The sequence below is a fragment of the Oenanthe melanoleuca genome, chromosome 18, assembly GCF_029582105.1.
Source record: "Oenanthe melanoleuca isolate GR-GAL-2019-014 chromosome 18, OMel1.0, whole genome shotgun sequence".
Lineage (NCBI taxonomy): Eukaryota > Metazoa > Chordata > Aves > Passeriformes > Muscicapidae > Oenanthe > Oenanthe melanoleuca.
The window spans coordinates 9,544,199-9,683,656 of record NC_079351.1 but is presented as its reverse complement, the minus strand read 5'-3'; the positions used below and the strand labels follow the sequence as shown (position 1 = coordinate 9,683,656).

General features: G+C 43.7%; 5 protein-coding genes and 3 long non-coding RNA genes across 10 annotated transcripts in view; 5 read left to right on the top strand and 3 right to left on the bottom strand.

Annotated features, from left to right (window-relative positions):
• LOC130260662 (myosin heavy chain, skeletal muscle, adult-like) overlaps window positions 1-7,262 on the top strand; it is a 16,468-nt gene extending 9,206 nt beyond the window's left edge. For both annotated transcript variants that reach the window (XM_056506277.1, XM_056506278.1), the window contains 19 exons: window positions 1-166; window positions 679-921; window positions 1,024-1,200; window positions 1,286-1,431; window positions 1,519-1,609; window positions 1,698-2,087; window positions 2,322-2,448; window positions 2,544-2,662; window positions 2,926-3,122; window positions 3,647-3,830; window positions 3,916-4,081; window positions 4,254-4,378; window positions 4,552-4,860; window positions 4,968-5,171; window positions 5,452-5,577; window positions 5,672-5,842; window positions 5,930-6,034; window positions 6,183-6,278; window positions 6,967-7,262. The exon at window positions 1-166 is cut by the window's left edge and continues 90 nt beyond it. In XM_056506277.1, the coding sequence (XP_056362252.1) occupies window positions 1-166; window positions 679-921; window positions 1,024-1,200; window positions 1,286-1,431; window positions 1,519-1,609; window positions 1,698-2,087; window positions 2,322-2,448; window positions 2,544-2,662; window positions 2,926-3,122; window positions 3,647-3,830; window positions 3,916-4,081; window positions 4,254-4,378; window positions 4,552-4,860; window positions 4,968-5,171; window positions 5,452-5,577; window positions 5,672-5,842; window positions 5,930-6,034; window positions 6,183-6,278; window positions 6,967-7,119 (3,295 nt within the window). In that variant the 3' untranslated portion in view covers window positions 7,120-7,262. The remainder of the gene's footprint in view (window positions 167-678; window positions 922-1,023; window positions 1,201-1,285; window positions 1,432-1,518; window positions 1,610-1,697; window positions 2,088-2,321; window positions 2,449-2,543; window positions 2,663-2,925; window positions 3,123-3,646; window positions 3,831-3,915; window positions 4,082-4,253; window positions 4,379-4,551; window positions 4,861-4,967; window positions 5,172-5,451; window positions 5,578-5,671; window positions 5,843-5,929; window positions 6,035-6,182; window positions 6,279-6,966) is intronic.
• A 12,981-nt stretch (window positions 7,263-20,243) lies between these two features.
• On the top strand, window positions 20,244-34,811 carry LOC130260671 (myosin heavy chain, skeletal muscle, adult-like). Its single transcript, XM_056506287.1, has 38 exons — window positions 20,244-20,450; window positions 20,539-20,682; window positions 20,774-20,930; window positions 22,223-22,250; window positions 22,349-22,463; window positions 22,556-22,648; window positions 22,746-22,809; window positions 22,894-22,992; window positions 23,098-23,201; window positions 23,276-23,414; window positions 24,110-24,228; window positions 24,326-24,475; window positions 24,807-24,977; window positions 25,460-25,769; window positions 25,900-25,970; window positions 26,631-26,718; window positions 26,812-26,929; window positions 27,086-27,209; window positions 27,289-27,425; window positions 27,527-27,782; window positions 28,269-28,511; window positions 28,614-28,790; window positions 28,876-29,021; window positions 29,110-29,200; window positions 29,283-29,672; window positions 29,839-29,965; window positions 30,138-30,256; window positions 30,554-30,750; window positions 31,051-31,234; window positions 31,321-31,486; window positions 31,657-31,781; window positions 31,954-32,262; window positions 32,370-32,573; window positions 32,854-32,979; window positions 33,074-33,244; window positions 33,332-33,436; window positions 33,579-33,674; window positions 34,569-34,811. The coding sequence occupies exons 1-38, from the start codon at window positions 20,244-20,246 to the stop codon at window positions 34,719-34,721; spliced, it is 5,823 nt and encodes a 1,940-aa protein (XP_056362262.1). The 3' UTR covers window positions 34,722-34,811.
• Window positions 34,812-39,343: 4,532 nt separating this feature from the next.
• Window positions 39,344-44,182, bottom strand: LOC130260673 (uncharacterized). The gene is made up of 3 exons (XR_008841825.1): window positions 41,912-44,182; window positions 40,903-41,101; window positions 39,344-40,172 (listed from the first exon to the last, which is right to left on the bottom strand). It is a non-coding gene; the product is annotated as an uncharacterized LOC130260673 (long non-coding RNA).
• A 2,799-nt stretch (window positions 44,183-46,981) lies between these two features.
• LOC130260663 (myosin heavy chain, skeletal muscle, adult-like) lies at window positions 46,982-63,263 on the top strand. Its single transcript, XM_056506279.1, has 39 exons — window positions 46,982-47,003; window positions 47,480-47,722; window positions 47,810-47,953; window positions 48,045-48,201; window positions 50,126-50,153; window positions 50,252-50,366; window positions 50,459-50,551; window positions 50,683-50,746; window positions 50,843-50,941; window positions 51,048-51,151; window positions 51,252-51,390; window positions 52,033-52,151; window positions 52,250-52,399; window positions 52,944-53,114; window positions 53,896-54,205; window positions 54,364-54,440; window positions 54,691-54,778; window positions 54,873-54,990; window positions 55,314-55,437; window positions 55,525-55,661; window positions 55,765-56,020; window positions 56,823-57,065; window positions 57,167-57,343; window positions 57,429-57,574; window positions 57,665-57,755; window positions 57,844-58,233; window positions 58,385-58,511; window positions 58,679-58,797; window positions 59,254-59,450; window positions 59,790-59,973; window positions 60,060-60,225; window positions 60,398-60,522; window positions 60,671-60,979; window positions 61,083-61,286; window positions 61,566-61,691; window positions 61,786-61,956; window positions 62,044-62,148; window positions 62,291-62,386; window positions 62,973-63,263. The coding sequence occupies exons 2-39, from the start codon at window positions 47,516-47,518 to the stop codon at window positions 63,126-63,128; spliced, it is 5,832 nt and encodes a 1,943-aa protein (XP_056362254.1). The 5' UTR covers window positions 46,982-47,003; window positions 47,480-47,515; the 3' UTR covers window positions 63,129-63,263.
• LOC130260674 (uncharacterized) lies at window positions 48,208-49,402 on the bottom strand. The gene is made up of 3 exons (XR_008841826.1): window positions 49,289-49,402; window positions 48,769-48,946; window positions 48,208-48,510 (listed from the first exon to the last, which is right to left on the bottom strand). It is a non-coding gene; the product is annotated as an uncharacterized LOC130260674 (long non-coding RNA).
• A 3,684-nt stretch (window positions 63,264-66,947) lies between the features above and the next one.
• On the top strand, window positions 66,948-84,525 carry LOC130260665 (myosin heavy chain, skeletal muscle, adult). Its single transcript, XM_056506280.1, has 39 exons — window positions 66,948-67,061; window positions 67,785-68,036; window positions 68,124-68,267; window positions 68,359-68,515; window positions 70,148-70,175; window positions 70,274-70,391; window positions 70,474-70,566; window positions 70,698-70,761; window positions 70,858-70,956; window positions 71,063-71,166; window positions 71,267-71,405; window positions 72,048-72,166; window positions 72,265-72,414; window positions 72,959-73,129; window positions 73,911-74,220; window positions 74,375-74,448; window positions 75,420-75,507; window positions 75,602-75,719; window positions 76,031-76,154; window positions 76,803-76,939; window positions 77,034-77,289; window positions 78,094-78,336; window positions 78,442-78,618; window positions 78,704-78,849; window positions 78,940-79,030; window positions 79,119-79,508; window positions 79,660-79,786; window positions 79,954-80,072; window positions 80,529-80,725; window positions 81,064-81,247; window positions 81,334-81,499; window positions 81,672-81,796; window positions 81,934-82,242; window positions 82,346-82,549; window positions 82,829-82,954; window positions 83,048-83,218; window positions 83,306-83,410; window positions 83,553-83,648; window positions 84,242-84,525. Exons 2-39 carry the CDS (start codon window positions 67,830-67,832, stop codon window positions 84,395-84,397), a joined length of 5,832 nt encoding a protein of 1,943 aa, XP_056362255.1. The 5' UTR covers window positions 66,948-67,061; window positions 67,785-67,829; the 3' UTR covers window positions 84,398-84,525.
• Window positions 71,433-90,441, bottom strand: LOC130260672 (uncharacterized). Of its 2 annotated transcripts, XR_008841824.1 has the most exons (4): window positions 90,367-90,441; window positions 89,690-89,822; window positions 77,487-77,556; window positions 71,433-71,958 (listed from the first exon to the last, which is right to left on the bottom strand). It is a non-coding gene; the product is annotated as an uncharacterized LOC130260672 (long non-coding RNA). The 2 variants fall into 2 exon arrangements; XR_008841823.1 differs by lacking the exon at window positions 77,487-77,556.
• A 22,804-nt stretch (window positions 90,442-113,245) lies between these two features.
• LOC130260669 (myosin-1B-like) lies at window positions 113,246-130,826 on the top strand. The gene is made up of 39 exons (XM_056506285.1): window positions 113,246-113,434; window positions 114,892-115,132; window positions 115,218-115,361; window positions 115,453-115,609; window positions 115,925-115,952; window positions 116,051-116,165; window positions 116,258-116,350; window positions 117,390-117,453; window positions 117,630-117,728; window positions 117,828-117,931; window positions 118,007-118,145; window positions 118,790-118,908; window positions 119,008-119,157; window positions 119,854-120,024; window positions 120,727-121,036; window positions 121,133-121,212; window positions 121,659-121,746; window positions 121,840-121,957; window positions 122,114-122,237; window positions 122,317-122,453; window positions 122,555-122,810; window positions 123,766-124,008; window positions 124,198-124,374; window positions 124,460-124,605; window positions 124,693-124,783; window positions 124,872-125,261; window positions 125,501-125,627; window positions 125,723-125,841; window positions 126,106-126,302; window positions 126,627-126,810; window positions 126,897-127,062; window positions 127,235-127,359; window positions 127,548-127,856; window positions 128,591-128,794; window positions 129,130-129,255; window positions 129,350-129,520; window positions 129,608-129,712; window positions 129,855-129,950; window positions 130,543-130,826. The coding sequence occupies exons 2-39, from the start codon at window positions 114,929-114,931 to the stop codon at window positions 130,696-130,698; spliced, it is 5,832 nt and encodes a 1,943-aa protein (XP_056362260.1). The 5' UTR covers window positions 113,246-113,434; window positions 114,892-114,928; the 3' UTR covers window positions 130,699-130,826.
• The last annotated feature ends 8,632 nt before the right edge of the window (window positions 130,827-139,458 follow it).

Genomic DNA, 139,458 nt, shown 5'->3' with positions numbered 1-139,458 from the left:
CTTGCTGAAGAGTGCTGAGTCTGAGAAGGAGATGGCCAACATGAAACAGGAGTTCGAGAAAACCAAGGAGGAGCTTGCAAAGTCTGAAGCAAAGAGGAAGGAGCTGGAGGAGAAAATGGTGAAACTGGTGCAGGAGAAAAATGACCTGCAGCTTCAGGTTCAGTCTGTGAGTACCACCAGTGGACTTTATCCTAATTCTACTGTGACTACCAGGTTTTCGAACCGCATAGAAACTACGATTTAGTTCAGTACAGTTGCAATTCTTTCAGTGGTGTTCTCAAAGGTATAACTAGCTTCTGAAAGGACTGTAAGGTATCTCTAGTCAAAATATCACTTGGATGACTCCTTTCTATGGTGTATGCTGAGATATTTTTATGATTATGCACTTTGATTCAATGTTTGATATTATGACATAATATTGGATTCCATACCCTGTTCAAATATATAAACATTCATGGCTTCAGTGAGATTAAAAAGATTTACCTTGGTTTTAGCTTTTAAACGTGCCAGTTTCAAAACTAACATTATAAAATCAATTCTGTATTATATGTCATTCTGTTGGAACATGAAAGAAATTTTAAACTACAGAACAGCTATCCAAGACCCTGCACTATGAGGGTTAAGTATCTCAATATTCCCTCAAAAAGCATACCCCTAAAAATGGCATCTCCCTACCAGGAAGCTGATGCTTTGGCTGATGCTGAGGAAAGGTGTGACCAGCTCATCAAAACCAAAATCCAACTCGAAGCCAAAGTTAAGGAGGTGACTGAAAGGGCTGAGGATGAAGAGGAAATTAATGCTGAGCTGACAGCCAAGAAGAGGAAACTGGAGGATGAATGTTCAGAGCTGAAGAAAGATATTGATGACCTTGAGCTAACACTGGCCAAAGTGGAGAAGGAAAAACATGCCACCGAAAACAAGGTATGAGGCAGAACCTGCCACCTGCAGTCTGGAAAAGATTTGTCCTGTTATGAAGTTTTTAAGCACCATTTTCTATCTGTGCTTGCTCCTTTCTTCTCAAAGGTGAAAAACCTGACTGAGGAGATGGCAGCCCTGGACGAGACCATTGTGAAGCTGACAAAAGAGAAGAAAGCCCTCCAAGAGGCCCATCAGCAGACCCTGGATGACCTGCAGGCAGAGGAGGACAAAGTCAATACTCTGACCAAAGCCAAGATCAAGCTGGAACAGCAAGTGGATGATGTAAGTACACAGACATAGAGCAGGAACAGGACAGGTATAGAGTCCAGCATTGCTGGTAGAGCACTGATGGTTTTGTTGTGTTTAGCTGGAAGGGTCCCTGGAGCAAGAGAAGAAACTGCGCATGGACCTGGAGAGAGCTAAGAGGAAACTGGAAGGAGACCTGAAGCTGGCCCAGGACAGCATCATGGATTTGGAGAATGATAAGCAGCAGCTGGATGAGAAACTGAAGAAGTAAGTGTGGCTTTGGGGAACCTGAGTGCTGGGCTGCAGCACTTGCATTTTTTCTTTGAGATTTAACACAGTTCATTTGGCCCAAAGGAAAGACTTTGAAATCAGCCAGATCCAGAGCAAAATTGAGGATGAACAACTTCTAGGCATGCAATTTCAGAAGAAGATCAAGGAGCTGCAGGCAAGTGTCTGTTCCTTCCCCTGCCTTGCTCAGGCTCAGCTCAGGCAGGAGGAGGGCACAGGTGTGAGGGGTCCCTGCTGTTCTGCAGGCCCGTATTGAGGAGCTGGAGGAGGAAATTGAGGCAGAGCGAACCTCTCGCGCTAAAGCAGAGAAGCATCGGGCTGACCTGTCCAGGGAGCTGGAGGCGATCAGTGAGCGCCTGGAAGAAGCAGGAGGTGCCACAGCAGCTCAGATCGAGATGAACAAGAAGCGTGAGGCAGAATTCCAGAAGATGCGCCGTGACCTGGAAGAGGCCACGCTGCAGCACGAAGCCACGGCTGCCGCCCTGCGCAAGAAGCACGCGGACAGCACAGCTGAGCTGGGGGAGCAGATCGACAACCTGCAACGCGTGAAGCAGAAGCTGGAGAAGGAGAAGAGTGAGATGAAGATGGAGATTGATGACTTGGCCAGTAACATAGAGTCTGTGTCTAAAGCCAAGGTAACAATTATTTTTATTAGGAATTTGATAGCAATATGATATTTTTCTTTAATCTTATATTATTAAATTTTATCAGGTTATATTATAAATGATTTCTCCAGATTATATGTGTAGAAATGTGGGAGCATATACAGTCCCAAGATATGACAGCTGCATCTTCTGGACTTATTTTCCAGCTAAAAGAAGCCAGGATTGAGGTGTTTACTCATTTTCTTATGTGCAATTGATATCTAGGCAAATCTGGAGAAGATGTGCCGCACTCTGGAAGACCAGCTGAGTGAATATAAAACAAAGGAGGAGCAGAATCAGCGCATGATTAGTGATCTTAGTGCTCAAAGAGCTCGTCTGCAGACGGAATCTGGTACTGCCCTTCCATGTGTACTTTGGAAATGAGAGAACCCCACAAATGGCTCTCTTGGATATTTAAAATGTTGTCTCAATTGCAAACTTTTTCAGGTGAATATGGACGCCAGGTGGAGGAAAAAGATGCTTTAATTTCTCAGCTGTCTAGAGGGAAACAGGCTTTTACCCAGCAGATTGAAGAACTGAAGCGGCAACTAGAAGAAGAGATAAAGGTGAACATATTCACGTTACACATGAAATAAATATTTGACATAATACTGGTTTTCTTGAAGTGTTCAAAACTTCAAAAGGTGACGCAATTAAAAGTTCAAACAATCCCCTTAGATCAAGCAATCAACCCTTGCAGTGAAGGACTCCTGTTTTTATCAGGCAGTCAGTTAACCACTATCTCTTAGGGATGTATATCAGTGCATAAGTTCCAGTTAGAGAATTTCCCAGGAAACACCTACTCATTATTGCCATATTTCACCACCAGGCCAAGAACGCCCTGGCCCACGCCCTGCAGTCTGCTCGCCACGACTGTGACTTGCTCCGGGAACAATATGAGGAGGAGCAGGAGGCCAAGGGGGAGCTGCAGCGAGCCCTGTCCAAGGCCAACAGTGAAGTGGCCCAGTGGAGAACCAAATACGAGACGGACGCGATTCAGCGCACGGAGGAGCTCGAGGAGGCCAAGTACGTAAGCATTGCATGGAAGGTTGGCATACACCAATAAGGGAGATTTAAAGACACCACTGAAATTCTCAAAGACAAAAGCCTAATAGAAAGCTGAAGAGTTATATGAAACAGAAAAACACAAAGAAAACAGGCTATGTGACAAGAGTCCAGGAGAAAGGACATGTATAGAATTGTGCAATGTGCAGAGGGATAGCAAGACTGCAGAGAAGCTGTAGCTGCCCTATCCCTGGGAATGTTCAAGGTAAGGCTGGACAGGGCTTGGAGCAATCTGCTCTAATGGAATGCCCATGGCATGGAATTAGTGGATTTTGGATGTCCCCTCCAACGCAAACCATTCTGTGACTCTATGATTCTATGAAGACATTGGGGAAATGAAACAGGAAAAAAAATGAGTGGTAGGGATAGGCTCTGCACCCTGTGCCTTAGGACCAAATAACAAGAAGTGTCTGAGTGATCTGGTGAATATGATAATCAACATCCACCTTCATTTCAAGTTAAGAACTGTGCTTACCACTTTCCAGGAAGAAGCTGGCCCAACGTCTGCAGGATGCAGAGGAACATGTTGAAGCTGTCAATGCCAAATGTGCCTCCCTGGAAAAGACAAAGCAGAGGCTGCAGAATGAAGTGGAAGACCTGATGATTGATGTGGAGAGATCCAATGCTGCCTGCGCTGCTCTGGATAAGAAGCAGAAGAACTTTGACAAGGTCTTTTGGCCTCCAGCACCAGCACTCCTGGCCAGAGCATGGCCCCGTGATGGCACAGCCCTACTCACAGCCCCTTTCTCTGCAGATCCTGGCAGAATGGAAGCAGAAGTATGAGGAAACGCAGGCTGAGCTGGAGGCCTCCCAGAAGGAGTCGCGCTCTCTCAGCACGGAGCTGTTCAAGATGAAGAATGCCTATGAGGAGTCCTTGGACCACCTGGAGACAATGAAGCGGGAGAACAAGAACTTGCAGCGTAAGTCCCTGGCCTCTGCTCCTCACTGCCCTTTCTCACAAGCTTGTCCCTCTGCCACACTTAACGGCTCAGGGCCTGCAGGGATAAGAACATGCGTGGCCCCTTGATGCAGCAGAGCCTTTCTCCATTCAGCTCTGTGCCTGACCATGCTGCTTTTCACCCTTCCTTGCAGAGGAGATTTCCGACCTCACAGAGCAGATTGCCGAGCAAGGAAAGGCAATTCATGAGCTGGAGAAAGTCAAGAAGCAGATTGAGCAGGAGAAATCTGAAATCCAGGCTGCTCTGGAAGAAGCTGAGGTACATGACCATAATCACTGGTGTCTGCACTAAATAAATGAAGAAACAGGGCTAAAAAGGTCTGGATTGTGCTCTCTTCTTGCTGGGGAGGGCAGACAGCTGAGATCTCTGAAAATATCATTGCCTAAAAAAGCAAGCAGTAGGTTTATCAATATTTGTGTCCACTTGTCCAGGCCTCCCTGGAACATGAAGAGGGGAAGATCCTGCGCCTGCAGCTTGAGCTCAACCAGGTGAAGGCTGAGATTGACAGGAAGGTAGCAGAGAAGGATGAGGAGATTGACCAGCTGAAGAGAAACCACCTCAGAATTGTGGAGTCCTTGCAGAGCAGCTTGGATGCTGAGATCAGGAGCAGGAATGAAGCCCTGAGGCTGAAGAAGAAGATGGAGGGAGACCTGAATGAAATGGAGATCCAGCTGAGCCACGCCAACCGTGTGGCTGCAGAGGCACAGAAGAACCTGAGAAACACCCAGGCAGTGCTCAAGGTCCGTTCTGTAGCAGAACTACAGAAAAGAGTAAAATAAGATCTCTGACATTTTTGCCACTCAAGTGCACGCTGACACCAGGTAATTTCATTTCTCTTTCTTTCCAGGACACCCAGATTCATCTGGATGATGCTCTCAGGACACAGGATGACCTGAAGGAGCAGGTGGCCATGGTGGAGCGCAGAGCAAACCTGCTGCAGGCTGAAATTGAGGAGCTCCGGGCAGCCCTGGAGCAGACAGAGCGGTCAAGGAAACTGGCTGAGCAGGAGCTTCTGGATGCCACTGAACGTGTGCAGCTCCTCCATACCCAGGTCAGGGCAGGGAACTGTGTTGACACTGACCAAACACAGAGGGCTGGTATTTACCAGAGGACCAGCAGTATAAGAAAGGCCTCTCTACTGCTGTCCCCAAGGAAAGGCATGGTTTGCATCCATTCCTCTAGCCCATGCCTGACATTTTGTAAACAGCCATTGTAACAATAATTCCACAATAAGAGGTGGAAGCTAGAAGGGGAAAGACTTTGCTCAGGTAGAAGGCTTATTATGGCAGGTTTTAGAATTCATCTCTTGCCATGTCCTTCCCATTGCACAGAACACCAGTTTGATTAACACCAAGAAGAAGCTGGAAACAGACATTTCACAGATCCAGGGAGAAATGGAGGATATGGTCCAGGAAGCCCGCAATGCTGAGGAGAAGGCCAAGAAGGCCATCACAGATGTGAGTTGGGTGCTCCTGGCATTGCTGATGGTGAATGTACTCTGCCCAAAATATCTCCAGCCCTAAAATGGCTTTGACCTTTTGCTCTGTTCAGGCGGCCATGATGGCAGAAGAGCTGAAGAAGGAGCAGGACACCAGTGCCCACCTGGAGAGGATGAAGAAGAACCTGGACCAGACAGTGAAGGACCTGCAGCTTCGTCTGGAAGAGGCCGAGCAGCTGGCACTGAAGGGAGGGAAGAAGCAGATCCAGAAGCTGGAGGCCAGGGTGGGTAGGGCTGGGGCTGTGCCTGAGTGAGCGTGTCCTTGGAGAGACATTGCCAGGGAAGCTGCAGGGATGGGCTTGTCCTTGCAGGTGCGGGAGCTGGAAGGGGAGGTTGATGCTGAGCAGAAGCGCAGCGCTGAAGCCGTGAAGGGTGTGCGCAAGTACGAGCGGAGGGTGAAGGAACTGACCTACCAGGTAAGGCAGGAGGTCTCCTGCTCTGACAGGGTTTGCTCACAGCGAGTCACATTTTGCACACACCATCCCCAAGGGGAATTTTTAACCTCACATGATGCAGAACTAACTCTCTCTATTGACTCTCTATCCTGTTTGCCAACCTCCCTAGTCCGAGGAAGATAGGAAGAATATTCTCAGGCTGCAGGATCTGGTGGACAAGCTGCAAATGAAAGTGAAATCCTACAAGAGACAATCTGAGGAGGCTGTAAGTATCCCTCTGTGTGCTTGGCAAGAACCACTTTCCCAGAGGGTAGTTTGGCCATTCAAGAGACAAATATAAGAAAGTTGGAAGATGCCACTCGTGAATAATTGAGTTCTTTAAGTTCTCTGAACGGGTCATAGAGTAGACTCACCTTTGAAAAAAGAAAATAATGGGCACTTAAGACTACTGAGAAGGGCAAATACACATAGCATTCTTTGCATTAGAACCTCAAAGCAACTTGTAAGGATTTTATGAATGATATCGGTAGTACAATATATAAAGAAATTTCGGAAATACCTTACTTTTAGAATTTTGATACGAGACAAGGAAGGTGTTGGAAGTCTCCCCCAAATCACTTTGCATTCCACTTTCAGAAGAGTGAAAGGAATGTTTGCCTTGCATGGAGTAGTCAGGGATGAACTGAGGGAAGTCCTACAGCTCCTGAATTTATGACTGTCAGAGCATGGCTTATTCATTGTGGAAACAGTCGAGTACAGAGTATGGCTTCTAGTTCAGTTGAGGGGATATGTGAGAAGGACTATGGGAAGTTTTCATTGATCGCACAGTGAGATTTTGTACAAGCAGTGGTGGGTGGAGTTTAGAGGTCTGTGACTTTGCCCAGGCCAAGGCACAGGAGGAGTGAAAGCCCCAAACCCCAAAATTCTCACTACTGACTCCTTCTCCCTCCCAGGAGCAGCTGTCCAATGTCAACCTGTCCAAGTTCCGCAAGATCCAGCACGAGCTGGAGGAAGCCGAGGAGCGGGCTGACATTGCAGAGTCACAGGTCAACAAGCTCCGAGCCAAGAGCCGCGAGTTCCACAGGAGGATAGAAGAGGAAGAGTGAGAATGTCCCAAGGCAACAAAGTGACCTGAGGGCCTGCACAAAATGTGAACCTCTAGGTCACTTTCCTTCTGCCATGAGTCTTTGTACCCACCTCAGTGTCTAGTGAATAAAGGTTGTAGTAGATTCCTCTGCATGCACACTATGACCAGTGCCTTCTTTGGGTTTTGTTTTCCTTGGGCAATTGCATTGCAGAAGTTGTTTCCTTACTTTTCCTCTCTGGGACAAGGGAGAAGCTGGTGCTAGTGCTGGATTGAGAACCCATAAACTTAGAGGCTGGAGAGACTACTGAAAATCCAGCTTGTGCTCTCTCCTGTCTCCAGCTGCTCCTTGTCCAGTCTGTCACTCCAGCTGAATCCAGGTTGCAGAAGTCCTTGACGAAGACCAGTGTGTGTGTGAATGAGAAATACATTTGCAGCCACTGGGGTGTGAAGTGCAGTTGGCACAGAAAGGAAACAAGATGCGGACAAAGGAGCAGGGGCCAGTGTAGGCAGAGATGTGTAAAGCATGTGTTAGTCCACAGGCAAGCTTCCCCTTGAAAACATTGTGATCCTGTTGGGTTCAATGCTCCGTGGAGCACAAATCTTTGCTGCTGAATACCAGCACTTCTACAGTTGACAGTGGTAAAAAGTTGTGGACTAACACAAGCTTTACACATCACTGCCAGAGGCTTTGCATGCTCACACTGAAGGGAAGTTGAAACCAACCACTCTGATATTTTTTTGTTACACTCATGACAGCAATATCCAAAGGGCTTTCACCTTACCTGGCTCCCAAGTGCAGCCTCACCACCATACCAGCTCTTCCTGGGAATTCTAGCATGATTCCAGTGTCACTAAAAGGCATTGACGAGCAAAACCACTCAGTGCTGTCTGTGAAGAAAAATAGGAGATGGTTCTTTAAGAGCAGACCTCAGCTTTCAATCACAGACCTTAAGAAAGCCACCCAATGCCTTGCAGAGGTGCCAGACTAGTCCTCCCTTCTCATGACACTGTACAACTTTTCCTAAGGGCTCCCTAGTAGACTCCTAACCTTGTTTCTCCCTCCTCATCCCCTGCAGTCGATCTCCTTGCCTCACAGGGTGCACTGTTCTGTCACTACATCCAGGGCCTCTTGGCGTGAATCTCTGCTTGCCCAATCCCACCTATAACTGGCTGCTCCTCTTAGGAGCAGTCCCACCTGAGGGCATCTCCAAAGCTTCAGGTGGGTCTGGTAGAGTCTAGACGGCACACAGAATCTATGAGTATCTCTGTTAGCTGTAATGGCTGGTACAACATTAACTTGAGAGACTCAGGGACAGGTGCACACTGTCAGGCAGGACCTGCCCTGGGCACAGCTGGGCACTGCTGATGGCACAGAGGGCTGGCCCTGCCCTCCAGCAAACTCACAGCTCCTTCTGCCCTCTCCTGCACTCCAAGACCACACCAAACTGCCCCTCAGCCTTCACAAGAGCCATTGCTAGAGGAGGGAACAAGGCTGAAAGGAGCTTTGGAGGAGGCCCCTACCAGGAGGATCAGCCCATCACGTGTCTCCTTTCATCCTCAATGTCAAAAGCCCAAAATAGCCCTGCTCTCCTAAGACTCTGTGCGGGGTCGTGCCTGTTTGTGGGGATGATTTGCTTCCACGAATAGCGCCTGAAGACATTCCTGGGCGGGTAGGCTGCCTTCTATGTGGCAGTGCAACGTGCTGCCGTGGAGGAGATGGACACGTGTGCTGAGTCCCAAGGCAGCAGCTGCTATTCTTACCCAGAGAGACTCGCTGCAGCACAGCTCCACTGCCAGCTGAAAGGTGAAACATCAGAATGGGGCCCCAGCGTGCTCTCCCTGCTCAGAGCCTGAATCCAGAGTGTTCCCCTGTGGGGCCTGTGCAATGGCCCTGTGCCAGCTCTGCTCCATGGCCATTCCCTGCTGGGATGTGCTGTCCATGGGGAACAGAGCAGCTGCCCAGGTACTTCCAGCACTCATTGAGGTGGATGGGGCTTTGCCTCTCTCATTTTAACCAGCAAATGGAAAAGACAGGCTGAGCTGCAGCTCTGGAAGTGCAGCATTTTACAGCTGCCATCCTGGAGTCCCTGTCTGGGTGAGGAGGGAGGCAGAGGCAGGGCTTGCTCTGAGGTCCAGCAGCACTAGAGGGGCAATCCATGTCCCTTTGCTCAAGCTGTGCTTTCCCAGCACTCATTTAGGGAAGCTGTAGGGCCGTACACCACAGGTCCCTCAAGTGCCTGGGGAGTGTCAGGGCTGCAGGAGAAGCCTTGGCCGGGCTGGTGGCTCTGACATGCTGCTTATGGAGACTCAGCCCTGCCTGCACCCTGACTCCCCTGGCCCTCTACAGAGCTCAGGAAAGCCGTGTCCCAGCTGGGTACAGTCACCGTGGGCGATCAGGCAGAGGACAGCGAGCCCAGGACATCAGCTGGGATGGTGGCTGTGCCTTTCCCCTCAGGCCTTGGCTGTTGCTCTGACAGCACAGGCCACATCAGCTTTCTCCTCAGCTTGGGCCTTGTCACCTGACACTGAAGGACAGATTGGTTCCTTCAGGGCTCCTTGGCAGGAAACCAACAGCATTATTGCTGGTGAGGGGAGCAGGGGTGTCGGTCCCACAGCCCAGCAGGCTGCTGTCAGTCACAGGGAGCTGCCGGGCAGCAGCTGAGCAGGGCCCCTGCTCCAGGCACCCAGTGCCAGGGGATGGCAGCCTGGAGCCATCGAGGGCCCAGCTCGGGGCTCCCTCCACTGCACACCTGAAACGAGATCTTGCTTTCTATGGGTTAGCCTTAGTCAGTAGAGGATCACAGTCACATGACCTATGTTCAGAGTACGCTTTATGAGTTCAAAAAGTGATTGGAGAAATTAATCAATTAAAATTCCACCATGAGCTGTTAAGTGTTCAGACACTTCATTCTGCTCAGGGACTCCATAAATACAAATTACTGGAGATAGGAGAGTTCATTAGAAGTGCCATTCTATGCTGATGATCCTTCCTGAGCATCACTTTCAAAGACAGGAAGCTGCGCTATATGAACCTTTGATCTCACAAGGACAGCTTATTTTGGGTTATGACAGAGTTTCTTGCAGGGCTTAATACCATGCTTCTTCATTATTTCCTTTTCCTTCTCCTTCCTTCCTGCTCTTATAGTTACTTGCTGCTTCAATTACCTCTTCCTGTCTGCCAAGTTGCCCACCCCACTCACCTGCTCTGTAATACAAGCGCCTCATCTCCTTTGGCAGGGGGTAGAAAGGGCATCCCGAGCGTCACCTCCTTGGACAGGATCCACTGCTCAGACCTCTTCCGCTCTGTGGAGACAGGAGGAGTGTGAATCACGGCGCACGAGTGGCGTGCACTTGAAACTGTCCTTCCTCTAATCCCAGATTATGGGACTGATTTGCCTCTCATGTTCAGTTATTCAGTTTATTTGCCTCTCATGTTGAGTTTAAACTCACTCCAAGATTTCCAAGAATACCACTCTGTGGGAACCTACTTGGAAACAAATTTATAATTAAAGCTCCCCTAGGACAGGTGCATTCACTTTCTTTGACATGTAGTGGAGTTAAATCACAGCTGCATTAAGATCTACAGAAATTAATTTCTAATTAGAGCAGAAGGGACAGCAAGGCCATCACAGCCCCTCCACAGCCAGCCTGTGACATTCAGCTTATCTTCACAGGTGCTCACACTTGGACACAGAAATTTTTGGTCACATTTGCCATGGTAAAGAATGGGTGGCCTATTCTTTATCTTCAGCTTTAAAATCATACCAGTTATGGTCCTCAGTAGTTCTTCCTCAGAAATAATTTATTGATTCCAGCAATTGCCTCAGCCTATTTCTTCAGCCACATTTATCAGAAACATTAGTTCAATGGCCAATTTCCTAAACAGATGTCACATCAAAATTATGGACTGAGCATGTTCTGCTCATAACACCAAGCATGTTTCAACATTGAGAACATGAACCTTAATGGACTGACACTGAATTGAAAACCAACCTTTTAATATGGAAAATGTGCTCTTACCCTCTCCAGTCATATCCAAGCAGAAGTATGGGGGTGAGCAGGGCTGCTGCAGGGCAGTGCTCTGACATTTCTTCTTGCCCTCTGCTAACATTCCTGGAAGCTCTCATTTTACACAGAGGGCAGCAAGAAAGCTGCTGCAGCAGGGGCTGAGCATTCCCTGTCAGACTGTCCATGACAGGCTGCAGAGAAAACTGACCTGTCTAGGCAGGCCATACCTTAATGACAGCAGAGGCAACAGCAGCACTCACATGCTGAAGACCCTGCAAGGATTTAAGATCCTTTTTTTGGCAGTGGGGGAAATATTGAGCAAGTCATTCAGACCCCTTCCTACACCATCACTCTTTCTAGAAGAGTTGTAAGCACAGTTCTAATCTACATGTTTTTTGTATCTGCCCCTGTCAGTATCTCAGTCTCTGCTGTTTTGTGGTGATGGTGATGTGTTTTTTACCTCAAAAGTGATATATGCTAATACCCTTGATTCTAGAATTCAGATGTTGCCATTTATTTTGGAGGGAGAGTATTCCACTATGTATGAATTACAAAATCTGTCAAGAAAAAACATTAGACCAGAAACTGATATTCTAGCATCTAGGTCTCACATAGCCATAAAAGTTTTTAAGGCAGAATCAAGACGCTGAACAAAATAGTTTTTTTTCCTTTTCCTAGAATATAGGGACACTGATACTAAATACTAATTTCCTAATAGAAGTGAATTTAAGCAATCAATACTGAATCCATATCCTTTTTTTGAAAGATTACTGCAAATCCTAGCTGATAACTAAGGGGAGGACTTGGCAATGAGTGCCATTCAGTATTCCGGACAGAATGCCAAACAGATTAGCAGAGACAGGGAAAATAAAAGAGATGAAGGTGGTGTCTCAGTATCCTAAATATAAAGAGCCTGCAGAAAAAAAAGCAGGAAAAGAAATCAGAACAACTGCTCCTCCTGCTGCCTATACTCTCCAAAATGTGATACTGTCATGAGGTCGTCATTTGGGTTGGAAAAGATATCTGAAATCAATATGTTTAACCATTACTCCAGCATTGCAAAGTCTACCAATAAACCATGCCCCCACACATCTTTTACATCTCTCCAGGGATGAGGAGTCCACCACTGCTGTGGGCAGCCTGCTCCAGGGCTTGACAGCCCTTTCAGAGAAGGTATTTTCCCGATATCCAATCTAAACCTCCCTTGGCACAGCCTGAGGCTGTTCCCTCTCCTCCTGTCCTTGTTCCCTAGGAGTAGAGCCCAACCCCTCAGCTGTCGCCTCCAGTCAGGGAGTTGTGCAGAGCCACAAGGGCCCCCCTGAGCCTCCTTTTCTCCAGGCTGAACCCCTTTCCCAGCTCCCTCAGCTGCTCCTGGTGCTCCAGACTTTTCCCCAGTTCCATTCCCATCCCTGGACATGCTCCAGCCCTTCAATGTCATTCATGGGGTCGAAAACTAACCCCAGGACTGGAGGTACAGCTCAGAGATTTTTGCAAGATATCTGAGTGTCCTTATGACCAGGAGTTTTAAATCCACAGAAGGAAATTTTTCAGGGGCAAAGGATCTTTTTTAAACACTTCAAACCTCACCGCAACCTGTATTTTTTTACAATTTATAGGAATTTTCAGTGTAGTCCAGTCTACCCCACAGCTTACAAAAGGGTTTTTTCAGCCAATTTATTCATGGCGTCTCCTCAATCTCTTTTCATCAGGAAACTTGGCTCTTACTTCACTAACTTTGGTATACTTTCTCTTCTATTCCTCTCATTCAAAAAAAGTAAAGAAATCTGCAGTCTTGTTGGAGCATTAAAAGACTTAAAATTACACACAAAAAGTAAAGAAAGCCAGGCCAAGCCATGTTAAAAACGTGCCAAGACTTTCAGGCCCTGTAGGAAAGACTAAAATAAAACTGCAGAGCCCTGCAAGCAAATGAGTAAGGGAGCTCAGCTGGAACAGACCCAGCTGCATTTCCCCCAAGCTGCGTGGGCAGCTGGGGGGGCTTCACCTCCCCATGGCTCCTCTGAGATGGCAGCAGAGCCCTGGCTGAGCTGTGGCCACACTAGAAGAGAAACTAAAATCTTAGCAAAAGTTTCACTTTCCCCTAGCCATCAAGGCCCCTAGTTAAAAATAAGAAAAACCTCAGTAGCTCCCCTCCCTACCCAGCTAAGTAGCATGAAAAAGAGGGCTGGGCTGGCTGGCCTTGCCTCTTCAAAAGCCAAAAGTAAAAAAAAAAAAAAAAAGTTTTCACTTTTACCAGTGTAATTCATAAAAGCAAAGTGACTTTTCAATTAGTTTCCCAAGCTGTCAATTATTAAATCAGCTTTCTGATTAGTCCCAAAAACTCACAAAAAGAGTTCTCAGAAAAAAAAAACAACCCTGTGTGTGTCTGTCTATACTCTGTGCTCTTCCTTCTAAGTAACTTTCATGCAAAACCAGCACAACAGGCTGGTTTTTTTTTACAAGGCTGCTGTTCCAAGCAGCAGAATAGAGAGTGAGGTTTCCATGGGGCCACACTCTCAAGAGTTTTTATAGAACTCAAGATTCACACTTCACCTGTGTTCATGAGTTCCCCTCTTCTCCTCAGAGCTCCCCAGCTCACAGTCATTGAACACAAGGGAGGGGAAATCACGTTGTAGGGACTTACAGAAAGTGGGATGGGATCTGTTTTCAGCATTCTTGGATGTCATCACACCAGCACTTTGCCCACCCCTTTATGCCTGTGCAGGACCATCTTTATCCAGTGATTTCTCTTTCTGCCTCTTCTGAGTTATCTCAGACCTTGCAAGGGAGCCTACAGGCTGAGCTCATAGCTCAGCAAAAGCTGGAGGATGAGTTGAATGCCAAGAAGAGACAGAAAATCTGCAGAACCAGTTGAGCAAATCTCTGTAAAAGAATTACAATTGCAAATTGCCTGTCTGAAGGTGCTGGTGAAGAGCAAGCCACGGTTCTTCACCCTCCAGAAGGAGGTGGATTTCCCTAGACATGATGTCACTTCACTTCCTGGAGAAGGACTCAGTAAGGCCAACCACCTGCCCTCTCCACTGCAACTAAGCTCTGCCTGATTGTAAAGAGAATTCTTTTATCAGAAACGAGACACCATGGTAATTATATTTCATTCTGCAACAGAATTGCTTAAGTTACAAGAGAAAGTTAGCAATCATCCTGAAGAAAATGAAATGGAGAATGTTTCAATAATTTCACTGATGGGGGGAATGAAATGAAGTTTTCCAAGGAAGAGGGCCCTGGTGTCACCCTGAGAGCAGCTTGTTCTGTGAGAAATTTGGAGTCATTGGAGGGGGAGAACACGTCTCTATCCCCATTCCAAAATATGATAAAATTTCCAGGAAGTGTGGGATGCAGTGGGCTTCCAACAATGCATGAGAAACAACTAGTGCCCCATTGGGTTTCTCCTATGTTATTGTTACTTACAGTAAAATTTAAGGATTGAGACCAAGAAAAAAATGATTGGTGCTGCCCTCAAAAAGTGAGTTGAGGGAGGGGTGAATTAATTTGTCCAGCAAAGCCATCAGCTTTGCTGCACTGTAACTCTCTCGGTTTCTCCATAATACCTCTTAATGCCATGGGATTACATTACTCACCCATCAGGCCTGTGATATACTAATTAGTTCTCAAGTAGGAGCTTTCACTGTGTTTGGAAGCTTCACAAGTTCATCTATGAGTCCCCCATGATTTCTGGATATCTGCATTTGAGGATTGCAAAGGAAAGAAATCTGCCATGTGACTACTAACCTGATCATAAGGGTCTGAAATCAGTTTCATCATGGGAAGAACACTTAAGCTGATAAATGACAAAGGAATAGCTGCAAATGTAGGAATTTTACAAGGAAGAAAAAGAACGTGATCAGAATTATGGAGGTAATGTAGGAAGGACATCATGTGCATCATGGGAGCAGAGTCATGGGAGAGTATGGGTCTGTGTAGGAAGAATACACAGGGGAAATGAGAAGGGTTTATGCTTTATGTCAAAGTGCTCCTTGCTTGTGCAATGCTCCACTGTGGGGCTGCAAACATCCTGTCAGAGATGGGAGGAAAATAAGGGATGTTGTGGTAGGGTCTGTTATGGACCACCTGAACAAGACAAAGTAGTGAAAAGATTTCTACAACTAGGAGAAACTCAGGTCTCCTCTGCCTTAGGGAGCTTTTCAGCCATGTGGACATCTGTGATGAGAGCAATAGTACCAGGCAAGCTCTGCAAGAAATTCTTAGGCAGTGCTGATGTTAATGTCCCAATGTAAATACTGGACAGGCAACATTGAGTATTGGAAGCAGGGATGAACTTGTGATAAATATGATCCCAGATAGCACCTCAGGCTGCAGCAAACACATGATGACTGGATGAAGGATCCAGTGGAAAGCTGGGAAGATAAGCAACAGAATTAGCCCTCTAGACTTTGTAAGATTGGAATTAATTGCATTCAAGGAAGTACTAGCTAGCACACATTTTGCAGCAGCTGCGATAGAGAAGAGACTGCTCAGGAGAGATGTGCTTTATAAACACAATCATACTGAATTTTGGGGGCTATTTTAACCCTTCTAGGATGCAACATTACATGTATTGTTATAGATCCATTCTCAAACAGCTTTTTTTCAGCTATATCCACAGCTGTATTCAGAACAGATAAGTCAACTCTGCTTTTCTTTCACATTTAAATTCGTGATTTCTACAAGCACTCACTGGCAATGAGTACTAGAACCCAAAATAATATCTGCCCATACTGTATGGAGTAGTTTTAGTCTCCTATGGATGTTACATGAGTTGCTTGAGCAGTGTGGTAGCCCCCTCTTATTAGCAGTTGATATTTCTGTCCTGAAAGGACAGCTGCTGAGAAATGAGGAGATACTTGGTGAAGAGCCTGAAGCAGGAAACTTGAGGAACCTGAATTCCCTGAACAGCATGAGCATGGAGAAAGTTTAACACAGAACTTCAGTGCTGGACATGGCAGGAGCTATAAGGAATTTAGCTTCCCAGTTTTCACCTCTCCTGAGTGCAGTCTGTTTAGTAAGAGTCTGATATTCAACCAAAAAAGGCAAACAAGGCTATGGTCAGTATACATTCCTCAGAACTGAATGACTCATCTTTCTCCAAGGATGTGTGAATAGCAGCTGAACATACAGAGAAATTTTGCAGGAGATCCCAATTCCTATATGAAGAATTATTTTGTGGAGGGTGCATTATTAATCAGAAATTAAATGCTCTCTACATTACTGCATTGCACTAAACAAAAATTCAAAATTTCCACACCAGTTCTCTGGTAATGGGCATCTCTTCTTCCTAATGTATATGAAAAATTAGCCTTTTGAGATATTCCACTGTCCTCCTAACACATTTAGTGAGCTCATGGGTGAGTTCTGGGTTTGGCTTCCAATCTGGGGCCCTAAATGTGCCAGAGGAGTCTTGGAAGGGGCTCCTACAGCACAGGAAACCATCTAATGCTGCATAGTGCACTGGATCACAGGCACTGTTTTTCTAACCACTTCACTGTGATATTCCTTGACCTATTTTTATGATTGAAATGCAAATAACAGGAGAAAAATGTCTTTAGATATAGAGGATCTGAAAAAGTCTAAATTATTAAAATCAAGTGTGCATGTGGCACTTGGGGACAAGGTTTAGGGGTGGACATGGCAGTCCTGGGATGACAGTTGGACTGGTCTTTTCCAGCCTAAAAAATTCTGTGGTTCTGTGATACTGTAATTACACCCTTACCTAAAACTGGACCAGTTAGTCTCCTGAACTACCAGCAAATTTCTTTATTCCACACCATCAGCATGGAGGACTGATTTTCAAAAAATTCACCAAAATTTGAATCACCAGACCAATATCCTCCCTGAGGCTCACTGCCCACTGAGAAATTCCAAGACATTTGAAATTAACATTTCACTGAACTCAGAGGGAACTTTTAACAGGTGTAACCCTTATGATGTATCTATATATAATGTGTATGTGTATATATATATATATATTTATATATTACCTTGCTGTCTCTAATGCCCTGATACAGAAGGTGCTGTATTATTAGGTGTTACTGGGACTGTGAATGTGTAAATACACTTATTTTGATGGCATGGCACTGCAAGGATGAGGTTTTATCAGAATGAATAGCAGCTGGAATTGTATGCCAAGGTTTGTATGATTTGCACAAGAATGGCATGCTGGTTTTTGGGGAGTTGCAGGTAGGGAGGGGATATGGGAATCTCTGGAACTTCAGGTTTGACAGAGGGAACTTGTTATTTATGCAATCAAAGATGCAAGTACTCATCAATTTCAAGAAATATAAGACTGTCAAAAGCGAGAAAGCAAAAGTTTCTTGAGAAATCAGTTTTAAAATTAATTACACACTAACTCATATATTATCTATGCATGCACAAGCATACATTTTATTTTGATGTGATAGTGCATCCCCCCTTTCCCACTCAGGTCTTCTCTAGAATCTCAGAAATTCCTATAAAGCCTTGATGAGTGTCCCTTAACTCTACCAAGAGCACTTGCATGGCTAAGGTGGGAGCAGCAGTGCTGTATCAGGAACTCCTGTTGCCTGCCTAAGGTGAAGAATGAAAGAGGGAATAATAAATAACTTGCTGAAAGCCTTTGAACTTTCCTTACCTAAATTATAGCCAAGTACAATGGTACCATTTTTGCTGGAGTTTTGGTAACTCCAGTACCATTGCTACTGGAATTTTGGAAGCACCAGTAATTACTGACCTGGATTGTGTCCAGGATGGAAATGTATGGATGGCTAAAACCATCTTGCAACCCTATAAATAGCAGGCCTTAGTGAGGCACTTTGAGCTCTCCTGAACTGCACAGGGTACAACCAGCATCTCCCACAGAGTGGGGTGCTTCTCAAAACTCAAAACTCTCAAGTTTGTGAAAAATGGAGGACTGATTTTCAAAAATTCACCAAAAGTTGAGTCACCAAACCAATATCCTCCACTCCCTGTAGCACAGCTACTGCCCACTGAGAAATTCCAAGACATTTGAAATTAATATTTCACTGAACTCAGAGGGAACTAACAGGTGTAACCCTTATAATGTATCTTTATATAATGTGTGTGTATATATATATATATATATATATATATATATATATATATATATATATATGTATGTATGTATGTATAAATGTAACATTTATATACACACCTTCGTGTCTATGTGTACGTATGTATGAGTTTTAATGTTGCTATCTAGGATGTATAATTAAGTCACTGTTGCAGTTATAGAAAATCCTTTAGAATAACTTCACGAATATCAAATTAGTCAATTATTAAGTCCTGCTAAAACCCTTTAGACACAAACTGTTGACCAGACCTGGTATTGTGATTGGATCCAACTGTACCTAGGCTCTGTCAGGAGTTTAGAAACCAAGGGTCCCTCCATGAACCTCGTAACTCAACAGGACGATTTTTCTTATGCTTTTTACCCTTATCCTTTGCATCCCCGGTTGTTGGGCAAATAATTCTAAAGGAATTCTTAGTCAATTTTTCTTGATCTTTTTAGCAACCTTGCCATCAAACTTTGTTGTGCTTTTGCAAATTTATATTGAACCCTCTTTCACTAATGCCTTTGATGGTGATACTTTAAGCAACCTTAACTCATTTGCAACATTTGATTCCTTAACAGTCAGCTCAGGAATCTATTCAAGAGCTCCATATCAAAGTAGAGTCTCCCATTACTTGGGATCAGGCTCTCAACTCACTGTATTTCAAATTATTTCAGCTGTTGAGAGTGTTCTATACAGAAAACTCAGCTGTAATAGATTTCTACTTCCTGCTTTTTAGAAAATAGCACTGAAAAGTGGCTCCCAACATTTTCTGCTAGTTTTTGACATATTTTCCCTGTTCCTCCCAATGCATATGTTCCTAAAGCATCATAGGCGTTGTCATCACCATTACATGACTGAAAAGTTGTGGTATAAACATACCAAGGAAACTAGCATGGGTCAAGGAGCAAATCACTGAGAAAGGCAGCAATAGAACCATGCAAGTTCTCTAAGTGCCTTGAGTAGTCTAGATTCTCTCCTTAACACTCTTGACAAATTATTTATAGATGTATTCACGTAGTCAGTAAGATATAAAAATGTTCTAATTATATCATTCAAATCAAGTGACAATTATGCCCTTAGTTTGACAGACAATGCTTGGCCAAAAAAGGTTTGCCAGAAATGTTCTGACCGAAGAAAGGGGGACCATCTGCATCATCTGCAGACGAGACACTATAAAATCTGCCAGGGACAAGTCTAGCCTGTCTCTGCAGAAGGCTTCTAGGTAAGTGCATGCATTTCATGAACTTGGAGAAAGAGGACAATGTTCTTGCAATATCCTGTTTCATTTCTTCTGATTCTAACAACCATTTCCATGAGGGAGTGCCCATGTGAACAAAAACTTTTAGTGTGATTTTGATGCATGCCTGTATTTTCAATCTACAGTATTTTATGGAATTCTCTTCAGCCATAAGAAATAACTGTCTTTCCTGTTTTACAGGGTTGGCCATATTCCAGAATACAAGCTGTTATCCAAAGGTAATACACTGAATAATCCGTTCTTAAACTGTATTCTAAGACAGTGCTTTTAAAAAGTTGCATGAATTCTCTTCATAAATCCTCTTATATTCCAGCTGAATTTGCTTAGGCTAGATAATTTGAAATAGGAGAGGTCTAAAAAATGCAGTAATTTTTCATTTTTAATATAAAAGGTAATCCTTTCAGCAAGAAAGTACTCTCTTGAAGACTCACTGCTCGTAATTAAGGACCAGACCAGAGAGTGATTTTTCTATAACTGTAGATTCTTTTATGAGAAAAACTCAAACCTAGTCAGAATTCAGGGTGACTTACCAAACTGTACTCAATATTCAAATGGATTTACTGTTATAAGACCTACACATTGTAGAAGTCTGTCTTACTCTTGGGTTCAGACTAGGATACTTTTAACTTCAAATCAAAGTGGATTTAATTGGTTCCTTTGTAAGAACTTATTTTGGAGACTCACTAGGAATTTATTTGCTAAAGAGCAAGGAGCTTTCTCATTGGCATAGATTGTATTATTCTTCCTGATGACCAATAACTTGTTTTTCTCTACAAGACAGCTCTGCTGAGGAGCTTTCATTAGAGGGCAGACATGGCCTCTGGAGATGCAGAGATGGCGGTTTTTGGGGAGGCGGCTCCTTACCTCCGAAAATCGGAAAAGGAGAGAATTGCAGCCCAGAACAAACCTTTTGATGCCAAGTCATCTGTCTTTGTGGCTCATCCCAAAGAATCCTTTGTGAAAGGGACAATCCAGAGCAGAGAATCAGGAAAAGTCACTGTCAAGACTGAAGGGGGAGAGGTGGGTCAAAAACAAGGCTGAAGGAAAACATTTGATCCCCACTTTGAGCTTTTAGGTGATACATGTGGATCTTTTGTTTCCTTGGCAGACCCTGACCGTGAAGGAAGACCAAGTCTTCTCCATGAACCCTCCCAAGTATGACAAAATCGAGGACATGGCCATGATGACCCACCTCCACGAACCCGCTGTGCTGTACAACCTCAAAGAGCGTTACGCAGCCTGGATGATCTACGTAAGTGGCAGCAGCAGCTTCCTTTGGGCAGCCTCAGGAGCTGCTGGGCCAGGCTCAGGGGAAGCCAACGTGCTGTGTCCCTTCCTCACAGACCTACTCGGGTCTCTTCTGCGTCACTGTCAACCCCTACAAGTGGCTGCCGGTGTACAACCCCGAGGTGGTGTTGGCCTACCGAGGCAAGAAGCGCCAGGAGGCCCCTCCACACATCTTCTCCATCTCTGACAACGCCTATCAGTCCATGCTGACTGGTGAGTGCTTGAATTCTTTTGAGCTGCTCTTGAAATCATCTATCTGTAGAGGGATATGTAGGGTGATCTCTGGAAATATCCCAGACTTAAAAAAAAATTGTGTGTGTGAAATTTACAGAATTTTAATGTACTTAATTCTAATGATCTGTAAGAGCTGAGTGTCAGTGTTCCTACTAGAATCACTAAAGACCTGTACATAAGCTAGAGGGTGCAAATTCACTGGAAAGAAATTCACTGTTTTGTAGTGTAGACTTTATGCCTATAATGGAATCTTACATAAATGGATGGATTTATGTATCTTAATCACTAAATTAGTCTCAGACAGATAGTATAAGGTACAGTTAAATGACACATGCCCTATAAATGATGTGTATAATATCAATTTAAATTTTCAACTATCAGTGTTGACAAATAAAACAGAGATCTCTACCTTAAATGGGTACGTAAGCCTCACCTTAGGCACTTATTATGCAAATGGTTTTCATTATGTAGCTCATGGCCATGTGATCTAAATTACATACAGCCTTTAGTGATCTCTGGAACTCCTGCACTAATCTGTAGTTGCATCTACAAATCAATCACTGTAGAGTAAAAAGTAAACTTCATATAATATATCAAAGAAAAAAATACAGCTTTTAGCATTTAAACTGAGGGACTTCAAAAAAATTTCATTCCACTTTTCCATCTTCCTTTCACTGCATTTTCTCTTCCTTATATATACATTGAAATAAAAGGTGTGAAGGATTTTAGAACTTCTTTTCTTGTTATTTTCTTAGACACTGGGAAATGCATTCAGAATAGAAAAATAAAAAATGAGTGTCAGTGTATAATCTCAAGAATGCATAATTTCTGTATATATAGGGATTAAAAAACAGAGGTGAAAAAGGGTGAAAGAGGTTGGTCAGATGTTTTTGTAATTAATGATGCCTCCAAATTTCCATAAGATTATTCAAGAAACTTTTAGATTCAGAAGAATTTACATACAGAAAAAATTCAATGTCAATATTTTCATTACTTGCCTATTAAGAGAGAAATACGTAGCTTGATGAAAGGCAATGTCAGGAAAGACAGGACTACTGAAATTTCTCTGAAGTGATTCCTTTACAGAACCAGTTGCTAATAGCTGAAGTACTGCTGATAACATCAAAAGTGCTCACTAGAATTCGCTGGTCACTTCTTGCTATTTTCTCTTCCCAGATCCTCTGGAAGTTTCAGTTCTAATTTTTCTCCTAGTTCTTGTATTTCTTATTTCTCTTTTCTTATCTCTGTTTCTTACCTCTGTCTCTTCACAGATCGGGAGAACCAGTCCATCCTGATCACGTACGTACACCCCCTGCGCGGGTCCCTGCGGGGCTGCCCGGTGCCAGGGCACCTCCTGCCTGACCACGCACCCTCTGCTTCTCTCTTGCCTTTGGCAGCGGAGAATCCGGGGCCGGGAAGACTGTGAACACAAAGCGTGTCATCCAGTACTTTGCAACAATTGCAGCCAGTGGAGAGAAAAAGAAGGAAGAACATGCATCAGGCAAAATGCAGGTAAATTAGTAGACAAATGTTGGAATCAATGCTTTCCTTTGTTCCTGACATGATTTTTGGAAAGGAACTTAGCAATAATTGTCTCCCTGCAGGGAACACTTGAGGATCAAATCATCAGTGCCAACCCACTGCTGGAGGCCTTTGGAAACGCCAAGACTGTGAGGAATGACAACTCCTCACGCTTTGTGAGTTGTTATTGGGACAACTGCCAACACCAATTCACGTATTTTTGATGTCTGGATTGGTAAAATAGGTCTCAATTGACTTTCCTGCTGCTTTCAGGGTAAATTCATCAGAATCCATTTTGGTGCCACAGGCAAACTGGCTTCTGCTGACATTGAAACATGTAAGACACCCTTCTGGCCTGATCCCCCTTCCTTCTAGCCTTCCCCACTTCTTATTCTTGACTTTGTCGTATCATCCTTGCCAGATCTGCTGGAGAAGTCCAGAGTCACTTTCCAGCTCAAGGCGGAAAGGAGCTACCACATCTTTTATCAGATCATGTCCAACAAGAAGCCAGAGCTAATCGGTAAGAAAGATCACTGACTTTTTCGAAAGATGATCATTTAGCAATAGTTCATTGTGTTATCTGGAAAGTAATGTAAGCTTGTTTTTCTCCTTCTGTTGCTTTCAGACATGCTCCTCATTACCACAAACCCTTATGATTTCCACTTTGTGAGTCAAGGTGAGATCACAGTCCCCAGCATTGATGATCAGGAGGAGCTGATGGCTACAGATGTGAGTAACATTACCAAGTGATCATCTGGTGGATTTGAGCCCTGGTATATGTACATTTGTGTATCTGTTGCCAGAGTGCCATTGACATCCTGGGCTTCAGTGCTGATGAGAAAACAGCCATCTACAAGCTGACAGGGGCTGTCATGCACTATGGGAACCTGAAGTTCAAGCAGAAACAGCGTGAAGAGCAGGCAGAGCCTGATGGCACTGAAGGTATCATCAGATTCACAAGCTTTCCAAAAGAAATAGTCTTAATTACAAAAGGACTTAGGCAGATTTCATGTTTTAAATGTGTTAACTAAGAATAAGAGTAGTTGCTCCATGACTAGATGCCAGTTGAGTCATTCATCTCATGTAATGATACCTGTACTTTTTCCTCTGTGACTACTATATAAGAGATGCAGTGTACACTGACAGGAAGCCAGGAGACTTGCGTGTCAATTGCTGTAACATTGCTAATAATACTTAAGTTGAAATACATCTTGCAACCTCTGCTGTAGTATGGAGCAGTGAAATGGTTCAGCCTAATGAGACACAAGGCCGTGCTCCACCCTCACCTACTGGAGAAAACTCTGATGTGTACTTCATTAGTCTCTGTCACACCAGGAAGCACAGTCCATACCTTCACCTTTCTGAGTGATAAATCCTCCTGCTATATGACTAGAAAGTTTGAAGTTCCATACTGATACCTGAAAGACGATAAAGGCAATGAGCTCTCTTGAAGAACATTTGCAGAAACTGAAGTTCAGAAAGAGTTATAGACTCTGAGTCCTGAACTCAAAAGGGAAGTTAGCTTTGTAGCTTTGACTGTTGTCCAATCTTGTGGAGAATACTGTTGGGCCAGTCAGTCAAGCACCAACTTCTAGGAATTTTTTAATATCTACTCTTCTGTCTTTTTTGGTGTTCAGTTGCTGACAAGGCTGCCTACCTGATGGGTCTGAACTCAGCAGACCTGCTCAAGGCCCTCTGCTACCCCCGAGTGAAGGTGGGGAATGAATACGTGACCAAGGGCCAAACTGTGCAGCAGGTAGAAAAGATATGGTAATGTTCAGCATTCTGTGATGGTTCCCATTGATTCTCCTCTGCTGTGTATAGTAACCTCCAAAACTTTCTCTGTGCTTTAGGTGAATAATTCAGTGGGTGCCCTGGCAAAGGCTGTCTACGAGAAGATGTTCCTGTGGATGGTTGTTCGCATCAACCAACAGCTGGACACGAAGCAGCCCAGGCAGTACTTCATTGGTGTCCTGGACATTGCTGGCTTTGAGATCTTTGATGTAAGGAGCACAGTTTTCGTAGCATTTTTGTAGAACTATAATTGAGAATTTTGAAATATCTCCCCACACTTATTCGTTGAGCTTTTGGAATCATGTTTCTTATCCTGAAAAAAATAGTAGAATAGAAAATTAATCTTCTACTTGCTCTAAATTAGAAACCTCTTTTTTTTCTAAATACAAAGCCTAACCTAGAGAGACATCAAAGGAAAACTACACAGGAAGAGGACTTGTTTTTAAAGTATAAGATATGGTGAATTATGATTGCACAAAAAAATACCTTGGTATTATCACTGATTCTTGAAAGCATTGTATATCTTTTTATGTCTGGCAGTTCAACAGCTTTGAGCAGCTGTGCATCAACTTCACCAATGAGAAACTGCAACAGTTCTTCAACCACCACATGTTCGTGCTGGAGCAGGAGGAGTACAAGAAGGAGGGGATTGAATGGACATTCATTGACTTTGGGATGGACCTGGCTGCCTGCATTGAGCTCATTGAGAAGGTAGCCTTCCTGTTCAAGCCTAATATAAATTGGGTGTTCTATGCTTGCCAAGAGAAACATTTACGAAACAAGTGAGAATATTTTGGCTTCTTCAAATGTATTCTGTGTGAAAGTGGCAACAGGGTGGATGTGTTTTTGGAGATCATTACTCAGATATCAGGATTTTTAGTGAGAGAATTCATTGCCAAATTACAAAATGAAGTTAAAAAGGTGGTCATGTTCTCTAAGAACTTATCAGTAAATAGGTTTTATGGAGAGGACAATATTTCATATTGTCATATCTATAATAACTTAATCAGCAAAGGCATTTCCATAATTCTGAATGAAACAGCAATACTGGAAAAAGTTCAGCCTTAATTGATTTTCTTTGACTTAAAGTCAATATGGGAACAGCTTCCTTTTCTGACTTCAGCAGCTCTCCAATCAAGAGATATCTCCTTTCTAATCTGTTTCTCCCTCTTGTCTGTCATAATTTCTCCCAGCCCATGGGCATCTTCTCCATCCTGGAAGAGGAGTGCATGTTCCCCAAGGCAACTGACACCTCTTTCAAGAACAAGCTCTATGACCAGCACCTGGGCAAGTCCAACAATTTCCAGAAGCCCAAGCCTGCCAAAGGCAAGGCTGAGGCTCACTTCTCCCTGGTGCACTACGCTGGCACAGTGGACTACAATATCTCTGGCTGGCTGGAGAAGAACAAGGACCCTCTGAATGAAACTGTCATTGGGCTGTACCAGAAATCATCTGTGAAGACCCTGGCTTTACTCTTTGCCAACTATGGTGGAGCAGATGCTGGTCAGTTTTGTGGAAACTGTATTTTTAATGTGGGATGATTGTCACATAATTAAAGCCATAAACACTAAACATTTAAAATTGTTTTGTGTTAATTTTAAAAGTCTTTTTTTTTCCTTTATTCAATTCACAGAGGCTGGTGGTGGGAAGAAAGGAGGGAAGAAGAAGGGTTCTTCCTTCCAGACAGTCTCAGCTCTTTTCCGGGTATAGTACTGCGTCTGTTATCTCTGAAATATTAAGAAAGGGGTGAGCTAATATTAAATTTGAAAGAGTTACTTTAAATTACTGTAAAGGGGGTAAATTTCTTTGGAAATTCCACATCAGGTTTTCCAGGGTCAATTTTTAAATTACACATATGTCCAAAAATGAGCACTTAGTCTTCAAAATCACAGAAATCCACTAATTTGTGATGGTTTTGTTCTTATTGCTTTTATTAGCAGATATCATTCAGATCTTCATATTTTTATGTCTTTGGGTAAGACTAGAATATTAATACTAGTATTCCTGAATTTCTGTTGTGGAATTGAAAATAATTTCCAAGGAGATATTTATCTCATTGTAATAAATCCCTATTTTTTAAAACTTAAGTAGATTGACTTCTGATGGCAGCATGTGAAAAATCTAAGTCATTTATTCTTTGTGAATTTATGAAATTATATATTAGTTTTCACTAAACCAATAGCAGCACTGTAATACTTCAGTCTAAAAATGGTGCTCAGTATCTTCAAATAGAGGAAATTTTTTGGTTTCTGTGGCTTTATCAAAATGCTCCAAAACCCAGTTTGAGTTGAAAAATCGTAACCTGGGCTTGGTGCATCAAACACTCAATACAAAGAAACTCACATTGGTAACTGGTTCCTCCAGGAGAATTTAAACAAGCTGATGACCAATCTGCGGAGCACACATCCCCATTTTGTGCGCTGTATCATCCCCAATGAGACTAAAACACCTGGTAAGATGCTCAAGCAGAAAGATCCTTGCTCTGATACATCCATTCCCCTCTGCACTGCAACCTGTGCCATTCATTTGTGCTCTGCATTGCCAGGTGCCATGGAGCACGAGCTGGTGCTGCACCAGCTGCGCTGTAATGGCGTGCTGGAAGGGATCAGGATTTGCAGGAAGGGATTCCCCAGCAGAGTCCTCTATGCTGACTTCAAACAGAGGTGAGAGCCCTGTGCTTGTCAGCATCATTAAAAGCAATGTTTGTTCATTCATGGGTCCATTTTAGCTGTGTTCTAGTTTTAATAAGAGCTGGTGGGGTTTAGTGGCTACTGTGTGTTGGTTGGAAAAAATAGTCTTATCTTCCTCTAATTCCACAGATACAAGGTGCTTAATGCCAGTGCCATCCCCGAGGGACAGTTCATCGATAGCAAGAAGGCTTCTGAGAAGCTCCTTGGGTCAATCGATGTGGACCACACTCAGTACAAATTTGGACACACCAAGGTAAAAATGCCCCCATTCCCTGTGTCCCTGGGCTTTGCTCTACCTGACAGTGATGTGGTGCTACATTGCCTCTCTCAAGGTGTTCTTCAAAGCTGGGCTGCTGGGACTCCTGGAAGAGATGAGAGATGAGAAGCTGGCACAGCTCATCACCCGCACCCAGGCCAGGTGCAGGGGATTCCTGATGAGAGTGGAGTACCAGAGAATGGTGGAGCGGAGGTACACCTTCCTCTTCTTCAGTTAAAGTCACTCTACTTGGGGGAAATTGTTGACACTCATCAGACTGAGAATACACATTGTACATTTTAATTCTTTCTCAGGGAATCCATCTTCTGCATCCAGTACAACATTCGTGCATTCATGAATGTCAAACACTGGCCATGGATGAAGCTGTTCTTCAAGATCAAGCCCTTGTTGAAGAGTGCAGAGTCTGAGAAGGAGATGGCCAACATGAAACAAGAGTTTGAGAAAACCAAGGAGGAACTTGCAAAGTCTGAGGCAAAGAGGAAGGAGCTGGAGGAGAAAATGGTGAAACTGGTGCAGGAGAAAAATGACCTGCAGCTCCAAGTGCAGGCTGTGAGTTTATCACCTTTAGTTTATCACTCAGAAAATGAATATATATATCTGTTCATTATGAACAGAAGATCAGATTATAGAAGACCAAAATTCATAAATCTGGGGAGTTATCCACCATATATACATGAAGGTGAGGAAACAAATTCTGGCAGTGATGTGGGAAGCACTCTGACAGCCACTGCAAAGATACAGAGAGTTTAAAGTGGAAGTCAGTCCTCTTGTCTTCAGAAGAAGGAGGCAAATGTAGATCCTCGAGATGAGGTAGAAAAATGAATTAATTTTGCGGCAAAATCGAAACCACACCTGAAATTGGTATTGTGGATGCAGGTGTGGGAAAAGCCATCCTCCCTTATCTTGGTAAATAGCAGTTAAGATCCTTCTGTTGCTGAAGCGGAAGGTCAGGTTCAGCTGCTACTCAGTGATAAAAGAGGAAGAGCAGAGAGAGTTCAAAATGTTAGAAGCCACAAAATTCTGTCTCCCCACCAGGAAGCAGATAGCTTGGCTGATGCTGAGGAAAGGTGTGACCAGCTCATCAAAACCAAAATCCAACTCGAAGCCAAAATTAAGGAGGTGACTGAAAGGGCTGAGGATGAAGAGGAAATTAATGCTGAGCTGACAGCCAAGAAGAGGAAACTGGAGGATGAATGTTCAGAGCTGAAGAAAGATATTGATGACCTTGAGCTAACACTGGCCAAGGTGGAGAAGGAAAAACATGCCACAGAAAACAAGGTATGAGGCAGAACCTGTCACTTGCGCTCTGGGAAAGATTTGTCCTGTTATGAAGTTTTTAAGCACCATTTTCTATCTGTGCTTGCTCCTTTCTTCTGAAAGGTGAAAAACCTGACTGAGGAGATGGCAGCCCTGGACGAGACCATTGTGAAGCTGACAAAAGAGAAGAAAGCCCTCCAAGAGGCCCATCAGCAGACCCTGGATGACCTGCAGGCAGAGGAGGACAAAGTCAATACTCTGACCAAAGCCAAGACCAAGCTGGAACAGCAGGTGGATGATGTAAGCACACAGACATAGAGCAGGAACAGGACAGGTATGGAGCCTGATCTGGCTGGTAGAGCACTGATGGTTTTGCTGTGTTTAGCTGGAAGGGTCCCTGGAGCAAGAGAAGAAACTGCGTGTGGACCTCGAAAGAGTTAAGAGGAAACTGGAAGGAGACCTGAAGCTGGCCCAGGACAGCATCATGGATTTGGAGAATGATAAGCAGCAGCTGGATGAGAAACTGAAGAAGTAAGTGTGGCTCTGTGGCACCTGAGAGTGCTGGGCTGCAGCATTTGTCTTTTTTTTTGAGCTCTAACACAGTTCATTTGGCCCAAAGGAAAGACTTTGAAATCAGCCAGATCCAGAGCAGCATTGAGGATGAACAAGCCCTGGGTGTGCAATTTCAGAAGAAGATCAAGGAGCTGCAGGCAAGTTCCTTCCCCTGCCTTGCTCAGGCTCAGCTCAGGCAGGAGCAGGGCACAGGTGTGAGGGGTCCCTGCTGTTCTGCAGGCCCGTATTGAGGAGCTGGAGGAGGAAATTGAGGCAGAGCGAACCTCTCGCGCTAAAGCAGAGAAGCATCGGGCTGACCTGTCCAGGGAGCTGGAGGAGATCAGCGAGCGCCTGGAAGAAGCAGGAGGTGCCACAGCAGCTCAGGTGGAGATGAACAAGAAGCGTGAGGCAGAATTCCAGAAGATGCGCCGTGACCTGGAAGAGGCCACGCTGCAGCACGAAGCCACGGCTGCCGCCCTGCGCAAGAAGCACGCGGACAGCACAGCTGAGCTGGGGGAGCAGATCGACAACCTGCAACGTGTGAAGCAGAAGCTGGAGAAGGAGAAGAGTGAGCTGAAGATGGAGATTGATGACTTGGCCAGCAACATGGAGTCTGTCTCTAAAGCTAAGGTACAGTGTTACTGTCATGTTACTGCCCTGTTATACACACCCTAATTCATACTTTTGATTCTCATTGTATTTTGCTATTCCATCCAGATGCATTGTTTTTCACCTTGAGAACAGCATGTTAGAACTTAGTGGTAGTCCTCTTTGTTTCTATGCCTTTGATGCACAGGCCAACCTGGAGAAGATGTGCCGCACTCTGGAAGATCAACTGAGTGAGATTAAGACCAAGGAAGAAGAGCATCAGCGCTTGATCAATGACCTCAATGCTCAAAGAGCTCGTCTGCAGACAGAGTCAGGTAATGCAATCCTATACCCTCTGGAATGGAGCAGCTTGTAACCAATGATACTGAGAAAAAGATTGATGCTATACTCAAATTGATCTATTCTCTGTAATCTGGTATACTGTGCTTAAAAAAATATTGATTTAATATTAATTTTAAATGGTAATCTCTCCGAAAACTTTCTTAGGTGAATATTCACGTCAGGTGGAAGAAAAAGATGGTTTGATATCGCAGCTATCCAGAAGCAAACAAGCATTCACTCAACAGATTGAGGAACTAAAGAGACATTTAGAGGAAGAAATAAAGGTAAAGTTACTTCCTGTAGGGGATTGATTTTCGTTTGGGAATCTGTTTTCTTTACGGATATATCCTGCTCTCACATAAAATCAGAATGTTAGCTGTATTGTTTTAATTTCTGAGCCATCAAGTAAGGTGAGAAATTTTACCTCCTCCCTCTTTGGTGTGGAAAGCTGAGGAATACATCCCCCCCAGTGTAGATACTGAGACAAGGAAAAAAAATTTAGGTCTTTAATCAGATTTATGATGATATATATTTTACTATCTCACAGAAAATTAATCGTTCATACCCTATTGTCCCCACAGGCCAAGAATGCCCTGGCCCATGCCCTGCAGTCCGCTCGCCACGACTGTGACTTGCTCCGGGAACAATATGAGGAGGAGCAGGAGGCCAAGGGGGAGCTGCAGCGAGCCCTGTCCAAGGCCAACAGTGAAGTGGCCCAGTGGAGAACCAAATACGAGACAGACGCGATTCAGCGCACGGAGGAGCTTGAGGAGGCCAAGTACGTGGTGATAGGCAAAGAAGAAAAGTAAGACTGAAAATGTCAAAGGTGATATTGCAAGAGAAATATCACAATATTATGAGGAATAAGTAATGGATTTGATTGGGGGAAAAGCAATAGAAAATGGGAAACTTTATCCTAGAATGCATTTAGTGGTATAGTGAAGGCAAAGCCTAAGGACAGCATAAATGTCACCCTTAACACAGAGCGTCTGCAAGCTGTAAAATGATTAGTCACACTAGAGTAAAAAGCACACAATGGTACCCAGGTACTAATATGAGCTGACATTATGTCTCCCAGGAAGAAGCTGGCCCAGCGCCTGCAGGATGCAGAGGAGCAGGTTGAGGCTGTCAATGCAAAATGTGCCTCCCTAGAAAAGACAAAGCAGAGGCTGCAGAATGAAGTGGAGGACCTGATGATTGATGTGGAGAGATCCAATGCTGCCTGCGCTGCTCTGGATAAGAAGCAGAAGAACTTTGACAAGGTCTTTTGGCCTCCAGCACCAGCACTCCTGGCCAGAGCATGGCCCCGTGATGGCCACAGCCCTACTCACAGCCCCTTTCTCTGCAGATCCTGGCAGAATGGAAGCAGAAGTATGAGGAAACGCAGGCTGAGCTGGAGGCCTCCCAGAAGGAGTCGCGCTCTCTCAGCACGGAGCTGTTCAAGATGAAGAATGCCTATGAGGAGTCCTTGGACCACCTGGAGACAATGAAGCGGGAGAACAAGAACTTGCAGCGTAAGTCCCTGGCCTCTGCTCCTCACTGCCCTTTTTCACTATCAGCCGTTACCACCATTGTTCATGGGTCTGTGCCTACAGGTCTGCAGAGATGCCTGTCACCTTGGTGGGACAGGACCCTTCCCATTCAGCTCAGTGCCTGACTTTCCAATTGATCTTTGTTCCCCCAGAGGAGATTTCCGACCTCACAGAGCAGATTGCTGAGGGAGGAAAGGCAATTCATGAGCTGGAGAAAGTCAAGAAGCAGATTGAGCAGGAGAAATCTGAAGTCCAGGCTGCTCTGGAGGAAGCTGAGGTACATGACCATAATCGCTGGTACATAAATGAAGAAAGAGGGCTAAAAAGGGCAGAATTCCCCTCTGTTCTTGCTGGGGAGTGCAGACAGCTAAGATCTCTGGAAATATTATTCCCTAAAAAGCAAGCAATCAGTTTATCAATGCTATCAATGTTTGTGTGCACTTGTCCAGGCCTCCCTGGAACATGAGGAGGGGAAGATCTTACGCCTGCAGCTTGAGCTCAACCAGGTGAAGGCTGAGATTGACAGGAAGATAGCAGAGAAAGATGAGGAGATTGACCAGCTGAAGAGGAACCACCAGCGAGTTGTGGAGTCCTTGCAGAGCAGCTTGGATGCTGAGATCAGGAGCAGGAATGAAGCCCTGAGGCTGAAGAAGAAGATGGAGGGAGACCTGAATGAAATGGAGATCCAGTTGAGCCATGCCAACCGTGTGGCTGCAGAGGCACAGAAGAACCTGAGAAACACCCAGGCAGTGCTCAAGGTCCGTTCTGTAGCGGAGCTACAGAAAAGAGTAAAATAAGATCTCTGACATTTTTGCCACTCAAGTGCACACTGACACCAGGTAATTTCTTTTCTCTTTCTTTCCAGGACACCCAGATTCATCTGGATGATGCTCTCAGGACAAAGGATGACCTGAAGGAGCAGGTGGCCATGGTGGAGCGCAGAGCAAACCTGCTGCAGGCTGAAATTGAGGAGCTCCGGGCAGCCCTGGAGCAGACAGAGCGATCGAGAAAAGTGGCTGAGCAGGAGCTTCTGGATGCTGCTGAACGTGTGCAGCTCCTCCACACCCAGGTCAGGGCAGGGAACAAAGAGCTGTGTTGACACTGACCAAACACATAGGGCTGGTATTTACCAGAGGACCAGCAGTATAAGAAAGGCCTCTCTACTGTTGTCCCCAAGGAAAGGCATGGTTTGCATCCATTCCTCTAGCCCATGCCTGACATTTTGTAAACAGCCATTGTAACAATAATTCCACAATAAGAGGTGGAAGCTAGAAGGGGAAAGACTTTGCTCAGGTAGATTATGGCAGGTTTTAGAATTCATCTCTTGCCATGTCCTTCCCATTGCACAGAACACCAGTTTGATTAACACCAAGAAGAAGCTGGAAACAGACATTGCCCAGATCCAGGGAGAAATGGAGGATATGGTCCAGGAAGCCCGCAATGCTGAGGAGAAGGCCAAGAAGGCCATCACAGATGTGAGTTGGGTGCTCCTGGCATTGCTGATGGTGAATGTACTCTGCCCAAAATATCTCCAGCCCTAAAATGGCTTTGACCTTTTGCTCTGACCAGGCGGCCATGATGGCAGAAGAGCTGAAGAAGGAGCAGGACACCAGTGCCCACCTGGAGAGGATGAAGAAGAACCTGGACCAGACAGTGAAGGACCTGCAGCATCGTCTGGATGAGGCCGAGCAGCTGGCACTGAAGGGAGGGAAGAAGCAGATCCAGAAGCTGGAGGCCAGGGTGGGTAGGGCTGGGGCTGTGCCTGAGTGAGCGTGTCCTTGGAGAGACATTGCCAGGGAAGCTGCAGGGATGGGCTTGTCGTTGCAGGTGCGGGAGCTGGAAGGGGAGGTTGATGCTGAGCAGAAGCGCAGCGCTGAAGCCGTGAAGGGTGTGCGCAAGTACGAGCGGAGGGTGAAGGAACTGACCTACCAGGTAAGGCAGGAGGTCTCCTGCTCTGACAGGGTTTGCTCACAGCGAGTCACATTTTGCACACACCATCCCCAAGGGGAACTGTTAACCTTGTATGATGGAGGACTATGAATTGACTCTCTATCCTGTTTGCCAACCTCCCTAGTCTGAGGAAGACAGGAAGAATGTCCTTAGGCTGCAGGATCTGGTGGACAAGCTGCAAATGAAAGTAAAAGCCTACAAGAGACAATCTGAAGAGGCTGTAAGTATCTCTCTGAGTGCTTGGCAAGAATCACTTTCCCAGAGGGTAGTTTGGCCATTCAAGAGACAAATATAAGAAAATTGGAAGATGCCATTCATGAATAATGGAGTCCTTCAAATTCTTTGCAAGGATCATAAATCAGACTCGCCGATGAGTCTGAGTCTCACTTTACTGAGGAGGGCAAATGCACATAGCATTTTTTGCATTAGAACCACAAAGCAACTTGTAAGACGTCTCATGATTGATGTTAGTAGTACGCTGTATTAAGAAATTTTTAAAAAACCCTTATATTTAAAATTTTGATAGCAGAGAGGGAAGGAGTTGGAAGTGCTGTCCCATACCACTTTGTGTTATGCTTTCATAATTGTACACAGGATTTTTGCCTTTTTCTAGGCCTGTAGCAATCAAGGATGCCCTGAGGGAAGTCCTACAGCTACTGAATTTAAGATTGTCTGAGCATGGCTTCTTCAATTTGGAGACAGTCCAGCATAGAGTAGGGCTTTGGTTCAGTTAAGGCAATTTATGAGATGAGCCGTCGTGTAATCATTGTTTCTCATAAATTCCTAACCCCACTTCAGGGTCTGCAGATATAATTGAACATTTGATTTAAGGGCTAAAAAAAAAAAAAAAATCACATTTCCAGCTGCCCATTTTGCTTCCTTCCCACATTCCAAACCAGAATAATATTCAAATCCCATTTTGCTTCTTCTACAATGGATCTTCCACAAAGGATGACGAGCTACATGTGAGGTTGACGTGTGAGCAGTGGTAAAAATGGGATGGAAACTTGTGCCTTCCCCCTAGGGAAAAGCTGCAGCTCAACGAAGCCCAGGTGCAAGAGGAACTAAACTCCTGTCCTGGGCTCCTCACCACTGACTCCCTTTCCTCACACAGGAGGAGCTGTCCAATGTCAACCTGTCCAAGTTCCGCAAGATCCAGCACGAGCTGGAGGAAGCCGAGGAGCGGGCTGACATTGCAGAGTCACAGGTCAACAAGCTCCGAGCCAAGAGCCGCGAGTTCCACAGGAGGATAGAAGAGGAAGAGTGAGAATGTCCCGAGGTAGCAAAGTGACCTGAGGGCCTGCACAAAATGTGAACCTCTAGGTCATTTTCCTTCTGCCATGAGTCTTTGTACCCACCTCAGTGTCTAGTGAATAAAGGTTGTAGTAGATTCCTCTGCACACTATGACCAGTGCCTTCTTTGGGTTTTGTTTTCTTTGGGCAATTGCATTGCAGAAGTTGTTTCCTTACTTTTCCTCTCTGGGACAAGGGAGAAGCTGGTGCCAGTGCTGGATTGAGGATCCACAAACTTAGAGGCTGAGCAAACAGTTGAGCTTGCCTGGGGCCAGGTGCTGGAAGGACTCTCAGGACTCTTCCTTAGTGCCCAGCTCTCACACACCTCTTCACCTCATCAACAGAGAGAATACTCAGCTTTGGAGAATTTGCCCAGAAACCTCAAAGGCCATGGGGCTCTGTCTATACACTGAGTCAAACAGTTTAGTTGCAGCTTGGGGCTATGAACTTAATTTGAAATCCTTTAAGCAATATCAGCTCATGAAATTGCACTGTTGTAGCTCTGTCCCTTTCTGAAGCGTTCAGAGCCCACCTCCATTGTGTGGAAGTCTTTGACATAGTGAAGAATCAGTGGGCCGTACTGTCACAAGAGACACCTGGAAAGTTTCTTTGATGGCTTGTCCAAAAGCACTGCCCCAAACACCAGTGGGAAGTGACTGTCAAATCACTGAAGAAGCAACTCACATTTGTGGGTGTGACTGCATCTGTTCTGACCTACTATAGCCTTCTTTAAATGACTTTACAAAGTCAGCTGCTTCTTCCTCCAGCTTTCTGCCTGTTTCTTTTGCACACACTCTCTGGTATCTCTCTCACTGTCATGGGTGTGGTTGAGAATAAAGCAGGCAGCCCCATGCAATGAGTGCAGGGACTGGTGCACACCTTCAGGCAGGACCTGCCCTGGGCACAGCTGGGCACTGCTGATGGCACTGAGGGCTGGCCCTGCCCTCCAGCAAACTCCCTCTGCCCTCTCCTGCACTCCAAGACCACACCAAACTGCCCCTCAGCCTTCACAAGAGCCATTGCTAGAGGAGGGAACAAGGCTGAAAGGAGCTTTGGAGGAGGCCCCTACCAGGAGGATCAGCCCATCACGTGTCTCCTTTCATCCTCAATGTCAAAAGCCCAAAATAGCCCTGCTCTCCTAAGACTCTGTGCGGGGTCGTGCCTGTTTGTGGGGATGATTTGCTTCCACGAATAGCGCCTGAAGACATTCCTGGGCGGGTAGGCTGCCTTCTATGTGGCAGTGCAACGTGCTGCCGTGGAGGAGATGGACACGTGTGCTGAGTCCCAAGGCAGCAGCTGCTATTCTTACCCAGAGAGACTCGCTGCAGCACAGCTCCGCTGCCAGCTGCAAGGTGAAACATCAGAATGGGGCCCCAGCGTGCTCTCCCTGCTCAGAGCCTGATTCCAGAGTGTTCCCCTTTGGGGCCTGTGCAATGGCCCTGTGCCAGCTCTGCTCCATGGCCATTCCCTGCTGGGATGTGCTGTCCATGGGGAACAGAGCAGCTGCCCAGGTACTTCCAGCACTCAGTCAGGGCTCCTTGAGGTGGATGGGGCTTTGCCTCTCTCATTTTAACCAGCAAACGGAAAAGACAGGCTGAGCTGCAGCTCTGGAAGTGCAGCATTTTACAGCTGCCATCCTGGAGTCCCTGTCTGGGTGAGGAGGGAGGCAGAGGCAGGGTCCAGCAGCACTAGAGGGGCAATCCATGTCCCTTTGCTCAAGCTGTGCTTTCCCAGCACTCATTTAGGGAAGCTGTAGGGCCGTACACCACAGGTCCCTCAAGTGCCTGGGGAGTGTCAGGGCTGCAGGAGAAGCCCTGGCCGGGCTGGTGGCTCTGACATGCTGGTTATGGAGACTCAGCCCTGCCTGCACCCTGACTCCCCTGGCCCTCTGCAGAGCTCAGGAAAGCCGTGTCCCAGCTGGGTACAGTCACCGTGGGCAATCAGGCAGAGGACAGCGAGCCCAGGACATCAGCTGGGATGGTGGCTGTGCCTTTCCCCTCAGGCCTTGGCTGTTGCTCTGACAGCACAGGCCACATCAGCTTTCTCCTCAGCTTGGGCCTTGTCACCTGACACTGAAGGACAGATTGGTTCCTTCAGGGCTCCTTGGCAGGAAGCCAACAGCATTATTGCTGGTGAGGGGAGCAGGGGTGTCGGTCCCACAGCCCAGCAGGCTGCTGTCAGTCACAGGGAGCTGCCGGGCAGCAGCTGAGCAGGGCCCCTGCTCCAGGCACCCAGTGCCAGGGGATGGCAGCCTGGAGCCATCGAGGGCCCAGCTCGGGGCTCCCTCCAATGCACATCAGCAACGACATCTCCCTGAAATCCTGGTGCTTTAAACCTGCTGAAACTGCCTGGCCCACCTCACTGAAACCTGGGTGCTTTAAACCTGCTGGAACTCTCTGGCCTACCTGTTAGGAGCTAATCACCGCAGAGGGGTTAAAATCCAGCCAGGTGGGTCAGGCAGTTTCATGTGTTCCCCACTGGGACATAACAAAAACCAGGTGGGATGGGCCAAAGAACACCTGGAAATGTTTGGGTCATCAATGCTGGAGGAAAAGACCCTGGGCTGACAGAAGCAGCCCCTGCTCAGTGCAGAGGCCTCATCTGCACTGGGCCCTCTGCCCAGAAAGGGAGCCATGGATGTGCTGGGAGTGTGTGACTATGAAAAGGACAAGACACGGTGTCAGTGGCCCTGCCACCTCCACTGCACACCCTGTGCAGCAGCCTGAGGAGAGCAACTGCACCTTTTTTCTTGGCAAGTGTGATCTTCCTATTGCAGGCACCAGGAGAGGCCTGGGGCTCTGAACACCCTCACTCCTCCTAGGATGAGGTCCAGCTGCTACACATTAGGACTTCCTGGAGCTCAGGCCAGCAGAAGTGACAGAAAAAATCTCTTGGCAATCTAAAAAGCAGGCGAGCCATGGTCTAACTATACGGAACCTCAAAATACACAAATAATCAAGATATTCTTCCCTGTAAAGCAGATTTGAACATGGCACCATGAACCCAATCAAAGCCCACATGACCTTCCATCACTTTTCAATAAAAAAGAACAGCAGAGCTACATTGGAAAGAAGAAATCCTACTCCTCATATACTTTGTCTTCATCTCCTGTCCTGAGGTTTCCTCCTGCAGAGGAGACATATTCCCTTGGGACATGCCAGCAGGGCCTGCTTCCCAGGAGACTCGGCTGCTCTGAGAGGTAGGGTCAGTTTCTAGCACACACTGCAAACCCAGGCTGTCTCTGCCTCAGTCGGTGGAGCAGCATGAAATCAGATCAGTGGGGCAGAACAGCATGTGCTGAGGACCTAGCACTTGGACTGAAATGGATTTTCAGGGTAAAGGATGGAAGTCCCAAGAGGTGAAAGCCTGTCTGAGGTGAGAGCACATTCAATGGGCCCCTAGATCATACCTGTAATGTAACTGTGGGGCAACAGGGATTTGCTTCAATGGCATTTTCCTGTTTCACACTAAGTACTCATGAGGACATGCTCAAAGACTCCCCATGCAATCACTGCTGATTCCATCATGGCTCAATGTGCAGAAACCAGGTGAGGAAGGGCATAGGAGACACCCAGCCCCAAAGATGCTGTTTCTGTCCCAGCGGGGATGGTTCCATCGGGGAGTCTCTGTGCCGCTGAGGCTGCAGGCACAGAAGTGCTCTCCAGCTCCAGTGCCCTCCAGTTACCTCCTTCCTCTTGCTGACAGGGATGAGGTCTTTCCTCTCCTGCCCTGACATGTGGCAGTGAGTTGCCCACAGCTGCAGGAGGGAGGGGCTTTGGAAGGCCAAGAACAGGTACTTGCCCTATTTAGGTGAGCTGTGCTTCATGTCCTTGTTTTGGTGGATCCCTTGTCCAAGGAGGAATCTGTGGCCAGAATGTTACTTTTCCATCATGATAGAGCTATTGAGATGGACACAGGCTGTCCCAGCATGAGTCGGCCAGAGACCTGGGTCTTTAGGGGAAAAAGACTCTGGCCTAAAATACCCAGAGCTAAATGGCAGGTAAAGAATACATGAGCATCCTATGCTGTGATTTCTATAGCCTTTTAAAGCAAGGGTCATTCAGTGCCACACTTGAAAACCACACCACATCTGCCCTTCTGACCACACTGTGACTATCACAAATACCTGCCCTGATTACCTCACATGGTTGTCTCATTGCAGACTTTGTGAAGGTCCTGTGAGATTTTTGGGACAGGGATATCCAAGCACTTTGGCAGGGTGAAATGGCATCAGAATTAAAAGTAATGCTGAGAGGCTGGAGAATTTGTCTCAAATTTTCAGAAGTAAATGCAATTAAGAAAATAAAGTACTTTTGTGAAGATTATGGCTCTTGAATTAAGAAGAAAAGGAAGTGGAGTTAACACGGGGGGAAGGATATTTTGAAATCTCTGAAGGTTTCTAGGGAATTTTTTTGTTTGTATCTGCATTTATATGTATTGTGGTAGACACAGAATGTTTCTGTAGTAGGAAAGAATTCACTGGGTTGGGTTGGTAAATAAGTGAATAAGAAAAACAGCATTTTTATTTTGGAGAATATATTTTGAACAATATAAAATTATTAAAATATCAACCATAAATTATAAATACCTTGAAAAAATAATATGCTGTACTTCGGAAAATTATCATACTCCTTAGGATTCTAAATTCATATCACACTTACTGAATGTTTTATTTTACAGGGATTTTTTAGGATTCTTACAACTTGCTGCAATTTTCAGTCTAAACTAATAATTTCAAACAAAGCCATCTTTAAATAGATTATTCTAGTCCTGTATGTTCTCCTGGGAGTTACAGCTTTATTGAAGGTCCATATCATATTATTAGGACACATGTAGAACACCCATGAGAAACCAAGGTTTTACTATTCTTAATGTGTATCCTCTCAAAACTGAAAGGAAATTTTGAGAACCTCTCCTTCTAATATAAATAATGAATATGGTAAGTACTAATACAAAACATCTGGTATCAGTACTGAAAACTTTTTCTGCACTTGAAAATGCCTTGTACAACTTGGGTTTAATGTTCTGATATCCTTCTTGTTTTATGAAGAAAGGTGGCACACATTTTATATAATTGCAACATTCACTTAGAGGAAAAAAAAGGCTAGTTGTGCAAATCTAAGCAAATCTATTTCCATAGTGTAATCTCTCTCTGCTTCTCTTGCAAGTGCAGTCAAGAGAAACAAGCCAATTAATCAAGCTAATTTTATTTCATATTGCTGTTCTCATTTCTTCTCCTTCCATGACTTTGTCCAGCTCCTTTTGCCTTTTCCTTCTCCTTCCGTTGCCATCAGAGCCTGTCCACCTCACTCACCTGTTTGGTAACTGAAGATTTTCAGCTACTTTGGCATGTGAGGGAAAGGGCATCCTGAATGTCACCTCCTCATCCAGAACCTGGTGCTCATGTTTCTTTCTCTGACGTATGCTGTGAAGATGGGAGGAATTCGAGTAACCATAGAAATCTCACGCACACAGAAAGCAGTTTATCATTAAGCCTAAAAATTCTGTGAGTCCACTGTCACTAATCTCTAGCTGGTTTTGCCCTTCCTCTTCACTTTTCTTTGCAAGACTTACTTTTCCTCAGTGGGCACTTAGGTTTCACCAAGCGAAATAAATACATTCCTAGGTTTAAAATATACTGTTGAATCTTTAGAAGTCACATGTTTTCCCTGCTGTGAGGTCAAATAATAACTATATCAAGCATTGTAGAAATTAATCTTCAAAGGAAGGAGCAGGATCAGAAGATGACAAATCCATCTCAGTCCATTCACAGCTACCCTGAGATACAAGGATGTTCTAAGCAGTGCTGGCACAAAGGTCTGTTCTCTCATGTTCTGTTCTTGCAATGGCCAAGCCAGTAACTGGCCCAGACCAGGTAACTAACCATCACCAGGTTAGTTAATTTCTTCTTTGTTAGGCTCATCCCTGTTTTTTTTGCTAGACATAATCCCCCACTGTTTTTCTATCCATCCATTTTAGCACTCTTCATCTGGAATGATAGCTCAAATCCATGAAGGATTCATCTTACCCAGGTAAAATATTACCCAGATTAAATGTGCTAAAACCACAGAAAGTGCTCAAAATATTTCATTTAATTCAACACAACACTCATCTTTCAATAGAATAAGAACTTTCAATGTGAAATTCATTCTTACCATCTCCAGGATCCAGTGTTCAGCCACATCTTAGCAAAAGTGTCACAGAGAGAAGCTTGCACCAGAGAATTAATGTTCTGGCATTTCTTCTTGTCTTATGCCAGCATTCCTGAGAGGTCTTATTTTACCCAGGGATCTTCAGTATGAGGCTACACATTCTTTATCAGTCATTAAGGATCCACAGGCAAAAAGGTCCCTCCTGGCATGTTTTATAAATATTAACAGCATAGCTGAGAATAACATTTGCAAGCTGCAAATCCCATTGCATTTGCAAGCTGCCAATCCCATTGGAAATTTACCTTCTATCTTATAATGTAAAACTAACATGAAGCAGTAAAAAATGCTCAACATCTTCCATTTTTAACAAGAAATTTGGGCTTATTATTTGCATTTTGGATCAAGTCAGGATATGAGATGTCTTTTCTTGCATGTTGATAATTTCATTCTTACAACTAAGGTTACTCATTAGAAGATAAACTATTGTAGTAACCATGTCGATTTTCCAAATCCATGTGATAATAATCAATTTTGGCAACAATAAGAATGTATATGTGTTCCAGGTGTAGCATTTGGATTAATTTTGTTTTCTTGGTTTCAATTTGCTGAAACTAAGTTATTTCTAAAATGAGAAGGGAGAGAATGAATTAAAAGAATTTAATCACAATTCTTGATTTTCGTCTCCAAAGTATGAAGCTCCTCTTGAAATTTTTGCTCTTGGAAACTGAAAAAGAAATGTTGACAAGTGCTAGCAATAAAAGAACACTCCATTCTAAAATGAATCATGTAGTGAGTTTGTCTCCTGGACTCCTGTAGGAGTGACAGCAGAGCTCAAGTCCTTTCCATGCCAGCAAAAGTTTTGCTGCATCAACTTCTCATTTATAATGCACCCACATTAGTGCATCTTCTATCTCCACTGCCTGTCCCTCCTCTCTTTACATCCCCTATCCTGCATTACCCCTTCTCAGTTTCCCCACTGATGAGTGCTCTCATTCTTCCCACCCTCACCCACCTGACCTCAACACGTCCTTGGAGGTGTGTCCCTTGCAGTGTGGGTGAGCCCCTGCCCAGGCACAGGGTGGGACAGGCTCACACACACTGCTCCTCTGCTCTCCCAGCTGTGTCTGGACTTAGTTTACATGGGCTATGCTCTGCCAGAGAATCAGCACATCCATGCAGATCCTGCTCATTCCTGGTCCCTCCCATGGCCCTGAGCACCTCCCAGTTCCCAATCAGGTTATCAGGGACCCCAATCACCAGAGAAGGAGCTGCAGTGACCTGTCCCCAGGCACAAGGAGACACCTCTGTCTGTGTAGGCTTCTGAGCCTGGTCTCCAGGTCCTCGACTCACAGCAGGAGGTTTCCTACAGGAGCAGAAGCTGAGCAGCTCTGAGCTCTGTCCAACCTCCCAGGGCTCACTAACTGGAGTTGTTTGCTTTTTTCTGTGAGCTTCGTGTTGTTAGGGAAATAAGTAAGTTACTCAGAGTCATGCTTTTAATCTTAATTTAGTGGTGGTACAGATTACTTATCAAGATGCAATTTCACTCTGCAGTGCATCTTGTTATCCCCCTGAATCTCTACTGCATCTTTCCCATGCCATGCCATGCCATTCTGTAAGCAGTAAAATCTGACAAGGCCTAAATCAGAGGACACGTTCTTCATATAAGTATAATTACATTGGAATATACTGATGCTTATTGACTTGAATTAATTATCCCCAAAGATATGTCAGTTGGAAATAAATGTCATAGCAGCCAATCTTCAGGAAAAGTTTCTGAACTCAAAACTCCTGAGTCGAAATCTCAGTGAGGTATGATGCTACCTAACAGGTTTATTTATTAATCTATTAAATGAGTACTTCTTAATCTACTGCCCACTGAGTATAAAAACATCCTGAAGATATGTCTGAAATTTCAGTACTGGGAAACTAGTGAAAAAGTAGAAACTAATGACACGGCAAGAGATAACTGCTGAGCATATAAAAATTATAAATTGAACATAAATTTTGCTGAATCATAATGAAAGAGGAAATGGGACCTCACAGTTTATTTTCTACTATAGTGGACCCTGCTGGATGCCACAGGGTAATCTGTCTATAATATTAAATCTAGACAAGATGTAAAAGCCAAGTGTGAGAAGCCAGCAGTGCTCATTTTCAATCAGTTTTTTCCAGCTCCAAAACAGAATGGATGATAATTATATGAAGATCTGATAACTCTTTTCCTAGGTTTATTTTTGGCAATAGGTTCTGACACCAGAACAAGGACCATGGGGCTTTGTACACTGAAGAAACTCATTAATAAAAGTATACAAACATGGATAAAAGTAATGAAGAGAATATCATTTTTCCAGGCTGTGAAAAGTCTCCCACACTGGAATGTTATAAACTCTAGTCTCCACTTTACAATGGAAATCTAAAAATTGTGAGATTTTGCCAGGCCATAGGCTGGAAATCTGTGTATGTACATACTTGTTGCTAAGTATTCTCTCTCTCTGTGCCTGCTAACAGAGTCTGAGATAGAAGAAGTCACATCCTAAGGGCTGGCAGACAGTGAGGCAGCTGCCTGATGTCTTTCTCAAGATGGTTCTATTTTCAGCATGCTTCAGTGTCTTCTTCATGGGAAATGTCAGCATTGCAATACCTTGCCCACCCCACATTGCTGAACGGGACATTCTGTATCTAGGGTCTGTGCTCCCTCTTCCTCTCCTCTTTTTGAGTGTGCTGTGCTTTGCTCTCAGCTGCAGCAGAGTCCAGCCCTGCAGTGACAGTAGCAGAACTGGGAGACAGTGGTGGGCAGGATCTATTTAGTTTTCCTTTCAGCATGAAGGCATTGCTGCTGCTTTCAGTACACCCTTTCTTAGGGACTAGCAGCTAAACAGCTGCCTGGCCATGTGCCTCACTCTTGCCTGTTGCAAGGGTGGGTCCACATCCTGCACAGCACAACAGAAAAAATACCCCAGAATTGCTCTGCTCAGTAGGCTGGCTTTGTCATTTGCTCCTGGGAAAAGCAAAGATTTGCAGTTCCAAATGTGAGGGGAGAGAACTCCCAGCTGACCTAGGAGAAGCATCAGACATCCCTCACTCTTCTTTCATTGTTTCAAGTAAGAGTTGCTACATACTTCCTCTGTCTGAACTTTATAAATCATAACTTTCATATTTTTGCTCAGAGCAAAACACTTCCTTATTTTTACAGACATGGGGATGCTGTGATTTTTAGCTGTTAAAATCAGAAGGCACCTTTTGTTCTTATATGGTAATGTAAAAACCACAATAACTTGCAACTAATTTTTCATTATTAGTGATGTGCAGAATGTCTTTTGTATCTCATCTTTCGGGGAAACTTAATTGAATCTTTTAAATATAATATACCTTCATATTTATCATAATATCTTTATATCCATCTGTATGTATCTCAAGAATCTGGAAATCACCTCAAGTGCTCTATATATGAGCTGTATTTCAAGAGTTGATACATTGTCCACGAGGGAATGTGAGCTACAATAGGTTTCTGCTTTTCTCTTTTCAATAGAATCACCTTGGATTTAGTTACAATGGGTTGCAGGATTTTGCCAGATGGCACAGAAAATCCTTAGCAACCAACCTTTTAATAAAGAAGCCAGTTTTGAGAAATACTTTTCCTTTCAGACAGGGCAAAAGCTACTAGTTCATAATGTGAAAACTAAATAATATTTCCTTTAGTGTACATGAAACTGATTTTCTGACCCCTGGCCTCTCTTACTAAATGGTATTCCTGCAGTTTGTTTATGATGGGATAGTTTCATGCATTTTACCATTTGATATTCAGGGTTTTAACAAGGCTTTTAGAAGACAAAGTCTCTCTATTTCATGTGAAGGCTCTAGAACTGGCTCTGTCATGTATAGACTTCTAATGGCAGTACAGACCATTGTCTTTGGAATGTAAGAGCTTTCTTAGATCATGACTAAGAAGTCAAGTTATAATCTTAATTAATTTTTAAAGTAAAAATTATTAAAATAAGTAATTTGGTTTATAAATTTAAATAAAATATCCAAGGAAAGTTTTCTTACTGATAACTATGTTCCAAAAAATATCAATATTGGATTTTGTAGCTTTTCTGTATTCAGTGTTTGTTGTGAAGCTAGATTAAAAGGTTTGCAATCAATAATTTTGGTCATTAATGACATTTCACACACCCATACACACACACACACACACACACACACACACACACATAATCTCAAATTCCAATCCAAATTTCCAATGGTCAGTTTTTTCTTTGTCTCCAGTTTGTTTCAGTTGCTGACAAGGCAGCCTACCTGATGGGTCTGTACTCAGCAGACCTCCTTTGACCCTATGTTATCCTTGAGTCAAGCTGGGAATGTATTTGTGACCAAACCTATGTCACAAATTCCCTGATTGTCTTAAGGGAATTAGAGGAACCTCCTCTAACCAGGGGATGTGGCTGATGGCCCAGGTGAATTGCTTCTCTACCAGTGCAGTTCTGTGGCAAACAAACAGAAGGAGTTGGTAGCCACTGCCCAGGCAGGCACTATGGCCTGATTGCTGCCACAGAAACTTTTGGGATGGACTGTGTGATTGACATGTGCTGTGACTGACAGCTGTAAAATATTGGGAAGGGATAGTCAAGGAAGGAGAGATGGGGGAGTTGCCCTGATGAGATGCATCCCCAGATCCTGAGGGAACTGGCAGATGAAATGGATAAGCCATTATCCATCACATGTGACAAGTCGTGGCTGTCTGATGAAGTTCCACTGACTGAAAAAACCAATTTTTAAAAAGGGGTAAAAGAAAGACCCAGGGAACTACAGGCTGGTCAGTTTCCCCTCTGCATGGCAAGATCATGGAGCAGATCCTTCTGAAAAATATGCTATGGTACATTGGCTGGATGATCACATTTAAAGAGTTGTGGTCAATGGCTTGAATTTCAGGTGGAGACCAATAACAAGTTGTGTCCCCCAGTGAGTTGTTTTGAAACCAGAATTATTTAACATATTTGTCAAGAGCATGGACAGTGGGATTGAGAGCACTATCAAGTTTACTGATAATACCAAGCCGTGTCTTGCAGTCAACACTGGAGGGAAGATAGATTTTGATTGGATATAAAAGTGACATTTTTTAAGAAGAGGCCAGTGAAACACAGGCTCCATGATAAGGGAATGCCCCTGGAATCACTGGGAGTGTGCAAGCTCAGGCTGAATGGGGCTTTGATCTAATCAAAGGTATTCCTGCCCACAGCAGTGGTGTTGCACTAGATGATTCTTTTAAAGTTCCTTCCAACCCAAACCATTCTGTGATTTGTCCTCTAAGTTCTGTATGTCCATGGAAGTCAGAGACTGTGAAGAAACAGAACTTCTGATGCCCCCCTGCGCTCACTGTTTCCGCAGGTTGTTTCTGAGCTCCTCCTGTTCAGGGCAGAGGGTGTTTCCACCAGCTTCCCCCTGCCCTGCACAGGGAACTCAGGGCTGACTTCTGGCTTGGAACTCCAGAAAGTTGCATGCTCATCCTTGGAACAAGCTTTTCATGCCCACACCAGTGATTGATGTTGGATATCTCCTGAGATCACATTTACTGACCTTGTCTCTCTGCTCTTCACTGGGCTTTACCCACTGAGCTCTTAACAATTAAAACTCCAATGACCAGGGAAAGAGCATGCTTAAAGGAGCTCCAGTGACTGTGATATTTGAGATTTGATAAAAATGCTAGACTGAGGATGTATCAAAGTAACACCACAGTCATGCAATAAAAATACGCCTTGAGTACACAGGGAGACCATTGGAAATGCAGCAGTATAGTTCATTTGTGCTACATCCAAATTTTCCAAATGCCTTGACTATCTGAACTTCTGTCCTTATGTCTCTAGACAAATTATTTATAGTCAATACATTCACGGCATTGGTAAGATACAAAACATTTCTAAATATATCCTATTAAATCAAATGACAATTTTGCCCTTAGTTCAGTTTGCCAGACAATGCCTTGCCAAAGAATGTTTGCCAAAAAATGTTTTGACCGAAGAAAGGGGAAGAATCCAGAGCATCTGCCAAACAGACTCTATAAAAGTGTCGTTGCAGCTCTCTGCCCTGTCTACTAGAAAAGTTTCAAGGTAAGTGCACTGCATCTAGTTATTAGGTATCCACATTATTGCATATTATGCACATATATTTTTTCCTTTGAAACTGGTTTCCAACTAAGTTTTTCCATCTGCTTTTAAGGCTATAGTATCTATTTTATTTCTACTTTTTAAAAAACAGTAGAATAAAAAAGTTCCCTTAACATACTTCATATTCTCAAATCTGACACTACAATCCATAAAGCCAAAGTAAAATCTGTACATTACCATAAGACAAAAATAAAAGAAATTTTTACAAGGTTATTATATATTATTTAAGGTTAAAAGAATATTTTTCTCTTCTGAGTTTAAATCATTAAACACAAGGAAGGCAATTTTTGGTAGTTTTGGCAAATTTTGTTATTTTTAGCAATTCTATTAAGCACTCAATTTTAAAGCATTAGAAAAGCTGTCCTTGCAAGGAAGGTACATAAATGATCGATTCATGCTACATTTCTTTTCTCCCACAGGGTTCTTTGCTGATGTGCCTTCAGTAAAGTGCAGACATGGCCTCTGCAGATGCTGAGTTAGCTTGTTTTGGGGAGGCAGCTCCTTACCTCCGAAAATCGGAAAAGGAGAGAATTGAGGCCCAGAACAAACCTTTTGATGCCAAGACATCTGTCTTTGTGGTTCATCCCAAAGAATCCTTTGTGAAAGGCAAAATTGAGAGCAGGGAATCAGGCAAAGTCACTGTCAAAACTGAAGGAGGAGAGGTAAGTGAAATCAATTCTGAAGGACCACATTTGATCCCCACTTTGAGCTTTTAGGTGATACATGTGGATTTTTTGTTTCCTTGGCAGACCTTGACCGTGAAGGAAGATCAAATCTTCTCCATGAACCCTCCCAAGTATGACAAAATCGAGGACATGGCCATGATGACCCACCTCCACGAACCCGCTGTGCTGTACAACCTCAAAGAGCGTTACGCAGCCTGGATGATCTACGTAAGTGGCAGCAGCAGCTTCCTTTGGGCAGCCTCAGGAGCTGCTGGGCCAGGCTCAGGGGAAGCCAACGTGCTGTGTCCCTTCCTCACAGACCTACTCGGGTCTCTTCTGCGTCACTGTCAACCCCTACAAGTGGCTGCCGGTGTACAACCCCGAGGTGGTGTTGGCCTACCGAGGCAAGAAGCGCCAGGAGGCCCCTCCACACATCTTCTCCATCTCTGACAACGCCTATCAGTTCATGCTGACTGGTGAGTTACTTGGTTTTCTTTACAATCACTTTGCTGTAAACACTCACAAAGGAGAAAGAAATATTTTCATGGCAAAATAGTTCAATGTAATGGTTGTGAGGTTTCATACCCTCTTGTCATTGGAAATGATGACAACTTTCCCTTGGTTGAAGAGGATCAGGTTAGAGATCATTTAGTCAAACCTTGACATCCACAAGTTCGTCCTAATGGGGTGCACCTGCAAGTGCTGAGGGAATGGAAGGACACCATATCTTGGCCTCTCTCATTCACCTTGGAATGGTCATGGCAGTCAGGAGACGTGTGTGAGGACTGGAAGAAAGCAAATGTCACAAGTCTTCAAAAAGGGCAAAAAAGGAAGATCCAAGGAACTACAGGCCTGTCAGCCTCTCCTGAGTATTGGAATGGCTAATCCTAGAGGCTATCTCTGAGAATGCAGAATACAAGAAATTGATCAGGAGTAGTTAGCATGCATTCACCAAAGGGAAATTATGTTTAACCAACTTGATTTCATTCTACAATGGGACAACTGCATGAAGACATGAAGGGAAAGTACTGGATATTTCCTACCTGGATTTCAGCAAGGATTTTGATGCTGCTTCTCATGATATCCTCGAAGGCAAACTCAGGGAGTGAGGGCTGTACAAGTGGATGGTGAGCTGGATGGAACGCTGTGTAAATGGCAGATCTCAAAGGGCTTTAAAAGGGCTTGTTCTGGGCCTTCAACGGTTCAACATTTAAAAATAATCTGGAAGTGATGAAAATATTTTTCATTTGACTAAATTCTTAAGGTCAGCAGATATGAAGTTTAACAATGAAGAATTTCAGAGGGAAATTATTACATTAAGTTCTTATTCAGTGAAGTTGCAAGAAGCTTTTGTCAACAAGAGTAAAACAAATGCCACTGGGGAAAAAACCCTCATTGCCAAGAACTTTTATAAGTATCTTCTAATACTGCTTCAAAATTTTGTCTTAAGTATCATAAATCTAAAAAATAAAAAGCTGAAACCTAGAGATCACTGAGCAAGAAACAGAGACCAAAACAGAAAGCATTACTATATCATGGGTACTATACAAAGGGTATCTGCACCTGGTGTGTTGTATGCATTTTCAGGCTTCCTTCTTCACAAAAGAATGCAGTAAAATGGAACAGGTAAAGAGGAAGATGAAAAGATTTCCCAAAGGTAGGAGAGGCTGTGCTGGTAACCCTAGAAAAAAGATTTTTATTGCTTAATAAAATTAAGCATGGCAAGGAGAAGATGAATAGACAAGACAGAGTACATGATGAAACAAGCTCAACACACAACTTTTTTTTGTCATCATTAAGTGATCAAAAATAGAGCATAACGATGGAACACAAAAAGAAGTGAGCATGGGTTAAGAAAGCAAACAGATGAAATTGTGGAAAACAAACTCAGCTCAAACTACTGAGAAGAGATACATTAATTCTCGCTCTGGAAGTACCAAAATTTTAATATTATAGACTAGACTATGCTGATAAAGGTTACTTAATGTTTATGATATTCCTGTAATTTTATTGTAGCAACAATCAATTTGGAACCAAGATAAAAACCATTTAGAGGGTCTTGTGGACTGATCAGGAGTGGTTGTTCCTATGTAAAAACTTCATGAGAAGCATGTATTCGAGTTCAATTCAGCTTACTGAAAGACCATTTAATCAGTAACTGGAAAACAGATCCATAGCTGGAATCATGTTCATAAACAAAATGAACTGTGACATGAAGGGAATATCCAGAAGAAGAAATACATGTTTACTACACCAGACACCATTGGAGGGTTGAGATATCAGAGATATCATAACATTAAAATATTCAAAATGGGTGAAGGCATACAGGTTTATGAAATTAATTAGCTGTCTATTGCCAGTGCATTAATAATAATTTCTTCTTTTCTGCCTTGTTCACAGATCGGGAGAACCAGTCCATCCTGATCACGTACGTACACCCCCTGCGCGGGTCCCTGAGGGGCTGCCCGGTGCCAGGGCACCTCCTGCCTGACCACGCACCCTCTGCTTCTCTCTTGCCTTTGGCAGCGGAGAATCCGGGGCCGGGAAGACTGTGAACACAAAGCGTGTCATCCAGTACTTTGCAACAATTGCAGCCAGCGGAGAGAAAAAGAAGGAAGAAAATACATCAGGCAAAATGCAGGTAAATTAGTAGACAAATGTTGGAATCGATGCTTTCCTTTGTTCCTGACATGATTTTAGAAAGGATAACTAGCAATAATTATCTCCCTGCAGGGAACGCTTGAGGATCAAATCATCAGCGCCAACCCACTGCTGGAGGCCTTTGGAAACGCCAAGACCGTGAGGAACGACAACTCCTCACGCTTTGTGAGTTCTTGCTTTGCATAAAATCTCTCTCCCTCATGGCATCACAAATGATGCCTAAGCAGTCCTTCATGCAAAGGAGACGTCAGCAGAACACATCCAGGCTGACCTGCTGCTGCTTCTTTGCTTAACAGGGCAAATTCATCAGAATCCACTTTGGGGCCACAGGCAAACTGGCTTCTGCTGACATTGAAACTTGTAAGAGATTCTCCCGGACTGTTCCCATCCCTTCCCAAATTCCCACATCCATGTACATTCTCACAAGTGCCTAACTCTTTCTACCTCCCTGGGCAGACCTGCTGGAGAAGTCCAGAGTCACTTTCCAGCTCAAGGCGGAAAGGAGCTACCACATCTTTTATCAGATCATGTCCAACAAGAAGCCAGAGCTAATTGGTAGGAAGGAGCATTACAGCTTTTTGGGGTTGATCACTGAGGCACAGTTCCTTCTCTCAGCTGATTGACTAAAGTAAGCCTATGCCTTGCCTCTTCCCGCTTTCAGAAATGCTCCTCATTACCACCAACCCTTATGATTTCCACTTTGTGAGTCAAGGCGAGGTCACTGTTCCCAGCATTGATGACCAGGAGGAGCTCATGGCTACAGATGTAAGTAACACAGCAACAACTTATCTCCTAGGAATGCCTTGAGGGTGACATCTCTGGCCCACTAAGGACACGGTTTTTGAATTCATTATTTTGACTGCAGAGTGCCATTGACATCCTGGGCTTCACTTCAGATGAGAAAACAGCCATCTACAAGTTGACAGGGGCTGTCATGCACTACGGGAACCTGAAGTTCAAGCAGAAACAACGAGAGGAGCAGGCAGAGCCTGATGGCACTGAAGGTATCAGCAAATTCAGGGCCTGATTTGTGCCAAGCCCTTCTCTGCATGCAGAGGTGATATGTTGGCCTCCTGAGGCACACTGCAGTTGGCTCAGGTGTCCACTTAAAACACTGAGAATTCCATTTTTACCTCTGGTCCCTCTAATTGCAGAGGTACTTTCCTAGACATAGGAAGCTCCATTATTCTATCCAGTGGTGGCTCCCCAAACAGAAGCTGCCTGAAAGCAGGAACTTCAATTAAAACACAGGATAGCTCTCTCTCTCTCTCTCTCTCAAACCTCCAAGCACTAAGGCACTCAGATGGGCAATTGTGGTTTTGGCGAAATAACTCCGGCAAGCTGTGCTACCAAGAATCCCCTTGCCATAGAAAGAGAACGGACCTTGCATTTTGTCTTGCTAGAGGCTTTTGTTATTCTTCTGGGGAATTCCAGGTTCAGTCTTTTCTTATGCAAGCCATACTTGTTCTTGCTTTCAAAGAAGACTATGAGTAGTGTCCAGAATTTGCATTCCTTCACAGACCTTCTGTGTGAGATGAGATAAATGTTCTTCCATTCCTAGAAGATGAACAGCAGAGTTGTTCACATCACCCGAATTCTAGAGATTGTCCATAAATAAATGCTCTTCTGTCTTTCCCCACCTCCAGTGGCTGATAAGGCTGCCTACCTAACGGGCTTAAACTCAGCTGAATTTCTCAAGGCCTTGTGTTACCCCCGAGTCAAGGTTGGGAATGAATACGTGACCAAAGGTCAAAACGTGACACAGGTAACATCTGACAGTTGTAAATGCACAGCATGAACGAATACATACACGTTTTTCTTTGTCTCTCAGAGCTAACTCCAGCCCTGCCTTCTCTGCTCTAGGTGAACAATGCTGTGGGTGCCCTGGCAAAGGCTGTGTTTGAGAAGATGTTCCTGTGGATGGTTGTTCGTATCAACCAACAGCTGGACACGAAGCAGCCCAGGCAGTACTTCATTGGTGTCCTGGACATTGCTGGCTTTGAGATCTTTGATGTAAGGACCAAGAATTTCGCAGCACAAACAACGGGCAAGGAGGGGTCACGATGACTCAGAAACACATAGAGACGCACATAGCTTTGGGCCAAAGGGGTGGATGCTCTTGTAAATTTAGTGTTTTGGGCAAGTTCACAGTGTGTGTCCTGTGCTGTGAATGCCATGATGATGCAAGGACTTCTGCGTCAGAGCACAGAAAGTCCCAGATTATTGACCTAAGGTCAGGGAAATTCACGGTGGGGGGGACACTGAGGAGGTTTCTACTGTCCAGGAGCTCAGAGAGATACTGAGCTTTCCAAAGGTTTGCAGTGTAGTAGCAGAGTGAAAAAGAATTGTAACTTTTGTCTTGATTTGCAAAATAATAATGAAAATGTCCTTCAAGGACAGTGAGTGTTAGAGTAGAAGGCCTACTAAGGAAACACATGCTGGTACAGTAGGTTTGGGACTGGTGTTTCAGCTTCAAGCAGCCTTAGGAGAATGGCAGCAAAGGCCTGTGGGTTTGGCACACCTTGAGAACCTGTGCACCTTTCCTTGCTTTGGGCAGTTCAACAGCTTTGAGCAGCTGTGCATCAACTTCACCAATGAGAAACTGCAACAGTTCTTCAACCACCACATGTTCGTGCTGGAGCAGGAGGAGTACAAGAAGGAGGGAATTGAATGGGAGTTCATTGACTTTGGCATGGACCTGGCTGCCTGCATTGAGCTCATTGAGAAGGTACTTTTCCCATGCAAGTATATGATGGCTGTTGGAATTCTGTGATGTTTCTGAGGCAAAGTCAGCTCAGAAAGAACTTACAGCCAGACATGTAACATCAGTTAAGAAAAGTATTTTGCACTGAAATTTAGTTTAGTCTAGCAAAGAGAAATGGGGAAATGCACATGTGTGTCAAGAGTCTGCATCATCTAGTCTTTAAGCATTGAAAAGTAACATGGACTCCCACCAACGGCCTTCTGAAACCAAACCCAATTCAGTCTCATTTTCTTCCTTCTCCAAAGGCTCAAATCCAAAGTCCCCAGCCAAATTTGAGAAAGAAATATCATATCACCTGACCTCCCCAAACTATGGAGCTCCTTGTAGCAGCTTTCCCCATTGTTTTTCTCTTTACCATTGCTCCCCCAGTTCTACACCCAATCCTCATGTGAGCTGGACAGACGAGTTCCTGCCAGTTCATGAAGACAGGCTGCAGAGAGGCAAGGGACTGCAGAAATAAACTCTTTGAGTGAGACCAATTCCTGGTAAACCTAGGCTTTCATCCAGGCTGAGATGCTGCCAGAGCACAACCAGTGTTTGACATTCATAGCACAGGCTTCTTGTCATTGTCATAGAATCACAGAATGGTTTGGGTTGCAAGGCACCATAAAGAACATCTTGTTCCAGTCCCCTACCATAGGGAGGGACTACTTCCACTACACCAGGCAGGTGAATGTCCCATCCAAAGTGATCTTGAACATTTCCATTGTAACCTTTCCTTGTCACTTCTTGTGATTTCTCCCAGCCCATGGGCATCTTCTCCATCCTGGAAGAGGAGTGCATGTTCCCCAAGGCAACTGACACCTCTTTCAAGAACAAGCTCTATGACCAGCACCTGGGCAAGTCCAACAATTTCCAGAAGCCCAAGCCTGCCAAAGGCAAGGCTGAGGCTCACTTCTCCCTGGTGCACTACGCTGGCACAGTGGACTACAACATCACTGGCTGGCTGGAGAAGAACAAGGACCCTCTGAATGAAACTGTCATTGGGCTGTACCAGAAATCATCTGTGAAGACCCTGGCCTTGCTGTTTGCCAACTATGGTGGCGCAGATGCTGGTCAGTTTTGTGGAAATTGTATTTTTAATGTGAGACAAAGTTTTCTCAGCATTAAAGCTGCAAACACTAGAAATATAAAGTTGTTGTGTGTTCTGTAGTATCCAATATATATAGTCCCATAATAAAAAATGTGTATTTTTCTTTTCTGTTTCTTGCAGAGGCTAGTGGTGGTGGTGGCAAGAAGGGAGGCAAGAAGAAGGGTTCTTCCTTCCAGACTGTCTCAGCTCTCTTCAGGGTAAGAACAGAATTAATTTCCTCATTTAAATACCCACTAAGATAACATAGGTATTCTGTGAAATTGCAGTCAGAAGACAGACCTGTAATTCACTAAGGCTCTAATTCATATTTATATAATTTTTTAACCAACATAATCATGCATTTCATACAGTTAAAGATATAGAAAGACTCAGTTTTTTTATGCACATCATAGATAAGCATGAGGTTCATACTTGATTAAACCTGGACTTTTCCATGTCATCTCACAGGAGAATTTAAACAAGCTGATGGCTAACTTGAGAAGCACTCACCCCCACTTTGTACGGTGTATCATCCCAAATGAAACTAAGACACCTGGTAAGGCAAGCCAGGAGGAAAGCAGCTTGAGCAGCAGAAGCTGTTCTCCTGAGTGTCAAACAGCAGGGCAGTGACTAATGGTGGTATTTGCCAGGTGCCATGGAGCACGAGCTGGTGCTGCACCAGCTGCGCTGTAACGGCGTGCTGGAAGGGATCAGGATTTGCAGGAAGGGATTCCCCAGCAGAGTCCTGTATGCTGACTTCAAACAGAGGTGAGAGCTCTGCATCTCTCTGCCCACTCAGACCAAGCTGAAGAGCCTGATAATTTTAGTAATCTCTACATTTTACACTGTCATGTTTTGCTGTGAATTTATGATTTATTTTATGATGATTCTGAGAATTCACTTAGAGCCTAAGTTAATGATATGAAAGATTATTGTACTCTCTTGCAGTGTCTTTCAAGACTTGCACTGTCTTGACTGAATGCCCTCTCTATACATGATATCACTCAGCTGTTGCTGAATAGGCTGTGAGGGTCAATGATAGTGATGGTTTCAGAACTGTTAGTTTCTTAAAGTTCTGCTTTGTCCTACAGATACAGAGTACTTAATGCCAGTGCTATTCCAGAAGGTCAATTTATGGATAACAAGAAGGCTTCAGAGAAGCTTCTTGGGTCCATTGATGTTGACCACACCCAGTACAGATTTGGTCACACCAAGGTAGAATGAAGTTCTGTATTTAAATACAGTGTGCCCCAATAATGCACTACCCAACACTAATATCACTGCAATCTTGCCTTTCTCAAGGTGTTCTTCAAGGCTGGACTGATTGGTGTGCTAGAGGAGATGAGAGATGAGAAACTGGCAGAGATTATGACCATGATACAAGCCAGGTGCAGGGGCTTCCTGATGAGAGTGGAGTACCAGAGAATGGTGGAGCGGAGGTAGATACTTCTCACTCCTTTGATATGTTCTAATGGTAGTTGGATAATTGAGTTGAAATACACCAAACACAGGATATCCAATAACATGGGGATTTATTTTCAGGGATTCCATCTTCTGCATCCAGTACAATGTTCGTGCATTCATGAATGTCAAACACTGGCCATGGATGAAGCTGTTCTTCAAGATCAAGCCCTTGCTGAAGAGTGCTGAGTCTGAGAAGGAGATGGCCAACATGAAACAAGAGTTTGAGAAAACCAAGGAGGAGCTCGCAAAGTCTGAGGCAAAGCGGAAGGAGCTGGAGGAGAAAATGGTGGCCCTGGTGCAGGAGAAAAATGACCTGCAGCTCCAAGTGCAGGCTGTGAGTATCACTGTTCATTTCTCCCAAGAAAAATAATGATAAACTGTCAAAATGCTTCTTGTCCTGCACAGAGACTCACAGGAATTAATGGGTGGTAGAAAACAGTCTAAATCACACACTCTGAGTCTCTCTAATGTCAGCAAACTGGCACTGGCAGGGGCATAGTGAGACTCCTGGCAGACCCACATGGAACTCACCGTTGCTGTTGTGTGAGGACAGAGCCATGTAAAACCAGCCAATGTGTATTGAACAGTGAAGAACTTGGAGCTGGAAGAGAAATAATTTTCAAAGTCCTTCCGTACAACACAGTAAAATCAAACCTGAGAAGGACCCAGTTTTCCTCAAAACTGAATTAGAAAAATGCAGTTTCACCAAAGAACCCAAATATTTCCCCATGGCAGTATTCTCATAAATTGTCTATTGCTCAAATACTATGAAGTAAATAATCAATTATAAAGAAAAATGTATTGCATATTTTTACATGGGAAAAATACTCCAAGCCCTTGTTCCTGCTGAAACTAGAAACTGAACTAACCCCTGTTCCATTCTGCTTGTGTGTGCATGAGGCATTCTCATAGCTACTCAGCACAAACTGGGAGACACTTTTGGGAGACATATTTAGGAGACAATAGAACTTTAGAATTATATTGATTCCAAATGACAAGATTTCCCACTAGACACAATTCAAGATCCTCCTGTTGCTGGAGCTGAAGGTCAGGTTCACCTGCTACTCAGTGATAAAAGAGGCAGAGCAGAGAGAGTTCAAAATGTTAGAAACCACAAAATTCTGTCTCCCCACCAGGAAGCAGATAGCTTGGCTGATGCTGAGGAAAGGTGTGACCAGCTCATCAAAACCAAAATCCAGCTGGAAGCCAAAATTAAAGAGGTGACTGAAAGGGCTGAGGATGAAGAGGAAATTAATGCTGAGCTGACAGCCAAGAAAAGGAAACTGGAGGATGAATGTTCAGAGCTGAAGAAAGATATTGATGACCTTGAGCTAACACTGGCCAAGGTGGAGAAGGAAAAACACGCCACCGAAAACAAGGTATGAGGCAGAACCTGTCACTTGTGCTCTGGGAAAGATTTGTCTTGTTATGAAGTTTTTAAGCACAATTTTCTATCTGTGCTTGCTCCTTCCTCCTAAAGGTGAAAAACCTGACTGAGGAGATGGCAGCCCTGGACGAGACCATTGCCAAGCTGACAAAAGAGAAGAAAGCCCTCCAAGAGGCCCATCAGCAGACCCTGGATGACCTGCAGGTAGAGGAAGACAAAGTCAATACTCTGACCAAAGCCAAGACCAAGCTGGAACAGCAAGTGGATGATGTAAGCACACAGACATAGAACAGGAACAGGACAGGTATGGAGCCTGATCAGGCTGATAGAGCACTGATGGTTTTGTTGTGTTTAGCTGGAAGGGTCCCTGGAGCAAGAGAAGAAACTGCGTATGGACCTGGAGAGAGCTAAGAGGAAACTGGAAGGAGACCTGAAGCTGGCCCAGGACAGCATCATGGATTTGGAGAATGATAAGCAGCAGCTGGATGAGAAACTGAAGAAGTAAGCGTGGCTCTGGGGTACCTGAGTGCTAGGGCACCTGAGCACTTGTCTTTTTTCTTTGAGCTCTAACACTGTTCACTTGGCCCAAAGGAAAGACTTTGAAATCAGCCAGATCCAGAGCAAGATCGAGGATGAACAAGCCCTGGGCATGCAATTTCAGAAGAAGATCAAGGAGCTGCAGGCAAGTGTCTGTTCCTTCCCCTGCCTTGCTCAGGCTCAGCTCAGGCAGGAGGAGGGCACAGGTGTGAGGGGTCCCTGCTGTTCTGCAGGCCCGTATTGAGGAGCTGGAGGAGGAAATTGAGGCAGAGCGAACCTCTCGCGCTAAAGCAGAGAAGCATCGGGCTGACCTGTCCAGGGAGCTGGAGGAGATCAGCGAGCGCCTGGAAGAAGCAGGAGGTGCCACAGCAGCTCAGATTGAGATGAACAAGAAGCGTGAGGCGGAATTCCAGAAGATGCGCCGTGACCTGGAAGAGGCCACGCTGCAGCACGAAGCCACGGCTTCCGCCCTGCGCAAGAAGCACGCGGACAGCACAGCTGAGCTGGGGGAGCAGATCGACAACCTGCAACGCGTGAAGCAGAAGCTGGAGAAGGAGAAGAGTGAGTTGAAGATGGAGATTGATGACTTGGCCAGCAACATGGAGACTGTCTCTAAAGCCAAGGTAAGGATTGCATTAGAAAATCCTGACAGGGACAAAGTGTGGCACAAAAGCTGCCTCTTCCAGACACATTCCCAGAAACAAAATCCCCCCTGTGACAATAAGGCAGAGTGCAAACCCTCATCTCTTCTCCCTTCCCGTGTTTGCTCTCTAGGCCAACCTGGAGAAGATGTGCCGCACACTGGAAGATCAGCTGAGTGAGCTTAAAACGAAGGAGGAGCAGAATCAGCGCATGATCAACGACCTCAATACGCAAAGAGCTCGTCTGCAGACAGAGTCTGGTGAGACATCCTAATCCCCAAAGTTCAATGGCAGGACCTGTATGCCCTGAGCAAGCCAGAGCGTGCAAGGTGGCAGCTGGTGTAAGCTCTCCAGGCCATTCCTGGATACAGGCAGAAGGTGTCATAGGAGGAACAGTGTGCTTCCTTTGTTCCCTTTCCCTTCCCAGGTGAATATTCCCGCCAGGTGGAGGAGAAGGATGCTCTGATTTCTCAGCTGTCTAGGGGCAAGCAAGGATTTACCCAACAGATTGAGGAACTCAAGAGACATCTAGAGGAAGAAATCAAGGTCTGGAAGTACTCTAGTGTCCTCTGCCTACATGACCCCCAAAAGCACCTGTAGAATCCTGTCTAACACTAGACTGCTCCAGTGTTCCTTCGCTAAACACACGTATCACTGCAGGGAATGGCACTAATGCACAACACCCCACTCTTCAAGTAGAGTAGGAAGGAAACAGGATACTTTTGGTGCTGTAGGAAGTCATCCACAAGGCTTCTACAAGATTGTGATGATCCTCTCTAAGACACGATTCAGCCACATATTTACACCAACAGCAGATTACTGTCCCCAGAGGAGCTGTCATTAATGCATCCTGATGCTCCAGAACGTGTCAATGAGGGCTTCAACAGCTCCAAGCTCTACATATTCGCAATTGGAGTTTCATTCCAATTTCACTGTCAAATTCACAATCAAGAAGCATTTCAAGATAAGTTTTCAGGTTACCAAACCCAATTATACCCACAGGCCAAGAACGCCCTGGCCCACGCCCTGCAGTCCGCTCGCCACGACTGTGACTTGCTCCGGGAACAATATGAGGAGGAGCAGGAGGCCAAGGGGGAGTTGCAACGAGCCATGTCCAAGGCCAACAGCGAAGTGGCCCAGTGGAGAACCAAATACGAGACAGACGCAATTCAGCGCACAGAGGAGCTCGAGGAGGCCAAGTACGTGGGAAACAGGATGGCAAATGATGGCAGAAAACTGAAATTGATCTAGGGGAATTGGATCTCTGAGAATGGGTTAAGACAAGAATAGGATGCAGGTAATTATATGCTGTCTCTGCAGAAAAAAGGGGAGAGAGGGCGGGAGAGGAAATATGTAGATTGCAAGGGAAAATATCAGCTTTAGAAGTGGTAAGACAAGCCTAATCCTCCATAGTTGATAGCTGTTTTTGTATATGTGGAAAGTTATTGGCTTAAAACCCCCAAAACTGCCCTCTCATGACTGTATAGAACTGATGCTCTTCCTAGCTGTAATGTGGAACTGTGCTTCTCTCCTCCCAGGAAGAAGCTGGCCCAGCGTCTGCAGGATGCAGAGGAACATGTTGAGGCTGTCAACGCCAAATGTGCCTCCCTGGAAAAGACAAAGCAGAGGCTGCAGAATGAAGTGGAAGACCTGATGATTGATGTGGAGAGATCCAATGCTGCCTGCGCTGCTCTGGATAAGAAGCAGAAGAACTTTGACAAGGTCTTTTGGCCTCCAGCACCAGCACTCCTGGCCAGAGCATGGCCCCGTGATGGCCACAGCCCTACTAACAGCCCCTTTCTCTGCAGATCCTGGCAGAATGGAAGCAGAAGTATGAGGAAACGCAGGCTGAGCTGGAGGCCTCCCAGAAGGAGTCGCGCTCTCTCAGCACGGAGCTGTTCAAGATGAAGAATGCCTATGAGGAGTCCTTGGACCACCTGGAGACAATGAAGCGGGAGAACAAGAACTTGCAGCGTAAGTCCCTGGCCTCTGCTCCTCACTGCCCTTTCTCACAAGCTTGTCCCTCTGCCACACTTAACGGCTCAGGGCCTGCAGGGATAAGAACATGCGTGGCCCCTTGATGCAGCAGAGCCTTTCTCCATTCAGCTCTGTGCCTGACCATGCTGCTTTTCACCCTTCCTTGCAGAGGAGATTTCCGACCTCACAGAGCAGATTGCAGAGGGAGGAAAAGCGATTCATGAGCTGGAGAAAGTCAAGAAGCAGGTTGAGCAGGAAAAATCTGAACTGCAAGCCTCCTTGGAGGAAGCTGAGGTACATACAATGCTTATAAATGGTGCTCCCATGTAGGAGTATTGGTGTAGTTCTTTGGAGAGACAGCAGGAAAGCAAGCCTACATTTAAGTGGAACTGCAAAAAAGGTTACTTAGAAAGTAAGACACTCTTCATGCTGAATTGTGCAGGCCTCTCTGGAACATGAGGAGGGGAAGATCTTGCGACTGCAGCTTGAGCTCAACCAAGTGAAGTCTGAGATAGACAGGAAGATAGCAGAGAAGGATGAGGAGATTGACCAGCTGAAGAGAAACCACCTCAGAATTGTGGAGTCCATGCAGAGCACCCTGGATGCTGAGATCAGGAGCAGGAATGAAGCCCTGAGGCTGAAGAAGAAGATGGAGGGAGACCTGAATGAAATGGAGATCCAGCTGAGCCATGCCAACCGCCAGGCTGCAGAGGCACAGAAGAACCTGAGAAACACCCAGGCAGTGCTCAAGGTCTGTTCAGCAGAGCTAGAGAAAAGAGAAATTAAATCTCTGACAATTTTTGCCACTCCAGTACGCACTGACGCCTGGCAATTATTCTTGTCTGTTTTTCCAGGACACTCAGCTGCACTTGGATGATGCTCTCAGGACACAGGATGACCTGAAGGAGCAGGTGGCCATGGTGGAGCGCAGAGCAAACCTGCTGCAGGCTGAAGTTGAGGAGCTTCGGGCAGCGCTGGAGCAGACAGAGCGGTCGAGGAAACTGGCTGAGCAGGAGCTTCTGGATGCAACTGAACGTGCACAGCTCCTCCACACCCAGGTCAGGCAGTGCTGGAAATTATTTCCATTGATAAGTGATAACAAGGGATTAAATTGTTATTCATATTGTAAGTGATTACTAAGGAAACGTGTGTTTACCTAGTGGAAGAATTGTGCTGCAATATGTCCCCTCCAGCCATCCCTCAATATCTGTTTTGCTGCTCTGGTGCTAAAGAAGTCTCTTGCACTGAAGACTTTCGTAAACTCTACCTGCATTTTCAAGCCTTAATGTGGAGGCATTTGGTTTGATAGTAGGAATCCTGTCTTTCCTGTTGCGCAGAACACCAGCTTGATCAACACCAAGAAGAAGCTGGAAACAGACATTTCCCAGATCCAGAGTGAAATGGAGGATACCATCCAGGAAGCCCGCAATGCTGAGGAGAAGGCCAAGAAGGCCATCACAGATGTGAGTTGGGTGCTCCTGGCATTGTTGATGGTGAATGTACTCTGCCCAAAATATCTACAGCCCTAAAATGGCTTTGACCTTTTGCTCTGATCAGGCGGCCATGATGGCAGAAGAGCTGAAGAAGGAGCAGGACACCAGTGCCCACCTGGAGAGGATGAAGAAGAACCTGGACCAGACAGTGAAGGACCTGCAGCACCGTCTGGAAGAGGCTGAGCAGCTGGCACTGAAGGGAGGGAAGAAGCAGATCCAGAAGCTGGAGGCCAGGGTGGGTAGGGCTGGGGCTGTGCCTGAGTGAGCGTATCCTTGGAGAGACATTGCCAGGGAAGCTGCAGGGATGGGATTGTCCTTGCAGGTGCGGGAGCTGGAAGGGGAGGTTGATGCTGAGCAGAAGCGCAGCGCTGAAGCCGTGAAGGGTGTGCGCAAGTACGAGCGGAGGGTGAAGGAACTGACCTACCAGGTAAGGCAGGAGGTCTCCTGCTCTGACAGGGTTTGCTCACAGCGAGTCACATTTTGCACACACCATCCCCAAGGGGAACTGTTAACCTTGTGTGATGGAGCACTATGAATTGACTCTCTATCCTGTTTGCCAACCTCCCTAGTCTGAGGAAGACAGGAAGAATGTCCTCAGGCTGCAGGATCTGGTAGACAAGCTGCAAATGAAAGTGAAATCCTACAAGAGACAAGCTGAGGAGGCTGTAAGTATTGCTTGGAGAATGGGCAAAGGCCACATTTCACTGGGGCAGGACACACATTGAGTGAGGCTGAATACCAGGAGAGGGGTATGAAAGAAATTCCTGAGACATAATCATCTTGGTCACACTGTTTTGCTATTGTGTCATGAGGCCTTGGTGAGCTCTGGGCACCTGGCAGTCAGGGAGGTTCATTAAGGGAAATTCTGCAGCCTGTTTCACGGTGGAGGCCAGAATAAATAAACCCAGGGTCCACACCCACTGATGGACAAGTTCCTTAGTCTTGGCTAATAACCAGCAGCAGAAGGCTTCAGGTCTTCTTAACCCATTATCTCATACAGACAAGTACTGTGAGAGTAAATATAGAAATGAGAAATTGGAATTACCAAATTGCTCCTCATGTGTGGTTCAGTCCTGGTGGAACTTGTCCCAGTGGGGTCCTGAAAAGGGGAGGATGAGGAGCTCTGTGTGAGGCTGATGTGTGAGCAGTGGTGGGAGGGGATGGAGATTTGCAGCCCCATTAGACTGACTTGCAGCAGGAGTGAAACCACTGCCCTGAGTTCCTGACCCCTGATTCCATTTTCACTCCCAGGAGGAGCTGTCCAATGTCAACCTGTCCAAGTTCCGCAAGATCCAGCACGAGCTGGAGGAAGCCGAGGAGCGGGCTGACATTGCAGAGTCACAGGTCAACAAGCTCCGAGCCAAGAGCCGCGACATGCATGGCAAGAAGATAGAAGAGGAAGAGTGAGAATGTCACAAGGCAGCAAAGTGACCTGGGGGCTGCACAAAATGTGAACCCTCTGTCACTTCCTTCTTCCTTCAGTTTTTGTTTTGAACTGTTTTAGTGTCTAGAGAATAAACCCCGTAGATTCCTTTGTGTGCATACCATGAGCAGTTCTTTTCTTTCTGGTTTTATTGTTTGGACCCTTATTACCATTTTTGGTACAGTTTTGCATAGTTTTGCTTTATCATCTCTGTGTCACAATGCAGCTCTTTTTCATTTAGTTCCTGATAACTAATCCCTTCTTTTTTCCTTAGTGACTTAGGTGTGAATAGAAAAATAACATCATATGAAGAGTAAACAAGGACTACAATTCCTGATTGTTACTCCTGCAAGTTCTTTCTACTGGTGTACCCCAGGCAATATATTATAATCATCCTTATGGCACTTCAGCGCTTTCCAGCTTGCAATTGTCAGGTGTGAGATGCTCCTTTTGCTGGTCTCAGAGAGTGATGTATAGATTGCTGATAACTCAAAGAAGTCATATTTTTTTGTGCAGCTGACAGAAGGTAGTCTTTAGCCTCCACTATTTTTTTCTTCTTGAATTTAATTAGAAGACCATGAAGAGTACTACATCTTCTTGAATTAAAACTGGAGAAGGTTGGTGGCAGTTCTGTGAGATTTGCTGTAGTTTCTAGAAATTAGATAAGTGTCTCAAGAAAAGTTGAGTTTCAGCCACGTTACTTTCTGAAACACTGCCCTGTCTTGAAGTATTTTTCTTTCCTGATGAGAAAGACCAGGTGTTTGATGTGGTGTTTTCCTTACTGGTGTTGTAGAAACTCAAAACCCCCAGCAGGAGCTTCTCTCACTCACTAGCATATGGCAAGAGAGGTCAGAGTAGACAATGAGAAGAGAGGAGACAGTTTGTTGTAGTCCAGCAGTGAAAGGAAAACAGTTCATTAGTAGCTGTCATCTCCTGTCTAGACTAATGATTTTCCATTCAATGTGCAAAAGAAGCAATAATGAAGATGGGCAATTAAATGGCAGATTCCAAACCTGAGCAGAGATCCATATAAACTGACAGTGAAGACTTGAGTGCAGAGGGAGAAAGTTACCGTGTTCAGTCCCAGGCCCTGCCTCCTAGGGCAGAGTATGCTGCAGATTCTAAATTCCCAGTGAATTCTGGGCCAAGCATATGTAACACCTCCAGGGAGAGAGCTGGTATGGGGAACTGAGGACAGGTAGTTTATATCCTTCCAAAAGGAGCACTCTGTTAAATTCCAGACAGCCTTATAGATGAAAAAGCACACAAAACTTTGAGGGGACAGATGAGCATGTGGACAGAGAAATACAGTGGATATAATTGACTGGGATCTTCAAAATCTTTCAGCAAGGCTTCCTTCGTATCCCATGGCTTCATCACTTCTATAAAAGCCTCTTACTCTGATAGAGACAGAATGAAAGAAGATTTATGTGTGCTGGTGACTGTGTTGTTCAATCTACTGATAAAGCAGACAACATCAAGCTGGATTGTTCAGTTGATACAGCAGTGGGAAGGAATGTCATCCAGTTAAAGAGCTGTCATGAGACTCCATTTGCAGTGCTGTATTCAGCTCTGGAACCCCCAACAAAAAAAAAGAAAATGGATCAGGTGGAGCAGATGCAGAGCAGAGCCACAAAAAATTATGCAAGTCCTGGAATGCCTCTGCTATGAAGAAAGGCTTACTTAGTATGCGGACTCAGCGTGGAAATGAGAAGGCTTTGAGAAGACCATATTTCAGGTTTTTGATATGTAAAGGCAGCTCATAAGAGGGGGAAAGATTATTTACCTAGACCTGGGGCCATAGGACAAGGGGAAAAGTTTTAAATTAAAAAGGGTAGATTATAGTTGGATATGAAAGTGACATTTTTTAAAAAGAGGCCAGTGAGACACAGACTTGGCCCAGAATATGAGAATGTCCCATCATTGGAATTGTGCAAGTTCAGGTTGAATGGGGCTTTGAGCAATCTGATCTTGTCAAAGAGATTCCTTCCCACAGCAGTGGTGTTGCACTAGATGATTCTTTTAACGTTCCTTCCAACCCAAACCATTCTGTGATTTGTCCTCTAAGTTCTGTATGTCCATGGAAGTCAGAGACTGTGAAGAAACAGAACTTCTGATACCCCCCTGCACTCAATGTTTCTGCAGGTTGTTTCTGAGCTCTCCTGTTCAGGGCAGAGGGTGTTTCCACCAGCTGAGCTCTGGGCTTTTTTGCAGGGCTGCACTCTGGTTTTGAACTCCAGAACAAGCTTTTCATGCCCACACCAGTGCTTGATGTTGTATATCTCCTTAGATCACATTTACTGTCCTTGTCTCTCTGCTCTTCACTGGGCTTTACCCACTGGGCTCTTTTAATAATCAAAATGCCAACGACCAGGAGAAGAGCATGTTCAGAACTGACACTGTTTAAAGCAGCTCAAGTGACAGTGCCCTTTTTCCTAGAACTTGACCACTCATTCTCCAGAACTACTGGCAAACTCCCCCTTTCTCAGAATATTGCCTAAAGCAATACTGCTCCAAAACAGGCAGCACCGTGTTGAGAGCTCTTGTTGCTGGAGCTGTATGAATGTGTAAGAGTGCAAGATATTTGTGATTTGGGAGTGCTGGGCTGAGGATATATCAGGGTGCAGAGGATCCCAGACCAATGCTGTGTGTGTGAATGTGGGTAGATTTGTGCTTGGGCAGAAGAGTTGAGTTTTTTTGGAGTTGTAGGTAGTGACTTGGTTGAGAGCACTGCATGGTATACATTGACAATAGGCACACAAATATTAGCAACATGGGCCTGAGCTCTTTAAGGCATGTTAGTACTTCATGTTTGTGTGAGATGAAACAGGAAGTATCACTGCATATTTATTGGTTGTATGTCTACTGGAGGTTGAAAGTATTTCCTGGTCTAGGTTACTTTTACCTCTTAGGTTCTCTTAACCCTTAAAAAGTTTTTAATAAATTTTGAGAAGCATAAATAATTTTAAAATGAATAATTTTCCTATTAATAAAAGTGCTTGTATCAGGTCTGCAACAGAAGCATCAAGTTTTTTGCAACCTGAAATTATTTGCAAAAAACTGTATAATTTTCATTTCTTTCAAGTGTGAGATATTATGAATAATTTGTTTGTTTGAAACTATGAAGAATTTTCTATCACTTGTGACTGACTGTTGCAACAGAGAAGCTTCCTCTAGTATGCACATTTTGAATTTTTTTATTTCTGCAAAATACCAAGTGAGGATTTATTCACATACATGTTCTATTGCTTTTATAGCTAAGGAGTCACATTTCACACTGAAGGCACAAACTGCATGTGCAAACTTGAAACCCTATTTGACCTTGCTGTCTTTTGGATTCTTCTCTATCTAATATTCCTGGCCCACAATACGTCTGGTTTTCCCCTTTTAATTATAATATATAATGAATCACTGAAAGAGTTTTAATAATAATTTGTCTTTTGTAGAGCTGATTTTTCTAATGATTTTTTTCTAAGGCAAGCTCTAAGTTCATGCGACCACACGTACAAGATACATTACATTATTTCCCTTTTACATCTGTAAAAGTACAGAAATGCCAAAGAATCCTATCTGGATCAAAGATTAAGTTACCTGTAAAGACCATAGAAGAACCAATAAATCATACACCCAAGTTCTTTTAGTGCCTTGACTAGTCCAGATTCCAATATTAATAGCCCTGTCCGACTATTTATAGGAAATGTATCCACAGGAATGGTAAGATGCAAAACATTTCTAAATATATCAGATCAAATGACAATTATGCCATTAGTTAAATTTGCCAGACAATATTTTGCCAAAGATGGTTTGCCAAAATATATTTTGACAGAAGGAAAAGGAAACATCCAAAGCATCTGCATACCAGAGTCTATAAAAGGCTCTTTGGAGTGCTGTGCCCAGTCTTGACAGAAAATTTCAAGGTAAGTGTTTGGCTCCTGTGAACTGCTGGGCAAAACATACACCTTTTTATTCCATTTAACTTCCTATAAGACTTGGATATCCACTTCTGTCATGGACTACTCTATGAGCAGTAACTTTATTGTAGGTTTGAAAGCAGCATGTTTTCCTTCAACTTACATATTAGATCTGGATCTCTGCGCAACACAAAATGAGTTGTTATGTTTTCAAGCAGCAGTGACTTCTGCCACCAAAATCAATACCAAAAGTCAACAACTTTTAAGGAACAGGATGAAATCCAAGAGTTTAAGATTTGTGGAACAGAGAACAGGCAATAGTAACAGTTATATCTGTTATAATGCAAGATGAATTATCCATAACAAGTAATTTTTAGAAAGCCAATATTTGCTATGAGAAAAAGAAATATTTCAGAGACTTTCAGTAGCATTTTAAAAAAATACCAGAGACTCTGTTATGGGAATAGCCAAATTTGCTACAGTTCACAAATAATACTGCTAAACTTCACAACATGCTGTACACTTAACTGTTATTCTGTACGTGGTGTCTTAGCTGGATGTTTAAGGATTAATTTTAGAGAACTATGTAAGTATTTTTGGCCAAGACAGGGAAGTTTAAATCCAACTTTTGACTTGTTTATACTTATTTTAATACGTGAAAAGATCAAAATGCAAGAGATCTGCTTTCTTTCACATAATGTTCATTCACTGACACAACATCTCTTGTAGCCTACAGAGGACCCTGCTGACCGTGGCTCCTGAAGAAGTGCAACCATGGCAACTCCAGACGCTGACATGGCTGCCTTTGGCGAGGCGGCTCCTTACCTTCGAAAGTCAGAGAAGGAGAGAATTGAGGCCCAGAACAAACCTTTTGATGCAAAGACATCTGTCTTTGTGGTACATGCAAAGGAGTCTTATGTGAAAGGGAAAATCGAGAGTAAGGATGCAGGGAAGGTCACTGTCAAGACTGAAGGCGGAGAGGTGAATAAATGCAAAATTTACAAATAAAATTTAATTCCCACTCTGGCTTCTTAGCTGACATACATGCATCTCTCTATTCTGTGGCAGACCCTGACGGTGAAGGAAGATCAAATCTTCTCCATGAACCCTCCCAAGTATGACAAAATCGAGGACATGGCCATGATGACCCACCTCCACGAACCCGCTGTGCTGTACAACCTCAAAGAGCGTTACGCAGCCTGGATGATCTACGTAAGTGGCAGCAGCAGCTTCCTTTGGGCAGCCTCAGGAGCTGCTGGGCCAGGCTCAGGGGAAGCCAACGTGCTGTGTCCCTTCCTCACAGACCTACTCGGGTCTCTTCTGCGTCACTGTCAACCCCTACAAGTGGCTGCCGGTGTACAACCCCGAGGTGGTGTTGGCCTACCGAGGCAAGAAGCGCCAGGAGGCCCCTCCACACATCTTCTCCATCTCTGACAACGCCTATCAGTTCATGCTGACTGGTGAGTTATTTGGTTTTCTTTACAACCACTTGGCTATAAACACAAAAGAGAAAAAGCCTTTTCCCTGAACAATAGTTCAGTTTAAGGTTGCTGTAAAGGTGGATGTTCTGTCATCACTGTAAATAGATTTTTTTATTGAACATCATCCTTTAGATTAAGTTTATAGAAATCAATGTTAAAATTTCATGTGCAGTGTATTTGGGGGGATATGATTTAACATGGAATGTATTGTCAGATTTTCCATTAAAGAAATTTGGATATACTATAAAGTTCTGCTTTTTCTCAGATGAAAGGATTGCTCTTTGATTGATTTGCTATGCAGGACTGAAAATGGCTAGGGTGAATTTCTGTAAATTAAACTGTGTGTAAAAGGAAAGTACATTCAATGTTGGAGCCAATGCTTCCTATGCACCAGTAGCTATGCATTGGTAGCTTTACAAAAACTCTGGAAACAGTCTCAGAATAGTCAAAAATTGCAGTGAAACCTGCTCAGAAAATTGATACTTTCCTTCCTCCATCTCAGAAACAATTTCTTCTTTTTCATTCATTAATATTGTGGAAAGAAACACCAAAGAAAGGTAGTGACAACTTTTCTAGCATTGTCTAAATATTCAGAATTTTAGGAAAGATCAGATTGGTCAGAAATATAGATGACAGTATAATAATATATGTTTTAATTCGTTAAAAGAAATCTTCCCTCTCTCGTCCCGAATTACTGTATTTAATTTTGTAGCATTCAAAGCATTAAGAAGGTTAATTGGAAGAGAATGCAATGAAAAAAAAAATTAAATTGATGTTTGAGTAACGTGTCTTATCAAGGTCATATTCATGTAAGTTGTCATATATTTACCCTTGCTGACACCTTCATAAGACATGCAGAAACTCTGCGAGTGCAAACCCAGACTTCTTCTCTAAGAGTTTGATCCCTAATGGCTTTTTCTCTTCAGACTTTCTAGAGATTTTTCAGTTTTCATCGTACAAAGATTTTGTCAATGGAATCACAATGGGAATATGGGTTAAAAAAGCAACCAGACAAAATTGTGGGAAGCAAACTCAGCTCAAGATATAGCACAGAGAAATATTGAATCTAGTTTTGGAAGCACCAAATTTGAATATTCTAGAGCATGACAGACTACTCTGGTAAAGGTTACTATATATTTATGATGTTAATCTGATTTTCTTTAGGCAATACTCAACTGTCAATTGCATAAAAACCATTTAGGAGGCTTACTGACTAACCAGAAATGGCTGTTCCTATGTAATAGAGATTATGAGAAGCAGTGCTTCAGTTCAATTCAGCTTACTGATAGACCATTTAATCAGTAACTGCAAAACTGATCTTTAGTTTGAATCATTTTCACAAAAAAAATGAGCAGTGAAACATGATGGGAATATCTAGAAAACAAAGTGCATGTGTCCTATATCTGGGAACAACTCAGGGTGAAGACATCAGCTTCCCAGTTGAATCTACGAACATTAAATATTGAAAAGAAAGTAGGGTGAAGGGAGAAAGGTTTATTAATGTAAATAGATGCCTACTGCTAGTGCACCTTCTAAAAGTCACAGGAATAATTTTATCAATTATAATCATGACCCAGAATAATCATATCTTCTTTTCTGCCTTGTTCACAGATCGGGAGAACCAGTCCATCCTGATCACGTACGTACACCCCCTGCACGGGTCCCTGCGGGGCTGCCCGGTGCCAGGGCACCTCCTGCCTGACCACGCACCCTCTGCTTCTCTCTTGCCTTTGGCAGCGGAGAATCCGGGGCCGGGAAGACTGTGAACACAAAGCGTGTCATCCAGTACTTTGCAACAATTGCAGCCAGCGGGGACAAGAAAAAGGAGGAGGAGAAGTCATCAGGCAAAATGCAGGTGAGTCAGGAAGAACAGACTGAACGCTTGGCCTGTCATTGCCCTGCCAACTAAACACAGTCACTGAATAATTCCCCTGCAGGGAACGCTTGAGGATCAAATCATCAGCGCCAACCCACTGCTGGAGGCCTTTGGAAACGCCAAGACCGTGAGGAACGACAACTCCTCACGCTTTGTGAGTTCTTGCTTTGCATAAAATCTCTCTCCCTCATGGCATCACAAATGATGCCTGAGCAGTCCTTCATGCAAAGGAGACGTCAGCAGAACACATCCAGGCTGACCTGCTGCTGCTTCTTTGCTTAACAGGGCAAATTCATCAGAATCCACTTTGGGGCCACAGGCAAACTGGCTTCTGCTGACATTGAAACTTGTAAGAGATTCTTCTGGACTGTTCCCATCCCTTCCCAAATTCCCACATCCATGTACATTCTCACAAGTGCCTAACTCTTTCTACCTCCCTGGGCAGACCTGCTGGAGAAGTCCAGAGTCACTTTCCAGCTCAAGGCGGAAAGGAGCTACCACATCTTTTATCAGATCATGTCCAACAAGAAGCCAGAGCTAATTGGTAGGAAGGAGCATTACAGCTTTTTGGGGTTGATCACTGAGGCACAGTTCCTTCTCTCACCTGATTGACTAAAGTTAGCCTATGCCTTGCCTCTTCCCGCTTTCAGACATGCTCCTCATTACCACCAACCCTTATGATTTCCACTATGTGAGTCAAGGCGAGGTCACTGTTCCCAGCATTGACGACCAGGAGGAGCTCATGGCTACAGATGTAAGTAACACAGCAACAACTTATCTCCTAGGAATGCCTTGAGGGTGACATCTCTGGCTCACTAAGGACACGGTTTTTGAATTCATTATTTTGACTGCAGAGTGCCATTGACATCCTGGGCTTCACTGCAGATGAGAAAACAGCCATCTACAAGTTGACAGGGGCTGTCATGCACTATGGGAACCTGAAGTTCAAGCAGAAACAACGAGAGGAGCAGGCAGAGCCTGATGGCACTGAAGGTACCAGCAAATTCAGGGCCTGATTTGAGCCAAGCCCTTCTCTGCATGCAGAGGTGATATGTTGGCCTCCTGAGGCACACTGCAGTTGGCTCAGGTGTCCACTTAAAACACTGAGAATTCCATTTTTACCTCTGGTCCCTCTAATTGCAGAGGTACTTTCCTAGACATAGGAAGCTCCATTATTCTATCCAATGGTGGCTCCCCAAACACAAGCTGCCTGAAAGCAGGAACTTCAATTAAAACACAGGATAGCTCTCTCTCTCTCTCTCTTGAAAACCTCCAAGCACTAAGGCACTCAGATGGGCAATTGTGGTTTTGGCGAAATAACTCCGGCAAGCTGTGCTACCAAGAAATCCCTTGCCATAGAAAGAGAACGGACCTTGCATTTTGTCTTGCTAGAGGCTTTTGTTGTTCTTCTGGGGAATTCCAGGTCCAGTCTCTTCCTATCCAAGCCATACTTGTTCTTGCTTTCAAAGAAGACTATCAGTAGTGTCCAGAATTTGCATTCCTTCACAGACCTTCTGTGTGAGATGAGATAAATGTTCTTCCATTCCTAGAAGATGAACAGCAGAGTTGTTCACATCACCCGAATTCTAGAGATTGTCCATAAATAAATGCTCTTCTGTCTTTCCCCACCTCCAGTGGCTGATAAGGCTGCCTACCTAACGGGCTTAAACTCAGCTGAATTTCTCAAGGCCTTGTGTTACCCCCGAGTCAAGGTTGGGAATGAATACGTGACCAAAGGTCAAAACGTTACACAGGTAACATCTGACAGTTGTAAATGCACAGCTTGAACAAATACATACACGTTTTTCTTTGTCCCTCAGAGCTAACTCCAGCCCTGTCTTCTCTGCTCTAGGTGAACAATTCAGTGGGTGCCCTGGCAAAGGCGATGTTTGAGAAGATGTTCCTGTGGATGGTTGTTCGCATCAACCAACAGCTGGACACGAAGCAGCCCAGGCAGTACTTCATTGGTGTCCTGGACATTGCTGGCTTTGAGATCTTCGATGTAAGGAGCAAGAATTTGACAGCAGAAACAATGGGCAAGGAGGGGTCACGATGACTCAGAAACACATAGAGACGCACACAGCTTTGGGCCAAAGGGGTGGATGCTCTTGTAAATTTAGTGTTTTGGGCAAGTTCACAGTGTGTGTCCTGTGCTGTGAATGCCATGATGATGCAAGGACTTCTGCGTCAGAGCACAGAAAGTCCCAGATTATTGACCTAAGGTCAGGGAAATTCACGGTGGGGGGGACACTGAGGAGGTTTCTACTGTCCAGGAGCTCAGAGAGATACTGAGCTTTCCAAAGGTTTGCAGTGTAGTAGCAGAGTGAAAAAGAATTGTAACTTTTGTCTTGATTTGCAAAATAATAATGAAAATGTCCTTCAAGGACAGTGAGTGTTAGAGTAGAAGGCCTACTAAGGAAACACATGCTGGTACAGTAGGTTTGGGACTGGTGTTTCAACTTCAAGCAGCCTTAGGAGAATGGCAGCAAAGGCCTGTGGGTTTGGCACACCTTGAGAACCTGTGCACCTTTCCTTGCTTTGGGCAGTTCAACAGCTTTGAGCAGCTGTGCATCAACTTCACCAATGAGAAACTGCAACAGTTCTTCAACCACCACATGTTCGTGCTGGAGCAGGAGGAGTACAAGAAGGAGGGAATTGAATGGGAGTTCATTGACTTTGGCATGGACCTGGCTGCCTGCATTGAGCTCATTGAGAAGGTACTTTTCCCATGCAAGTATATGATGGCTGTTGGAATTCTGTGATGTTTCTGAGGCAAAGTCAGCTCAGAAAGAACTTACAGCCAGACATGTAGCATCAGTTAAGAAAAGTATTTTGCACTGAAATTTAGTTTAGTCTAGCAAAGAGAAATGGGGAAATGCACATGTGTGTCATGAGTCTGCATCATCTAGTCTTTAAGCATTGAAAAGTAACATGGATTCCCACCAACGGCCTTCTGAAACCAAACCCAATTCAGTCTCATTTTCTTCCTTCTCCAAAGGCTCAAATCCAAAGTCCCCAGCCAAATTTGAGAAAGAAATATCATATCACCTGACCTCCCCAAACTATGGAGCTCCTTGTAGCAGCTTTCCCCATTGTTTTTCTCTTTACCATTGCCCCCCCAGTTCTACAGCCAATCCTCATGTGAGCTGGACAGACGAGTTCCTGCCAGTTCATGAAGACAGGCTGCAGAGAGGCAAGGGACTGCAGAAATAAACTCTTTGAGTGAGACCAATTCCTGGTAAACCTAGGCTTTCATCCAGGCTGAGATGCTGCCAGAGCACAACCAGTGTTTGACATTCATAGCACAGGCTTCTTGTCATTGTCATAGAATCACAGAATGGTTTGGGTTGCAAGGCACCATAAAGAACATCTTGTTCCAGTCCCCTACCATAGGGAGGGACTACTTCCACTACACCAGGCAGGTGAATGTCCCATCCAAAGTGATCTTGAACATTTCCATTGTAACCTTTCCTTGTCACTTCTTGTGATTTCTCCCAGCCCATGGGCATCTTCTCCATCCTGGAAGAGGAGTGCATGTTCCCCAAGGCAACTGACACCTCTTTCAAGAACAAGCTCTATGACCAGCACCTGGGCAAGTCCAACAATTTCCAGAAGCCCAAGCCTGCCAAAGGCAAGGCTGAGGCTCACTTCTCCCTGGTGCACTACGCTGGCACAGTGGACTACAACATCACTGGCTGGCTGGAGAAGAACAAGGACCCTCTGAATGAAACTGTCATTGGGCTGTACCAGAAATCATCTGTGAAGACCCTGGCTTTACTCTTTGCCAGCTATGGTGGAGCAGATGCTGGTTAGTTTTGTGGAAGTTGTACTTTAATGTGAGACAAAGTTTTCTCAGCATTAAAGCTGCAAACACTAGAAATATAAAGTTGTTGTGTGTTCTGTAGTATCCAATATATATTGTCCATATTATTAAACTGTTTTTTCTTTTCTTTGCTTTTCAGATGCTGGTGGTGGTGGCAAGAAGGGAGGCAAGAAGAAGGGTTCTTCCTTCCAGACTGTCTCAGCTCTTTTCAGGGTAAATTAGAGTGTTCATTATCTCCTTGATGATGGCAAAGCTTTTTTATTCTGAATCTGAAAGGTCTATTTCTACTTTGGATATAGCTCTTGTCATCCTTTAAAATCCTTCCTCCATTTCCATCCTTGGAACTTACAGAATATTCCTTTTCTAATGCCATGCCCTTTTTTAAATATTCCACAAGAGTATCTGAAGGGTTAAGTTCTCCTACTCAGGTAGGAGTGAGTAACTTTTCTGCTAACTTCCTTAAAATCCTCTCCGTAGCATTTAGATTTATTTTCTAGACTTTTTATGTCTCTAAACAGATTTTCAGTACTGACTCATAGTAAAATTTGAAAATTAAAAGGAAAATAAATTACCCCAAGATTATAGGATTTTAAGGCAATTACTTGAATTCAATGTCGAAAAAGAGTTAGTGTTAAATTATATCAAAATAATGACTCACAAGGTCAGTTTTCAGTATTTTCTTCAAAGTTCGAGACTGAATTAATATCAAAAGGGTCATTTTATATGGATTATAAAATCCATATATATAGATATAATATGGATATGGACATGGATATGAATATGGATATCACATCCATATATGTATTATAAAACTATCCCCTCCATTACTTACATTACTTACTTAGCTGACAAATGATATGCTAGTCATGCTTGATCAAGAGCATGACATTTATTTAAGATCCCAAACAATTTACCACAAGAATTACCAGCTAAAGGCAAACTGTGCAACGATAGCCCTGTATTTGGATTAGGAGGTCAAGGAAAAGTAATTCTAACAATTATTCTATAAAAGAACTTCTAAGCCAAAATTTGGGATCCTTCAGCTTCTGATGTTCCTTTTGGGAGTTCTGCAAGTTTTTTTAGAGAAGACAGATCTGCATCCTGAAACAGCAGTTTGATACATCTGCTGTTAAGATTCCAGTGTTTACACTTATTAATGTAAACTTCATTTCACAATCTCACAGGAGAATTTAAACAAGCTGATGGCTAACTTGAGAAGCACTCACCCCCACTTTGTACGGTGCATCATCCCAAATGAAACTAAGACACCTGGTAAGGCAAGCCAAGAGGACAAAAGCTTGAGCAGCAGAAGCTGTTCTCCTGAGTGTCAAACAGCAGGGCAGTGACTAATGGTGGTATTTGCCAGGTGCCATGGAGCATGAGCTGGTGCTGCACCAGCTGCGCTGTAACGGCGTGCTGGAAGGGATCAGGATTTGCAGGAAGGGATTCCCCAGCAGAGTCCTGTATGCTGACTTCAAACAGAGGTGAGAGCTCTGCATCTCTCTGCCCACTCAGACCAAGCTGAAGAGCCTTCTTATTATAATATACTTTGAACTTTTTATTTTAAATTGGTATTGATCATTAATATCGATTTTTGCCATCAGTTTATAATGACATGATAATGCTGAGATCAGGATTGTTTTTACTTAGAATTACTATTAAAAACATTTCCCGTATCCTTTCCTGGGAGGACGAACCGTCTCTAGGCATGAGATCAATTCAATTGTACAGTCTGAAAAGTTCTGGTGGTGGTTTCAATGATTGCGATTTCTTAATGTTTTATTTCCTTTTGCAGATATAGAGTACTTAATGCCAGTGCTATCCCAGAGGGACAGTTCATGGACAACAAGAAAGCTTCAGAGAAGCTCCTTGGGTCCATTGATGTAGATCATACCCAGTACAAATTTGGCCACACCAAGGTAAAAACAAGTCCTGTGTTAGAAGTTTGTCAAAAGCTGTAAGAGTCAGGGGATCAGGCACAGCACAGTAACATAACAGAGATGCCAGACTAGGGGCCACTATCAGCAAGTTCCCAGTCTCACAGTACTCAGTCAAGGCAAGTGAGAATGACCCAGGAATGGTAGTCAGACTCAATTGAGAGTTCACACCATCAGTCAAGTTTGTTACAATAGGTATGGTCCAAACTGAAACCATAAAACTTTGGTTTTCAAAATTTGTCAGGGTCAGACACAGGTTGGCTAAAAAGGCAAGGCCCTAGTCATAAATTCATGGATATATATATACACAGTAGTGAGATTGGTTTAACATCAAGCCAGGAATTAAGTTAATAGGTCATGGTAGAGCTCACTAGTGTCCATGACCAGGTAATGGAGTGGCTGAAGCTGTGGCTGAACTGGAAACCAGTACTCATGACACATAGCTCAGACAAAGACTGAATGCTTCGGGCTGAGATTATGGGAAGTTCTAAGCCCTTGGACAGAGGATTTGGGAGAGGGTGCAAGGTGACACTGATCATGGCCATTAAAGTCTTTCAGCAATCTGAATGACTCTGAGCTTCTGTTCTGTCCTACATCACAATGACATGGAGCAACATGTCCTCTCTCAAGGTGTTCTTCAAAGCTGGGTTGCTGGGACTCCTGGAGGAGATGAGAGATGACAAGTTGGCAGAAATCATCACTCGCACACAAGCCAGGTGCAGGGGATTCCTGATGAGAGTGGAGTACAGGAGAATGGTGGAGAGGAGGTAGATATTTCTCATATTTAGTTGATTTTCATGGAACTTTACTTTACTGATGAAGTTTAAATTAATCACATTAATTGCATTAATTTAATTTCAGGGAATCTATCTTCTGTATCCAGTACAATGTTCGTGCATTCATGAATGTCAAACACTGGCCATGGATGAAGCTGTTCTTCAAGATCAAGCCCTTGCTGAAGAGTGCTGAGTCTGAGAAGGAAATGGCCAACATGAAGGAAGAGTTTGAGAAAACCAAGGAGGAGCTTGCAAAGTCTGAGGCAAAGCGGAAGGAGCTGGAGGAGAAAATGGTGGCCCTGGTGCAGGAGAAAAATGACCTGCAGCTCCAAGTGCAGGCTGTGAGTATCACTGTTCCTTTCTCCCAAGAAAAATAATGATAAACTGTCAAAATGCTTCTTGTCCTGCACAGAGACTCACAGGAATTAATGGGTGGTAGAAAACAGTCTAAATCACACACTCTGAATCTCTCTAATGTCAGCAAACTGGCACTGGCAGGGGCATAGTGAGACTCCTGGCAGACCCACATGGAACTCACCGTTGCTGTTGTGTGAGGACAGAGCCATGTAAAACCAGCCAATGTGTATTGAACAGTGAAGAACTTGGAGCTGGAAGAGAAATAATTTTCAAAGTCCTTCCGTATAACACAGTAAAATCAAACCTGAGGAGGACCCAGTTTTCCTCAAAACTGAATTAGAAAAATGCAGTAACACCAAAGAACCCAAATATTTCCCCATGGCAGTATTCTCATAAATTGTCTATTGCTCAAATATTATGAAGTTAACTAGTCAATTATAAAGAAAAATGTATTGCATATTTTTACATGAGAAAAATACTCCAAGCCCTTGTTCCTGCTGAAACTAGAAACTGAACTAACCCCTGTTCCATTCTGCTTGTGTGTGCATGAGGCATTCTCATAGCTACTCAGGACAAACTGGGAGACACTTTTGGGAGACACATTTAGGAGACAATAAAACTTTGGAATAAATATTGATTCCAAATGACAAGGTTTCCCACTAGACACAATTCAAGATCCTCCTGTTGCTGGAGCTGAAGGTCAGGTTCACCTGCTACTCAGTGATAAAAGGGGCAGATCAGAGAAATTACAAAACATTAGAACCCACAAAATTCTGTCTCCCCACCAGGAAGCAGATAGCTTGGCTGATGCTGAGGAAAGGTGTGACCAGCTCATCAAAACCAAAATCCAGCTGGAAGCCAAAATTAAAGAGGTGACTGAAAGGGCTGAGGATGAAGAGGAAATTAATGCTGAGCTGACAGCCAAGAAGAGGAAACTGGAGGATGAATGTTCAGAATTGAAGAAAGATATTGATGACCTTGAGCTAACACTGGCCAAGGTGGAGAAGGAAAAACATGCCACCGAAAACAAGGTATGAGACAGAACCTGCCACCTGCAGTCTGGAAAAGTGCCCTGTGATATTACAGGACTTGTATAGCTACTTCCATTAGTTACATTTGCTGCCATCTTCCTAAAGGTGAAAAACCTGACTGAGGAGATGGCAGCCCTGGACGAGACCATTGCCAAGCTGACAAAAGAGAAGAAAGCCCTCCAAGAGGCCCATCAGCAGACCCTGGATGATCTGCAGGTAGAGGAAGACAAAGTCAATACTCTGACCAAAGCTAAGACCAAGCTGGAACAGCAAGTGGATGATGTAAGCACACAGACATAGAACAGGAACAGGACAGGTATGGAGCCTGATCAGGCTGGTAGAGCACTGATGGTTTTGTTGTGTTTAGCTGGAAGGGTCCCTGGAGCAAGAGAAGAAACTGCGCATGGACCTGGAGAGAGCTAAGAGGAAACTGGAAGGAGACCTGAAGCTGGCCCAGGACAGCATCATGGATTTGGAGAATGATAAGCAGCAGCTGGATGAGAAACTGAAGAAGTAAGTGTGGCTCTGGGGAACCTGAGTGCTAGGGCACCTGAGCACTTGTCTTTTTTCTTTGAGCTCTAACACTGTTCACTTGGCCCAAAGGAAAGACTTTGAAATCAGCCAGATCCAGAGCAAGATCGAGGATGAACAAGCCCTGGGCATGCAATTTCAGAAGAAGATCAAGGAGCTGCAGGCAAGTGTCTGTTCCTTCCCCTGCCTTGCTCAGGCTCAGCTCAGGCAGGAGGAGGGCACAGGTATGAGGGGTCCCTGCTGTTCTGCAGGCCCGTATTGAGGAGCTGGAGGAGGAAATTGAGGCAGAGCGAACCTCTCGCGCTAAAGCAGAGAAGCATCGGGCTGACCTGTCCAGGGAGCTGGAGGAGATCAGTGAGCGCCTGGAAGAAGCAGGAGGTGCCACAGCAGCTCAGATCGAGATGAACAAGAAGCGTGAGGCAGAATTCCAGAAGATGCGCCGTGACCTGGAAGAGGCCACGCTGCAGCACGAAGCCACGGCTTCCGCCCTGCGCAAGAAGCACGCGGACAGCACAGCTGAGCTGGGGGAGCAGATCGACAACCTGCAACGCGTGAAGCAGAAGCTGGAGAAGGAGAAGAGTGAGCTGAAGATGGAGATTGATGACTTGGCCAGCAACATGGAGTCTGTCTCCAAAGCCAAGGTAAGGATTGCATTAGAAAATCCTGACAGGGACAAAGTGTGGCACAAAAGCTGCCTCTTCCAGACACATTCCCAGAAACAAAATCCCCCCTGTGACAATAAGGCAGAGTGCAAACCCTCATCTCTTCTCCCTTCCCGTGTTTCCTCTCTAGGCCAACCTGGAGAAGATGTGCCGCACACTGGAAGATCAGCTGAGTGAGCTTAAAACAAAGGAGGAGCAGAATCAGCGCATGATCAACGACCTCAATACGCAAAGAGCTCGTCTGCAGACAGAGACTGGTGAGACATCCTAATCCCCAAAGTTCAATGGCAGGACCTGTATGCCCTGAGCAAGCCAGAGCGTGCAAGGTGGCAGCTGGTGTAAGCTCTCCAGGCCATTCCTGGATACAGGCAGAAGGTGTCATAGGAGGAACAGTGTGCTTCCTTTGTTCCCTTTCCCTTCTCAGGTGAATATTCCCGCCAGGTGGAGGAGAAGGATGCTCTGATTTCTCAGCTGTCTAGAGGCAAGCAAGGATTTACCCAACAGATTGAGGAACTCAAGAGACATCTAGAGGAAGAAATCAAGGTCTGGAAGTACTCTGGTGTCCTCTGCCTACATGACCCCCAAAAGCACCTGTAGAATCCTGTCTAACACTAGACTGCTCCAGTGTTCCTTCGCTAAACACACGTATCACTGCAGAGAATGGCACTAATGCACAACACCCCACTCTTCAAGTAGAGTAGGAAGGAAACAGGATACTTTTGGTGCTGTAGGAAGTCATCCACAAGGCTTCTACAAGATTGTGATGATCCTCTCTAAGACATGATTCAGCCACAAATTTACACCAACAGCAGATTACTGTCCCCAGAGGAGCTGTCATTAATGCATCCTGATGCTCCAGAACGTGTCAATGATGGCTTCACCAGCTCCAAGCTCTACATATTTGCAATTGGAGTTTCATTCCAATTTCACTGTCAAGTTCACAGTCAAGAGGCATTTCAAGATAAGTATTTAGGTTACCAAACCCAATTATACCCACAGGCCAAGAACGCCCTGGCCCACGCCCTGCAGTCCGCTCGCCACGACTGTGACTTGCTCCGGGAACAATATGAGGAGGAGCAGGAGGCCAAGGGGGAGCTTCAGCGAGCCCTGTCCAAGGCCAATGGGGAAGTGGCCCAGTGGAGAACCAAATACGAGACAGACGCGATTCAGCGCACGGAGGAGCTCGAGGAGGCCAAGTACGTGGGAAACAGGATGGCAAATGATGGCAGAAAACTGAAATTGATCTAGGGAAGCTGGAGTCTCTGAGAGTGGTTAAGAAAAGAATGGGATGGAGGCAACAATATACTGTGTTTGTAAAAAAAGGGGAGAGAGGGTGGGAGAGAAAAAGTGTAGATTGGAAGGGAAAACATCGGCTTTAGAAGTGGTAAGACAAGCCTAATCCTCCATAGTTGATAGCTGTTTTTGTATATGTGGAAAGTTATTGGCTTAAAACCACCAAAACTGCCCTCTCATGACTGTATAGAACTGATGCTCTTCCTAGCTGTAGTGTGGAACTGTGCTTCTCTCCTCCCAGGAAGAAGCTGGCCCAGCGTCTGCAGGATGCAGAGGAACATGTTGAGGCTGTCAACGCCAAATGTGCCTCCCTGGAAAAGACAAAGCAAAGGCTGCAGAATGAAGTGGAGGACCTGATGATTGATGTGGAGAGATCCAATGCTGCCTGCGCTGCTCTGGATAAGAAGCAGAAGAACTTTGACAAGGTCTTTTGGCCTCCAGCACCAGCACTCCTGGCCAGAGCATGGCCCCGTGATGGCCACAGCCCTACTCACAGCCCCTTTCTCTGCAGATCCTGGCAGAATGGAAGCAGAAGTATGAGGAAACGCAGGCTGAGCTGGAGGCCTCCCAGAAGGAGTCGCGCTCTCTCAGCACGGAGCTGTTCAAGATGAAGAATGCCTATGAGGAGTCCTTGGACCACCTGGAGACAATGAAGCGGGAGAACAAGAACTTGCAGCGTAAGTCCCTGGCCTCTGCTCCTCACTGCCCTTTCTCACAAGCTTGTCCCTCTGCCACACTTAATGGCTCAGGGCCTGCAGGGATAAGAACATGCGTGGCCCCTTGATGCAGCAGAGCCTTTCTCCATTCAGCTCTGTGCCTGACCATGCTGCTTTTCACCCTTCCTTGCAGAGGAGATTTCCGACCTCACGGAACAGATTGCAGAGGGAGGAAAGGCAATTCATGAGCTGGAGAAAGTCAAGAAGCAGGTTGAGCAGGAAAAATCTGAACTGCAAGCCTCCTTGGAGGAAGCTGAGGTACATAAATGGTGTCTAGGTTTAGGAGTATGGGTGTAGTTCTTTGGAGAGACAGTAGGAAAGCAAGCCTACATTTAAGTGGAACTGCAAAAAAGATTACTTAGAAGGTGAGACTCTCTTCATGCTGAATTGTGCAGGCCTCTCTGGAACATGAGGAGGGGAAGATCCTGCGCCTGCAGCTTGAGCTCAACCAAGTGAAGTCTGAGATTGACAGAAAGATAGCAGAGAAGGATGAGGAGATTGACCAGATGAAGAGAAACCACCTCCGAGTCGTGGACTCCATGCAGAGCACCCTGGATGCTGAGATCAGGAGCAGGAATGAAGCCCTGAGGCTGAAGAAGAAGATGGAGGGAGACCTGAATGAAATGGAGATCCAGCTGAGCCATGCCAACCGCCAGGCTGCAGAGGCACAGAAGAACCTGAGAAACACCCAGGCAGTGCTCAAGGTCTGTCCAGCAGAGCTAGAGAAAAGAGAAATTAAATCTCTGACAATTTTTGCCACTCCAGTGCGCACTGACGCCTGGCAATTATTCTTGTCTGTTTTTCCAGGACACTCAGCTGCACTTGGATGATGCTCTCAGGACACAGGATGACCTGAAGGAGCAGGTGGCCATGGTGGAGCGCAGAGCAAACCTGCTGCAGGCTGAAGTTGAGGAGCTCCGGGCAGCGCTGGAGCAGACAGAGCGGTCGAGGAAACTGGCTGAGCAGGAGCTTCTGGATGCCACTGAACGTGCACAGCTCCTCCACACCCAGGTCAGGCAGTGCTGGAAATTATTTCCATTGATAAGTGATAACAAGGGATTAAATTGTTATTCATATTGTAAGTGATTACTAAGGAAACGTGTGTTTACCTAGTGGAAGAATTGTGCTGCAATATGTCCCCTCCAGCCATCCCTCAATATCTGTTTTGCTGCTCTGGTGCTAAAGAAGTCTCTTGCACTGAAGACTTTCGTAAACTCTACCTGCATTTTCAAGCCTTAATGTGGAGGCATTTGGTTTGATAGTAGGAATCCTGTCTTTCCTGTTGCACAGAACACCAGCTTGATCAACACCAAGAAGAAGCTGGAAACAGACATTTCCCAGATCCAGAGTGAAATGGAGGATACCATCCAGGAAGCCCGTAATGCTGAGGAGAAGGCCAAGAAGGCCATCACAGATGTGAGTTGGTGCTCCTGGCATTGCTGATGGTGAATGTACTCTGCCCAAAATATCTCCAGCCCCAATATGGCTTTGACCTTTTGCTCTGATCAGGCGGCCATGATGGCAGAAGAGCTGAAGAAGGAGCAGGACACCAGTGCCCACCTGGAGAGGATGAAGAAGAACCTGGACCAGACAGTGAAGGACCTGCAGCACCGTCTGGAAGAGGCCGAGCAGCTGGCACTGAAGGGAGGGAAGAAACAACTTCAGAAGCTGGAGGCCAGGGTGGGTAGGGCTGGGGCTGTGCCTGAGTGAGCGTGTCCTTGGAGAGACATTGCCAGGGAAGCTGCAGGGATGGGCTTGTCGTTGCAGGTGCGGGAGCTGGAAGGGGAGGTTGATGCTGAGCAGAAGCGCAGCGCTGAAGCCGTGAAGGGTGTGCGCAAGTACGAGCGGAGGGTGAAGGAACTGACCTACCAGGTAAGGCAGGAGGTCTCCTGCTCTGACAGGGTTTGCTCACAGCGAGTCACATTTTGCACACACCATCCCCAAGGGGAACTGTTAACCTTGTGTGATGGAGGACTATGAATTGACTCTCTATCCTGTTTGCCAACCTCCCTAGTCTGAGGAAGACAGGAAGAATGTCCTTAGGCTGCAGGATCTGGTGGACAAGCTGCAAATGAAAGTGAAATCCTACAAGAGACAAGCTGAGGAGGCTGTAAGTATTGCTTGGAGAATGGGCAAAGGCCACATTCCTTTGCGGCAGGGCACACATTGAGTGAGGCTGAATATCAGGAGAGGGGTATGAAAGAAATTCCTGAGACATAATCATCTTGGTCACAGTGTTTTGTTATTGTGTCATGAGGCCTTGGTGAGCTCTGGGCACCCTGCAGTCAGGGCGGTTCATTAAGTGAAATTCTGCAGCCTGTTTCACACAGGAGGCCAGAATAAACAAACCCAGGGGCTACACCCACTGCCAAGTTCCCAAATCTCTGCTAATAATCATCAGCAGAAGGCTTCAGGGTCTTCTCAACCCAAAAAGATACACTGACAGTTGGGCAGGAAGTAGTGTGAGAGTAGGTACAGAAATGATGAATCCAAGGGGTGAAATTGCTCCTCACGTGTGACACAGTCCTGGTGGAGCTTGTCCCAGTGGGGTCCTGAAAAGGGGAGGATGAGGAGCTCTGTGTGAGGCTGATGTGTGAGCAGTGGTGGGAGGGGATGGAGATTTGCAGCCCCATTAGACTGACTTGCAGCAGAAATGAAACCCTGCCCTGTGCTCCTGACCCCTGATTCCCTTTTCTCACACAGGAGGAGCTGTCCAATGTCAACCTGTCCAAGTTCCGCAAGATCCAGCACGAGCTGGAGGAAGCCGAGGAGCGGGCTGACATTGCAGAGTCACAGGTCAACAAGCTCCGAGTGAAGAGCCGCGACATGCATGGCAAGAAGATAGAAGAGGAAGAGTGAGAATGTCACAAGGCAGCAAAGTGATCTGAGGGCTGCACAAAATGTGAACCTTCTGTCACTGTCTTCCAGATTTAAGATTTGCAACTATCTCAGTACATAGGAAATAAAAGTAGATTTATTTGCATTCATATCATGTGCAGTAGTTTTCATTTTTTTTTTTTTTGTTTTTGTTTTTTACAGGTGAGGTCTATATCACCATTAGTCTTTGGACAGAGTTTTTTTATAAAATCTCTAAGTAGGTTTGTGGTACAGCTTTTTATCATCTTATTACCAAATAATTATTCCTTCTGTAGCACTTTAGGCTATGCTCAAAGAAAGTTTCTTACTCACAGAAGTAGTCCTTAAAGGCAAAGCGTGAAAGAAAAACTTATTTGTGCTGTTGCCTCTGTTGGTCAAGCTACTGTTAGAGTAAGTCAGAGTGGTGTTGGACAGGAAGAACCCATTTGCAATGGAATTATGTTATTTCAGGCACTAAGGAGAAGGAATGTTATATTAAAATGTACATTAGAAAGTTCCCTTGACACTCAGCAAATGGTGCCATTAAATAGTACATCAGATTTGATAGTGTTAAATCACAAAACTGTACAGACAGAGAAACAAAATGGAGCCTCATTTGTGAAGAGATGGACTCTGGGCTGACAATTGCCTGTCAAGAGGGAGTTCTACCACATGTTCTGTGCAATTGTGTGAAAATATCAGCCCTTTTCTCAGCAGTAGTAGCAGAACGAAAAATAAGAAGAAACAATGTCAAGCAGACCAAATAACCCAGGCACTTAGGGAGATAAAGTTTTCTAAGATAACCTTGTATAGAAGGAAATGGCAAACTGCACTTCTGTAAGAAGATGCACGATTTATTGGATATGTGTGTAAAACGCTGTCCCCATTTCAGTTGATAGCCATAAATGTTTGAACCCTGCAAGTGGGCCTAAAATCTTGGGATGCATACATGGAGGTATATGAAATGGTACAAATAAGTCAGAGAGATCAGCGTCAGGCTGGAGGCCCAAGGCAATGTTGGCGAGTGGGCAGTAAGGTGAGCACCCGGCCAGCTTTGTGGAAGTCAAGATGAGGGGTAAGCACTGGCAGGGATTGCGAGGAAACTGCCTGTCTGCTCCCTCAAGGGTGAAGAGACCCTGAACAGACCATGGGTGCACTGAGGCAGTAGCCCACTGTCCCACATTTTATATCTGTCCCAGGCATTGGTGACACGTGAAGAAAGCACAGGCACCAGTGGTGATGGCCCAGGGTGGGTGCTGGTGTAGGGCACAAAGACATCAGCTGGGCTATGGCTGTGCCTTTTGCCTCAGAATTTAGGCTGTTGATATCAGGGCAGGCTTTATTCCCAGCTTCAGGCCCAGCAGGCTGCTGTCAGTCACAGGGAGCTGCCGGGCAGCAGCTGAGCAGGGCCCCTGCTCCAGGCACCCAGTGCCAGGGGATGGCAGCCTGGAGCCATCGAGGGCCCAGCTCGGGGCTCCCTCCACTGCACACCAGCAACGACATCTCCCTGAAATCCTGGTGCTTTAAACCTGCTGAAACTGCCTGGCCCACCTCACTGAAACCTGGGTGCTTTAAACCTGCTGGAACTGCCTGGCCTACCTGTTAGGAGCTAATCACCGCAGAGGGGTTAAAATCCAGCCAGGTGGGTCAGCCAATTTCATGTGTTCCCCACTGGGATATAACAAAAACCAGGTGGGATGGGCCAAAGAACACCTGGAAATGTTTGGGTCATCAATGCTGGAGGAAAAGACCCTGGGCTGACAGAAGCAGCCCCTGCTCAGTGCAGAGGCCTCATCTGCACTGGGCCCTCTGCCCAGAAAGGGAGCCATGGATGTGCCTGGGAGTGTGTGACTATGAAAAGGACAAGACACGGTGTCAGTGGCCCTGCCACCTCCACTGCACACCCTGTGCAGCAGCCTGAGGAGAGCAACTGCTAGAGAAGAGAAGGCTTCAGTTCATGAAGGAGTCTTATAAAAAAGAGTGACTTCACACAGGCAGATAATCATATAAAAGGATGGGAAAGCTTTTAAACTAAAAGAGGAGAGGTTTAGAATAGATATTAGGAAGGAATTCTTTCCTATGAGGGTGGGCAGGCCCTGGCACAGGGTGCCCGGAGCATCTGTGGCTGCCCCTGGATCCCTGGAAGTGTCCAAGGCCTGGCTGTACAGGGCTTGGGGCAACCTGGAATAGTGGAAGGCATCCCTGCCCATGGCAGAGGCTGTGTAATGGCATGTTGGAACCCAGCAGGACTTTAGGGTCCCTTCCAACCCAAGCCAATTATGATTCTGTAATTCTATGAAACTGGAGATTTGCCTTAATAGCAGTTTCCTGTTTCACACTAAGTATTTATGAGGACATGTTCAAAGACTCTCCATGCAGTCAGTGCTGATTCCACCATGGCAGAAACCAGGTGAGGAAGTGCAAGGACAAGAAACAATAGGGCTATGAGCTGTGTAGAGATAGGCCTGACCTGAGAAAGATCAATAAAGTGATTGAGGACATGGGATCCCTGCAACCTGGACTTCTGTGTGTGCCAGTGTTTCCAAGAGATTGGGCCCTTGTCATCAACAGTTTAAAAGACTGTTTTTTCAACTTTCCACTCCATCCAAAGGATGCCCTGAGGTTTGCTTTTTCACTTCCAGCCATCGATAGAGGAAAACCACTGCAAAGATATTGCTGGAAATTTTTACCCCAAGGGATGAAGAACTCCCCTAATTATTTGCCAGTATTTTGCTGCACAAACTTTATCTCCAGCTTGATAAAAGCACCCATGATCCATGATTCTACACTACATGGATGATTTGCTTATTGCAGCCCTAGCACAAACAGAGATGGAACAAACTTGTGATAGTGTTGTTGCAGAAGTCAAGAAGGCCAGACTGGTAATTTCTACATCAAAACTACAAGAAATCCCACCCTGGAAATATCTGGGATGGATGATGACAAAACAGACAATCAAGCTGCAGAAGATACAGCCTCGGACCAGATCCTTGCAGGATCTAGAACAACTTCCAGGAGAAATTAATTGGGTCAGACTTGTCTTGTGAATTACCAATAGTGAACTTGCCCTGCTCTTTGACTTGTTTAGAGGAGACTGAGACAGCAAAGCTAGAGGAGTGATTTTAGGCCCTAGAAGGCTGCAGAAAGGGTTCCAGCAGGCTTGATATTAGCCCAGCTTGCCTCAGCAATGGCATTGAAACAATTAGATCAGGTTGGATATTGGTTGAATAAACAAACCAATTCCACATCCATTGCAATCAGTAATATGTTGACAAACATTAGCATTGTTAGACACGTCACCCTACAAAATAAAACAGCAATTGATTTTCTCTTACTGACTCAAGGACATTGTTGTGAGGAGTTTGAAGGATTGTGTTGTAATAACTTGTCTAACCACTCTGAATCCATCCACAGAAGTATACAAAGGCTAAAAGATTTAACATCTCAAATTAAAAAAAAATGATGGATCATGGTTAGACGATTTGTTTGAGAAATGGAACTTTGCTTGTTAGTTAAGGGAATTTTGCAGGAGAGGTTTATGTTTTGATTGTTGTAGAAGTGATATTAGTAATAGTGCCTTGTGCACTTCAGTGTGTGCAAGGGATGATGGACAAAATCATCAAGGAAGCTTTTGTCGTTCAAGAAGGAGATGTAGGAAAGAAAAATACAGAAAGTTCACAGAATCTTATGCAGTTGCCTGCAATCTTAAGTTACTGTATGATAGGATAAAGGAGGATGAAGGTTTTGATTCAAGGCCTTGGAACAGAGACTTAACGAATCAAGAGATAGCACTTAATACTGTATTTTACTTACGTCCTTGGAATCGACCATATCTTTTGAAACCTAAGAATTACTGTACTTCAAAGTAAGCAAAAAGAATGCCTTAGACAAGCAAAAACCAATATATTAAGTAAGTTTATTAATATAGCCTTGTTTAGAAAGCTGGTAATGCTGTTTTGCTAGATAAGGAAAAATGCACTGTAGTAGAGCCATGTAACACAAGGTAGTTAATATTCAACAAGGACACTAAAAGAGTTTCTTTAGGGTTGAAGCAAGAGGGGGAATTGTGGAATATAGAAAAATTGTAAAACTCTCAGAAAGCTGTGTGAAAGCAAATCTCAGGATGGAGGATGCTGAAGATGCAAGGACAAGAAACAATAGGGCAATGAGCTGTGTAGAGACAGGCCTCAGGAAAATAGCTTAAGCAAGATAGTAGAAACGTGATAATAATGAAGCTTTATCCATTGTTTTAAGCTATTACAAGCAAGCATTGTTCAAAGCAAGATGTATATGCAGCTTTATGAATTGGCCTGAGCAAACACTTGTCAGCTTTTAATATTATCTTATTGGCTAAAAAACTTTTAAAAGACCATGTAACTAAGAACAAATTGTCTGGTGTTGTAAGCAGCTTAAGCTGTTTCCATCACCCCTGCTTGGTTCTATAAAATGAGGCTGATGGCTGCAATGGAATAAAGACAAGCTGCTCTGGCAGACCCGTCACATTGTTTGTATATATATATATATATGTAAATATAAGAGAAAAAATATCCCAAAACCAACAAGGAAGGGCATGGGAGACACCCACCCCAAAGATGCTGTTTCTGTCCCAAAGGGGATGGTTCTATCTGGGAGTCTCTGTGCAGTTGAGGCTGGAGGCACAGAAGGGCCCTCCAGCTCCAGTGCCCTCAGTCATGACAAGGATGCCCTCTTGCTGACAGGGATGAGGTTGTTCCTCTCCTTCTACCCTCGCATGTGGCAATGAGCTGCCCAGCATTTTTGAAGATATTAAAAAAAAAAAGCTGTATATAGTGAGAAAGCAGTGGTGAGTTAAATGGTCTTCATAGCTTAAGATGGATAGAAAAAACACTAACAAAGTTCAGGCAAAACACGGTTTAGTTTTCTTTCCATGCATCATGTCTGAGAGTCCCACATCAGAGTTCTGATAATCTGCCTGCACCATGAAACTTCTCCAATCCTGTGACAGACAAGGGTCAGCTAAGGGAATCTGCCCCTTGACTTCTTTTTCTGAGTCATTTGCATCCTTATAGAAATGTCAAGCTAGCAGCTGTAATTTCCCTTCCATACACTTCTCTGTCCTTCTCTGACTCTTTTCACCACCTGTTGTCCCTTTGCTTTCTGCACTTTACTCAGATACTTCTTAGCCTTTTTACTTCACTGAGCTGTTCTGTAACTGGAGTCACTCAGCTGCTTAAATGTGTGAAGGAAATGACATTCTGCATGTCACCTAAGTGTTATGTACTATTTGCTGTGGAAATAGATGTGTGTATTGCTCACCTTGCCTGCACCTTCAGTACCATCCTTTTCCAACCACAGGATGCACATTCACTCCCCTTTCTACCCTCAGTGGGCTGTTTCAGCACCTCTCCAAGTTGCTTTAGACTTATGAGTGAAACAGTCTGTTGTACTGCTGGAAAGAGAAGACATCATGTGTATGGAAATTAATTTTCCACATTCTCTGTGTGGTCACTTGGAATGCTTGCTTCCCTTTTAATGTAGTATGGATAAATTATAAATACACAAGGCATTACAGATATTAATTAGGAAAAAGGATGGGCATCTCTGCTACTGCCTTCTATGAACTGTAGCACAAGCTAATCTTCCTCAATAATATTCTTGGGAGATTTACATATAGTCCCAGTCACTGCCTTATAAATAAGCAGATAAACTATTGGTTCCAAGTGCCTTTCTTCCTAGAGAATGAATCAGCAACTTCCATTAGTAATTGTAATTACTGGGTTATCTCAGCAAATCAATTCAAAATTCCATCTCTGTCCTCCCCAGTACACCAGGTACATTCAAGTGGATTCTTAGAGGACAATTAAGAAAGTAGGACAGCATGTTAAGCTATATATTTAACAATCAAGTTCTGTGGGGGATATAGAAACTGCTCGCTATAATTATTTTAATCTGAATCAGTATTTATAAAATTTAATAAAAAAATGTTTCCTTACCATCTCCAGGTCCTGTTCACAGCAACAAGTTAGTCAAAGTATAGCAATGAGAAGATTTGCTCTGAAGGATTAGTGTCCTAACATTTCTGCTAATCATCTGCCAACATTCCTAGAAGATCTCCTTTTACCCAGGGAACAGCAGAATGAGGCTGTTGCCTGCATCATATCATACACACCAGTGGTTTCCAGGCCATATTAATCTTTCCAAGCCTGCTGTTCCACTGTCTGATAGCAGAGCTGACAGCAGTATTTGCAAGTTGCAGATTACATAAAGATAACTTTTTTGTGTGTTTGTTGTTGCTTTGGGGTTTTTAAATATAATTTGTCACAGACCTAAACACTACATGGAGAAGTGTTTTGTTCCATGTGTAATGATAAATGATCTGGTTTTAATATGGGATGTTGATTAGTCAGAACCACCTTGTGAAGTTTTCTGCAGTTTGCTCAAAACCTTAGTATCCCATTTTTCTAAGATACCATAATTAATGGGGAAGCATGAAATAAGTAGACTTAATCTCGAGTTCCAACATTCTTTACAGAGTTACTCTCAAAATCATCTCAAATGTCTATTTGCTGTTTCTCATGAGAATGCCATTAACTTCTGACCTGTTCATCATGTAGGGAAACAAACAAGAGTGTTCCCACTCTTTGCAAAACATTCTCTTCCTATTTAATTCTTCCTCAAATCACCTTACTAATGTATGGTGATTTCTCCTGAACTGTCAGTACACTATCAGATCTAGCAGTGTTGACAGCCTGTGCTATCTCCTTATTGTCTACTGTGTCTACTCCTGCCACAAGTAAATGTTAACCTACATGTCCATAAAAGCTGAATGACCTAACTCTGCAGATTTTAATATCATAGGCAATGTTACTGTCCATTTCAACTTCTGCTTCATGTCTCAAACCTTCAAATATTCCATTGAAATTACTGCATGCACATTTTTATAATATTTATGTATTCTCATCATATAACACTTCTTTGAAACTTCCAGGTCTTGGGCACATGTTGTGCTACTGGACCATCTGTAAATTTTAAGTCAATAAATAAATTCAAACACATGTATTGACTTGACCCATGTGAGACTTAGGACTGTCTTCCCATAAACTATCAGATCTGTGTGATGTCTGTGTCATCTTTTTGATCATGTGGCTAATATAAAATTTTCTGTAGGAGAGATTCACTGGAGATTGAAGAAAGGGATCAACCTCATATGCACTGACTGCCTTAGCTACAGGGCAGCTTGCTGGATTGACTGTTTGGGAAGAATAATATATTTCCCTTCAGTAACTGAATACTCTTTTCCTCCAAAAGGAGTGCTCTGACTTGAGCCAGAACCATAGTTGAAGGGATTTGAAACTTTTCCTTATTGCAGTGCCTATTACACAAAGTTTATGAGAGTATCTTTAACTTTCAGATCTTCCATTCTTTCTATGCAAAGACTTGGGCTCTTGGACTCTGCTGACAAAGCATCCTGACATTTACTTGGCTTCCATGTGGAATTTTGGTCATTCTTCAGGAGGATGTTTTAGGAACCCCTCATTACAAGCAGACTAGCTACTTTATATGATAATCAAAGTCAGAGATTTGTGGTCCATGAGCTTGCTTCAAAAACTAGTGTAGAGACATTCTTCCTGTCCTTCAAAGAAATCACTGGGCATAACAGCCTGCAACCCTTACTTCAAAGATTCAGATCTCCTTTGATGATTTTTAAGTGGCTTTCCCATGTCTCCAGTCCCTTCTGGTTCCATATGCAATGATTTGACATGTAGTTTTCTGGCTTTCTTTTTTTTTTTTTTTAATTTTATTTTTGTATTGTGACCTGAGCTGAAAGCTTTCAGCTGCATGGACTGTTAGTGACTGGTTTATATGATCTAAACTAGAACCACTTACCAGTTGACAGAATCACAAAATCATGCAATTTAGCTAATGTATTTCAAGAAGATTAAATATATGTGAACATTTTTAATCTTTTCATGTGCTCTGCCATGTTAACATTCATTTATGTCAGTATTGACTCATACAGAATTTTCCCATCACGATCCTTTATTTCTTTATGTACTACAGTTGCAAATTTGCTGAGCACCCTTAGGGTTCAGGTCTCCTTCACAGTATCATGCTACATTGCATCTTATCAGGAACTGACTGCAAACCAGGTCTGCTGACCATATTCTCTTGTCTGTTGCTCTTCTGATCCACGAATCCTGAAAATGGAATACTGTTCTATGTGAAATGGGCTATATCCCAATGGTTAGAGCATTGTCGTTATGTTATTTGATGGTCATTTTGACTAATGAACACCCACAGGTCACTGTTCAGATAGTTCACTGTTTCAGCACGTGCTGTAGGCATCCCTGCACCATACATTTATTTAATCACACATCCTGGAAACTGAAGAGATTTTTAACCAACATCCTGTCTAACCTACATCCCAAAAGATTTAGGGAGCAGAAAGGCACTTCTCCCCAGATGGAGACTGCTTCTGAATGAACAAATCAGCCAGCACAGGACATCTAAAAAAAGTTACAGCTGGCCCTTACTTAAGCAGTAAGTTTAGCTGGAGCTACAGAGAGACAATTAGGATTGTATTTAACAGAAAGTAAGCAGTTGACATTTTTCTGTTTTTGCAATGTTGAGTCATATGAAAGAAGAGGGCAAGACTTCCTGCTGGTTCAGTGTTCCTATGCCACTCTTCTATGTTTGTTTTCTTATTATAAATCTGACATGCAATAACTACTGAAGATATTTTGGCAGTGTCTCAGGTAGCTAGTGAATGACAAGCATGTTTGGAAAGCTCCACAGTCTGCCTGGCTTGTAAGTCACAAATGCTACTATTTCTCATCTATTTTAAACCCATTAATTAACCATTCGGTGTTGACAGGTAGGAAGCCTGTTGGAAAGTACATCAGACAATGAAGAAAGAAAAAGAATATTGCAAAATAAATAGGATTCTGGAAGGCAAGGGTCCTACTTCTAAGTCTTGTTGAATAAAGTCTGACTTACTAAGCCAAATTCAGTCATGTTTACAAACCATTCCCAGAGGTATCAGTGTTGATGGAGAAGACATCTAAAGAACATTTGGCTAATAAAAGATACAAATGTAATCAAGAAGAGCTCCTTTCTATTCAGCAGTAATTCTGAGTTATAGAAACAACTCAAGAACAAACTTCATTACACTCTCAAGCTCTTTGTCTTGTTCTAGACATTCTCAAACATTTTGTCACACCTTCTCAAAGGGTCAGAAGTGAGAAGCTTGATAATACATAGCAATTGGCTAGAGCAGTATTTCCTGTGTGAATCTGAAGTTGTCTCCCACAGAAATAATGAAGTATTCTCTCCTCCTATCATTAGATTTTTTTGTTAACTCCCAAGAAAAAAGTAAAATATTGCTCACAGAACAGGAAACTGGAGTGAAGGACTTTCATTTTCAGATGCCAAATGAGGCAGTCGAAGAAACAGAACATAGTGAAATAGCAATTCATCTGTCATTTCTTCTTAGATCCATTATCTTATTAGGTAATTCCTATTAACATGGAGGTGAAACTAAGTATGAGATTTCAAACACAGGTGAGGATGTGCTGTAAATGTAACTTTTTGAACCAATGTACTGAAATGTGAGCTTTCTCCCTCATTTTTTTGCATGTTGGTTTGAATGATCTATGAAGAAAATTATTCTGTAAAGAATAATTTCCATTAATACCTTATTTTTTGGTCCTGTAATGACTCTCTAATTGATTGTTTTCAGTTTATTAAGAGAATGGGCTAAAAAATGTGGCAGATCATTTGGTCTTAGATACTTTTCTCAAGCTTTCTCTCTTTTGACTGTGCGAGGAGATTGTGATAATGACAGATTCAGAAATTTGAATTTTATATTTTGGAAGCTCAAACACAATCCATTCCCTAAGTTCTTCCAGGTACCTCCAAAGAGAAATTTTGGAACCCAAAATTTACCAAGTCTTGAGTTCATTAACTTTGAAGGATTCTAAGAACAGCTAATGGCTTTAAAATTAATTGGTCTGTCGAACAACATTTCATTCTGGTTCAGTACACAAAGTATGGACAAAGAGAGGGCAATATTTTAATAAATACCAAGAATTATATTAGGGAACCAAAAACTGAAGAAATGATAGCCAAGAATATAATTACTGAATGCTCAGTAAAATTCCCATCAGAGGGATTTTGAGGCATCAGAAAGGACAGTGTATATTTATTCTCACCATAGTATTACTGTTCACTCTCAGATGACTTGTCTTATTAACATAAGCCAAATGGGTCACTGGCTGCCTGTCTGAGGGAATGTCTAGCATGAGAGGTTCTGTACACAGAGCTAAATCAACAGGGAAATGCAAGGCCAACTACCTTCCCTCCAACACACAGAGCTTAAGGTAGATGCAAAGACTCCTGTTTGAGCTCCTGTGGCATCCAGCTGCTTCCTGGCATCCTCAGCAATCTGGCATATTCTGGAAAGGGCACATTTCTGAATGGCTCAGCCACTTACTGCTCCAAAACAGGCTAAACTGAAAGCAGTTAGGTCCAGCTCAGAAGTGGCAGTTAAAATTAGGATTAAATCCCACATTAGAACACTGTACCTGCAGGCTGTCCTCTGTTGATGCTCATTCTGAGAGCTCTGACCCCACTGTTGCTCCACAGACAGGCTTTTCTCCACACACACCTGCTTTTTCACAGGTGATTTTTACAGGTCCACATGGTTTGTTCCTGCTGACTCTCCATGATTGTCCTTTTTGTTCTGTCTTCCCCCAGATTTTGTTTGTATGCCCTTTGTAAATCAGTATCTGTGCTGAGTAAGAACCTGACAGAGAATAATCTTTCCTTGGTAAGCATGCCATCTTGTGCCCAAAATCTTTTGGTTCCCAGTGTCTTCTTGACTGGATGTGTCCCTGTGTGGCATGAGAACACATTACAAAGGTTTATGTCTCATTTTTGTGTTCAACACTGAAATGAAGAAGAATTGTCAGATAATGATGTCTTTGGTACTTTGCCAGCTGCTTTGTTCCACTGGTTATGCTCACAATCCAACTCTGAAACTATTAGCATGGATAATTGTGTGACTGTAGAGATAAATTTGTTAACAGAAACTTGTTAAATAAGAACTAAGCTACTGGACAATCTGAAAACGCTCAGCTTTGTTTTGCTTCTTGGGGAATGAAATTACACACTCCTGAAGATTTGCCAAAGTCTAGAGACATTCGTGTGATGCACCTGCTCCTGTCAAAAATGGTGTTGAATTTCTTATGTGATTTACTAACATGTCATGACTAATGGACTGATGCTGATCCAGCATGAACTCCTGCTACAGAGCATGAGCTGTGCTGTTCAGAGCCAGTGTTTGCAGGAAATCCTTCTTCAGTGCACTCTGATGCATACACTTTAAATGTATCTGAATGTATTACTCCATCTCCAAGGTCTTTTTCTGTTCTTTCATTTTCTAACTATTTCATTTAGATGGATAATTTTAATTCTTATCTCTTATGATTATGCAAAAAATAGAAAAAATATGTAGGGGCACACTGCTATGCACTATAATTTAGCACTGTGTGTGCGAAGGAACAGGCTGGGACCCTCAGCTGTGGCAGAGAATCTCATGGCCAAAGGAAAAGCTGTGTATAGGAAAACATGGCAGAGGCTTGGTGTTCTCCTATGGATTGTTGCTGAAATTTACAATTTCCATTGCCACAGAATGGACAAAGAGTTGTCCCCCATCATTACACAGGGATAAGGACTGCTGTGCCAGGAAACAAGCCTGTTCATGGTTACTCTTTTGGTATATTGATCATTACATAATTATGTTCACCATGCTGGGCTCAAAAACAGCAACAACGACAACAATTCCTAAAAAGATTTTCTTGTTACAATGCTGAAATCATCTGACTCTGTGGAAGTTTGAAGAACAGTTTAAATTCTTAGACAGAGAGTGAAGGGCTGTGATTTGTATGCTGGTCTGCTCCAGGGCAGGGATCCCCTACCCTGAAATGCAGTGCTATTCTTGAATATCTTGCCAGTCATGATAGCCAGCAATTTATAATTGTAGCTAAAAGACAAGGGGTACAGTGTGTGTGAGCATGGGAGTTGGTTATCAAGCACCCTTTCTCTAGGACAGTGTTCTGCATCAGTGGTTGTCAAATAAGGAAGGAGGAGGCTGTCCTTCCTGCAACCTAGAATACCTTCCCAGGGTGTCAGATTGAGTTTAAACCCTTCAGATAAAAATCCAGTTATAATTGTTTTTATTAGTCTTTCTGGAGGAAAACCATGAACTGTGCAAGGGCATGCAGTCCCTGACACAAGAGCAAAAGCTAACATGTCATTTTGCCTTCCTGAGCTCAGCATCAGACAGCTTAAAATTTCTGAAACAACAGTTTGTTGCACTTTTGTGGTCCCTCACATGTGATTTGCATTAATGTACTTCATGTTTTGACTTTCTTGTTGGGAAAAAAAGTTTAACAGAATAACAGTGTTGTGCTTCAGTGATCAAAACAAATGCCCACTTTCTTTTAACATCTTCATTAGCATTCTAGAGTGCACACTCAGCAAATATGCTGATGATACAGAGCTGGGAGGTGTGGTTGATACACCACATAGCTGTGGTATTATTCAGAGGGATCTTGACAAGTTGGAGGAACAGGTTGATATAATTTCAGTAAATCAAAATGGACAGTTCCATACCTGGGAAACAATAACCCCATGTGCCAGCACAGGTTTGGGGATGACTGACTGGAAAGCAGAAAAAGACCTGGTAGACACAGGGGGCCAACAGCATCCTGGGTCTCACAATGAAAAGGGTTCTGAAGTTTTGCATAAGATTATAAAAACAAGTTCAACCCACTAAAGAGTTATTGGGCACTAGTGATACTATCTGGTACCTGGATACCAGCCTGGTGTCCACCAGAGGGACTGCAAGTGATTGGAGCCACCCCACAGTCTTTCATAACACCGTAAAAGAAAGGACAGAATGTGAATCCTTTAACTTACATGCAGCTCTTGTGAATTCCCTAATAAATTGCATTTAAAGTGTAGAAAAGTTTGAAGTCTATGTCTATTTGCTGAAGGGCAAATAGACTTTATAACTAGCCATAATCCATTCTCTTTGCTTTGGATGATGTCAGAAAAGATATGTAATGAATGATATATATTCATTTTAAAACAATCACAACATGTTTTATATAAAATGTTTTATTTCTTCCTTTCTTATTAAATTGTTATCTTACAGTGCTTTGCACAAATTACTTATATTGTGGAATTTTTTTTAATAGAAAAAAATCTGCAAATTTTTAAAATTGAACATATCAGTTGGCTTTTCTGTTATAAATGGTACATTCGGGCAACACAAAATTCCCACACATTGCACTGTGCAGAACTTCATGAGACACCCTGTAACTTTCAGAGGATTATCAGGATCAAAATGGAGTATTAATAGAGGTGAAATGGAAAAACAATTTCTCCTCACTTTGTGATTTGTGTCCATACATGGAAGACAGGCATCATTTTGCAGTGACACTATTCCTGGAGCCAGGCTGCCTGTCAGCTGGTAAGTGCTGATGTAAAGGTAACTGATCTTGGGAAAAACAGGGATCCATAATAGGCATAAATGTACACCTCTGAGAGGAAGCTTAAAATAGATGCATCTGATACCTTGTTTTTACTGCAGAGACTTCAAAGTCCATAATAATCTTGTTGTGAAAGAGTGACCAGTATTTCTTAGAGCATAAGAGCTCCATTCCCTTTCCTGTCATCAGAGATGGATGAACACGTCTCTGTTCCAGAGAAACTATTTTTCTTGCAACTTTATTTCCTTTAGACTAGCTAGCGAAAATGCTTTACCCTGAATAATCTAATGACCAAAAAATCCAGTATCTGATTTGTGACATATAATTTAAGTCTTTTTTCACTGTGGGGAATGTTCACCATTTGCACATTGCTGCTGGGCTCTTTCAAAATAAATAGTAATTATGAATAAATATTATTTAAGAAGTGATAAGTAGAGGTTTGCAATCTTTAAAGGCAAATGTATAATTTCAAAAGAAAGAGCAAAGATGAATCTCTATGGGAAATGTCTGAAGAAAAGATCTACCAGCTTTGGAAATATTCAGTGTTTTTCCACCCAGTTTGATGTCCATTGCCCAGGACCTCAATAACTATCCCTTTGGGCCATGGGTGTTATGGAAAACAGATCAATTTACCAAATCTCTGCTTTTTCCTGGCATTGCAGGAGGGGCACCAGGTTGTATCTGGTGCCTTCTCACACTACAAGTGCTTGTGAGCAGGAACACCCAAAGAAAGAGCTGAAAACGTCCAAGGAAGGGGAAGAAGAGGTACTGGAGGTGACTGGGAGGACAGAAAGTATTCAGGACCCTCCTGAGGGACTATGTGCTCACTGGGCACTGCAGGGTGAGCTATTTTACAAGCAGGTGACTCTTGTAAATACAGATTGAGTGTGACCTTCATGCAAGCAACTGTGAAGCACAGAGCAGTGAGATCATGGTCCTTGTCATGAGGCCATCCTGACCCCCAAAGTGGCAAATCCTGTACACAAACACTGTGAGTCTTGGGTGACTTGGAAAACACTTCCAGTCAGTTACTGTCAAGTTGCTGAAAAGATTCATTTGAGAAGAAAGAAATATTTTTTTCTGAGCAAGGTTGTCATTATAGTTAGTACTGAGCAGTAAATGCTTTCTCCCACTGCTTGAAAACACTTTCCCTTCACTCACCTCTGTTGTGCTTTTTGTTTTCTCCTGTCTCCAGGTCCATGTCTGTCTCTCCCCACCTCTCTTGTTCCACCCCATCAGAATTAATAAAATGTTCATGAGAACAGATGAACTCCTTTATGATGAGAGACTTGAAAATATTGGTTGAATGATGGTAGGTCACATTTGCTGAGTAATTGAAAAGATAGTCTAGGGAGCTGAAACTGAGACAAGATGGATTTATTTATATAACTCCTCTGAGGAGAAAAAAAAACAAGGAGAAAGAAAAGCTGAGGGAAAATATTAGGAGCAAAATGAATGAATGCAAAGAGTCCATTTCCTAATTAAGTTTGAGGATTAGAGATAAGTTTCTGATCCTCAAACACCTCTATATCCATATTTTGAGAATTTTAGAGGTAAACAACTTTTATAGAAACTAAGATCTGGGAGATACCATAAAATCACTGCAGTGGTGAGCACCATATCCGAAATTTTTCTCCATCCCACTTTTGGTTTCCTTTATAACTTGCAATAATTTGTGACCCGATGAGATTACAGAATTGACTGTAAGTTAGTTTGATTGTTACAGGCAGGCTCGGGAGCTGGCTGTTTCTGTGTTCCTATTCTTCTTGTTTCCAAATGACAGCAGTTTTTCTTTGAATATAAGGCTCAATCTTCTTTTTTTGTTGCAGATGGACTTCCAGGAGTTCCAATGTTCTTCTGCTCTAGAAGTTTTAGCATTGTCATGGATAGCAAATAAATGACAAGGATATTTATTGAGTTTCTGTATCCAGACAGATATGTAGAGCACAAACTATAATCTTAGACAGACAAATGATATATCAAAATGCCCACTCATGAATGGCAATCTGCAAATCACAAAAATAATTTAACAAAAGCCTTCATGACATGCCAAACATTTCTCACCATTAGGGAGAGAATTATCTGGGGGAGAACCACGTGCCTTGTAAATACTGAATTTACAACAAGGGCTGGGAATTTTGCACTGACTGTTGTGACTTTATATCTGTTCTTCTAAAATAACTGATGAGATAGCCTCTTTCCAGAGTTACTGTTCATCATTGTATTACATCACATCTTTTTTTTCTTTTTTTACTTTGCTTGTCTTTGTCTATGTTATTAGCAGGAGATTAGTTCTCCCTGTGCTCTCTGGCATACACCTGCCGTCTCTTCTGGATGAGCTCACTGGAGGTTATACAATACCATGCTAGGAAAGCGTTCATTCATGCCACATTGTACTCCTGACACTAGCAGGGGAATCACATTCTTCCTGCACATGCCACTTTGTTGGCCTGTATCAGAAGAGCCCTGAATGCTCTGCATAAAACAAAATCCAAACTTCCTTGTTATGCAGATAATCCACTGTCTACTAGATGCCATGCCATGGGCTCTTCCCAAACAATCCAAGAAGCCATTGCATGTGTGGATTGTTTCCTGGGCATGTTAACAACTCTTTTGCCAGAACTGCTGTGTCAGGACTGCCACATGGACATCTCAGCTGACGACATGAGGGAACTGCTGCTCTGGCAAGAGCTGCATGAAGCTCAGCACCTTCCTCTGACTAGATGCAATCACCATCAGCAGTCCTGCTTCCCTACAGCTTTGAGGACACCACACCAGGTGGTTGCTCTGTCTTGCCAGGGGACCAGAACTTTTCTCCGAGGGGGAAAATTGTCAGATTGACACAGGGTCAGTGATTCTTTCACAGTTTAGAGAGGGTGAGTTACTTCAGCTGCACTGCACTAGGCAACTTCTAAGACTCCTCTCAGGCCCAGTTTTCCCTTCCTTCTATCCCTGTCCCTCAGGAGGTGATGATGCTGTTCTGACCCAGGGCTGACTGAGCCACACTGACTGTGGTAAGCAGGTCCCAGGCTCTCCCACTCCTCCCTGTTCAGTGGGTCTGTTCTGACAGCAGAAGAGGATGACAGCACCCCCATCACTAACTCCTACTCCCAGAACTTCTGAGAAATGCTTGGTTAAGAGAAATTAAGGAGGGCAGGATGCATCTAAGCACAGAGCATTTTGTTGTGTGAAATCTTCCACAGGAAAATTCAGGAAATTCCCTGACAACTTTGCTGCATCAGTGCCTACTACAATTTTTGATACTGAAGATGGGGGTGGGGGCAGTGGGGGATAGCACAGAGAAGCTCATGCAGACATTTCTTAGGGTACCTGTGATGTGCCCAACACATTCCCTAAGGGGCCCCAATGGCACACAGGAGATGTCTTTCCAGGTGAAATCTATGGAAACCAGACAAAGGGGGACATTTCTATCACCTCATTCCTCCTGCCAAAAAAAGAAAAGGTGTCCTCCCCACTGACATGGAATATCAGCATTGGAAAAATCTGTTTTCCAGGAATTTTTTCAGTACAACAATCTAGGAAGATTTCACCTCTTCTGTGCACTAATGCAGAAATTTCTTCCCAAGGTGAGTTCAAGCTCTGCACAGCCACTGCAGGATCAACATGAAAATATGAGAGTAACGTAAACAGTGTGCAGGCAAATGTGTGTGTACTTTCATTCTTCCATGAATTTACATTTCAGTTTCCTGAATTCGGAAGACCCCCACATTTTAGCATAATTTATGATGTCCTGAATTGTAAAAATCTTGATGTTCTTTTTATAGGAACAGATTATATACTCTGTGCAGCTGACAGAGACAAATGCCACGCTTACTCCCTGGAGAATTCTAATCTCCCCCTCAAATTTTAAGATGTCAGTGAAAAACAATCTCTCTGTTTCTGAAACCCAACCCCAAGGAGCAATGATACTATCATCCATAAAAATAACTGGTCTGGGATCCTTAGGGATGTATCACTGACAGAATTGTTCAGGCCAAGACAGTGCAGATGTCCACATCATAAATCTGAAAAGGTTATGGTCCATGTGTGGCACAAAATAGAAGAGAGAACGTTCATGGCCCAAAGAGAGCCTCCCCTATGAGAAGAACCATCCTTTGGGAACCATTTAGTGTCACATATTCCTCAAAGTACTTCTAATTAATCTGCACAGCTCATCACCCCCAATGCAGTGGCTACTGTAGTTTTCCATTCATGCAAAAATCTGCCAGACAAATCCATGAGAGCAAAACCAGGTGTAAACTTCTGATCCTACACAGAACAAAGACAGCAGCATTGGCATATGCCCAAGCCAGGAGCACTTAAGGAATGGGGTAGTACTAAGGAGAAACCTCAGCACATTTTCCTGTCTCATCATTCCTGTGCTTTTCAATCTCAGATGTTATCAAGGCTGAGCCACTGTCAGGACAATGCTCTGGGCTGGCCTTTGTGTCCTGACATATCTGTCACAAGAAGCCAGCAGGCAGCACCAGGGCAGGAACATCCCCCTTGCCAAGAGGCCACAAAGAGCCTGGAGCCTAGGAGCTGCTGCTCTGCAGCCAGGACAGCTCTGTTTGCACAGGCAGTGCCAGGCACAGCCACTGCTTGTGGCTCTGGGCAGAGCCCTCAGCTGGCAGGCAAAGCTCTCTGTGTGCTCGTGAGTGCAGCCAGGGCCAGCTGGGGCCTCTCCCTGCCTGGGCAAAGCAGCCGTGCTGTGCCCAGTGGTGCTGGCTCCAGGCTGATCTGGGCTTCAGCTTGGCAAGTCCAGTTTGCAAAGTGCATGAGACAGAGCCTGGGGAGGCAACGTGCTGTAGGATGGATCTGTAAGTATCCAAAGCATCTAAAAGCATCTAAAAGAAAGTGGGTGGCTCACTCGTGCCCTTTGGGTGCTGGCCAAGGCCCAAGAGCTTTAAGTTAAACTCTTCCAAGCTCCTCCCTCAAGGAAGTTTCTTTGCCCCTCTGTGCTCTTACAGACTCCCCTTTTCCCCTTGAGTCAGTAATTCTGGATGTGAAATGCTGGGATAACACAGAATATTTCAGCAGAGATGACACCAGAACTTTGCACAGAGCCACCTGTGTGCTCCCTAATAGTTTCCAAAGTACCACACTGGTGGAGTGCACATCACTGTGCCTGTTTGGGAAACCCACAGAACACATGATTCTTGCTAATGCTCTCAGCTCTTATTTTCAGTCACTCTTTGCTGCTGGACTCTCATCTTACCTCTGAACTAATGGGGGATTGTTTTATTTACTGCAGTGTTACACAGCCCATGTGGATCAAATGTTACATTACCATCTCAGTTGTCAGGACAGCAACAAACAATCCAGATTTTCATGTTATAATGCAGATTTTCCAGCAGTCACAGCTAACTTGGTTCACCTATGACTTTAGGTGCAAGGGGTTTAATTAGTGGTACAGGCTTCTCCCACAGGTGTTCCCTATTTCTCAGAAGAGTTACTGCAAGAACTCTGCCAATTAAAAAAGTGACATCATACCTCCTGTTGCTCTTTCACCCTGGGATTTCCTATTAGTTTCTTTAATTAGAGCTTCTTGCTAGCTTTGAGCTGATTTAATACTGATGCCCAAGATAGGTTTTAAAGCTGAAGGACAGACAAGTTCCTAGTCCAGTAAAAAACACAGGTGTTATCTTCTATTGCCTTTTTCATCCTCCTACATTGCAGATCAGGAAAGATATCTTGACCTGAAATTTTCTCAGCAGGACAGGACTACACCTAAAATAAATCTTTACCACCTATAGTCCAGACAACATCAATGGGCAGCAGTGCCCCTCACACCCACATGCTGGAGGATCCCTCAGGGCCCCTTTATCCACCTGCAAAGAGTTTGCAAACTTTGTCTGCTCTTCTTCAATGTCTCTCCTGGAAGAGCAGCAGCTGATTAAAGCCAGGACCCTGATAACTCTGGCAGTTATGGAAGCCCTGTGCTCATGGATGTGTAGGGAGGGCCAGCCCATGACGTGGGGAAAAATATACTTCTTCTTGGATCCTCACATCCCTGCTGACTTTTCCCTGCCATCCCCATGAGGTAAGTCTGTGGTTTGTAGCTCTAGCCTGCAGTCCATATGTCCTACTGATGGCTTCATCAAAAACTTATTTTTCTGTGAGTTTTATTTGCTTAAGGTAACAAGCAGCCAGCAGCTGATAGGAAAGGCTCTAGCAGGCAATCCAGTGTCCCCATTTTCCAACCAAAATGCATCTATTACTTACCTTTTTAATGCCCTTTGGATGATGGAGGTGCATGATTCCCTTATGCTGAGACAATCTTTCCAAAATATTCTCAGTATCTCCTATTCCATTTTCTTGGCTACAGGATACAGAAGCCCAGCTGAGACATTTCTTGTCTGTGACCCATCTGCTGTCACACTGTGGTTCTCTTTAAAGGCTTCATTTTATTAATACTTGTAGGAAATAGTGAATATGTAAAGACAGGTTTTTGTTCTCTACTTGTTAAGAGTTTGAATTCCCACCTGAGAAAGGCTTTGGGCTTGCTTGCCATCATGAATAATCCCTGCCTTGTCTAGCTGGGACTACAATAGCTCAAGAACACTTGGGCATGGCTATCCATGGAGCCTTTTTCTTATTCCTGGTTCCTACTTCCATTGAATAGGTAAGAGTGTCACTGACACATTAAACACTGGGACTCTTCATGTTCCCTGAGGCACAGGATTGCTACCACAGCTAAGCGCAGAAGAAATCTGAATGCAAGGGCAACAAAAAGAAAGCCTGAATGAGCTGGAAAGGAGAAAAGCTCAGTTAACTGCAATAAACTTTATCTGACAAGCCCTATTCTTCAACTTTGCAGACAGATTAAATCTCTGTCACTCGAATCCCTTAAAGTTATTGACAAATTTGCCAAAGGTGCAATCTGTGACTCACTCATAGGGCTTTGATGAAGATTTTGAAAGTAAGAGTCTCCTTGTGAGCTACAGGGGTATTGTTCTCATTAACAACTGCCAGCCAGCTTCTAATTAGCTGCTGATTGAACAGTTGAGACAATTCAGACAATTCTCAAAGGTTACAACCACCCGTTTGTCCAGCCCATCCTCAGCTTCCAAATGAGACACCTTCAAGATATACTGTGAAACACTTTACATAGCCTCAGGATGTCCAGCAAGGTATTTCATATCATGTGTTATTTCCACCTCTATTTCCTCATCCACACACTAAAGTAAAATTTCTAATTTGTGAGCTGAATGGTACTAAGAAAAAAACATGGATGGGGGCTTCAGGATGATGTCCTAGTGGGATACAGACTAGTACTTTCCCACTGGACTCTGCTGCCTTGCTGTAGTCCCTGCTCCTGAATTCACAGCCAGTGGCAGAGCACGGGGGAGGGGAAGCCATGGTTAAGAGCTGGCAAAGGGTGAGGCTGCTGCCCAGTCTCCATCTCAAGAAGAATCTATTTTCAGCACAATAAAATCCTCTCTCTTCCATGGGAATGTCAGCACTGCAGATCCTGTCCCCTCCTCCCCACTGTGCAGGTCAGCCTATAGCTGGAGCCTACCCTCATTCTGCCTCTTCTCTTTTGACTCTGCTGTGTTTTGCATCCAGCTGTAGTGGAGTCCAGCCCTGAAGAGATGGAAGCATTGACAGAAAGTTAATAGAGGCACAATCGATTTTAATTCCCTTTTGTCATCAAGGTGGTGTTGCTTCTTCCAGCAGGTCCTTCCTTTCCCAAGGACAGATACCACTGTTGCTCCTCCAAACCTCTCCAGAGTAACACTGCAGCTACACTGGTAAATTAAACATGTCCAGGAACGTAGGCCAATTGGCATGGAAGTGTTCATGCTTATAGGAGTAAACTATTTCTGTATCAAGCATGGTGAGGCTGGATGCAGACTGTATTGGGAAGGGTCCCAGAAAATGCCAGCTATCCAGTTATGCATTTAAATCTGTTTAGGAGATGTGCTGCTGGCACAGGTCAAAAGCTTGACAAGAAATGTGCTAATGATTTATCAGTATAATAATAATATCAGGGTTGGCTTCCCCTGTCTGCAAACGTTCCCTGGCACGAGGTAGTGTTCTAGGGAAGGCAGCATGAAATGGACTTTTCTGCAGTGTAATTCACTATCTGTGAATTTAGAGGAGATAACCAACAGGACTGAGGATTTTGGATTTTTTACAAGAAGCTTATAGGCCAACATACCAGTAAATTTACTTAATCATCAGTGGGAGAAGGATCAGATTTGTGAAAGAAGATAAAGCTGCCACAAAGGATGAATACCTTAGATTCATCAGGGTAAGTTCTTGTGAGAGGGCAAGAGTCTGAACAAGAGTCTGGACATGAGCAACTTCTTACAGAAGAACAACCCTTGAGAATAGGCTGCTTACAAACTTTCTTTGATTTCACCATGCCAAGTTGTAGGACAAGGGGTAATGGATTTAAACTGAAAAAGTTAGATACTGGAGAGAAATTCTTCCCTGTGAGGGTGGTGAGGCCCTGGCACAAGGTGCTCAGAGAAGCTGTGGCTGCCCCTGGATCCCTGGAAATGTTCAAGGCCAGGTTGGATGGGGCTTGGAGCAGCCTGGAACAGTAGACGGTGTCCCTGCCCCTTCAGGCTCTTTCCAACTGAATCCATTCTATAATTGATTCTCTGATTTCACTGCAGAAAATTAAAGAAGTTCTATCAGTATTGGTAGTTTCAATGACACAAAAACCTTGGATATCCACTGATTTTCTGTGATGCTCTTCTCATATTTATCTCCATCTTTGACCTCTATAAACATAGTCAAAATTACTTTTTCTTTCCCACTTTGCCTTGAAACTTGAATGTAATGTTTAGTTTATTTGCCTTGATATTATTCATTGACATTACTTCCTGAAATTCCTAGCCTGAGAACAAGGAGCCAAGATCGGAAAAAAATCCAAACCCAACACACCAGTATTTTGTCAAAGATTACTTCAGAGTTTTTCACATTAATGTTTCCAAATGTTTTAGTTTCACTTTTTCAGCTAAATTATTCTTCAGTATTTCTTACCTGTGCTTCCACTGTCTTTGTGTGTTTTCCTAGTTCAAAATACTACTGACAATACTGATTAATTCCCTGCAAAGCCTTTGCTCATATATAAATATTCTCTTGGAAGACTTATGCAACACTGTGCTAATATCATTGGTTGTATCAAACTTCTGACATGCATCCAAGTCTTCATGGTACCATGCTGTTTTGGGATAATTTTATCAACACATTTTCAAATGAAATGTGTAAATCACCAACATTTTTTATCTAGATTCTCTTCCTTTAAACTTCTTAGTAAAACAAGTTTAGCTTTTTTAGTCAAAATATCAAAAACTGCCAAAATTTTCAGTTGGCCTGCAGCTCTTTCTTCCAATGAACAAAGTGTTTTACAGCAGTATACTAAAATATCAACTAAAGTATTGTCCCTTTTGTATATTCTTATTTAAGTGAAGGTAGAAGACAACTGTCAAATTAAAAAAAAGAAATATTTTAACATATTCATTTTTATTTTTACAGCATACCAAATTCAATGTCAGCAAGGGGCTTCCTCTGGAACAGAAAATATATTTTGAGATGTTACCAGTAGCTGGGATTTGTTAGACCAAGATGACCAGATTTGCAAGGACTAATGACAGTCCACCAAAACAACTAAGGCATTGAAATGTCTTTTATATTGAAAATTTTTCTAGTAGTTTGCAATGCAATTATGTGGTAGTTAGAAACACTCAGTGTAATGCCTTTTCCCTCCATCATGCTTAGAGTGAACAGGTATTTATGCTGCCTGCTCATCCCTTTTATCTTCCTGGCTTGTCGAAGCTTATAGGGAACTGATGATGGCTTTAGCACCTCTCAATCACAGAAACAAGATCAATCTGGACACATTAATTCAGCATTTTGTTCCAGCTATTTAATTATGCTGTTACTTCATTCTGATATTGAAACCATCATTATTTAAATCTTATTCCACAATAAAATAGTTCTAGTTACAGATTTTTGGAGTTTAATTGGTCCTTGAGTTCATCAGATAGTTGAATGTTCTGACAAGACATGAGGCTGAAGTCCTCCCAAGCTATTAGTTAAGCTGTCTCTAAATTATCACCTGCTTTTGAAAGAAATAGAACTTCCCATTCCTGGCGAGACGTTGGCATTGCAGGAGCATGTTTACGGCACTGCCTACTGAGATGGCACTGCCTCTGTCATATGATACATCTTTGGGAACTATGACTCTCCTTGCTACTCAGGTGGACAGAGCATGCTCTCACCAGAACACCATTAAGATACTTCTAATTCTCCACTGAGCTCTGAATTTTCTGAATTAACTCAAATGTAAGACCACAGTCTTCAATACACATAGTGTATTGAACTACACGTGTCAAAAGTTACCTGATGTTGAGTAGAACCAGAGCTAGACCAGGAATAAATATACTGAAGAGTTTCAGTTTAATTAACCTATCCTCTTGAGATCACCTCCACTACCTTGGATCCTGGATCTTGTGAAGCAAATACTGCAGCACTGCAAACTTCTGCTGTGCTAGTCAGCATGATGTTGTTTCCCTCTGTATTTGTACATGGAAAGAGACTTGAGAGGGACAGGAAGAGGGTTCAGGTATATATCACCCCACAAATGGTGGGCAAAGAGCAGCAGACATTAATATCAGAGAGAACACATAAGAAGAAATTTGTTTCTCCAGCCATCCCCTGCTGAGTTTCCATTAAGTCCTGGCAGCGGTGGGAATCAGTGGCTTCTTTTCTCAGCTGTTGCTGTAACCTAAAAAGAGCCCTGAAAGGCTCCCTCAAAGGTCACATTGAGAAGACAGGTCAGTGCTGCACTAGATGTGTGGCTTATGGAAAAGGCAGCAGGACAGTTTCTTTTATGACATGTATTTTATCATATTTTAGAGGTACATAAGCATTTTCCCCGGCTTCCCTGGTAGAGCATAGATAATTCTCTTCTTCTCTCTGTACACTGAAAATTACCTGAATTTGTCATTATGCCTGAGTGCATATAAACATAATCAGGTTTAAATTATTACTGTTCTCACTAAATCAATTTCAATGTGTGGAAATTGTGTGAGTCTCCATAAACTAAACAAGAGTTCTTCATCATTACGTATTTTGATTTTTTTGCATTGTCTTTGGACAACGTAAAGCAATCACATCAGGAAAAACTGCCTATAATTTGAATTTGAGAACACAATTCAGAAAAAAGATAATAAAAGTATTCAGAATATTTGAAAAGAGAGAAAACCACTATAACTCTATTTGTAATGATAGAGGGTGTCACATTAGTTTAGGACTGTGAAATATACTGGCAAATAGTATGTTGCTCATGTCAGAAAAGTTGTGAAGCAGTAAGAATTAGAGGTGAATATCCATATATACTTACATTTGGATATTGTAGGATTGTTGCATACCATAGTTATGGATGTTATATTGAAATGTACACAATGCTGTATTTTTTCCTGAAATAAAGTTGGGAATTGAACATATCTTTCATTCACCTTTACTGCAAAGAATTTACAAATTCCTTCACAATTTTTTTCACAAAGAATCTATATGGATCTATTCTGCTATATAGCTGTGGAAAGCTATATAGCAGGATAACATGTAATATAGCTACATAACACAGGCAACAGTTATGTCCTCCTGGGAACACTGACCAAACACACTTGGCCTTTGACTAAATAAAACTTGAATGATTTATAGCCACAGAAAATGTCATCTGGCTACTGACAGGACACTAGGAGCAAGGAAGGAATTCTTTCTCACAGCCTGACTCACATGTGAGGAGCTACCTTAGGTCCCAGCCTGACAGCACTGCTTAAGTCAGGCTTGCTACATGCCAGTGAGAGCAGAACTTGACAAAAAGGAAACATCAGCTACTCAGAGAAGACCTCAGGGGTACTGGTCAGAGCCTCATTAAACTCAACTCCAGTAGAGGCACATCTGTTACTTCTCGGGGAAACCCATCCCTGTGTCTCACCACATTCGTCATAAAAAGTTTCTGCTTTATATCTGTTTGAAATCTACATTTTTTCAGCTTAAAACCATGCTTCTTGCCCTTTAAACTCCTTGCTCCATCTTTCTTACAAGTCCCCTTTAAGTACTGAAAGGCCTCGAGGTGTCCTTGCACCTTTCTCATCTCCAGGCTGAACAACCCCGATGACTGGACATGGCACTTAGTGCTGTGATTTAGTGAGAGTGGTGGGGTTTGTCAAAGGCTGGATTCTGTGATCTTGGAGGCCTTTTCCAACCATAATGATTCTATGATTCTGTGAAGTATTTCAATTTTTTTTCATAGGAGGGGTGTTCCAGTTCTTAGCCCTTCTTTGGAACCACTCTAACTGGCCCAGGACTTTCTTGTGATAATAATTTCCTTCTTCAAGTGATAGAGGAGCCAATATGGAGAAGGGTTGTGTTGGACCTTGTTCTCATCAAGGAGGGGTTGATGGGGAATGTGAAGCTCAAGGTCAGCTTTGACTGCAGTGGCCATGAAATGGTGGAGTTAGAGATCCTTGGGGCAGTGAGGAGGGGACACAACACACTCACTGCCCTGGACTTTGGGTTTTTCAGGGATAACTCAGAAATTATGCATCCCAGTAAAGAGAAGGTCAGTCAAAAATGCCAGGAGGTGTGCACGGATGAGCAAGGAACTCCTGGATGAACTCAAATGCAATAAGAAAACCTACAGAATGTGGGAGCAGGAACAGACAGCCTGGGAAGAATATAGAGAAATTGTCCAAGCAGCCAAGGAGCAGAGGAAAGCTAAGGCTGTGACAGAATTAAACTTGGCCAAGGATATCAAAAGCAACAAGAAAAACTTCTGTAGGAATGTTGATCTTAAAAGGAAAATAGGAAAACTTGGGCCCTCTCTGGAAGAAATTGGGTCACCTAATCACCTGGGATCTAGAGAGAGCTGAAGTACTCAATGAGGATTTTGCTTCTGTGTTAACCAGCAAGTGCTCAAGCCACATCATCCAAGTTGCAGAACACAAAGTCAGGAACTAGGAGAATGAAGAACCATCCACTGTAAGAGGAGATCAGGTTTGAGACCATTTAAGGAACTTAGAGATGCACAAGTCCATGGGACCAGATGACATCTATCCACAGGTCCTGAGGGAACTGGCAGAGGGATGGCTAAGCCACTATCCATTATACTTAACAAGTCATGGCTGTCTGGTGAAGTTGTCAGTGTAAAAGGGGAAGTGTAACCAGAGGTGTTTAATATCTCTTTAGCCAACAGGAGCTGTGGGTTCAGAGGCATCCTCAGCAAGTTTGCTGATGACACCAAACCACATGGTGCAGATGCCATGATGGAGGATGTCACCCAGAGAGACCTGGAGAGATAGAAGAGATGGGCCCATGTGAACCTCATGAAGCCCAGTATGGCCAAGTGTTAGGTTTTGTACGTGTTTCTGGGCAATCCCAAGCACAAGTACAGGTTGGGTGGAGAATGGATTGGGAACAGCCCTGAGGAGAAGGACTTGAGGATGTCACTGGATGAGAAGCCCAATGTGTCCCAGCCATGTGCAGCTGGGCTGATCCCCCAGTGTGGGCAGCAGAGAAGGGTTTCTGTCCTTCTGCCTCACTCAGGTGAGACCCACTTGGAACACCATATTCAGCTCTGAGGCCACAACATAAGAACAATGTGGACCTGATGGAATGAATCCAGAGGAGGCCATGAAGTTGTTCCAAGAGCATCCTCTACTCTGGAGGCAGGCTGAGACAGCTGGAGGTGTTCAGCCTGGTGAAGAGAAGGCTCCAGGGAGACTTTCTAGCAACCTTGCAGTGCCTAAAAGGGACTGGAAGTAAGCTGGAGAGGGGCTTCTGACAAGGACAAGAGGGAATGGCTCCCCACTGTCAGGGAGCAGGTTTAAATTGGATATTAGGAAGACTTTCTTCCCTGTGAGGGTGCTGAGGCCCTGGCACAGGTTGCTCCATCCTTGGTTCAAGACCAGATTGGATGGAACTTGGAGCAGCCTAGGGTAATGGAAGGTGTCTGTGGGTGGGGAGGGCTGAAGGGGTCTTTGTTTTTTTCCTGGTTGGTGAGTTTGACAGCAGAAGCATGTAGATGGGAGACAGGCTTTCAGATGAGTCCATGGTTTGTTTATGTTAGCAGACATGGAAACAAGGATAAACTGAGGTCTGCAAGTCTCTTTATTGAACTTGTCTTTTGGATGTCTGAGCTGAACTCTATGTTGGTGAAAAGCTTTTAAATTCTGCAGGAGCAGAAATTTCTGCAGGAACTTAAATGTAGACTCTGTAATGACTCACAATTGTTCCTTGTTGAAGGGGTATAGATATTCAAATGGCCCAAATCATTATCTCAAGGATTTCTTTTATTTATGGTACAGATTGACAGGTCAGACTAGGTACTTTCTGATTAATTAAAACATCATCAAGAAAAGAAATAAACATCTGCTGTTAAGCTGCACTGATCTACATAGCAGAAATCACAAAACATCTTATGATACTTGCCTTAGCACAAATTCATGCACAGGCTTATAATAACCCTTCTTGGAGAATCTCCCACTTCTTTTGCAATTTTAAGTGTAGAGATTGATATATCTGCACTAATGTATGTATGCTCTTCTTCATGTATCAGAAGTGACCTCTGAGACCCACCCCAGTAGTTCAGCTACACTCCAGCCTCTTATTTCTGTGACAAAATCCTTCTCCCTTATACTATCCTGCCCTGTCTATGACTCTCAGGCACCAGCACTATCACACTATCACAGAGAGTGTTCCTCTGCTTTCAGAATCTTACCAGCACATCTGCCAAATGCTTTTCGTAATACTTACTTCCCTCTTAGTGGCTTTCCTAATGTATTCCTCTTAGGCATTTCTTACAAGATTCACACCATCACAAGGGAAAGATAAAAGCTGACATTCCCATTGTACAGCTGGGGTAGCTGCAGCACAGACATACCAAGCAATCCATCCTAGGTCGTGCAGAGAGTCGGTGGGAAAGCCAGCAATAGAATCCATAAGTCCTGAATCCAAGTTCTTTAAGTGCTTTGACTAGTCCAGATTCTCTCCTTAACACCCTTGTCACATTATTTATAGGAGATGTATTCATATAGCCACTAAGACATCAAAATTTTCTAATTATATCTAGTCATGTCAAATGACAATTATGCCCTTAGTTCAGTTTGCCAGACAATGCTTAGCCAAAGAGGGTTTGCCAAAATATTTTTGACCGAAGAAAGAGTAGGCATCTGTAGCATCTGCAGGCGAGATCGTATAAAACGTCCCTGCACCACGTCTGCCCTGGCTCCACAGAAAGCTCCAAGGTAAGAGGATGGGTCTGCAGGCTGGCAGGAAGGGGATGGCAGCCTCATGTGCCACCACATTCCTGCTGCCTCCCGTGCTCCTGTCCAGGAGGGAACTCCATTATAAATCTGTTTTCAAGGCACCTGCATATTTTCACTTTTGATTTCTGTGCAGCAGCAATTTGGGAACTGCCATTTCTGTTTTACAGTTCTGACCAGCTGCCAGCCCACAAGCCACACAACTGGTGTCACAAGAGGTAAGATGCTGATTTACTAATTCTTAGGGGCAGAGACAGATCCTTTGGGGTGGGGTGTCTGTACAGCTGAGTGAATGGTATATAAGGTGCTGGGGTGCTGAAGGCTGGTAAGATTTTCAAGTGAATAATTGAAACAGTCCAGGTTGTAAGGGATCTCATAAAGTCATGTAAACCATTCTTTAAGGAGCTCTGTTTGAAGTCTCTGACTATTCATGACAGGCAAAAAATCCGAATGGGGACATTCCTCACTTCTGCTTAACTCACCTAACAGGGAGTGAGATGTGCCTTCCCATCACTGCTGTTGTAGCTGTGTAACTGAACTGAGAATACAGTAGGAAAACTGCAAAATTCAGCATTTTGTCTCAGAATATGTAAATTAATGTGATATTTTGTCCAAAATTTTCCATGGAGTCACTAAAGCAGTAAGACTAGAAAGAGCTGTAATATAAGAAACCAAGCTCTGATTGTCACTTCTGTAAAGGGCAGTGCTGCCCTTTGTTCCCTACACTGCTTGTTCTCTACCTCACAAGAAAAGGAAGATGCAGCTCCCATCCTCTGGAAGCCACTACCTGTTCCTCCAGAGATAAATGAAGAAATATGTTACATTTTCTCATTTCAGTACAACTAAACACAAGATTAAATATTGTATTAATATCAGGTACCTAACTCTATACAGAAAGAGATATTTAAGTGTTTTCCTAAGCTGCCCAATGTTTGGAATTTTTTTCCTCAGGACAGGAGGAAGAAAAAAATATTTCATAGAAATTAATACAGGCTTTACAGTTCCTTATTTTTAAGTGCTTTATTAGAGCTTTAAATCTTTGAACTTTGTTTTTCTCTAAAATTCTACTAATTTTTAAAAAGCAAAAGAAAGTACTAGAAAAGGAGCTCAATGTGGTTTGAACAACACTAATCTTCTTTTAACAGTCACTTTGCACTTTATGCCTGGATTAAAGCAGCTAATAAAATTAGAGAAAATGGTATTATTAATACAATTATAAAAAAGTTCTGAACCATTAAGAAGTTGAGTTTTCAGTTTGCAGTTCAGACAGTGGAATATGAAAATTCAGAGCTTTATGAAAAACTATCAGTTGTGAGGGAAGACTGTTATAATAATTCCAAATTAATTTTAATTTTAACTGCCTAAGCAGTTGAAATAATTTTTGAGGTTCTTTTTGAGGTTCCACAGTACAGTGCCTGAATAGTTGAATTCTAAGTGTCTGTAGATTATTTAAATGTGATTTCAGTCCAAATCTCCCAAAATATAATTTTGATGTTTCCCATAAATATTGATCTGCACAAATGCAAAAATTCACAATTCCTTCCAAAAGGCTACAAGCAGTATTAATATTAAAATATTAATAGCTATATTAATTATTATTCCAGTTTTTCTTTTCTTCTCCTAGCAAGTATTTACTTTTTTTGCAAATTTGATCAACATATCTGCTCTTCCACAGTGTTCTCTGCTGACAAGGCCCTCCATAACGTGCAGCCATGTCTACGGACGCGGAGATGGCTGTTTTTGGGGAGGCGGCTCCTTACCTCCGAAAATCGGAAAAGGAGAGAATTGCAGCCCAGAACAAACCTTTTGATGCCAAATCATCCGTCTTTGTGGTACATGCAAAGGAATCATTTGTGAAAGGGACAATCACGAGCAGGGAATCAGGAAAAGTCACTGTCAAGACTGAAGGGGGAGAGGTGAGTCAAAAACAAGGCTGAAGGAAAACATTTGATCCCCACTCTGGATTCTTAGCTGAGATGTGTGTCCTTATTCCTCTGACAGACCCTGACCGTGAAGGAAGATCAAATCTTCTCCATGAACCCTCCCAAGTATGACAAAATCGAGGACATGGCCATGATGACCCACCTCCACGAACCCGCTGTGCTGTACAACCTCAAAGAGCGTTACGCAGCCTGGATGATCTACGTAAGTGGCAGCAGCAGCTTCCTTTGGGCAGCCTCAGGAGCTGCTGGGCCAGGCTCAGGGGAAGCCAACATGCTGTGTCCCTTCCTCACAGACCTACTCGGGTCTCTTCTGCGTCACTGTCAACCCCTACAAGTGGCTGCCGGTGTACAACCCCGAGGTGGTGTTGGCCTACCGAGGCAAGAAGCGCCAGGAGGCCCCTCCACACATCTTCTCCATCTCTGACAACGCCTATCAGTTCATGCTGACTGGTGAGTGCCTCTGTCTGCCTCAGAGGCATTGGACCATTACATTCTCTGAGGAGTTACTCTGTCTCAGCAAAAGACTTTTTTCAAAGCTTTCTTGGTTCTAACACATGCATCTATTGTGGGGTTTACTATCTTCATAGCATTTTTTCTACTGCTTTAAATGAAAGACACCTCTGCACTCAGTGATGTGCTTTGGAGGTTTGTTTGTTTAAATCAAGCTGACTTTATCAGGCAAAACATTAAACTTACCTGACTATGTTTCATTCTTTCTCTGCTGTTCATTGAGTTTTAAGTGCTGTATTTCTGCCTTGTTCACAGATCGGGAGAACCAGTCCATCCTGATCACGTACGTACACCCCCTGCGCGGGTCCCTGCGGGGCTGCCCGGTGCCAGGGCACCTCCTGCCTGACCACGCACCCTCTGCTTCTCTCTTGCCTTTGGCAGCGGAGAATCCGGGGCCGGGAAGACTGTGAACACAAAGCGTGTCATCCAGTACTTTGCAACAATTGCAGCCAGTGGGGACAAGAAGAAAGAGGAGCAGACGTCGGGCAAAATGCAGGTGAGTGAGTAGACAAATGGTGGATCAATGCTTTCAACTGTTGCTGTCAGGATGTTTGGAAAGGATAACTAGCAATAATTGTCTCCCTGCAGGGAACGCTTGAGGATCAAATCATCAGTGCCAACCCACTGCTGGAGGCCTTTGGAAACGCCAAGACCGTGAGGAACGACAACTCCTCACGCTTTGTGAGTTGCTTAACAAAATCATTCCTGTAACATAGTAAAGAGGAGTTTATGTCAGTCATTCTTTTCTGTTGTTCAGCCATCATGTTTTCAAGAGTAAAACTGAATTATTTTGGCATGGCTTTGCCACTTTTCCTAAAGATCATTCTCCAGATTTCAAAACACAAGGAACTATATCTGTTTTACATTAACATGCAAATTAAAATATCAGGTCATATGGCATTTATCCTAGAACATATTGTCATGTTAAAAATAGCTTTGTCTATTTTTACTTATATTTCTGTTAATTTTCTAAGAGACAGAAAGAGTTGCGGGAAAAAAGGAATGAGGTTAGGAAAAGAGGAAAAGAAAAGAAAAGAAAAGAAAAGAAAAGAAAAGAAAAGAAAAGAAAAGAAAAGAAAAGAAAAGAAAAGAAAAGAAAAGAAAAGAAAAGAAAAGAAAAGAAAAGAAAAGAAAAGAAAAGAAAAGAAAAGAAAAGAAAAGAAAAGAAAAGAAAAGAAAAGAAAAGAAAAGAAGAAAAAGGGAGGGAGGGAGGAAGGAAGGAAGGAAGGAAGGAAAGAAGGAAGGAAGGAAGGAAGGAAGGAAGGAAGGAAGGAAGGAAGGAAGGAAGGAAGGAAGGAAGGAAGGGGAAGAGATGAATAATATATTTGCTGTATTTCAGATTTAATTAATCAGAAGTGAAATTGTTTATTAGATCACAATTCAGATTTAAGCAGCTGAACTACTTAAATTGCTATTTCTGCATCATTAAGGTAAATTCTCTCTGTGTGCAGAATATAGTTAGTATAATTTGCCTAATGAATTTCACACATTCCTTCACATTTGTACACACAGCATACATAAAATACAGTTGTGCCACTGCTGATTATTTTCATAGTCAAAAATGAAAAAGACAATTTTATGTTAGTAATGGAAATACAGGTGATTTTAAGAAAATGTCTCTAGGCAGAAATCTTGTGCCCAATGGAATAAATGAGAAAATTCTTCATTTCAGACATACTTTTTATGCTGTAAATCTTAAAACACTTTTATTCCTTTAAAGGGCAAATTCATCAGAATCCATTTTGGTGCCACAGGAAAACTGGCTTCTGCAGATATTGAAACATGTAAGACACTCTCCTGAGCAGTTTACAATCTGTCCATTCTGCCATTTATCCATGCAGCATATTTTCACCCCACCATCTATAGTGTCTTCCCTGTTTTCTTCCCATCTTCCATCTTCTCTTTACTTTTTTTTTCCCCCCGCCGTTTCTTCTTATTTCTAACTAAATTTTCCCTCCAGATCTGCTGGAGAAGTCCAGAGTTACTTTCCAGCTCAAGGCGGAAAGGAGCTACCACATCTTTTATCAGATCATGTCCAATAAGAAGCCAGAGCTAATTGGTAGGAAGAATTACTAACTTGGAGGAAGATTGCTAAATATCAGCTCACACTACTACTGCCTTGACTAAACTAAGCCTACATGACCCATCTTCTTTTCAGACATGCTCCTCATCACCACCAACCCATATGACTACCAATTTGTGAGTCAAGGCGAGATCACTGTCGCCAGCATTAACGACCAGGAGGAGCTGATGGCTACAGATGTAAGTAGCAATTCAGAGTATTGTAACTACTGTCATCTCCCAGGCAAAGCTTTCATTTTACTGTTCCTATTGCAGAGTGCCATTGACATCCTGGGCTTCAGTGCTGATGAGAAAACAGCCATCTACAAGCTGACAGGGGCTGTCATGCACTACGGGAACCTGAAGTTCAAGCAGAAGCAGCGTGAGGAGCAGGCAGAGCCTGATGGCACCGAAGGTACCAGCAAAATCTTTGGCTGACCAGTTAGAAATAGAAGTGGCGATATTAATTCAGTATTTGGAAGACAGAGTAGAAATGTGTTTAGGTGAGATGGTACATATGTTTGAAACTGCCTTCCACAATACACTCTTTCTTCAATTGCTGCATATCATTATCTGCAATATGAAATGCATGTGTCCAAAAATCTCTTCTGAACTACCATTCTAAATTAGCATAACTTACTCAGTGTGCTTAGACACACTGAGAAGGAACAGAATTTTTTTTTTTTAATTGTTTCTGCTTAATCGTTAAAGAAAATAAAGACATTATATTCAGTTATAGAACTTCTACTTCATAAATGATTTTTAGGGGAAAATTAGTCATGAATTCCAGAATAAATTTTTAATAAATACATTGTTTCTAGATGTTTCTGTTAAGATTTTTAAAGACACATATAGCCTTTAAATGTACTGCTCTGTAAAATAGTCAATGCAAAGATAATTCATTTGAATAATTATATCACGGTTCCTCTGAGATTCATTAAGCAAAATTTGATCACAAGAACATTAAATACTGCAGCTGTTTTGGAAAGGGTTCCTCACTCAAAGTGCTGCAGGTCTTGCTAGTCTTAATTTTTCTATCTCCTTGTCCTTGTATCCTAGTTGCTGACAAGGCTGCCTACCTGATGGGTCTGAACTCAGCAGACCTGCTCAAGGCCCTCTGCTACCCCCGAGTGAAGGTGGGGAATGAATACGTGACCAAGGGCCAAACTGTGCAGCAGGTAACAACAACCAGTTGGTGACTGGGAACCTCTGACTTGAATCACTTACTATTTGCTCTGGATATTGCACTTCTTCTACTCCACTCTTCTTTGGTTTAGGTGTACAATTCAGTGGGTGCCCTGGCAAAGGCTGTGTATGAGAAGATGTTCCTGTGGATGGTTGTTCGCATCAACGAGCAGCTGGACACGAAGCAGCCCAGGCAGTACTTCATTGGTGTCCTGGACATTGCTGGCTTTGAGATCTTTGATGTAAGGATTTCAGGTTTGAGGGCTGCTCTTGAAGGGAAGGACTGTTATATCAGAGAAATAATATTCCTCTAAAGATTTAAAATTCTAGTAATTTGCGATTTTATGCAGAAAAAAACCCCAGTAATTTTCTTTTATAGCAGGAAACAAAATCCTCCAAAGCTCCATCAGTACAAGCACAGAATCATGTTGTTTGTGCAGAAGGAGCAAATAGAATTTTATATGTTGTATTATTGCAATTGTTTGAGGTTAATGTTAAGGATTAAAGAACCCAAAATAATTCCAATAAATTTATAAAAGAGCTTCTGGGGCAGAATTAGGAGATTTCTTGGCAAATATGTAATGAGTTAAAGATGTTCAAATTGTTTAAAGAACCAAGGAATGAATAGTTATGTGTTTAATCAGAGGTATCAAGGGTTTTAAATTTGGAGACAAGAGCATACACTCAGCTATTTGCTGAATAAAAAAAATGCCAAAGTATTTTATTAATTTTAGGAGATTCACTACAAAAATTTGCTAAAAAAAATTCCTCATTTTCAATATGTAGGTATTTCTTTCTGGAGCTACATATAGGTTCTGATATGGTGTGGTCCTGGTAATACAGTGTTTTAACTGTGGAGATTTATAAAGGGTGAAAGGAGAAGATGAAGAACTGGACATATTAATGAGGGTTGGTTGTGTTTTTCTTCCACTGAGCAGTTCAACAGCCTGGAGCAGCTGTGCATCAACTTCACCAATGAGAAACTGCAACAGTTCTTCAACCACCACATGTTTGTGCTGGAGCAGGAGGAGTACAAGAAGGAGGGAATTGAATGGGAGTTCATTGACTTTGGCATGGACCTGGCTGCCTGCATTGAGCTCATTGAGAAGGTATGTTTTTATTTCAAGATGTCTTCCATTCAAGAACCCAATTTTTTCAATTTCCCATTATTAGATTCTTGTATTTAGTTTTAATTGTAGAAATACATCTTGACCTATTTTGCTGATTATAGATATTGCATTATAGATATTATGAAGTGCACAGAAAATTATAGAAGTAATTCTCACACATTCTCTGCATGGAAGGTATCTCCATGCTTGGATAAAGGATATTATCTTCAAAAACACAGGGCAGTTCCTAAATTAAAATTAAAACATTTTTTAGGGTTCTGGAACAAAGTTATCTGGAAAACACATTTTTTCTGTATGGTTCACAGCACAGCAAGTACAATGGCTGACCTCTGAGAGGAAGAAACGGAAGTTTCTTGTAGCTCCATACAATTTAGGGCACTGATTGAAAATTCAAAAACAGAAGTAAATAAGCAAGGGACACATTTGTGAAAAATACTTTTAAATATATGCTTTCTCCTAATGAACTTCAACATGGTCTTTGGCATAGGTAACATTCCTGAATCACAATGCCAAAGTGTAAATCAAGCAGGTGAATCTGTTAAACTCACTTTTTAGAAATAAATTTTCTATATTGCAAAGTTTGTTTTTCACCTTCCTGTCTTTTACTACACTCCCTTTGAGACCAAGCCATAATTGTATACTCTACAGGCATTCTCTCTTGTTTATTGAACTGTCTTCCAGCCCATGGGCATCTTCTCCATCCTGGAAGAGGAGTGCATGTTCCCCAAGGCAACTGACACCTCTTTCAAGAACAAGCTCTATGACCAGCACCTGGGCAAGTCCAACAACTTCCAGAAGCCCAAGCCTGGCAAAGGCAAGGCTGAGGCTCACTTCTCCCTGGTGCACTACGCTGGCACAGTGGACTACAACATCACTGGCTGGCTGGAGAAGAACAAGGACCCTCTGAATGAAACTGTCATTGGGCTGTACCAGAAATCATCTGTGAAGACCCTCGCTTTACTCTTTGCTTCTTATGGTGGAGCAGAAGCAGGTTATTTTTCTAAATTTTATTTTCAACATTTGGGATATGTAAAGATGAAAAAAAAAAAATAATAATTGAAAAACTTTTTTTTTTTTTTTTTTAAAGAGGCTGGTGGTGGTGGTGGTGGCAAGAAGGGAGGCAAGAAGAAGGGGTCTTCTTTCCAGACTGTTTCAGCTCTTTTCCGGGTAAAGTATGGATTCATTTTCTATAAAGTGACATGAACATAGTGTCAAAACGGAGCTAAATATACTCAGGCTTGTATTTTGGCATTGGTTTTCTAAAGAAGCAATACTAAGTTTGAATTGTTTTTTGTAGTGATTTTCTGTTCACATTCAAGGTTTCAGTCTTCATTTGGCTTTCTGAATTTCTTATAAATGGCCACTCACATTTTTTGTGAAAAATATTTTTCATAATCTGTCATGTTCTTTTACTTTCTCCAAAATAAGGTGAAGAATTTTAAACATTTTTCTTAATGAGAATACTTTTCATTAAAAAGTGTGTAGAAGGTTTTACTAAATCTAAACTTTGAATTTGAAAGCTTCTTTCTCCTAAGATTTATTATACTCATTCCTTGGCATCTAGGTACAAAAGTAAATTTCTTTAATCTAAGCTACTGTACTTGATCCCACAGGAGAATCTGAATAAGCTGATGACCAATCTGCGGAGCACTCACCCCCATTTTGTGCGCTGTATCATCCCCAATGAGACTAAAACACCTGGTAAGATGCTCAAGCAGAAAGATCCTTGCTCTGATACATCCATTCCCCTCTGCACTGCAACCTGTGCCATTCATTTGTGCTCTGCATTGCCAGGTGCCATGGAGCACGAGCTGGTGCTGCACCAGCTGCGCTGTAACGGCGTGCTGGAAGGGATCAGGATTTGCAGGAAGGGATTCCCCAGCAGAGTCCTCTATGCTGACTTCAAACAGAGGTGAGAGCCCTGTGCTTGTCAGCATCATTAAAAGCAACGTTTGTTCATTCATGGGTCCATTTTAGCTGTGTTCTAGTTTTAATAAGAGCTGGTGGGGTTTAGTGGCTACTGTGTGTTGGTTGGAAAAAATAGTCTTATCTTCCTCTAATTCCACAGATACAAGGTGCTTAATGCCAGTGCCATTCCTGAGGGACAGTTCATCGATAGCAAGAAGGCTTCTGAGAAGCTCCTTGGGTCAATCGATGTGGACCACACCCAGTACAGATTTGGACACACCAAGGTACAAATGCCCCCATTCCCTGTGTCCCTGGGCTTTGCTCTACCTGACAGTGATGTGGTGCTACATTGCCTCTCTCAAGGTGTTCTTCAAAGCTGGGCTGATAGGGCTCCTGGAGGAGATGAGAGATGAGAAGCTGGCACAGCTCATCACCCGCACCCAGGCCAGGTGCAGGGGATTCCTGATGAGAGTGGAGTACCAGAGAATGGTGGAGAGGAGGTACACCTTCCTCTTCTTCAGTTAAAGTCACTCTACTTGGGGGAAATTGTTGACACTCATCAGACTGAGAATACACATTGTACATTTTAATTCTTTCTCAGGGAATCCATCTTCTGTATCCAGTACAACATTCGTGCATTCATGAATGTTAAACACTGGCCATGGATGAAGCTGTTCTTCAAGATCAAGCCCTTGCTGAAGAGTGCAGAGTCTGAGAAGGAGATGGCCAACATGAAGGAAGAGTTTGAGAAAACCAAGGAAGAGCTTGCGAAGGCCGAAGCAAAGCGGAAGGAGCTGGAGGAGAAAATGGTGAAACTGGTGCAGGAGAAAAATGACCTGCAGCTCCAAGTGCAGGCTGTGAGTAACATTTTTCTATACTTTTATGAGTAAATAAAATCTAACTCTTCCTTCCTAATACAGGACTCTCAAACAACATATTAAGCTTTCTAAAATACTTTAAGCCTAATACCAAGGCTTAATAAAACTAAAGGTAAAATTTTGGCCACATTCTTTCTTCACTCCATCCTATTATTGTGAGGTAGAGTCTAAAAAGTATTAGTTTTTAGTCTTCATACCTACATTTGTCCATGTGAGTTCATAAGAGAGACATTATTTGAGATAGAAATCCTATTGTAGTCACTGTAGTGTATCTAGTGGTGCAGAGACAGTAGTTTTACCTACTACTCTGCCTTAACTCAGTAGTCAAAATGAAGAGCTGATTACCATTCGTTATAGTACCTCCTGTACCTACTACTCCCAGAAGAAAGATTGCCATTAAAACTTAAAACACAGGCATCATCTCCATATGTCTGTCTCCAATGTCTTTTGGCTTCCCAGAACCATAAAAAACATTTTGGCAATACCCTTGAGTTGAAATATCTATTTCAGGGAAAGATGCATCTTATTCTATTGTCAACTGGCAGCATCGGCTGACTATAAAGCTACTAATGTGAATTTCAAATATTTCCTTGGTGGTATAGTTATTTACATTTCTCAACACTTCCACATAAATTTGAATTTAGTACATAATAATATACAATCACATCCTAAAGGAGAAAAGGAAAATACCGATTAAATCTAAGTGACTTTCTGATATACTCAAAATAAATAGGGTGAAATGAAATGTAGCTAAACACAGATGTATTGATAATGCAAAAAGGCCAACAGGAAGAAAACTCACTAAAAACTTATTCTAGCTTTGTAGTTTGTAATGTAATTTCACAGCGTGTTTTTTCCCCCAAATTCTGAAAGTATTACCAACTGACATCAGTTCCTTCAGTATTAAATAATACTTCCTGTATTTTCCCACCAGGAAGCTGATGCTTTGGCTGATGCTGAGGAAAGGTGTGACCAGCTCATCAAAACCAAAATCCAGCTGGAAGCCAAAGTCAAGGAGGTGACTGAAAGGGCTGAGGATGAAGAGGAAATTAATGCTGAGCTGACAGCCAAGAAGAGGAAACTGGAGGATGAATGTTCAGAGCTGAAGAAAGATATTGATGACCTTGAGCTAACACTGGCCAAGGTGGAGAAGGAAAAACATGCCACCGAAAACAAGGTACATGCATTGGCAGTCATATAAAGGGTCAGGACATTACAAACTCTCAGAGTAAGAGGCAACTTACTAAAAGACATGCTGGCTTCAGAAAATCTTGAGCTGGTCTTCTCTGAGAATCCAAGTGATAAATGAAACACAAAACCAGTGAAAATGCTTCCTTCCAAATTTTAAACATGCTTATATTTGTAGGTGAAAAACCTGACCGAGGAGATGGCAGCCCTGGATGAGACCATTGTGAAGCTGACAAAAGAGAAGAAAGCCCTCCAAGAGGCCCATCAGCAGACCCTGGATGACCTGCAGGCAGAGGAGGACAAAGTCAATACTCTGACCAAAGCCAAGACCAAGCTGGAACAGCAAGTGGATGATGTAAGCACACAGACATAGAACAGGAACAGGACAGGTATAGAGTCCAGCATTGCTGGTAGAGCACTGATGGTTTTGTTGTGTTTAGCTGGAAGGGTCCCTGGAGCAAGAGAAGAAACTGCGCATGGACCTGGAGAGAGCTAAGAGGAAACTGGAAGGAGACCTGAAGCTGGCCCAGGACAGCATCATGGATTTGGAGAATGATAAGCAGCAGCTGGATGAGAAACTGAAGAAGTAAGTGTGGCTCTGGGGTACCTGAGTGCTGGGCTGCAGTACTTGCATTTTTTCTTTGAGATTTAACACACTTCATTTGGCCCAAAGGAAAGACTTTGAAATCAGCCAGATCCAGAGCAAGATCGAGGATGAACAAGCCCTGGGCATGCAATTTCAGAAGAAGATCAAGGAGCTGCAGGCAAGTGTCTGTTCCTTCCCCTGCCTTGCTCAGGCTCAGCTCAGGCAGGAGGAGGGCACAGGTGTGAGGGGTCCCTGCTGTTCTGCAGGCCCGTATTGAGGAGCTGGAGGAGGAAATTGAGGCAGAGCGAACCTCTCGCGCTAAAGCAGAGAAGCATCGGGCTGACCTGTCCAGGGAGCTGGAGGCGATCAGTGAGCGCCTGGAAGAAGCAGGAGGTGCCACAGCAGCTCAGATCGAGATGAACAAGAAGCGTGAGGCAGAATTCCAGAAGATGCGCCGTGACCTGGAAGAGGCCACGCTGCAGCACGAAGCCACGGCTGCCGCCCTGCGCAAGAAGCACGCGGACAGCACAGCTGAGCTGGGGGAGCAGATCGACAACCTGCAACGTGTGAAGCAGAAGCTAGAGAAGGAGAAGAGTGAGATGAAGATGGAGATTGATGACTTGGCCAGCAATATGGAGTCTGTCTCCAAAGCCAAGGTATGGAAAAACATGGAAACAACATGAAAATAAATAATGTTGAAGTCTATCCTTTAAAATTATGGATAGGTTACTGTCCAACTCACTGTCTCTCTATGGAACTTGTTCCTAACCTTCTAACTTCAAGCAACAGTCTATAACTTGCAAGTCCGTTCACATTTTTCTGGTTAGAATCCTGCTGTTTAGAATGGGAAAGCCTCTAGCTCCTAATCTTCTTTCATTCCCTGTGATCTCCCCAGGCCAACCTGGAGAAGATGTGCCGCACACTGGAAGACCAGCTGAGCGAGATTAAGACCAAGGAAGAAGAGCATCAGCGCATGATCAACGACCTCAATACTCAAAGAGCTCGTCTGCAGACAGAAGCAGGTGAGAGAGACCCATATGTTTGGCCATGGATCTAAACCAGCTAGTTTGGGTCATAAAGGACAATTTGAATGTGTTCTTATTTCGTTCTTCCCCAGGTGAATTTTCACGCCAGGTAGATGAAAAAGATGCTCTGATTTCTCAGCTGTCAAGAGGCAAACAGGCTTTCACACAACAGATTGAGGAACTCAAGAGGCATCTGGAGGAAGAAATTAAGGTTATTCCTAATTTCTTACCACTGGCAACTGACAACACTTGTAACTTCACACTGCCTAGTGGAGACAGGATCTGCTTAGCACAAGCCATCCTGGGGGACGGCTTTGTTTCTGCAACAAGTTTGATTAATGGATCTTGTCCTCCAGGCTTACAGCTGTCCTTTATTACAAACACTCTTCCAGCACTCATGTTTTAGTGTGAGATTAATTCATTGGAAGAGATTTCCTGGGATATTACCATTTATTGACCCAACTCCGCTCTCTAGGCCAAGAATGCCCTGGCCCACGCCCTGCAGTCCGCTCGCCACGACTGTGACTTGCTCCGGGAACAATATGAGGAGGAGCAGGAGGCCAAGGGGGAGCTGCAGCGAGCCCTGTCCAAGGCCAACAGTGAAGTGGCCCAGTGGAGAACCAAATACGAGACGGACGCGATTCAGCGCACGGAGGAGCTCGAGGAGGCCAAGTACGTGGGGAACGAGGATGGCAAACGATGGCAGAAGACTGAAATTGATCTAGGGAAATTGGAATCTCCGAGAAAGGGTTAAGACAAGAATGTAAAAAAAGGGGAGAGATGGATGGAGAGAAAAAGTGTAGATTAGAAGGGAAAATACTGGCTTTAAAAGTGCTAAGAAAAGCCTAATCCTCCATAGGTGATAGTTTACAGGAATGTAATTTTGTATCTGTAAGAAAAGTACTTGGCTTAAAAGTATCAAACTGCCCTCTCATGACTGTATAGAACTGATGCTCTTCCAAGCTCTAATATGGAACTGTGCCTCTCTCCTCCCAGGAAGAAGCTGGCCCAGCGTCTACAGGATGCAGAGGAACATGTTGAGGCTGTCAATGCCAAATGTGCCTCCCTGGAAAAGACAAAGCAAAGGCTGCAGAATGAAGTGGAGGACCTGATGATTGATGTGGAGAGATCCAATGCTGCCTGCGCTGCTCTGGATAAGAAGCAGAAGAACTTTGACAAGGTCTTTTGGCCTCCAGCACCAGCACTCCTGGCCAGAGCATGGCCCCGTGATGGCCACAGCCCTACTCACAGCCCCTTTCTCTGCAGATCCTGGCAGAATGGAAGCAGAAGTATGAGGAAACGCAGGCTGAGCTGGAGGCCTCCCAGAAGGAGTCGCGCTCTCTCAGCACGGAGCTGTTCAAGATGAAGAATGCCTATGAGGAGTCCTTGGACCACCTGGAGACAATGAAGCGGGAGAACAAGAACTTGCAGCGTAAGTCCCTGGCCTCTGCTCCTCACTGCCCTTTCTCACAAGCTTGTCCCTCTGCCACACTTAACGGCTCAGGGCCTGCAGGGATAAGAACATGCGTGGCCCCTTGATGCAGCAGAGCCTTTCTCCATTCAGCTCTGTGCCTGACCATGCTGCTTTTCACCCTTCCTTGCAGAGGAGATTTCCGACCTCACAGAGCAGATTGCCGAGGGAGGAAAGGCAATTCATGAGCTGGAGAAAGTCAAGAAGCAGATTGAGCAGGAAAAGTCTGAAATCCAGGCTGCTCTGGAAGAAGCTGAGGTACATGACCACAAATCACTGGTGTCTGCAGTAAACAAATGAGGAAATAGGGCTGAAACGGCCTGGATTCCCCTCCCTTCTGGCTGGAGAGTGCAGAGAGCTTAGATTTTTGGAAATATTTTGCAATTCCCAAGAATGTAGGAAGAATGTTTATCAATGTTTATCAATGTTTGTGTCCACTTGTCCAGGCCTCCCTGGAGCATGAAGAGGGGAAGATCTTGCGCCTGCAGCTTGAGCTCAACCAAGTGAAGTCTGAGATTGACAGAAAGATAGCAGAGAAAGATGAGGAGATTGACCAGATGAAGAGAAATCACCTCAGAATTGTGGAGTCCATGCAGAGCACGCTGGATGCTGAGATCAGGAGCAGGAATGAAGCCCTGAGGCTGAAGAAGAAGATGGAGGGAGACCTGAATGAAATGGAGATCCAGCTGAGCCATGCCAACCGTGTGGCTGCAGAGGCACAGAAGAACCTGAGAAACACCCAGGCAGTGCTCAAGGTATGTTACATTAAGAATGTGCACTTAAGGGTTTACTTTGTCCAGTACTTTGCTGCGGTCCTCGAGGTACATTCCAGTTTCTTTAATAACTCTCCTTATTTGAAGAACCCAGTACTGGATGCAATACTCAATGTGAGGCCACACAAAAACGTAATAAAACAGGAATTCAGCTCCAGCTCTGCCCTTTCTTTCATAATTCTATCCCCACACATCCTGGCAGCATCTCTGTATTCTTCCAAAGACATTTGGTGCTTTTTCTACCATCTTATGCATTTCCTTCTTTCATTTCAGTTTGATCTGAAGGTCCTTGCTCAGCCATGCTGATCTCCTGGCTCCCTTCCCTGATTGATTACACACAAGAATTGAGAGATCTTGCACTCTAGAAAAAATGTTCTTAACTCTTTTTTGCTTCTTTATTTTTGAGGAGAGTTTCTTAAGGGGGTTCCATCCATGCATTTGTTGAACAACTCAATTCCACTCTCCTAAAATTCAGGGAGTTGACCTTACTCTTCATCTGTCATGAATCCCCATGAATCAATCTCCTGCAGACTTTTCTAATATACTTTGCATAGACCAACAATAAGTCCACATAAAAATATATACCTATAATTATATATATTATACTGCCATAAGAATTATTGGACTGATGGCAATTTGCGTTGCGCAACAGTGCTGTGTCGTTGTATAATTTCTCATTATTTTTCACCTTGTAATTTCTTTTTATTCTCTTAAAGGACACTCAGATACACTTGGATGATGCTCTCAGGACACAGGATGACCTGAAGGAGCAGGTGGCCATGGTGGAGCGCAGAGCAAACCTGCTGCAGGCTGAAGTTGAGGAGCTCCGGGCAGCCCTGGAGCAGACAGAGCGGTCGAGGAAACTGGCTGAGCAGGAGCTTCTGGATGCAAGTGAGAGAGTTCAGCTTCTCCACACTCAGGTTAGATTCAAAATCTCATGGGCCATTTTCTTCCTTTACAGATCGTCATCCATGTAAATTCCTAAATCAGCTCTTGTAATAGAATTCTTTATCTGAACCAGCACTATTACACTTGTACAAAGAAATGCATTACGGCAAAATGAGTAGGAATGCATTAGCAGTCAGAAAAACTACTTAAAATTTCAATAATTCTATGCTATCTAGCTGTGTATGACAAGATATATCAGGAATATGCTGATATTAGATATTTACAGGATTACTTTACATTGAAACATCAAATTTCTTAAATAATTGCTCTTTTAGAAATAACTGCACAAAATTTTATTGTTCAACAGAACACCAGCTTGATCAACACCAAAAAGAAGCTGGAAACAGACATTGCCCAGATCCAGAGTGAAATGGAGGATACCATCCAGGAAGCCCGCAATGCTGAGGAGAAGGCCAAGAAGGCCATCACAGATGTGAGCTGGGTGCTTCTGACATTGCTGATGGTGAATGTACTCTGTCCAAAATATCTCCGGCCCTAAAATGGCTTTGACCTTTTGCTCTGACCAGGCGGCCATGATGGCAGAAGAGCTGAAGAAGGAGCAGGACACCAGTGCCCACCTGGAGAGGATGAAGAAGAACCTGGACCAGACAGTGAAGGACCTGCAGCACCGTCTGGAAGAGGCCGAGCAGCTGGCACTGAAGGGAGGGAAGAAGCAGATCCAGAAGCTGGAGGCCAGGGTGGGTAGGGCTGGGGCTGTGCCTGAGTGAGCGTGTCCTTGGAGAGACATTGCCAGGGAAGCTGCAGGGATGGGCTTGTCGTTGCAGGTGCGGGAGCTGGAAGGGGAGGTTGATGCTGAGCAGAAGCGCAGCGCTGAAGCCGTGAAGGGTGTGCGCAAGTACGAGCGGAGGGTGAAGGAACTGACCTACCAGGTAAGGCAGGAGGTCTCCTGCTCTGACAGGGTTTGCTCACAGCGAGTCACATTTTGCACACACCATCCCCAAGGGGAACTGTTAACCTTGTGTGATGGACGACTATGAATTAACTCTCTATCCTGTTTGCCAACCTCCCTAGTCTGAGGAAGACAGGAAGAATATTCTCAGGCTGCAGGATCTGGTGGACAAGCTGCAAATGAAAGTGAAATCCTACAAGAGACAAGCTGAGGAGGCTGTAAGTATTGCTTGGAGAATGGGCAAAGGCCACATTCCATTGGGGCAGGGCACACATTGAGTGAGGCTGAATATCAGGAGAGGGGTATGAAAGAAATTCCTGAGACATAATCATCTTGGTCACAGTGTTTTGTTATTGTGTCATGAGGCCTTGGTGAGCTCTGGGCACCCTGCAGTCAGGGAGGTTCATTAAGGGAAATTCTGCAGCCTGTTTCACACAGGAGGCCAGAATAAACAAACCCCGGGGCTACACCCACTGCCAAGTTCCCAAATCTCTGCTAATAATCATCAGCAGAAGGCTTCAGGGTCTTCTCAACCCAAAAAGTCACACCAACAATTGGGCAGGAAGTAGTGTGAGAGTAGGTACAGAAATGATGAATCCAAGGGGTAAAATTGCTCCTCACGTGTGACACAGTCCTGGTGGAGCTTGTCCCAGTGGGGTCCTGAAAAGGGGAGGATGAGGAGCTCTGTGTGAGGCTGATGTGTGAGCAGTGGTGGGAGGGGATGGAGAGTTGCAGCCCCACTAGACTGACTTGCAGCAGGAGTGAAACCTCTGCCCTGAGTTCCTGACCCGATTCCCTTTTCTCACACAGGAGGAGCTGTCCAATGTCAACCTGTCCAAGTTCCGCAAGATCCAGCACGAGCTGGAGGAAGCCGAGGAGCGGGCTGACATTGCAGAGTCACAGGTCAACAAGCTCCGAGCCAAGAGCCGGGAGTTTCATGGCAAGAAAATAGGAGAGGAAGAGTGAGAATGTCATGAGGAATCAAAGTGACCTGAGGGCTGCACAAAATGTGTCCCCTCTGTCACTTCCTTCTTGAATTGCTCATAACCATGTCAATATGTAGAGAATAAATACCATAGATTTCTTCGCATGCACAGCAGAATCAGTTATTTTGGTCATTACAATTCAGTTCTGCAGTTACACATGTTTGGGGCATTTTCAAATGGAATATTTATTTCACTTTAACCCTTGTGTAACAGTAGAGCTTTACTTATCCCACCTCTGGTATTTCTCCACTGCACCTTACTGCATTGCAAAGGAGGGAATAAGATTAATTTAATTTCCATATTGGGAGAGCATCAGGACAAAGGCAGGACAAGCACCTTTTCGGTCCTGGCATAGAAAAATATTTTTGCCTTTGTGAGTCATGTTTGTACATTGATACAGTACTCAGAGGTTTTCATTGATGGTCCCATTATCTCTAGGGCAAATGGTATTTAGAGGCAAGTTGCCCCAAGGGCAACCGTATGTAGTACTGAAAACATCTGTATGTGTCTTGAGTCCTTATGGAGGAACTTAGTCAAGGACTTGATGTGCTGCTTTAGAACAAGGCAAGCGAAGGCCAATAGCTCTAGAGAGAGGCTTGTAACTGAGCAAATTTAAAGATCATACAGCCTTTTTAATAACTTAATGAATATGGTGTTAACAATCGGTTTCAAAGAAAAACAAATGACATATTATTTGCATAAGAGGATATTGCAGTGCCTACTCCCTCTGTGAGACAGTATAACCAATATTAATGTAGTATGTTCCTGCTGTAAATTAAATTGAACTTAATTGAACAGCTTCGTAGAAGTCTGAAGAAGAGGATAACCCCAAGCAGTCTAACATGTAGAGCCACCAGAACAAGCTGGGAACAGCTGCACTACTGTATAGCATATCCATACTGAAATGTATGAGCTTTTGTACTAAGGAATAATTTAGAGTAACATACAAAATACAAAAAGCTAAAAGAGCTGGTTTTCATCATGCAAGATAAGTGAAAATAATACTGAGAACATTACAACTTGAAAGAAATCATAAAATCTAACACTTTATAGAGGTAAAAATTCATAGATAATAATGACAGTGTCCTACCTGAGTCTTGCAGCACTGGATAAGTGGAATGGAGATACCAACTGTATTTGGGCTGAACTGAGAAGAAATAAGACATCTACAAGGTGTACTGGTTTGAAGTCTTAAACAAATGACAGGCTGTTTCCTGCAAGGCAAGAAGCAGTACTTAGAATAAGGAAGCACATTTGTAGCAGTACTGGACCCAGGCACATCTCATAGATGCCAAGGGCAGATTCTACATGCAGATACCATTTTCCATTTTACCATCAGAATGGAGGCTTGGCTCTATGAAACTACAAGAATGCTTGTGGGTCCCTCAAGATTCCTGGCTAGGTCTACACCTCTTTGTTTATGTGGAAAGCTTCAAGGAGCTTCGAAACTGCTGGGGAAGGGAGCTGGAGTTGTTGGGAAGGAGATGGTGAGAAACAGAAGGAAGCCTTTTGCTCTGTACCACAGCAGTGTGTTCGCAGCAACACTGTTCAGGACTGGCAGGTCCTCCTCCTCCCAAACACACTGAGGTTTACACCCAGGGAATCCTCTCATAAGTAAATATGAAAGTGGTTTTCTATGCAGAAGTTAAATTTATTTAAGGAAAAGATGACACCCTGTATTGACTCTTGTGTCACTGTAAGTGATGCTCTTCAGAGACATCATTTCTATGTGTGAAGTTAGGAAAAACTTCAGTGCCAGTGATAGCTGGGCAACAAAGAGAGGAAATGACACCTCACCTTTTCCCTTCCCACAATATGCTATTAAGAGATAGGTGGTATTCTTTATTTCCAGGCAAATCCTTACCTTCCACACCTTGAAAGAAAGCAGGAGAATTTTGTTTGTTCTAAAGAACATATTTCTTTAAACAAACAAGCCAACAAACAAACCCCAAAAACACAATTCAAAAATCAGTGTATTGCAACTGTGGCTCAGTGAAAACATTAAATATTTCCAGCTCCATCTGTACCTCTCTAAACCTGCTGAGAGACTAGAAAATATCACAACAACTTTGGGGACTACATTTCAATGCCAAAACTCCCTGCTCCCTTTGGACAGCATTACAATCATCCTACAAAATGACATGGAAGAATCAGGATGCTCTGACATGGATGAATCAGGATGCACTTGAAGCACCTGAAACTGTTGGGGCTCCTCTCTCACCTGTAAGAAATGATGGCCTGAGGATTTATTACTAAATGCTCAAGTGATGAAAGGTAACATTTCAGGTTCCTTCAGAGAAAACACCTTGGGCCAGAATTTCAATTGCACAGGTGAGAGAGGGAGAGAAATCACACACACTGCACTGTGCTGACCTGGCCTTGCCACTGGCCATCCTGGCAAGCATGGCTGGAGACTTTTTGGAATCAGAGTGGAATATTAAAGGGATGAGTAAGGAAAAGCAATTTCTCCTCACTTTTGATTTGCTGCCTTGGCTGGAGGGCAGCATCAACAGATTTGCATCAACACACTATTTCTGGAGTCAGGCTGCTTGTGATGTGAAATGTGCTGATGCACAGGTAACTGATCTTGGAAAAAACATGGGCCCATAACTAGCCTAAGGAAACATCTCAAAGAGAAGGTTTAAAATAGATGCAGCTGATGAGCTCCACTAGAGCTGCTGCCCCATGTGGACTATAGAGTTCTCTGACCTTCAACAGCTTGGCATGGACAACTGTGTCTCCTGGGCACAAAAGCATCAGCACTTCAGGAGGCACTAAGTCATTATATGTGAGTCATACCTCATCATCCTTTTTCTTTTCTCAGTACAAGCTGGCCTTTTTTCTTCCTTATAATACTGAACTTTAAACACTGATTTCTGTCATTTCTGCTTTACTTTCCAACATCTCAGACATTTCCAGGCACTAATCTTCCCATTGGCTTCACAGTCTTTCCACCCTACTCATCTTCTATGTAACTTAATCTCCAGTGTGTTGTGAAAAAAGTATTCTCTACATCATTCTCATATTATTTAGAACACTACTCAGATGTCATCCTCTCATGTTTGCTGTATTGGTAGAAGGAGAATGATTAGCTAACTCTGATGCACTTTCAGGATCTGTTTATCCTGACATTCCAGGTCACAGTTTTTACCTTCCTGTGCTCAGTGAAATGACACCTTCCCCTTAACAGCAGATAATCTGCCACTGCAGCTTTTCAGGAAGCCACTTGGAATCCACACTGAAAGGCATCACCTTTACAAACACGTAAATCATGACAGTTCATACCAGGAAAAGTAACCACTTTGATTTCCATGAACTGAAGCAAGATCACAAGCATAGCAACCACTAAGACCAGAGGAACAGAACTTGAAGAGAGAAAAGCCACCAATTCATACAAATGAATGAACAAGCCAGCTTCGCCCCCTTCTCCTCCACAAATAATCCCCACCCAAAGAACTGTCCCCCAAATTTCACCAGCAGCATTATCCTGGGGTTTATGCTCTACTCCCTTGGATTTTAGCTGTCATCTCTCACAGCCCATGCAGTGAGCATCCTGAACTGCTTTTCATCCCAGAGGATGCATTCAAGTCTGTCATTACTTATGAAAATTAGCAATTTTCTTCGAGGTCACTTCATGTTTCTTACTATTTTTTTTTTTCATTCCCTGCACCAGCATGGATTAGGGATGCCTTAATACATCTCCAAACCATGTTTCTTTGCTGAGCAGCTCATCATGCCAGCCACGGTATGGCACACAAACAGCCTGCAAGAAATACACTTTACTTTAGTCTGATCTGATTCTTACTGGTTTTTATATACAAAGTATGTCCTTACCATTGCAATGGTCCAGTACTCAGCTACATCTTAGCAGAAGGGTAGAGACGAGAAGTTTTGCTCTAGCAGATCAGAGCATCAGCATTTGTTTTCAGCATGTGCTAACATTCCTGGCAGCTCTCATTTTACACAGAGGCAGCAGAAATGCTGCTGCAGCAGAGTATGAATATTCCCTGTCAGACAGTTAATCAGGGTCCACAGGGTGTGCACTGATGCCTCCAGCATGCCCTGTTCATATGACAGCATGGTTGACAATAGCAGTAGCAAGATGCAGATCCCATGGGGAAGCTTTTTTAACAAAATATCTGGTGTATCTGATAATTCAAAGTAGTATAAAAAGTGGAAATAGTGGTAGGTTTGTCTGTGTTATCTGTGAGTTTTTTAGAAAGCTCAGGAAAAAAAGGAGAAACCAGTGAATTCCCAGAAGAAAAGTCCATCAAGAGCCATGAGGCTCCTGCAGCTTCTGCTCACCAAGCAGGGGTTGTGGGGGGAACATTCTTCATCTTTCTTCAGAACACATCCACACTAAACACCTTAATTCTTCCACTACACAAGACATCAGCCCCTCACTTACACAAACATGGATGGCCCTCCCTCTGGCAAGGCAAAGCACCTTCTCCCCATCAAAACAGAACATTACTGTTAACCAATCCCTGACAAACTTTAAGATTAATCACATTTTACTTTGTGGGGTTTTCTCAGAACTGGGAATTATATTTAGGAAGTCCAAGGCTCAGGCACATGTAGTGAAAGCCCTCTATCAAAAGTACAAGTAAACTTCCATGATAACAAAGGCAGCTCCTTCCTGTTGCCTGCCTGTAGGTAAGAAAGCTGAAGTCTACCTATATCCCATGTTCAATCTGAACCCCATTCTGGTTCAAATATATAACAGACTGACTAAATGATCAAGAATGGTGAGGAATTCTCAGTGAGGCTAGAGAAGATTCTCCCACCAGTCATGCCAGCCCTGAATGTCTCTGTGAATCATGAGATTATAGTGTTCTATCCACTGAAAGCTTGCCCTGGAGTGGCTGCCATGGAGTGCTCATGAGGCCATTACAGAGACCAGACCATAGTTCAACATTCAGTGGGACCAGATGACAAACTGGGGAGAAATTCTGTTCTATTGGGATCATTCTCAGTTCCCCTTCAGGAGGGATTTCCAGACCAGCCTTTGTACATCAGGCACACACCATGTATGGACTAGAGTAAGGACAGGGAATTACAAAGTCTGGGAAGGAATGGCTGTCCAGAGGGCTGTGACCTTCAGCAAGACCTGCAACAGAGTCCACACTTTAAGGAAAAGTGGATGAAGGACAGTTTGTCAAAAGCAGGCCAAGACAGATTAACCTGTCATCTTCTTCAGATAAGATTGTCCAGGCAAAGGAGCTGTGGCATTCCTGATCTAGCTGGATCAGAATAGCCAGGATCTGGAAAAAATCCAGCAGGAAAACTGCAGTTAAGGTGGAAAACAGGCAGGCACTAAGCACTGGGAGATAGGGAGAGGAGTGCTTCCCACCAGACAGCCAATCTGCCAGCTGATGCCCTTCAGCTAGCAGGGCTGCAGGGGCCTTTGCTGCTCAAAATATTCTGGCAGTGCCTGAGACAACAAGGGAATGACAAACATATTTAGCAAGTTCATCTGGCTGACTTGGCTGGGAAGGCATCGACCTCCCTATTTCTTTTCTGTATTAGCCACAAGTGCTATTTGCTCAGTGCTGACAGGGAGGAAGCTTGATGGGAAGCAAATAGATCCAAATAAAAGAGAGAGAAAACACCAAAATGCAGGGTTGAGATCCAAATGTCTAGCTCAGTACATCCTCAGAGAAATATTAGCAAAATCTTTGGCACAGGGGAGCCAAATTTGTTCATATGGACATTCCCAGGTCCATATGAAGAGAATGGGCTGTCAAAGGGCAAACCACAGAAAAGTGTTCTTTCCTGAGTAAAATGAAGATGTGCTTGCACACAGAGCTCACCCTCAGGTGGCAGTGCAGGTAGCAAGAGAGGTAGGAGGGCATTTGATTTAAGGTAGTAGGTGTGTGCAGACACTGTTGCCACACAGCCTCAGACACCATTGAGCCTGAGCCACTGCCAGGGCAATGCTCTGGGCTGGCCTTTAGGTCCTGACATGTCTGTCCCACCTAAAAAAAAAAGTGGGTGGCTCACTAGGGCCTCTTGGGTGTTGACCAAGGCCAGAGGGAGGAGGAGGTCCGAAGGAAGAACATTTTGGAGAGGGAAGAAACTGAATGACCTGGGCTATGGCAGGCCTGAAACACCATCCCCTGCCTTTGGGGTTTTTGAGGGGCCAGCAAAGTGCCATATTAGAAAAAGGAGCCAATAGGGTGGCAGAAATGTGTGGCAGCTGGGCAGACGTGATGACCCTGAAGTGCATGGTCTCAGGTCTGGAGCAGAGCAAAGATTTGCTGTATGAGGTGAGTTGAAGCTCAGGAATGTCTTGCCCCTTCAGTAGACTTGGCTGAGATGGTACAGGATATTTCTGTGTCATCAGGGTCTTACCCCGTGCCAGTACTGTGTTAGCTCATGAAATCAGCATTATCTTGCCTCTTGGTGAAGCCTTGCAGCACTCCTGTGACTTCCTCTGATGCTCTGAGCTCTCTCTCAGGCATTTTTTCTAACAAGCTCTCATCCCATCTCAGAATTTATAGAGGAGAATAGTTTTTACCCTACTGTCACACAGCTTATATGGATCAAACATCAGGTTATCATCTCTGCTCTCATTTTAGCCTGCAGTAAACACATACTTCAGGAAAATCAGAATTTTGCTTCTAGGAAGTGATTTGTGCCTTATTTATGTCAGCATACTTTACAAGCATGGTGATTGCTAACATCCCACTTCCTGGGAAATATAAAAAAATGCCAACTTTCTTACCCCAGAGATTGCAGTCACATTAACATCCAATTGATACAGTTCTACATGTTCTAGCTGGAGGTGATGTGCCACTGCCTGGGAGTCCAAATTTCTTAACATTAACTTTTTCCATTTTTTTTTTTTTGCAAATACAAACTCAGTTGAATTTTCTGAATCCATAATGTTTGTATTTATGACAAATTCCATTCATTTTTTGTCCTAAAATAATTAGTATTTTTCATGTCATCTGCAACCTTGTTCTCTGTGGATTTTTCTGTCATTGAGAGCAGGAAGCTCACTTGTAGCTCTTCAACAGAAATACCTGCTCTCTTTTTTTTTTGTTCTTTATTTTTCTTTTTTTTTTTTATTTTTTTTTAATTAAGACATTTCTTTGGGCCTCAGACTTGCATAAATAACTTTGTGAACTGGGTTTAAGCAAGTGTAGTGACAATTTTATTACATGACCTCCAAGGCACTATGGATCTGATCTTCAACTTCCAGGGGTGGCTGAAGACCTTGCATACACTGGTCCATCACTGTCCCTGTAGTAACAAAGCCTTTTCCAGGTGCTGAGAACACTGGGACTTCTGGGAGCTTTAGAATAATCAAGATGATGGATATAACTCTATGTCTACATCTCAGTCAAATTTCTCTGTTCTTTACCATGCTGAAACTGTAGAACTGTGCTTTTCTTTTTCTTCTTCTTGTTTTTTTTAACCAGGTCACAGAACAAAAATTTTGCTGCAGAATACATTAAGTTTTGCACCAAAGTCATGTGCATGTTCTTCTGGTGTACAACCACTTGATGCCAGGTAATGGACAAATTCACAGCATAAAAATTAGGTTTAGATGTAAAATGCATTGAAGACATTGTCAGTGACTCAGAAAATCTCCAAGCAACACAACAGAGAGGCTGTGGAAGCATTCTCAGCAAGATCACTACATCCATGTCATGTTTGCATATTCTGACTGGGAATCCTCTCTTGACAAGTGTCAGAGGAAGGAGCTATGAAGATCTTGATACAGATATTCTTATGTTTGTTTATTAAAGAAACTCTCCTGTCCAGCCATCCAGGAGCCACTCTCACAGTCACTGTCCCACTGAGCTGGGACCCAGGCCCCTTCACAGTGGCACCCTCACACTCTCACAGTCTCAGTCTCACAGTCACACCAGGTTTCCTCACCAGCTGCACCTCTGGTTTCCCATCAAGTCTCAGATGTCCAGATCCTTAAAACAATGTAATCATGATGCAGTAATTATCTTGAGCTAGTGACTCCAAGGAGGGACCTCAAACAAAGGAACCCCTGGGGTTTTACCCTTCATAGTCTAAGGGTGGAAAAATCTGGAATCATCACCTCCTGAGCGTCTCTGAGCGTCTCACCTGGCTGGCCACAGGTCCCCTGACCCTTGGTTGTGCAAAGGGTCTGCAGCTCACAGCCTCTTGACTTGGTCTTGAGCTCCTGCTCTCCAGAGTTCAACCTGCAGCTCCAGTCCAGCTGCACCCCAAGAAACATGCACCAAATGTATCTCCCAGCTCATCCCTATAGTACAGACAACCACGAGGACTCAAATGTGCCAAAGGGAGTTTCACAGGGTCAGAAACAAATATTCTCAAGACATTTCCACAATTCAGTCTGCTCTGAAATGTGGCCTCTTACTTTCAGACTGTTTTCAATAATCACAGAACACGGCTGAGAAGCAGTTGGATCACAAGTTGTGGCAGAAAGTGAGGGAGGTGCTGGAGTGGCTCTAGGTGGCAGCTGGCTCTAGGTGGCTCTGCTCATGGAGAGGAGTTGCACTGGGTTCTGTCATCTGTGCTGTTCTCATCAAGAGCCTGTCTTCAGGATGCCTGAATTCCCTTTCCTCCATGGAGAATATCAACACTCCAGTGCTTTGCCCAAGCTGCATTTCTGTGCAGAACACACTGTTTCCATACATACCCTTTATTCTGTCCTATCTCATTCAGCTGGGCTGTGTTTTGCTTCCAGCATTGATGGAATCCAGCTCTGCAGAGATACATGGATACAGGAATG

Coding starts and splice junctions, on each gene's coding strand:
- LOC130260671 (XM_056506287.1), top strand. CDS start 20,244: ATGGCCTCTGGAGATGCAGAGATGGCGGTTTTTGGGGAGGCGGCTCCT. Junction 30,751..31,050: donor GAGGAGCTTGAGGAGGCCAA/GTACGTGGTGAT, acceptor TATGTCTCCCAG/GAAGAAGCTGGCCCAGCGCC. Junction 32,574..32,853: donor TGCAGCTCCTCCACACCCAG/GTCAGGGCAGGG, acceptor CCCATTGCACAG/AACACCAGTTTGATTAACAC.
- LOC130260663 (XM_056506279.1), top strand. CDS start 47,516: ATGGCCTCTGCAGATGCTGAGTTAGCTTGTTTTGGGGAGGCAGCTCCT. Junction 50,552..50,682: donor ACGACAACTCCTCACGCTTT/GTGAGTTCTTGC, acceptor TTTGCTTAACAG/GGCAAATTCATCAGAATCCA. Junction 57,344..57,428: donor TGGAACAGCAAGTGGATGAT/GTAAGCACACAG, acceptor TGTTGTGTTTAG/CTGGAAGGGTCCCTGGAGCA.
- LOC130260665 (XM_056506280.1), top strand. CDS start 67,830: ATGGCAACTCCAGACGCTGACATGGCTGCCTTTGGCGAGGCGGCTCCT. Junction 70,762..70,857: donor TTCTGCTGACATTGAAACTT/GTAAGAGATTCT, acceptor CTCCCTGGGCAG/ACCTGCTGGAGAAGTCCAGA. Junction 71,167..71,266: donor AGGAGCTCATGGCTACAGAT/GTAAGTAACACA, acceptor TTTTGACTGCAG/AGTGCCATTGACATCCTGGG.
- LOC130260669 (XM_056506285.1), top strand. CDS start 114,929: ATGTCTACGGACGCGGAGATGGCTGTTTTTGGGGAGGCGGCTCCTTAC. Junction 124,009..124,197: donor AACATGCCACCGAAAACAAG/GTACATGCATTG, acceptor TTATATTTGTAG/GTGAAAAACCTGACCGAGGA. Junction 129,521..129,607: donor TCCAGAAGCTGGAGGCCAGG/GTGGGTAGGGCT, acceptor TTGTCGTTGCAG/GTGCGGGAGCTGGAAGGGGA.